The sequence below is a fragment of the Mangifera indica genome, chromosome 3, assembly GCF_011075055.1.
Source record: "Mangifera indica cultivar Alphonso chromosome 3, CATAS_Mindica_2.1, whole genome shotgun sequence".
In the NCBI taxonomy this organism is placed as follows: Eukaryota; Viridiplantae; Streptophyta; class Magnoliopsida; order Sapindales; family Anacardiaceae; genus Mangifera; species Mangifera indica.
In genome coordinates this window covers 22,368,493-22,487,892 of record NC_058139.1, presented here as the reverse complement: position 1 = coordinate 22,487,892, position 119,400 = coordinate 22,368,493, and the positions used below count along the sequence as shown (strand labels likewise).

Sequence of the window (119,400 nt, the reverse complement as noted above, 5' to 3'; positions counted from 1 at the left end):
TGTCAAGCATTGCATTTAACCCCCATATTATGACATAAAAACTAGAGTTAACAAATAAAATTAAGTTTTAAGCTAAGATTAGCATAAATACCTTTTTTTGATGAATAGTATTTTTTCGAGTCGAATTCAAAAATACGAACTTCTTCCGTCCGAACGAATCCCTACTAATTGATCTTGAATAAAAATGAAAGTGAGAGTGAGTGTTTAAGTGATATGAGAAGTGTGTGTAAATAAAGTGAGTGAGGAGGGTTTATATAGATGAGAGGAAGGGTAATTTTGACATTTTAGAAAAAGTAATGAAATAAATAAATAAATAAATATCAAAATGTCTTTACAATGTAAAATATCCAAAAACCCTTCATATTTATCCTAAATTTGTTTAACCCCTCATACTTATCAAACATTGCATTTAATCCCCCATACTTGTCAAACATTGCATTTAACCCCCCATACTTGTCAAACATTGCATTTAACCCTTATATTATGACATAAAAACTAGACTTAACAAATAAAATTAAGTTTTAGGCTAAGATTGACATAAATACCTTTTTTCGATGAATAGTATTTTTTCGAATCGAATTCAAAAATACGAACTTCTTCCATCCGAATGAATCCCTACTAATTGATCTTGAATAAAAATGAAAGTGAGAGTGAGTGTTTGAGTGATATGAGAAGTGTGTGTAATAAAAGTGAGTGAGGAGGGTTTATATAGATGAGGGGAAGGGTAATTTTGACATTTTAGAAAAATTTTGAAATAAATAAATAAATATCAAAATGCCTTTACAATGTAAAATATTCAAAAACCCCTCATATTTATCTAAAATTATTTTAACCCCATAGTGAGTGAGGAGAGTTATATAAATGAGGGGAAATGTAATTTTGATATTTTAGAAAAAGTTTGAAATAAATAAATAAATATCAAAATGTCTTTACAATGTAAAATATCTAAAAACCCCCATATTTATCTAAAATTATATTTAACCTATCATAGTGAGTGAGGAGAGTTATATAAATGAAGGGAAGGGTAATTTTGGTATTTTAAAAAAAGTCATAGGCATTTTTGCTTAAGAATAATGAATTTGGGCATTTTGGCTTGGAAATAGTGATTTTGGACATTTTTGCTTAATAGGAGGGTATTTTGGGGATTTTTTAAAATTTCCCAAATTGTATACATCTATTCAAGTTGAGTCCTAATCCCATACTTAAGGTTATAAGAATTTGTGATGATTGGAATTGGAGGGAATTTTATTCCTAAATCAAGTACAAGAAATTAGGGAATTTGGTTGGGTAAATCATTAGAAAACAATGGGGATTAACCCCTTTATCAAATGCAAGACGTTAAGGAGATCAATCAAAGTTAGTGCTTGTAATATTTGGGTGGCGCTGTGGTTTTAAGGTCATATATAAAAACTCTCGACTCCTCTTTAAAATCAAGTGCATGTTCCTCATCAAACATAATGCCAAACAGAAAATATATATGTTAAATGAAAGAGTTACAAAATAGATGTGATTATACACAAGTCAAAAGGATACAACAATTCAGTGTTACAGGTTTGGCCTGCCCAAAATAACTTGAATCAGACATGGAGGAATCAGACATGGAGGACAAAGTGGTGATAACAAAATTCTAACCTGAAAAGAATTTCAAGAAAACACAAGAGTACTTGGCAACTCAAGGAATTGCCTTGTTTATTGTTCTGACCATACAAGTACAGGGTCAACCTTTCTAGTTAGAGCTACAAATTACAACTTTGAGAGCTTTGTGATGTTGCAGACTTCAGTCCCTGCAGGCCACATGATTTCTTGTTGAAAGAAGATCAATCCGCAGCAGCGAGGCACCACCATCATCAGTTTAGTGTAGATGAAAAACACAAACTTGGTGTCAATACCAGTTGCTTCCACAACCGCCTTGAGCAGCAGCAACTTTCCGTGCCATGTACTGAGGTTTTGGCTGCAGTCCATTGGAACTTTCAACGGATGCATCATCTGCAGAGTCATTTTTACAGATAGGGTTTCTTCGTTGATATGAACTAGCAGGATATTGAGAAGAGACTGCTGGATTTTTCACCACCCTCCGCTGATCAAGAGCCTCTGCTGCCACTGCAGCTCCACAATTGTTGTAACGCAATACTGAACCGACAACTTTCCCAGGTCTTGCAGCACCCGCTGGAATGAAAACATTAATAAATTAGCCATTAGTAAATCATACACGACACAAGCTGAGCAACATGTATCAAGAGTGAATGGCAAATTCCCTATGCTATATAAAACGCGAATAACATTAAGGATTTTCATAACGCAAGTTCAGGTATTCCAGTATTGGGGAAACAAAAAAGAGTACTACAGAGCTTAACAACAAGGTTCACATCAAGTTGCATAGACAGCAATGTTTACACACAATAATCCACGGTCCAATAATAGTGAGGGATGAACACGAAGAAACCACAACCAATGTCATAAAGATGGTTGGTTCAGTGAGTACTGTCAACTAGTTGCAATTAGATAAAACTAAATTACCTTGGGTACTTTGAGGAACTTGAAGAGGGAGCCTTGTCATAGGCACCCCAGAAGTCCTATCCAAAGGTGGTTTTTCAACTTCTTTGATGGAACATTTGGAAAGATTATCTGTGACATCTACTGAATTCTGTATTGGTTTATCACAGTACAATACACATGGCCTGAATGCATAAAATTTCATAAGGATGCTGGAAAATGCTATAAAATAAAGTTTGATTTCAGCATTAAAGAAGCATATTCATGTATAAATAAAGATGCCTGAGAAATGGATAGCAGCTTGCCCAATTTATAACAGGGGATACCTGGGTAATGATGCATGTTGCCTCTCGGGTGGAGCAACAGTGGCGCCATTTCCATAGTGCTCCTCAAGGTAAGCAAATTGCTTCTTAAAATGATCAACAGCACTGCATAAGAAATTAATACATCAGACAACAATTTTCACATAAGGAACTCTTAACATCCTTCAGAATAAAGACTCAAGGCTTTCACAAAACTGCAAGAGTTCAAATACAATTGTTAAGTTCTTTCAATCGATTTAAGCTTTTCAGAAGTAACAAAGTTTGGTGGAAAAGGAAGTCTTTTCTCAAATCCCTCCATTCTATTAATTTACAACACAAAGGAAGTAAGATCTCTGCTTGGATATGCATTTACATTCATGCGACAAGTTTGTTAATTAAATTAGGCCAGTGGTCTCATAAGGAACTTGGTATTTCAACTTAAGTTTTGGAATTAATGGTTCCTCAACAAAAGTAATATTTAAACAACAGAACTACTAAAATTATCAACAATCAAGAGGAATACTGCAAAGAAAAGTTCACATCAATTATACAAGATTGGTGAAAAATTGAATGGTCAGATACAAGTTCACAACCGTCAAAGTGGAACAAAATCAATGAAAAAAAATGCAGCTTCATTTAGCAGCACGGTTATATGTTTTCATAACAAAATATAAATAGACAACAATACCTTGGATACATGAAGCCTGTTGGTTCCGAGCCTTCTAAATACTCTTTCAACATTTTAGGATGGTATTCAAGAATTTCTCGGTATATAAGCTCCCTTACATCTTCCTTTGTTATCCTTCGTCTCTCAAATTCAAATTCCATCTTGGTAACTGGTTGCGCAGAAGGCTCTCTCTCAACCTTGGCTAAACCCTTAAAATATGGATCAGCAAGGGCCTGACAACATACAGCAACACATCTCCTTTGGAACAAAAATTAATATTTTTTTGAAAAATAAGATAGGACATAAAAATCACCTCTTCTGCCGTAGGTCGATCCTTGGGTTCAAATGCCAACATTTTTTCTAATAAACGAAGTGCAAGGGGATTGGCATTAGGGAACTTCTGCGAGAAAAGAATGGGTCTTTTCCTCCGCATGCTACTCAAGTATCTCCGAGCTTTCTCATTCCTCACCTGTCCATATAATATCAATAATTCAGCAAGAAAATGCATAAAGACCAAGATGAAACAGTGTACTAATAAACTTAAAATAATTATATCCACACCAAGACGACAAGATTAACATTGAACAGACCCTGGCAATGGCTTCAGCTGATGGTGTTCCAAGAAGATCAGTCATGAGGTCTAATTGATGAACAACGTTTTTCCCAGGGAAAAGAGGCTTCCCAGTTAAAAGCTCAGCAAAAATACAACCAATGCTCCATATATCAATTGCTGGTGTATACTGATAGAAAAGCAAAGAGTATAATTAATAGCAAAACATGCTATGTTAGAGAAATGTATCAAGCATCAACAGTACAAACAGAATACTGAAAAAAAAGTTGCATCTCATGAAAGAAAATAAGAAAAATATCATTATAAATAGATCTAATTTGAGCTGAGCAGAGCTCATCCACTAGAAGAGAACATTAAACCTAAGCTTAGCATTTTAAAACATATAAAAACTCCTCCTGACGATGTACACCGTACATTGACAAACAAAATTGAACAGAGGCACTTGAGAACAATCACTTTACACAGAACATGAATCACAATACCAGATGCAAAGATCAAGCTACTTCCAAGAAAATGGTAAGTGGTAATAGTTCTAGCACCTTTGAGAAAAAGGATCCACACAGTTCTGGAGCCCTGTACCACCTTGTTGCAACATAATCCTGTTAGAATTTAAAAAAAAAAAAAGGAATTGTCATTTCTGACAAAATTGACCAAGAAAGAAAATTTGTAATCCATGCAAATTGTTTCACAAGTAGCAGTCAGCTAACATAAAACTTACAGTCCAAAAAATAGCCGTCGGAGTATCACTGAAAGCTACTCTTGCAAGACCAAAGTCACAGATCTTGAGTTTACAGTCAGCATTTGCTAAGATATTCTTGGGCTTCAGGTCTCGATGAAAGACATTTGCTACAAAACCAGAAAAGATTAAGATAAAAAATTCAGACTACTATGTTCACTGACAACAACTTAAAGTAACTTTCTTGCTGAAGGTACATCTATAAGTTATAACTATACAAACAGGAAGACAGAGAAACATTCTACTATCAAAGAATAAGATTTCAACCTGTATGAATGTACTTCAGACCTCGCAGAAGCTGATAAAGAAAAAATTGGTAGTGTTCTGGAGTCAAGTCATCATTTGCTTTAATAACCTGGTGTAAATCAGATTCCATGAGTTCGAAAACAACATATATGTCTTTGAATTCCCGTCTAGATGGAGGTAACAAGATGTGTTTGATCTCAACAATATCTGGATGACGCAAGAGTCTGAGAAGTTTAATCTCACGAAGGATGCGGGTCGCATCAGAGACATGCTCGAATATGTCATTGATTTTCTTAATTGCAACCCTTTCTCCAGTATGTGTATCATATGCAGAGCAAACAACACCGTAGCTTCCTTTACCAATCACTTCCTCAATTCTGTATCTACTCCCCTCACCATATTCTGTGAAGAAGTCTACATCTACAGATGACTGCATTACCACAATAATATCAACAAAACACTCAGAGAGTAACTTATAGAAATCAATCAACCTCTCACATATTCTGTGAAGAAGTCTACATCTACAGGTGACTGCATTACCACAATTTAGACATTCCAAAAACTAAAATTTGATAGAAACCCTTTCAGCCATCTCTCATCATCAAGGTTTTGCCTAATTGCTAACCTCCATCTAAGTATAAGCACAACGGAAGAACTTGGTCTACATTCTGCACTTATCATAATGAATTCAAATAAAATGCCAATGATTACATAAAAGACGAGGTGAAAAGGATTTTCTAGAGTTCCATAGCCTAGACAAAGAAACACAGACAGAAGCACCCTGAAACTGAATGCAAAATGAAAATCAATGATTTTTTTGTAAGGTGGCCTTGAGAAAGCAAAAGAAGAGGAGAAATGGGAAAGAATTAGAATGTTAAATTTGTGGCAGAGAACCTCCATAATCCTAAGCCAAAAAATGTGATATTCCTTGTATCAATTAGGTCACATTTACAGTTCCCTAATCAACTTTAAACCCCAAAACTTATGCTAAAGCAACTAAACCACTCAGTTCTTAAGTGTCAAGAACATTGCAGTTGGAACTCCCACCAAATTGTCAAAAGAGACATAACCATGTGTCACTGAAGATGGACATGACCATGACATGCTGTTCTTTCCTATCCGGGTACAAAAATTATAACCAGTATACAACAAGCATTTCCAGTATAATGGGGCCACAAAAAGAAATTACAAGGACTATATAGAACAATTGATAACATATTTTTGATCTAAAGTAACAAAAAACATAAGCAACCAGTAATCACCAACACATACGCATCCCTAGTCCTAATATTCATTTAGATCTTGCACCATGAATACCAGCTTCCACAAGCTTCCACAAGTTCATATACATACACAAAAAAATGCACACATATCCGAAACGATAAAATTAACCTTTTTTCTTTGATCAGGCTGCATCTCAGCGACAAAGCATGAAAACACTTCAACGCAAATAAATCACCAAGTTGAACTTTAACTGCAACTCCAACCACAAGATCACAAAAATCCAGATAACCGAAACCCAATAATCCCACCAAACCAAAAATACCCAGAAGCTAAAACTAAACAAAAAAAGCACCCAAATGCTAGGATCAACAACCCTTAACTTCTAGCAAACGACAAGTGCAAAGAAAAAGGGAACAAAAACGATTAGTTTGCAAATAAGACACAGTCACTCAATTCTTGTTTTACTAAAAACAAATCAGCAAAATAACTTTTGTGGCGGAGGAGTCTGAAAAATGCAGCTGTAATTTAGCGGAAATAACTAAAATTTGATGAATCAAAGAAAACGACCAAAAAAAAAAAAACTAGTACACTTTGTGTTGTGAGAAAACAAATAATAAATGAAAAAGCTTTGAGCTTTGAGAGACTATTTGTTTTTTCAACAAGAAAACGAAAACTGTAGGGGCTTTGTGAAAAGGGTGTTGAGCGATTAGATCTTGAGAGGAACGGAGAACGGATAAATCTACGTGGGCTTTGTGCTGTGCTTTCAAGCTGAAAGCTTTTTTTTATCTGAAAGCAGAAAGAGAGAGAACAAAAACGGGCGGAGTAGGATTTTTATTTTTTATTTTTTCGAATTTGATGAAAAAGTAAGACAATAATTTTATTATGAAAAGACCATTTTACCCTAAAACTTCATTAAATTTGCCAATAAAAGTGTGTAAATAAATTATGAACTTCTCGTATCAAATTTTAAGCTGTAGCCGTTGGATTAAAATTTGGATTGAACTGATATCGATTAATAATTAATGTCAATTTTATATAAATTAACATTAAAAATCTATTTTACTTATTAAACTAGATTTATTTGAAATTAAATTAAATAAATAATATTTAATTATGATTAATTTATGAATTTTTATATTAATATCATATATAACTCAACCTCATTTTAAATTTTTTATTATATTATAATAATATTATTGATCAGATCAATCGATTGATAAACCAATTTCCTAACTAGATTAGCTCCTAATCAGAGTCAAATACACTAATTAATTTTGAAAAATTATTAAATAAATAAGGTGGAATTTGATATTTCCATGAAGGGGGAAATAGATATTTTGTATCCTATTATCCTTTTATAGATGAAAAATTAATTTGAGAAATTAAAAAAGTAATCTTGAAATTTACTCTTTTTTTTATGGCTGGATTTGACAAAGCTATTGATGTTTGAGTTGTTATTTGGATCAACTGAATCAAATTTGATTTAAGAATTAGATTTGGTTTCTAAAAAAGTTGACTTCAAACAGATTTGAATATTCGAATTCAAATTTGAGTTAATTCAAATATAGTTATCAGTATTTTATGATATATAATATGTATTATATGATACGATACGATATATATTTTTGATACGAATCGATAAACTTTTAAAATAAAATAATGATATATTAGAGATACATATGACAAATCTTAAATTTTCAAAAGTATTTGTAATATTTTTTATAATAATGATGTATCAATTAGATTTTTTCATTATTTTATTATTTGATATTTTATTTTTCAAAAGTTGTATTATACGATATGATATAATATTCGATATATGATACAAAAAATTACGTTTTTGATACATTATTTAACTATTATGAGTTCAAGTCAAATTCAAAATTAAATTATTTTTTGGTCGAGTGTGAGTTTTAATTGTGGTTTTAAAAATTGATTCGAATCGACTAGTTAAACTCACCCACAAAGAAAAACAAAAATTGTTTATTGAAAAAATTTTTTGGGAGTTGGATTAGAATGGACCATAGTTCAACCATTCAAACAAATTGCTCAAGTTTGTAGTTGGACAAGAAAAAACTTGGGTTAAACCTAGTTGTTTTGTTGTTTGAACTCTAACCCAAAACCTTATCCAATTCAAATTACAAGTTTAGTGATTAATTATATAAAATTATTTTTAATATTTATTTAAATAATTAATTGGTCAAATAGTCTAATCATTAAATAAATCTAATCCCTGTCCTAATCAAATCAATTTTTAATATAACTCTGAAATATAATAGTTTTAACTCATTAATCTCAAGTTAAACTTTTTAAATTTATGTAAATCTCAAATTAGACCTTGCTTGGATTAGGATAAGATCAAATCTAATCCTATTTGTTGTATTTCATGGCAATGAAGTTGAGATGACTTGACTTGAGTGAAGTGGAATAGTTAATTTATATATGAAAGGAAAAAAGGAAGCTTACAAAATAATGGAAGAGAGAAAGAGAGAAGAAATGGCAGTGCCCCTTCAAGGGTAGACTGGTAAAAAGTGTAGAATATTTTAATACGAGAGTATGAATTTAAAATCTATTAATAAGTGATCAAGAGAGCAGCTATTAAATCTATACAGAGATTGTTTGGATCGATAGACAGTGACAAAATGTGCACCACTTCCTTTGTGAGACATATGAGGCAATTAGACTGTCTCGCTTTTAAGTATAGATTTGAGTTTAGAGTAGTACGAGATTGTATTGGCTTGTAGGGCTGGATCCGAGCCGAGGTTTGAACCCGAAATGAGCTCGGCTAAGCCAAGTTCGAGCTGATTGGAGTTGGCATGGTAGATTTTTTTTTTAATTTTTTATATAAAATGACATCGTTTTGATAAGAAAAAATGAATCGAATCGAACACGAGCCCGAAACGAGCTGAGTTGAGCTCGAGCCGAACTCAAATCGCTCATATATAAACCGAGCCGAGCCGAGCCGAGCTCGAGCTAGCTGCAAGCCGAGCTCGGCTCGAATCCAGCCCTATTGGCTTGAAAGACTTAGACTGAATTTGACAAACTCTCCTTAAATCAACTCAAACTTAGTTCGATTTGAGATGAGTTGAGTTTAAATTTAATTCAAGTTTAACTACAATATCAAATCAAACCAAAATCAATTTGAATTCATATTCAATTTAAATGTGTCAAACTCAAGTTAAACCTCCAGTTCGACAACTCAACTCAAATTCAAGAATTTGCTCCATTGCCACATCAGAGTTTGTCTTTTTCTTCAACGACTCTTTTTTTTTTCCAATGTCACTGTTTATCGTTTAAACCAACTCGATTCGATTTGAATCCATCTGTACCTCAACTTATAAAGAATTATCTTCTGAATTTACCCTTGGTTATACCCAAACCACATCCTAATTTGGCCAAACAAGCATCAACAAAAACCATCATTGTTCAGGGCTCCCACAACGCTGGAAATAAATAAATATATATATACGTATATAAAAGTAATTTATTTCTATTTTCCTGTTTGTGGTGGTTGGTTGAAGAAAATGGGGCTTGTGACCTATCTCAATCTCAAGTATGTGTGGATATGGGACACTATGCAATACTGACCACACACAACACGGAAGCCCTGGACTACAAATTCTCCTTTTCCGTCAATTTTAGACTTTGAATTCCTGTGAATATGCCCACCAAGATGCTCAAGAAGTCTATGTTAAAGAAATAATAAAACTGTCTGCATCCACTTTTGAGTAATTGTTCAATCATACAATAAATAATTATCTAATTATCCAATTAAATACTTAAAATCGGATGCAAATACCGCACTTAGTTAGCCCTCTTAAGCCCAAGTATATGCAACTGATAGGTAAAAACAACAAGAGTACACCAACACAAAGTTTATGGGAATTCTTCCTAACCTTCTATTAATCTCAAATAAAAGGAATACAAGTCTGATATAGGGGTACATTTGCTCAACGCTCTCACTGTCCCTCTGTCTTTCATAACTTGATGACACTAATGCAAGCCTGCTACAGGGGTACCATCACTCGACACTCTCACCGTCCCTCTGTCTTTCAGGACTTAGCAACACGGACTGACCTTTTTTTAACTCAACACAACTGAGCAATTTTTAGCCTACAAAAGGCACTAAGGATGTGGCCGACAACTGCATTTCTCTGATATAATCAAGGGTTCATGAGACACTTTTGTTATGTGGATCTTTTATAGCTAATGTCACCATGAACTCCATTCCTGCCTTGTGGTCATAGCTAAGTTGACAGATTTTACCTCTTCTTGGAGAAATTCCATGGCAGTACAACTGACCCGATAATGGAGCACGTGTTATACACAGACACTAACATGACACATCATCATTAGATGGTTGTACATGCATCAAATGCACCGAAGAATTCTTCTTTGTACATAGATAGCAGTTCATCCTATAGAAACATAAATGACAGACTAAAAAAATGGCCCAAAATCACAGACTAAAGAAGCACAGTTGAGAAACAAAACTCATTGATTTCACAATCTTCTACACAGATGGGTACATAAAGTGCTCACAGAGACATATTTTACTGAATATAAGATGCATATCAGACACGTTATTATTTGATATTCAGACATCACAGATAATAAAAGTCTGGGTAATCTTCAACTATTGATAAAAGGAGACCAAGAAATTATACATTGCCTATTACTATTATCTGGCAAGCTTCTCACTTGACATACTTGACAAACCACTCCAGAAGGTTCTGATGAGCTTCATCCGCACACCTCACAGCTTCTGTATCTTCTATATTGTATCGCACTGTCCATCCGTGTGAAACTTTCGGGAATATTTTCACAAAAGCATCAACCTAACAAAAATCATTGACCATCAAATCAAACATTCAATATCCATCGTGTGCCTAATGTCTCTTTTATTTTTAATGACTTTGCATCTCCAAATTATGTACCACATTATGAAATTAGAAACATAACAGGGAAAGACAGATAATACAACGTCACCAAAATCCTTGTCCTTAGATTAATTCTGTTACCTAAACAAAAACAAATGTGCTTTCAAGTAATTAAGTAGACAAATCTTAAGGGAAGGCATCTTCCTACCTCAGGTTTAGCAGATAAGATCTCTTCAAACTGTTTCACAAGTGCAGGCGGAGACGAATGATCAATCTCAGCTCCCAGTACAGCAATGGGAACCTCAACCACTGAGTAATTACAAAAAATTAAAACATAAATGAATAACAGAGCAATCCTAGTGAAAGCCACCCCAAGATGCCGAGAATGAAATAAGCATCTAGCACAAGACCCCAGAATATATAAGAATCCATACCCTTGATATCATCAGGAGTGACAAATGAAGGATGACACAGCACAGCGGCATTGATAAATTCTACCTTTGCAAGTTGAACTACAACTTTAGCTGAGAAGAAAAGTAGATTTTAATCAGCTCAGTCAATATTTAATATGAAAGACTATCATATGAATTTATCAAAAGGTTCCCAAAATATATTCCAAATTATTTGGCATTGCCATGTAATTCACCAATGACTAATTCATTTACATCTAAACATCACATAGATTACACATCATTTAAGATGGGAATTTTGAGATAACTTTTGAGATGTGTAATATTATTGAATATAAAAACAAAATAGTAAGGCAAAAGACCTAATCTTACCGCCCCAGCAGAAGCCTACAGCCCCAATTGCTGTTATACCTTTACTCTTCAGATCTTGAATTACCGGCTTTGCGTCATCAAACCCCTTATCCTATTAAAAACATAAAGCTCAGCCACTTAAAAGCTGACATTGATGCATTATTACAACTCCCTAAAGACATCAGAACAATGAATTTAGGCATGATTGTGACCAGGGGAGTACAGTCAGGTAGTTCGAAGGCTTAGTATAGAAACAAAAATTAATACAAATAAGGCAGCTGAATCCAATCTAGAGAGCTACATGTTAAATTCTGAGTGGACCTAAAATATTAATCCCTGTGGATATCAATGAAGTTAAAAAAAAAGAAAAAAAAAACTTTGTAACAAATATTGATTATATAAACAAGCGCATGCATCAAAATTTCAGAACTAACCGCTCCATGATCTTTTAACCAAGCTTGAAAAGGTTTTTCAGGATTAGGTTCATATGGATCTCCATAAAAGAAATCAGGAACCGCAACATAGAATCCAACTGCTGCAATCTTGTCTGCAAGCTTTCTTTATTGTAGACAACATCAGGGGATTCAGCTCCCAGAAGTAGAAATAAATGACAAAGCAGATAGTCTAACACACACATACACACACACAAAAAAAGGTCATACCGAGCCACAATAATGTTATCCTGCAGTTATTCTTCTATACGGAGCTAATTAGTCAAGAATTAGCAGGTTGTAATACACTTCATCATATTAAAGTTTTCATAATCCACAGTTCCACACTCTGACTTAAAAGTTTCATTTTTGAAACACTAATTCATCAAATTACAAAAGTAGGACACTCTACATTTTAGGGATTTATCACAACTCTTCTTCCGCAAATCTCAATTTTTGAAGTGTTGTAAACAACAGCAGCAGTTAATCAGAACGAATCAAGTAGGTGGCAAAGGAAGGGCTTGGGTAAACCATGGTTTATTTCAAAAGACAATATTTGGCGGTTAAAAACTTTCTTCCCATTCGAACAATCATTAATCTCTCAGATAATACAGTGTTTAAATGCTTCACATACCACCTTGTACCGAATGACAAACACTACACAATCTTAATATCATGTTCAAGTTTCAGCGCAAGTGGCAGTACATTAACTGATTCCTCCTTTGCACACCAGAGAATTAACATATTAGGCACCATTGGATGTCAGGCAAGGCTTTATAGTGTTGATAGCTTGAGCCTTAAATATTTTATTGAGATGATCAGACAACAATATCATCTCAGTGAGTCTCTGAAGTCTACAGTTTCACAAACACTAAGGCAATGAATACAAAAACAAAATGAGGATTCGACAAAATTACACTACGGAGGTAGCAACATGATTCTTGGCCAATATATGCAGGAGATATAAACAATTTAACCACTTGACAGCCTATCCTACAATTGTTATATGTCAGCTGATTTAGAGGCTGATAAATGGAAAAGGAAATTAGATTGTCTAAAGTATAAAGGAAGTCTGATAAGGAGGTTGGCTTAGCGCCTTAGCCCAACTTTGCAAAGTCATAGCCAGGTTCCATCTCTCTGCTATTATTTTTTTTCCTATGGTTGCCCTAAAGTAGTTTCCTTATTGTAAACACCATAATCATCCTAATTTCTTCTGGCCACTCTCAAATTATCAAGTAAAATTAACCTGTCAAAATCTACAAATAGGAAGTAACAAGAAACATAATGAAGAAAAAGGCAAAGCCAGCTAGAACAATTTATCATGTTTAAAAGAACTCATCAATTAGCTGCAGCAGTTAGAAATGAGAATAAGCTGCACCTCAAGTTTGGAGCTTCATATCCTGCAGGATCAAATCGAGACAGGTAATATTTAGAAGATCGTAGCAAACAGGAAAAAGAAAAAAGTAAACAAATAATATATAATGGATAAGAAAGTAAAATATAATCAATAAGAAAAGCGAGACCCTAGCTCTAAATAGATAACCCAACAAATAATTCCAACCAGAGAAAAAATAAACAACCACCTGAATCCACTTTTTATAATCAAACACAAGCAACCTAATAATATATTGAAGTGAAAAAAAAAAAAAAAGAAACATTAAACAAATAGAACTATTAACCATGTCGAAATTTACCAAAGAAAACCCACAAAAAGCAATCGCATAAATACTAGACACAAACACACCAGATGATATAATAGTTGATTGCAAACAACCCACTTCATAAATTGAAGTAAAATTTGAATTACAAAACAACGAACCGAGAAACAGCAAGCTCAAGCTTGAGTCAACAATAATTGAGCCTAACCCGGCTTGACACTAGCTGAGCTGCTTGCCGGTGACTCGGCTCCTTACAAAAGCAATCACATAAATACTAGACACAAACACACCAGAAAATATATTGGTTGGCTACAGACAACCCACTTCATAAAATTCAAGAACGAATTGAATTACAAAACAACTGAACCAAGAAACAGCGAGCTTGAGCTTGAGTTGACAATAATCAAGCCTAACCCAGCTCGACACGAGCCCAGCTCCGTGTAGCTTGCGAGTGGCTCGGCACGTTTACAAAAGCAATCACATAAATACCAGAGACAAATACACTAGATAATATATTGGTTGATTGCAAACAGCCCACTTCATAAAAGTGAATAACAAAACAGCCCACTTGATAGACCGAAGCAATAATTGAACAGGAAATAAAAATTTTGACTCAAACGAGTTAAAGAAAGAGGTTGGGTACCAAAAATGTCAGAAACAAGAAGAACACCAAGCTTGGATTGGGAAGAGCCATTGACGTAAGTTTTGAGTCCACCGAGCTCCTCAACATGGCCGACTCCACTGCCGGGGTTCAAGTTTGGCGGATTCGCACAACACTGAGGACCTGCCATAATTTCTTCACCTGGAACTATAATGCAAACACTCTGAGCCACAACTAGCCCGGAGACTCTAATCAACTACATATATACACAACAGTCTTGCATCATCACTGACGTTACCATCTTTTCAACTCCCCGAATAAATATTACCCTTAAAAATAAATTAATAAAATTAGTTAGAAATCCCTTTTATGACGCTGTCTGATCCAATCTTATCACTTGCATATACTTTTATTTATGGAAGTTCATTTTCAAATTTGGACCACAACTGATCTTTGCTGAAATTAAACTTCATCTCTGGGAAAAACAAACCAAACTAAGATTCATAAAGCAAGATCCTAACTGCCCATTATAGTTAATGTTTTAATGTAAGAAATTTATAATCTGGGACCAAAGAATTTGCGTTTAAACTTACTTTGTATTTACCAACTGCTGGTATGAAGGAAAATTAATCAAAGTTGCGTAGCAAATTGCCCTAGTACCTTGGAAAGTAGAGAACTTCAGAAGAGGACAATTGGGCCGGCAGTCAGACTCAAGGTTAAAGATATTTCCTTTTTTTTTAAACTGAATTTCTAATTTGAAAGCTACCATTTAACGGCTATTCTTTTTTGCTTATTTATTTATAATAATATTTTTTTGGCCATTTTTATTTTTAATTTTGATAATTCTCAATTTACTTCGATATCACTGTTTACTATGTAACACAGAAACAAAAACATGAAATCGTAAAAACGTTGGAATGTATTTTCTAAAAATATAAAAAACAAAAATATAAAAAAATATATAAATATAAAAAATATAATGTTCTCTTTTATAAATACTAAAGTTTATAAAAAATACAATAACTTATATTTCTTTAAAAAAATATAGTGACTTTTTAATAACAATAAGATATACACTTAACTAATTTAGTCAATCATCTAACAACCAATTAAATAGTATTTATCAAATATAATTAAGTTGATATTTCAACTGCTTGTTGACAAATGTAAAAACTAGAGATAAAAATAAGATGAGTTTTAACATATCGGAGAAAAGAGAAGCTTCAGATGTCAGAAAAGAAGGGAGATGAAATCAATCTAAGGGTTTAAAATTGTAAAAAAGAGTGACACATGAATCAATTTCAATTTTTTTATATTTTTGAAACGGCCCCAAAACGTTTTTAACAAGTTTCGGGGGTGTGTATAAAATGAAAACGTTCCCGAAACAAAAAAACGCATCATGGGGTAAGTTTTCGTGCTTCCTAGTTGTTTACTTTTCGAAGCTAAAGCTCAAATCCACCCTGCAACCCATAAGTCACACTTATCTTCTAACTTTAATGTCCTATGGCTTCTGTATCTTAGTTTTTCAATACCGAAAGATCCTGCCACTGCTAATTTGATTAATTCCACAGATATGCTAGTGAGAAATTAACAATTAAATCTTATACTTTAGCTTATATAATTTGAAAAGGAGATTCCTGAACCCTTTGGAAGAGAACACCTAGGATATTGGATTATGGGGTTACAAACTCAAATTAGAATCATGCAAAACTAGGTAAGAGTTATGAATTGGGATGAACAACAATCGAACTAGCTTAAACCCCCTAGTTCATAGGTCATCCGCGGTTTACCCTACATTGGCATTAATATAAAAATAATCAAATTTTTTACGATTGGCAAAAACTCGAACTTGAGTCACAAATTTATAAGGAAAATAAAAATTTTCACAGTTGTTGGATCTTAAATTCCAACACCTAATCAACGAATATAATGTGTATAACCACTAGTCAATTGATCCAATAGTTAATTGACTTGGACCGACCCTTTCACTAAATTAATGCTCGATCCGAGTCTAAAAACATTGTTATCGATGGTAACTGAATTTAGCAAGTTTTTTTTTTTAAAGGAAAGGTTGATATTCTGAGTAGCCCAATATCCAGCAATGATTATGCTAACGCAGGAAAATCACAAGGATAATTAAAACACTGAACCAAGCCAATCACTTGGCTCCTGGTACTGATTTTGTCACTTGACATGCTTAGTAAACCAGTTTAACATGTCTTCATGAGCCTCTTCAGCGTTCTTGACAGCAGATTCATCTTCAACTTTGTACTTCACTGTCCATCCATGCGAGACACCAGGGAATGTTTTAACAAAGGAATCAATCTGCACTTAACAATCATACATATGAAATGTAAGGTTACATATTGATAGGATCCCAGCATATATTCAACCAAAACAATGAAAAACTCAATCAAATGAAGCGATAGGAACAAGAGGCATCAGCTCCTCCTAAGGCCGTAGCCTCCCAATCAACAAACAGTTGTCCAAAACCTTATACAATTCTTTTCCCTTCTCTCTCCCTCCATCAGCTCCCTCTTTTTAATCTTCTAACATCCTAATCATATCTTAATCTTCAAATATTAATTCTTTTAAAATCCTAATCCTGATCCTATCATAATCTTCAAATATTAATTATTATCATATTCTTCAAATTTAAATATGAGCAATATTATATGTATAAATATGAGTAATATTATATGTATATACTTTGAGTATACAAATAATATGTCATCACATGATTGATTATTACTTTATCTATAATTTAAAATAATTCAATAACATGATGACACACCATTAGTATACTCAATTATGTTCACAAAAGTATACACATAGTTTTATTATTTAAATATTAATCATGCTATAAAATATTATCTCAATCAAATATTATCCTGAACAATATTATTCTAATTCTAACGTATATACAGTGCAAATGTTGGAAAACAGACTACTAGAGAAGAATCCTTTTGTCTTGTCAACTTTTTGGGAAAATTGGTTTGAAAAATGATTCTTTCCCCATTGATGGCAAGCTCAACTTTTTATCAAATGCCCACAGATGCATGAGGAAACCAATTGAATTTTGCAATAGCTTGGATTTGAAGCAACATATTTTCACACCCTAAATCTTTGGATTTTGATACAACAAATAATTATCAACAAACTTTCTCATTGAGGATCTCTTACCACAGATTTGATTGACAGTATCTCTGCAAATTGTTTCACTTGCTCTACTGGGCAATAAAGATCAATTTCAGCTCCCAAAATGGCAACCGGAATCTTAACCTCTGAAATAAGTTATAGTTCATCAGTAACGAATACATAGAGTGAGCTAAGTGCAGAACTTACCTTTGATATCATCAACCGTGACCCAGGTAGGATGCAACAGAACGGCTGCCTGAATATCATTAGTACTTGCCAATTTCACAGCCACCTTCCCTATTTTAGAGGAAAGGGATGAAATTTCAGTGTCTACATCTGGTAGTCTAGATCCCAGATACCGGAAAGGTCCAATATTGTAAAGCTACAGAGCCATATGGCTCCTAAAATTGAAAAAAGAGAATGAAAAAGCTCACCTCCCCAGCAAAAACCTGCAGCCCCTATGGCAGACACACCTTTACTTTTGAGAGCACCAATCACTGGTTTGGCATCTTCATATCCTTTGTCCTACAAAGGAATCTTTTTAAGCTAAGCTGAGTGCAGATCAACAAAAGGCTATTAGATCAATTGTTGATTTGCAAAGGCTAGCTAAAGAACTTCACGGTTGTACAAGTTCAAGATGATGACAACTCTATCCAAAGAAAGTTAGCACAGTGGTTGATGGATTGTTTCTGTTAGGATTGAGGGTGTACAATAAGCAATACAAGGGTTCAAGTAAAAGAACTTTAAATTGGGGTGAGCTGGCTGGATCGGTCATTGTAACAAAAGGTGATTACAGGTAGCAAAACTATGTAGAATGGGTGGAGTGGGAGACCAGGCTGCAGCATTATAAAGGAGGCTTGAAGAAACTGAAAGGGGAAGAGAAGAAAATTGTTGCTGTGGTTTTTGTAGGAGAGAACCTGGTCTCTTGAATACCAGGCCGAGGAGGGAATCCTGACACTTGAATTTGTCATACCATAGATCTTGATTTCTATTCTCTTGATTTTCTGGTTATTATTTTAGTGTAAAGACTGGTGGTGAGTAAGTAGAGCATTGCTTGAATATAGCCTAATGGTTTGTTGCTCAGAGAAGATATGGGAGTTCGTTAACTAGTTGTTTGAAGGAACCTGACAGTTTCAAATAACCCAAGGTTAAAAAAATGAATTTGAAGTGGATCCATTTCACATTTTTACATGGCCTTTCAGATGAGTTCAACTCTCATGCTTAAAATGAAAACTACAGCATGTTATTTCTTTTTCCCTTTTTCTTTCACTGTTAGGTATGTTGTATAAATTCGTTTCTGTAAATTACTTGTTACAATGAGTTCAATAAGAAGATATGACCATATCCTATCACCATCCTGTTGACCTCCCGGCTAGGATGGTGGCTAAATTACTAATACAATGCATATAACTGTAACATTATTCAAAAGAAATTTTGAAATCAGTAAATAGGAAAGCATCATACATTTATCATTTGTCAATTTCAACACTCCATCCTCAATTCACTTCAGTGAAGCAAGAAACTAACCGTGTCATGAGCTTTTACCCAAGCATCTCCATCAAAGTGAGGGATCCTCACATCAACAGGCTCACCATAAAAGAAATCAGGAGCCACAACTAAAAATCCAGATGCTGCAACTTTGTCTGCAAGTTTCCTGAATAATAACACAATTCATATATTAGATCAGCTGAAATTCAAATCAAATAAAAGAGATCAAATCAAATGCATAGTTTGAATATCTCAATTTCCAGGAAACTGATTTATGCAGTGGACAGTCCATCTCAAATAGCATTGATAGATAAAGGAATACCATTTTAAATGTACATAACAGTGCTTTTTTCAGTTCCAGGATTTGGCTCTTTACTTTCTTAGTTGAACTTGAAAAGCAAGTTCAAAGCATGAGAGAAACATTCTTCCTTCTTCAAACATTCAAACCAAATGCACCATTTTGCCAAAATGCTTAACAGTGACCATTAAATATCATAATCATTCTCTTCAACTTACATCACCAATTAGAAGAGAAAAGAGAAAGTTCACATGAAATTCTCGAAAAAGTATAACTTAGGTAGAATAGAATTATCAAGGTTGAACTTATCATGTCCCTATGTAACATTAGAGGAAAATGCTCAGCATGATACAATCAACAATTCAGCATCACCATATTTCTTTCTTTTCCCTATCTCACATGCATGATAAAAACTTGTTATGCTAAATAAGAAATAGTAATGGCATGAAAAACAACTAGTCTACCATTCAACAAAGGTATGGGGTTTCATGGATAGGATACATTTTTCTATCTCTTGGCAAAGTTGTAATACCTTCAGATACGTTTCAGGGGCATTTATGTCTTTTGACCCTACTTTAAGACATTATGTCCAAATGTATGTGGATATATATAGAGATATATAAAACAAAAACAAAAAAAATAGAAAAGAAGAAAACTACAAAAAAAAAAAAAGATATAAATATAAAATAAGCCAAAAAGGCTAAAAGACAAACCAAAAGGCATTTTCATCTTCTTCTCCTTTCCTTTCTAGAAGTTCAGCCTTCTTCATGCTCTTTTTCTTTGTTTTTTGAAGAAAAATGGAGGATTTGAAGGGGTTTTGGAAGATAAAATAAATAAATAAAGAAGAGGAAACACTTTGGAAGCCTTAGTAACTAAAAGATCTCCTTCTTTTCCCTTTACCTATGTTTATATATATTTTATGTATGTTATATGAATATGTTAGTATGTTTTAGTGTTGATTTAAAGTAGTTTTGGTGATAAAAGAAGCAAGACAAAGAGGAGGAAGTCAACCTGACAAAAATTGACTTGAAACAAGATAAGTGGAATCATTTTTGGTATATTTCATGTTTTATACTTTTGGTTCCTTTACTCTATGTTATAAATGATGATTTTGAAGTTGAAAAATGTTGTTTTGCCCTTTGGGGTATCTATGTGTGTGATTTTATTCATGGCAGAGAGTTGAAAAATATTTACAATTTTGCCACTGATTTTGTCTCACGTTTTGACTATTTTATCTAATCAATAATGAGTGTTATTATAGCTTGTTGAAAAGCTCTTTGAATCCTATTTTAAATGATATATAACTTGTATGAATTAAAGACCGTTTGAACTATTAAATTGCATGAACAAAAAGACTGTCTTACCAAAAGAACAGTAAAAACGGTTTTTTGTCATTGATTTCATCCCACGTTTTGACTACTTTATCTGATGGATCATTAGTGTTATTATAGCTTGTTGGAAAGCTCTTTGAATCCTCTTTTCAATGATATATAACTTGTATGAATTAGAGACCGTTTGGACTATTAAATTGCATGAACAAAAAAAACGGCCCTATCAAATAAACAGTAAATACAACTTTTGGAAACAAAGAAAAGGAAGAAAAGAAAGAAAGGAGAGAAAAAGAAAAGAAAAAGAAAAGAAAGAAAAGGAATTTGGGGCTCATAATTCAAGGGTCGTCCCAAGAGTATGGTTTGGTAAGTTATAAATAATTTTAAATGGAAGCAAGATTAGTAAGAAATAATGCACGCAAACATGTTACAAACTATGAGGGGGCACTTTACGCTACACCACCTGCAGTAAAGCACATCCGCAGTAAGAAATATCCGTAGTATGACATAGACTTGCAGTAGGGTCCGCTCGCAATAGAGCACAATTCAAATTTAAAAATGTGTAGTGAGAGAAAGGAAGAGAACCCGAGCTTAGAAAAGTCTCAAATCCCTATAGTCAGCTTCCAGAAAGTACCAGATAGGACAAAGTGTGACCCAAATCGTAAAGGATGAGCTAGATTATCCCCTCAATTCCTTGAAGAGGTTATGATGTGAGATTGAGGCCCGAGAGTGATTTAGAACAAGAAAGGAGACAGTTTACTTAATTCTTTCCCCTTACTAAGTGTTCTTATCTCTCACTTTTTTTTCTTTCATGATTGTAGGTACAGTTGATCAGGGTAGCTGCGAGGTAGGGTCGGGTTAGCGAGGATAGATCCGGGCTCGGGCTAAGGCTAGGGCTGGTTATCTATGGTTTTTGTTACATGCACATGATATTGTTGCCTTTTGACCCTATTCAGATAGTTGTATAGTTGTATTTAGGGGCATGTACATGATTACTCTATAATTTTAAATGTTTTCATATGAGTTTTCATATGAGATATATACATTTTTTGTTCGTTTCCAGATTTTCAGTTTTCTCAGAATAATTTCGGAATACTTTTAGTGACAAATCTATTTTAATTTTTTTTTTTTTTAAATAGACGTTCTAGATATTAATTCGTAATATTTTTTCTCTAGAAGACAGTACTTTTAGGGAGAAATGTTACAAAAGTGATACAAATTAGCTACTTTGACTAAGCTGTTCAATTGTGCCAATTGCAGCTATGACATAGATACTTTCAATAACTCATCTTATAAATTTCAACATTTGTAGCAAAAGAAACATTAAAAGGATATTTCCAATAAGGTGTATTACTAATTAACTAAATTTAGGCAATATGACATAATAAATGTTCATTTAAGAAGCCAAAAATTTCAATGGTGAAATCATAAATAAAACTTAGCAGTAAAATATAGGAGGTCAATGAAAAATGAAATCTAAAATAATTGATGTAATTTATTAATATTTTACTTATACTTCTGTAAAAAAATTTTCAAAGTCAGAGGGGCCAGCTAACCCCCCCATGACCACTCTTCCCTCTTAAGGTTAATTCAATTCAAGTTAAACTGAGTTTGACTTTGAGTTAATTCAAGTTTGGTTCGGTTTGAGTCTAAGTTTGAACCCAACAAGTTACCTTCAAATCAACTCAAATTCGACTCGATTTGAAGGGAATTGAGCTCGAGTTCGGCTATAGTGTCAAGCTCAAGCTGAGCCCAATTCAAATCAAACTTTTCTAAGCTTGCAAGTTTAGCAAACCAAAAACCTACAAGCTTAAGCTCAAACTAGACAATAACAAAATCCTTAAACTCGAGCCTGCTCAAGCCGGGTTGGCAATCAAGCTTGAGCCAACCTAGCTTGAATCCCTCCCTATTCCGTCCCAATTTTACATGCTATGCCATATACAAGAGAAATCTGTGTTTCACCCTCACAAGATAAATGATATATTCAAATTAACACCGGTAATTATAACCAACACTTACTGCATTCTGAACTTGTTGACATCGTTAAAGCTTAAGAATGAATTGACACAAAAGGAAAGTCAATAATCAATAACCGTACCTAAACAGGGGTGCTTCATAGCCTGCAGAATTTTCAAGAAGAAAAGCATATATCACATAACATTAACTCAAAGAAAGGGTACCATTCACCTAAAAAATGGGAACCCCACTTCAAGATAGACCATATAAAGCAAGAATGAAGGGATGGTTTGAGTTGTTACCAAAACCATCAGAAAGGAAGAGAATAGCGAGCTTAGAATCAGAAGGGCCAGTGACATAAGTTTTGAGACCCGCAAGTTCTTGGACAGTCCCTGCTCCACAAGTGGGGCTGAGGATTGGTGGGTTCACAAGGCACTGAGAGCTTGCCATTGCCATGTTTCTTCTTCAGAAAAAAAAAAAAAAAAAAAACGTAACAATGGCTTGTTTTATAGGGAGACAAACACGATGATCAAAACGACGTCACTGCTTTCATCAAGTAATCTTACCTGGTCGGTCGTCTTGTCAGTTCTTCCCTTGTTGTTAATCATTTTGCTGAATTTGGCGGCCAGTCCGCCACTTTTCACAATATAATGGAATATGCATGGCTTCGTAGTTGCCGTCGATTTTGGTTGGATTTACAATAATGTTGTCATATTTTTTTATAAACTGGCCCTACAGAGTGACAATGGCTAGATTCAATTATGGCAGAATGTAAGTAATACACAGTACGAGATTGACTCGAATCCGGAAGAGTCAAATCATAGTAGCGTAAAATTGGATATGAGTCAAGTTAGCTTGAATAATGGTTCCGCTTGGTTGAGTCAAGTTGAATTTATATGGGGTCAAGTTAGAGTTCTTGGCTTAACTGATAACTAGATTAAACTCAAAATAAAAACTGTTTGATTTGGTCAAACTCAAAAGTCGATTATTTGACTTTGTTTGTAGCTTAAATCGAACCAAATGATGTTTACGTGTCAAAATTTGAGTAACCACCGTGAGCTAAAATAATAAGTTATGAATATAAACCAAGCTTGAGCTTCGAACTTCCCCATCAAATCGAGCTCGAGCTTCCCTTTAATACCATTCAACGAATTCAAATTGTCCTATTATACATTTAAGTTGAACTTAAGTCAATCTATATTTAAATTTGATTCAACTCGTATATATATCTATTCAATCTAGGGGTATATACGAACTAAACTAAACCTAAATATCATCTGACTCGAGTTTAATTTAAATAAAAAATGAAGTTGATTGGGTTTAACTCAAGTTTATCAAGGTAAAATTAAAAGTATCTCAAATTTAGTTACATCTATAGTTCAAAGCTTGAATTGTGGCTCAAGTTCGCAACTCATTAACAAAAATAATGTGATTTTACCTGAAAATAGAAAAAATGATATTATTTTGATAATTATTTAACATTACTTGAATCAAACAATGAGTCAAACTTAAATCAAATCGAGTTATTGGTCAACTCATGAGTCGAACCAAGTCTAACTTTCTTTAGTTTTTATTTAACTTGATTGTAGAAATGAGTTGATCCTCTTGAGTTGAATTCTAACTAAATGAATTTGAATTGAGTCAATCTGATTCGAATTTAATTTTAATTCAATTTGAATTGATATAAATTTAATATTTTTTATGAAAATAAGTTTAATCTTCAATTCAAACTCTATTAATTTTATTTGAACCCAAATGACTTGGATCAAACCTAAACCAGAATAAATTTAGTTTGAGTGAAGGTGGGATCAAGAAAGACTCTTCTTTGTACGGTGATTATGGGACAAAAGCCCACTTCACATGAGAAGCCCAACTCACGAGAACTCGTTCATGTAAACCGGGAAACAAACGAACTCGTAAACAAACCTGTCACTTACCAGTCGCAATCCACAATTTGTCGGTTTTCTCTCCTGGTGTACGGGTTTTTGGGGGGGTTTTCACTACAGATAACAAAACTAAAACCTCGAAGAGACTCAGAGAGATAGAAGAGAGATGGGGTCTTTAAGGGATGAAACAAAGCATGTAAGAGGGCAACATAATGAAGAAGAAGAAGAGCCAATATTAAAGGAGCAAAACCAGAGGTTTTGTATGTTCCCCATTAGGTACAAGCAACTTTGGGAGATGTACAAGAAGGCTGAAGCCAGTTTTTGGACTGGTAACTTTTCTTTTTCTATTTCGAACTTTCTTCTTTTAGTTTTTTTTTTTAATTTCCGATTTTTGCAAAGGTTTTTTTTTTTTGAATGTTTTGACCTTAAAGTAATTGCTCTTTGTTCAATTGTTGGTTTTTGGCCACCATTTTTGTTCTTTTTAATTTCTTATTATTATTTATTTATTCCGATGGAATTGTTAAATTGTTGGGTGTGTATGTTTACATTCTGTAAAGGACTTGTTGTGTTAGCCTTTTTCAATTATTGCAATTAGAATGCCTAGGCTATGAAACATTTCTGAATTTTGGGATAAATTTTTTATCTTCTCTGATTATATTTGGCTAAGAGATATTCGCCCTTCAATGATTTTCATTCTTTTAAATGCTTGGTATTGGTATTGGTTGAATATCCTGAGACATGACTATGCTAGTTTGAGTTTGAAGTAGAGTATACTTCCAAAGTTTTATACAATGTAATGATCAATGTCATAGGGACGTAATGCTATATTGTCATCTATCCCATCCTAACTAGTTTGCAATTTGCAATCCTATTTTAATGGGCGCACATTTAAGGGATTCAGCTTTATCATCATACATCATAGTTTGAAACCTTATAATTGGTGCATATGGTATTTATGACATGAAGTGCAATCAATTTGCTTTTTCAGGTCATTGTGAGAGATAAAATTCATTTTCTGTCAATTTAAGCAAATTTTCTACAACTCATGCAGGGTAAAATGACAATTTCTCTTAGAGATAAGGTAAAAATAATTTTGGCCTCCAGGTCATTGTGGGAGATATTATCAACATCAATGGTTTTTTTTTTTTTTTGGGTAGTATTTGAAGTTATATAGTTGCCTCTGGACGTTTCCATGTTCTTATACCCAAGCATCAAACTAGAACGTAATGCCATTTGTAACACATCTCTGTGTTGGCATGACCTTTGTTCTTCTGCTTACCCTTCTTGAGGATTGAGAGAATTTGTACATGGACAATTTAATGCCATATATTTTGTCTTACAGACCATGTATAGCGTTTTCTTAAATGCCTAACCTGTAATTATGCAATGTAACCACATGGCAATATATTGAATTCATCGGTGTGGTCTTGATGGGTAACGGTGAGAGGTTGGTGGAAGTTGCACTGGTGTCATTTGTTTAATGGTGTGTAGATTTTGGCTTGGGAAGTTAGTGGTATCAATACTGATGACTAATAGTAGATTGGCGATTATGTTGATGATGGTATGAAAAATTACTTTCTTTCATCATCATCTTCTTATTTTTTTAGTCTCCATTAAATAAATAAATATAAGAAAGAGAGAAGATATCATTCTTTTTTCAGTTTACAGTTTATCTTCATCCTCCCAAATAGCTGATTTTCTTAGTTTTGCTGAAGTTTACTTTTCACTCTTTGGTTTTTTCCCCGTTGTATATTCTATTAACTTGTTAATGGGATAACAGCTGAGGAGGTTGATCTCTCCCAGGATATGCAGCATTGGGACAACCTATCTGATTCTGAGAAACACTTTATAAGCCACGTATTGGCATTTTTTGCTGCTTCTGATGGGATTGTTTTGGAGAACTTAGCTGCAAGATTTCTAAATGATGTTCAAATACCAGAGGTAAAATTATAGTCTAAGGTCCTCTAACTCTTTTTTGTATTCACATATTTCAGATACAATAAGTGATTTTTTTTTTTTTTTTTTTTGCAGTATTCTTTCTGTTTAATCTTGTTCATTATTAGCTGAATTCTATAGTATGCATCGCTGCTTCTTTTTAATTCTTTTCTAGCTCTTTATAATTCATTCCCATAATTGCTTCAACTTACTCCTGCTGTTATGTATGATAGAGGTGTGGGATAAGAAATGAACCTTATTATTATGACTAATTTTAGCTTACGAATGTCGGGGTCCAATTATTTTCTTTCTTCAAGTGATTTTCTAACTTCAAGGCTTATCATCTCTCAGGCCCGGGCATTTTATGGGTTTCAAATTGCAATGGAGAATATTCATTCTGGTAGAGTTTCATTAGTGATGTTATTTAACTTTCCTCTGCAGCTAATAGTTGCTACATGACTGATGCTGTTTCTTCTGCTTGTTATCAGAGATGTACAGCTTGCTTTTAGAGACATATATTAAGGACCCAAAGGAGAAGCATAGTTTGTTTAATGCAGTTGAAAGCATTCCTTGTGTGGCTACTAAGGCTAAATGGGCTTTGCAGTGGATTCATAGGTACTACTGCATATTTCATTTTTATTTTTTGAGATTATTGTGTATAACAACTTCTTAAGCAAAAAGTTCCAAAAATAGTTTTGTGGCAATTCATCCTAATCTCAAGCATGATGGCAAATGATTTTAGGTTCCTGGTGTAGACTTATATAGACATTATACATTCCTCTGTTTGTTCTTGATTTACTAAGCATCCATGTTACACCATTGAGTGTGATTTTGTCATTTCTAACTGGATGGGTGTGCAGTCGTTTAGTTATTTCAGTAGACTTCCACAATTTGGTCACTTGGAAATATCCCTAGATTTTTTGGAGGCTATGTCTTTGATGGGAAGAAATTAGGGGTGGATTCGAGTCAAACCGAGCCCAAAATAAGGGCCAATTCAAACTCTACTCAAATCTAGAACTTCTAGCTCAAGCTTGAGTTCAAGCTTTTGAATAGTAATGCTGAAGAGGTGAACAGTAATGTTGGAGAAATGATTCGTTGGCAAACTCTCGAACTCAAGCTAAGCTACCGAACTAAAATGCTAGCTCGAGTTTGGCTTGTTTGAGCCAAATATGCATTCGAGCTTGAATCCACCCCTAGAAGAAATAACATAGTGTAAATAAGTAGAACTTCATGGATAAGCTTTTATTCCTGAGTGTTAATTCCTTCTTCTAAATTCTTTCTTGTTTTGTATGATTATCAAATTCCATGTGCAGTTTTGTAGCTTCCTACCAATTTCACAGTGTCATTTGTGTTTTTGCATTAAACTCTGCGTAAGTTAAAGCAAGGGAGCCCTTGCTTCCCACATTATCTCATTCTGGCCCTTATGCAGCGGAAATACTTTTGGAGAGAGACTTGTAGCTTTTGCATGTGTCGAAGGAATTTTTTTCTCTGGAAGGTATTTTGCTTTAAACATCTTGGCTATTAGGCTCTTCAATATTATGAACTTGTATTTTATGATTTTTTTTATGAGGTATAAAACGAATATCATTGAATTTCCTGTCATTGGCATTTATTTCTGTCCAGCTTCTGCGCTATATTTTGGCTGAAAAAGAGGGGATTGATGCCAGGTTTGACATTCTCAAATGAGCTTATATCTAGAGACGAGGGATTACACTGTGACTTTGCTTGCCTTCTGTACAGGTGGATGTTCTGTTTTATAATTATTATGGTTACTATTATTTGTTAAGTATTGATGGTCTGCCGTGTTTAAGAATCATTTTTTGACTGTGTGCCATGCTATGCTTCCTGTGGCTAAATTCATGGACCAAACTTCAATTTTCCAAAGAAGAAAAAGAGGATACAGAAAAGTCCTGAAAAGTGTAATTGTTCTTATTTCTTACAGTTTGCTACGAAAGCAGCTAGATTGGAAAAAAGTTCATCACATTATTCATGAAGCTGTAGAAATTGAAACTCAGTTTGTCTGTGACGCCCTTCCTTGTGCACTGATCGGCATGAACTCAACTTTGATGAGCGAGTACATTAAGTTTGTTGCTGATCGCCTTTTGGTACATCTCATTTCATATTACATCTTTTAACAATTGCTTGTGAAAAAGAACTGCACAAATTTTCTAATTTTTCACTCTCTTTAAGGTTGCCTTAGGGTACCAGAGGAAGTACAACGTGGAAAATCCCTTTGATTGGATGGAATTTATATCTTTGCAGTAAGTATGATGAACACTTGTTTGCCAAAAAAAAAATGATTTTATGCATCTTTTTTGAAAGTGCTTAGGACTGATTTTTCTTCCGCAAACTAATTACTTGAGCGTTGTCATAATTTGAATGTATAATATAAACCTTGAGGTAAATATAAACCTTGTAACCCTTATAAGGTGCTTCCAAGGAAGCATCTCTTGCAATAAATTAGATGTGAATCTTTCGATTCCTACACTTCTTTTCCATCCTATGCGAATAGACTTAAGATCCTTTCGATTGTATCACCATGTTTAAATTAGACGTGAATTTTTCACTTGTCCTGAAGCTGTCTCGGCTCTGAAACTAAGATAGGTTTCTGTGAATATATGTTATTGATTACAATGTCTTCTACTTAGTATTTTTGTTTTGATTGACTTTGCAGGGGAAAAGCTAACTTTTTTGAGAGACGGGTAGGCGATTATCAGAAGGCTTCAATCATGTCAAGCCTTGAAAATGGAGGCAGAAACTATGACTTCAAGTTGGATGAAGACTTTTAGTCAAAATTTTGTTGCCTTCCCTCTGGTATTATTCTTGTGCTGTTGTAAGCATATAAATTTTTGAACTATTTGCAGGCAATGCCCAAGGCATCATTAGTTCATAGCCCCAACTGGTTGTTCTTAAAGCCCTTATGCAGCTGGCTTGAAACTTGGATTCATGTTTATAATATATTCATGAAGTATGATGTTTACTGCTATCTTTTTTCTATTAATTTTACAGATTTTCATGGCACTGTTATCACATTTTGTAACTTACTGCATGGTGGAATGTCTATATCGTCTTTACTTGCAAGTTACTCTCTGTTTATATAAACTTCTAAATAAAGGAAATATAATATCAGCAGAAACAGCATCAGGGATTGCTTTAGTCTTTAATTTAATACATTTTAGTGGAAAATGTTCAGATCATGCATGGGGTTTGGACTTGGGTGGATTTGAGTTAAATCGAGTTTCAAAGCTAGTATGAGACTGGTGCAAATCTATAATATCTAGTTTGAGTTTATTCTATTTATTGTACAATATTGTCGAACGATTGTCAGTGAGATGAATAATATTATTAATAAAATAATCATTATTATTGAGAGGTGAGCCAGTGTTTCTAGAAAGATGAACAAGTTGAGCTCCTGAGTTTAGGCCAACACTTTTATTGGCAAATTGGAGGTTACAAAGTCTATGCCCAAGTACTTATTACTTCTTGGGTTATCATTGTTATCTTATTAAGTTTAGCCCTTGTAGTTGTTCGGAATCCTCAAACCATTCTGGCTATTGGTCAAAATTTCTTCGAATATGTCCTTGAATTCATTCGCAACACGAGCAAAACTCAGATTGGAGAAGAATTCGGTCCATGGGTTCCCTTTATTAGAACTATGTTTCTATTTATTTTTATTTCTAATTCATTAGGTGCTCTCTTACCTTGGAAAATCATCCGGTTACCTTATGGGGAGTTAGCCGCACCTACAAATGATATAAATACTACCGTTACTTTAGTTGAGTTGGTGTGTAATGTCGTTAAAAGATTGTCAATTAAATAAATAGTATTGTTAGAAAAATAAACAATATTGCTAGAGGGGTAAATAGTATTATCGAAAAGACAAATGAATCAAGTTGTTGAGTTTAGGTCATTCGAGCCTAATGATGGATTTGACCCCTAGTTGGAAGGTGAATTCTCACTTTCAACAAGTTGCTGCACCAACAATTGGGACCTAGGAAAGTTGGCCCAGGCAACTGCATGCCATTTTTTTATCAGATAAATCTATGCTGTGCGTAGATTGCTGAGAAAACAAGTCAAAGAGCAAGTATGATTGTCAATGATCAAATTTCTACTGTTTAAAACTTTAAGAGTCAGCAGTGGGGTTAATTGAAAATTGTTTGTCTTTGTGAGCACACCCAGAAACTGGTAAAAGATTTTTTCCTTTTTCCCCCCTGAAATTGATCAATCATGCTCTCTACTCCAAACTTTACTCGTCTTTTCATCCATATGCTCGACCATTAATTCGAGATAATATTACCTTGATTCAATGGTGGAGCCAAGATTTTGCCAAGAGGCATCTTCATTGCTCCACCACTATTTATCAGTCAACACATATGTTGTTTTAGAGAAACACTCGATCAAATATTAAATTCTCAAATCCGATATTGATCAGGTTAGACAAGTGCCCAACTAATCAATACACTAAAAATGTAAAACAAAAAGGTGATAAAAAGCTGGCTTGGATAGCACCAATGAATGCATGCAAGCAAAGCAGCTTAAGAATGAGTTCAGTCCAGAGGTGATAATCTTATCGTTTAAAAATAAAAAAAGGGAAAGAAAACACCATATTTGCTTCCAGATAAGTAGAGCATATGATTCCACTGTAACCCACCAACCTCATTTTGGATTTGTAGCCAACTTCTTCTGTCAAGAATCTTTCTCTTTATCTTCTTCTCAGTTTGGTGGTTCAGGTGTCTGCCTAATATTATAGTCATCTTCAACTTAATCTTAAAATATTATAATCATCTCTAACTTAAATCCTAAAACTAATTCTTAAGTAACATATCTACATTCAACATCCAACCCGATTAAAAGGTCGGTCAGTGGATCAATTTGTTTGATTAATTAATTAGATTGACGATATTAATATAATATAACTAAAATTTTATATATATTTAATGGATAATATTTAATAATAATTGTGTTCAATTCAATAATATATATTCCCAATTAGCGCAAGAAAACCAAATAGAGTCACTTCTTCCAGTAGCAGGCCCAAGTGGGGTTCAAAGACCTTTTGACTTTGAAAATTTTTTAATTTTGTATATATAAATAATCAATGTAACTATTAAATTTTTATATTCATCTCCCCGAAAATTTTATTATTTTCTCATTGATTTTTTTACATTTTACTTTTTATTCAATTTTAATACTTAAATTTTAATTATGGGTTTGTCTTTACCTTCGTTTTTAATAATTGGGTTTAATCATACATAATGAATTGATCGTTATAGGATTTAAAACAATCAATCTCAATAATTGGTTTTAACCATGTATGACTAATTAACCAACAGTTGACTACAGGGTCTTGTCAAATCGATTCAACTTATTGATTTTGATCTGGGTTTTAAAACAATGCATTCTCGCATCTCGTAATGTCAATAAAAACAAATAAAAGCAAAAACATGGGTTCATCATAGTTTACTATTTAGACTTTGATCTTTATCCAACTTAATCACCTTATAAATTATGATTATTACCATTTCAAATGCAGCAGTTAATTATTTGACACAACCATCTAACCTAACTCACCCTTGTGGAAATCATATGACCCAATACCTTCAATTCCATTGGCTGTTCTATTATAATTATCAAAATGTTATCATTCCAAACATAGTAGTTACTAAAGCATAAAATTCAAATATCCATACATGTGGAATGCTAGGATTTGAAAACCTAACTTTAAAAATAAGACTTAGAACCGAAATCAAAATCACGCAACATTAGGTTGTAAAATTTAGGAAACATAATAGAAATTTGTCCTTATAGGTTCTTATTCAAAACCTACAAGATTAGGTAGGTTTTGGTTCTTAAGTACCTAACACTATTATATAACGTGTCGTTTTTTATGATTTTTAAGGTTAACTAACTTTTGTTACAAAAGTTTTGGACAAAAAGGTTATCCAACCTAAATTTGATTATGGTTTCAATTTTCAAAAAGATTTCGGTTTCTTAAAATAGTGATATTGAAACTTGCCCATATATTCAAAATTGAAAATTACCTTGTGAATGTGGGTTTTGCGTAGAAATTGAAACTACGACATTGGGTATCTAATGATTTCGATCTGATTCTATCTAGTTCTTTTGCTCATCCCTAATGGATATTCTATATTAGCTAAAATGAATCAATCAATTAATGATTGTTATATCTTGGAGGTATGAACAATACTTGATAATTCAATGTTTTTAGGGAAGAGAAGGATTAGCTTGTCGAGCTCAAACACAATTCGAGATTGATACTTCGTCGACTTTTTTTCTTTTTCTCTTACTCTGACATTACCATTCATCACTCAAGTAAGTTGAGTTTCTGCTCAAACTAACCATTTTATATTCGAATCAAATTCAATTTGATAATTTTATATTTGAATCAAGTTCAAACTAACATTTATTTGAACTCGAATCAATTCAAATCTAAGTCTAACAAAAACGAATCAATTAATCATTGATTGTTATATATTTGTAGGGGTTTTAACAATAGTTGATCACTCAATGTTTTGTTGGGAGAAAGGATAATAAAAGAAAAAAAGGAAATTGGGTTAAGAATTCACTTTCAAGAATGAGAAGGGCTCCACATAATTGTTATACCTGCCTGCCCACCAAGTGTGAGAGGTGCTTGCAAGTTCTGCCAAAATTTGTTCACTCTCAATTGGAAATGGCTTGGCCAAAAGCAAAACCTAAAGCTTTTATTTTTAGAATAAAATATGCCAATCCCATCACTACTTGTTGATGGCAACTATCCATCATCCCCTGTCATCATCTTCACCTACCCTTAACCACCAACATCTTTCTCTCCAACACTTAACCCATTTTTGGTGACAACCTAAAGTAAGAATGGGAATATTTAGGGCTCAAATCAATCCATGTTGAGTCCGAACAAGACCCTGTTTGAAATTTGTTTAAATATAAAAGAGTTAATTTAAAATCAATAAATTGAAATCTGAACTCAATTTAAAAATAAATTTACTTTAAATTTACTCTAAATTTATTCAAATTTGAATATTTAGATTGATTCAAACTTGACTCATTTGAATCGAGTTTGAATAGTTCAAATTGAATCAAACTCTAAGAATATTGAATCAAAAGTTATAAGAGATTTTGGACGTAAAACCTGAAGTATGTATAAAATAATAGGAATATATTAGGGCAAAATTCGATATACACTATATTCGAACAAAACCCAATTAGAAATAAGTTCGAAATCGAGAAAATAAGACTTGATTTCAATTTCAAAATAAGTTTATATTTAATTTAATTTGAGTTAATTTAAATTTAACTATTTCAATTGATTTAAACTCGGTTCGTTTACTCGATCTTTTAACTCCATCTCTCCCCAAACACCCTTTTAGTCTTTTCTCTCAAACAGAAAAGTTAGGCCGTTGGTTGCCCTCCGATCTTGATGGATTTGTGATTCCTTTGTGGGCCTTCTTCCTTTTTTTCTTCATCCTAATCACCCAATCCACCAACCCACATTCCTTCTAATTATTCTCAATCTCTTAATTCAAATACACAAAAAATAATTAATAAAACAAATTTATTTACTTAAAAATAAAAAAAATTTACTATATCGTCGTAAAAAATTATTTTAATAATATATTTTTTATTAATAAAATTATTTTATTCGGTTTGTGAATAGTCTTATAAGTTGTATGATTTGTATTTTCTTTTTATTAAATTTTAGAAAACTATTAAAATATTTTAATTTTCTTATAATTTTAACTTTAATAAATTTAGTTTAACATATTAAGTATATTAAATAAAATAATATTTTTATTATTATTTTAGTTTAATCAATTAAATATAATAATTATTTAAATATACTAATTTATCGAAATATTATATTAATTTATACTTAATTTGAGAGAGAAATCTATCTTTATGAAAAAAGTCTGATTTTGGTAATAAAAGATTACTCGAATCATATGCATCATTAGCATTAATCCAATTGTTTCTGATTAAAGTTGAATTTGATCCGAATTAAGATTGAACAAGATCCAACTTAAAATCACTGTAAATTCAAAAGAGTTAGTTCAAAATTAATTAACTAATGTTTGAACTCGACTTAAAAATCATTTAACACTGGATTCAATTTGAGTTGATATTCTAATCGATTTGAATTTAACTCTTTCAATTTGAGCTCTAATTTAAATTCGAACAACTCAGATAAAATCATACCCTAATTTGTAGTCAAACAATAATATTTCGATATTTATTAAAATAAGGTAAAAAATGGTAGGAGATTTATTATAATATAGTTTAATGATAGAGTTGTATTCACCGAGTCAAGTTCAAACAAAATCCAATACAAAATTGGTTCGAATTAGAAAGAGTTGACTCAAGATCAATTTTAAATCAACAAATTGAAGTTTAAATTCAGCTAAAAAATAATTTAACTTTAATTCAGTTTAAATTTTCGTAAAAATGAATACAATCTTTAAAAAGTTAAAGATTTTTTTTAAAAAAATTTCAATCGGAAGGACAAATTTTTTTGGTAAGTAAAAGGACAATTTTTATGTTGGTACAATATGGGATCTAAGCCAAACTTCATTAAACTAATTTTAATTAATTAATAATAATAAGACAATAATATTTTATAATACCAATTTTACCCCTCGCTCTGTTGGCATTACATAGCATGACTGAAAACAGATGAAACAACGGAAAGTTCAGTTTGTCTGAAGCTGAAACTGAGTAAGTACAGGGCCCAAGATGGCAGTCACAGTAGCCGGAGGAGGCGGCGGCGGCGGCGGCGCTGGTGGAGTGTGGGACAGCGTAGTGGAAATAACAAAGGTGGCGCAATTTAAAGAAAGTGATCCGTTATTGTGGGCTATGCAGTTGTCATCGAGTTTGAACTCGGCGGGAGTGAGTTTGCCTTCAACTGAGTTAGCCCACGTGTTGGTTTCGTACATTTGTTGGGATAACAATGTTCCCATTCTTTGGAAGTTTCTAGAAAAATCTCTCATGCTCAAGATCGTCCCTCCTTTTCTCCTCCTCTCTCTACTCTCTGACAGGTTCTTGTTTTGTCTTTGTGTTTTTGAATGAATTTATGTTGTCAATGTAAATGTTGAAGGAAAAGGAGAAAACTTTTTTCTCAAAATCGATAAAAAAAAGTCGACTAGCTAATTGAAAGAGCTGGTCAAGTCAAGCCTTAACTTTAGAACCAGCTGATTTCTTTTCTTTGGATTTTCTTTAAGTGCCATTTTTAATGAAAGATAAGTCATGTATGTTGTTTTTCTCTTTGAGTAAACTAAAAAAAAAAGTTTCTTTTCCAAATCTCATGTGAAAAATGTGATTGGGGGATCCCCAATATTTATTTGCAATGTTTATTCTTGGAGAAACTGAAAGATTTCTACTGTTCAGTGATACAAAGGCCATCTTGTAAGTTAATGCATGAAGTAATTTGACTTATGGTGATTGCTGTTTAGTTAGGATTTGGGAGTTTTCTGTTGTATATTTATGGCACATTTATGGTATTTGTTCTTGATACAGAGTCATTCCAAGTCGACGCTTGCAGCCAGCAGCGTATAGGCTCTACATGGAGCTTCTCAAGAGATATGCGTTTACACTAAAATGTCAAATCCATGACCCAGATAATCAAAAGTAAGTTGCAATTGTTGCTTTTATTTTTGTATGAGAAGTGAAGAACTGTTGTTTATTGCCTGCATTATATTGCAAATTCGATACAGGAGATACGGCTGTCATCTCTATTTGATGTCTTTTGTTTGATTCTTAGACTTAAATATTTGAGGACGTTTGCAGATTGATGTGTTTCTAGGGCAATAAACATGTCACTGCTTTTTCTGTATAGGCTTCTCAAGCCTGCATTTTCTAAAAATGAAACAGAAAATCCCATCTTTCTCTAATTTCATATGTGACTCTAAGATATCATTCTTTCATTCGTAATATCTACTGTTACTGTAGCTATTATCTAAAATGGATCTTAGGCTATAAGTTCCACGTTCAACACCAATGAATACTCTCATTGTTGCCAATTCATGCATGCCTAGGTCATGAGTGGTTGGTTTTCATTTTTGCTTTTCCATTTATGTTCCTAGTGCTTGTAAAAAAATAAAGAGGGTTATTATCAAAATGACTATTGTCCTGATTATTATCACCTTTTCTTTATTTGAATATCTTCTTTATCCAGGGTTATGAAATCAATAGATGCTGTTCTTCATCTTTCTGAGAATTTTGGTCTTCCAGCAACTGAGCCTTTTATTCTTGTTGTTGAGTTTATCTTCACAATAGTGTGGCAATTGCTAGATGCATCACTAGATGATGAAGGATTGCTGGAACTTACCCCAGAAAGGGAGTCCAGATGGCCAACTAAACCTCTGGAAATGGAAATAGATGGATGCAATGATTTTGATAAGGAGAGGACTGAGTATCAAGAGAGATTGCAGAATATGAATACTGTGATGGCGGTTGAGATAATTGGGCAATTTCTGCTAAATAAAGTGACTTCAAGAATTATTTACTTGGCACGACGAAATTTGTATGTATTGGTTCCCTTGAACAGTTACTTCTCAAATCTTATGCATTCTAATCATTAAAAAAATTTATATTCTTTTCTTTATTGGTTCTGCAAAGGATGGACAGATTTGCCGTTGAAAAGTGTTTTTTTATATTGGATGAAAAATTTTAAAACTCAGCTTTAGTATTGTACATATGTTTGGGAAAGTTAGATGAACACTTCTTTGCCATTGAGGTCTATTTAGGTTTACCCTGATTTAAACGACTGTAGCCATGATGTCTTTTTAAGCAGTACTGTAATTAGTTTTCAACTTATCCTTTGGATTGAAATTATATTGCTTAAGGCTTCCCGTCATTTTGTCAGGCCCACACATTGGGTTGGTTTCACCCAGAGAATACAGCTGCTAGGAGCAAATTCAGTTGCATTGAGAAATTCAAAAATTTTAACTCCTGAGGCTCTTCTACAGTTGGTATCTGACACTCGTATTGTCTTCTCTCAAGAATGCAATATAAAGTCACCAAAAAATTTGCATGCAGTTATAACCTTTGGATCTCCAGCTTGTTCTGCTGGTCTGTGCCATGGTGTTAGTTGTTCTGCACTTTGGCTACCACTTGACATTTTCTTAGAGAATGTTATGGATGGATATCAAGTTAATACAACAAGTTCTGTTGAAATAATAACTGGTAAATGTAGCTTTTGTGCTTGCCTCCAGATGTATTATTTTGATTGAAATGGTATAAAATTCTTTTGTTAAAGAAATTGTAAGAATGAAAACTTGAGATTTCATATTTATGCAGGTTTGATTAAAACTCTTCAAGCAATTAATGGCACCACCTGGCATGACACCTTTTTAGGCCTTTTGATTGCTGTTCTTCGTCTCGTTCAAAGGGTTCGTATTGACATGGGTGACTGGAAAAAATATTTCTTTTGCAAAACTTTCTTATTTAAATTTGGTGCACAAATTATAATGTTTCCTTAAAGCCTTACCTTGAACCACATATCTTCAGCCCAAAAATAAACTGAACTTTTTATTGGTCCCAAGGTTTCCATCTTCTTTTAAGTGCCTTGTCATCTCAGTTAACAAGTTTTTTAGATAAAATAGCCAATATTTTATGCCTAACGCTTCAAAGAAGAATTTTAGATCTATGAAGTTAAATGCCTTGCCTGTTATCATGATTTTACATCCATACAAGTTCCTTGTCTTTGGCTTATTTTAAATTTAGAGGCATCTGGACACACATAGACAAAAAAAGAGGATTATTTTCTATATTTCATTTGGTATTCTACATAATCATTACAAGGTCATACTCTTATTGATTTGTCTTATATATAATTCTCTGTTGCTAGTAGGAGAGGGATCTGATTGAGGGCCCCATGCCCCGCCTAGATCCTCGTTTGTGCATATTGTTGTCAATCACACCTCTTGTTATTGTGGATCTTATTGATGAAGAAGAGGCCGCACCAATTGATGAAACAGAATGTGGGTCCACCAATCACTGGAGAGAAAATAAAGGTCCAGGAGAGCATCGCAGTGATTTGGTCTCCAGCTTACAAGTACTAGGAGACTATCAGGGTTTGCTGACTCCACCACAATCCGTTGTTTCTGCAGCCAATCAGGCCGCTGCCAAAGCTATGTTGTTTCTCTCAGGCATCAATATTGGGAGTGCATACTTTGAGTGCATCAATATGAAAGACATGCCAGTCAGTTGTTGTAAGTAATATCTTGTTTTCATTACTAATGATAAACTGTTAGGATTCCAGCACATTATTCATCTAAAACAGTAAATAAAACAAAACCCGTAAAAAAAAAAAAACGATTTTATTTATATAAGGGGTTACAAATGATAAACCAGACAATTTGAGGAGTTAGAGGCCTCCCATTTTTCAGCCATTTGAGACGCTAGAGACCTCCCACAAGCCGCCTTGCCCAAATTCCATAGTTTTTTTAATCCCACCCATTTGATAACCTAACTATCCTTTTTATAATAAAATCTTATCTTTGGGATAAAGACAAGTGTCCCATAACCTAACATAAACTCAAAAGACATTTTCTTTGCTTTGTGTTGCTCTTGACAGTGTGATTTAGTGCATCAGGTTCATGAAAGCCCCTCTTGGTATTTGTACTTTACACAACTCTGCATCTAGTGCCTATGTACTACCCAACAGGAAAAAAGATAGTAAATCAGAATGTTAAATCTTGAAGTTTTACAATATATAAAAATTCTATTCATAGATGAAAAGTACAAAAGTGTTGATTCATCATGCTTTTTGGCAGTATGACTGTTTACCATGATCGAAGTTTTGCATGCTTTGATAATCCATGATGATATATATAAATAGGTTCAGCCTTAAAAACAATAAGAAAATACATTTGACCTTCTCTAAAGATAAATCTCTGCATTTTTGGAAGAATTTGTTTGAAAAATATCTGTAGATGCAGCAATGAGAAAGATAAATGCAAGAAGCAAGAGTCACCTGTTAACATCAATTTCACTCCTCATTTTGCTAGAGATTGCAAGTTTTTTAGTCAGTTGCAGTAAATGAGCAAACTCAATCTAAGGCTAAATAGAACAGAATAATATCATTAAATTCCCATACTAAGATATAACTGTTGAGTTTAGTGGAGATAAGTTTGACAAAGTTGATGTGCGTATTAATCCGAATTTTCAATCTTTATCTGGTACTTAAAAGTTAGTGATGTATCTCAGTCCACTGGTGCCAGCATTACTTCTTAGCATATAAGGCTTTCTAATCTTAATTTTTGTCCTTTCTCAGCTGGAAATTTACGCCACCTGATTGTAGAGGCTTGCATTGCTAGAAATCTTCTGGACACATCAGCATATTTCTGGCATGGCTATGTGAATGGACGCATTGACCAAATACCTCTTAGTGTGCCAACACAAGTGCCTGGTTGGTCATCGTTCATGAAGGGAGCTGCATTCACACCTACAATGATTAATGCTCTAGTTTCCAATCCTGCTTCAAGGTATACTTAAAATCTATTTTTTCTGAGTTGATTTGAATGATCAAGTGTTATGATTTAAGGTTGCTGGAAAGTTATCCCACAAAACTATGGTCCTACCAACTATTACTCTTATCAAATATTACTTTGTTAGGCAATTTTGAAAATTTTGGATTCTTCAATTTGACTGATTAATAATACCTGAAGGCTGAGAGGATGGACATGTTTGACTAGATCACCCTGCATTAAAGGTCATCTAACTTCTAAGTGCAGGGAAAACATTCTCAGTGCAATAAAATAAGTGATACAGACCTGGAAATGAGTCTCCTGTGCTATACCTCAGCAGTTCCAAAATGCTTGTCTTCCTTGATCACCCTGCTCAAATCAGGCTACAACCACAACAAACACACTGCTCTATTCAACATCAACCCACACACATACAAGGCAACTGATAGAAATGTGGATATTGTATTAGTTTTCTTTCCACCAATACAAAAGTAAAGTTTTGTATCGCATTACATCAAAAGCAATACATTAATTCTCAAACGCTACAAAACACCCTCATCCAGCATTCAAGAGGCTGGTTCTCCCTTTTTCTTCCTCTAATTTTCACAATATTCTTTCCGCCTTCTTCTCTCCCTCCTGGGTCTTTTTCTTCTTTTCTTCTCCATAACTCTATCCCCAATTCTTGTTTGCCACCTCACCACTAAATATCCTTGTGGTCCCTTCTTCCGGTCGCTTGCCTACTGCTTCTGGCTGCTTGCCACTGCTCTTTGCTCTTTGTCTGCTGCTTGCTCCCTTGCTGTGTAATTGACATCTGTCGCCTTCTATGTCTTGTCACTTGTGCCCATGATCCCTTTCCTTCCTCTCTTCTTCACATACACGTGTCTTAACAATAAGTAGTTGAGAGGTTGATGTAACAGTTTGCAAAATCATTTAAACAACAATAATGTTATGATAATAAATTGGATCATTAATGGTTACTCCAATGTGCAAATGCTCAGGGTTGCTCTCTATGTGAATCAATTTTAAATTATCTTCTAGTTGTTTTGATTCTGGCCTGGTCTTCAGTGACTCCTTTTTCTTTCCTGAAGCCAGGTATATCAGATGCTCTTTTTTGTAAATTTACCAAGGATAAAGCAACTGAATTTAAGCTCATGGATTTGATGGAAGCCTGGCAGAGCTCGAGAAAGTTTTTGAGATTGCTGTCAAAGGATCTGAAGATGAGAAGATATCTGCTGCTACCATTCTTTGTGGAGCCTCTCTGATTCGAGGTTGGAATGTACAGGTAATGTGATGGTTCTAACATAATTTGACTTCGGTCTCTGTTCTGTTTAATATTTTTACCCATTCTTCGTCATTAACATAATGGAGGGGAGTGAGGGAAGCGATTTCTTTTCCTTTTCTTCAAATTTGTTTGCTGATTAAGAAAAGGTTCTGATTATGTTCATGTCTGTTTTTTAATACAGGAACACACAATTCAGTTCATTACTAGATTATTGTCTCCTCCGGCTCCTGCTGATTGCGATGGGAGCTACAGCCATTTGATAGATCATGCTGCAATGCTGAATGTTCTAATTGTTGGGATTGCCACTGTTGATTGTGTACAGATCTTCTCTCTACATGGCCTAGTAAGTTTCACCTTTTCACTGGCCTATCTCCCATGACATGTATAAAACAGAAGATTTTGCGTCATGAGGTATCTTTATTCTTTTAGCATTGCTATGTGCACCAAGTTTTGAGTACCAAATTAGGTACCCAACTCATATGTCATTATGTGACTGGATGTTACTTTATCCTTAATTCAAAATTACTCAATCATATTATGACCCATCATCTGGATAGGCAATTGGATATTCAAAATTGGGTACACATAGTTTTATTGTTATTCTTTTGTCTCATTATAGGTTGCCTATCCAACGCTTAGTTATCTTCTACTGTTAGACCCAATAGACACCAGCAATGGTGGTAATACAGTTCAAGTTCAAAGTGCTTTACGAGTAAGGGGAAAGACAATGAAAGTACAAAACTGGTTTGCAAGAGCTAAGGTTCTTAATAAAGCTGGATGCAAACAGTATTTCTTTTAATCCACACAACTGGTGAAGATAAGACTTCATTTTGTTGATTTGAGAATCTTCCTAGGTCGGACAAAGGAGCCTAATTGCAAGATGTAAGAAATGAAAAGGGATCAAAGTCCTCAAGGAATAAGATGACAGTGACCAAAATGGTTACAAACAGGTTGTTATGTGGCAACAACTGTAAACAAACAGACAAGAATCCAAATCATTGTCTAACTTGCACTATGTTATTTAGTGGCTGAAACTTTCATCTGAATTAATTTTTTTTTTATTTGCTCTCTTCTTTTTTCAGGTTCCTCAACTTGCATGCTCGTTGATGCCTATTTGTGAGGTTTTTGGATCATGTGTACCTAATGTCTCTTGGACACTCCCCACAGGCGAAGAAATCTCTGCTCATGCTGTTTTCTCAAATGCTTTTGCTCTTCTTTTAAAGCTTTGGAGGTTTAATCATCCACCAATTGAACATGGGGTGGGAGATGTGCCTACTGTTGGATCCCAGCTAACTCCCGAATACCTCCTCTCAGTAAGAAATTCCCATCTCATGTCTGCTGAAAGCATCCACAAAGATCGAAACAAAAAGAGACTCTTGGCAGCTGCAAGTTCATCATATCCAAAACCTATATTTGTGGACTCATTTCCAAAATTAAAAGTCTGGTATCGACAGCATCTAAGGTGTATAGCTGCAACTCTCTCTGGCCTTATTCATGGAACTCAAGTTCATCAGACAGTAGAAGAACTTCTTAATATGATGTTCAGAAAGATCAACAGAGGAAGTCAGTCTTTAACTTCTGCTGTCTCCGGAAGCAGTGGTTCATCTGGAGTTGTAAATGAAGATAACTCTCTAAGACCTAAATTGCCTGCCTGGGATATTCTTGAAGCTGTTCCTTTTGTCGTCGATGCTGCTTTAACAGCATGCGCTCATGGAAGACTTTCTCCGCGTGAACTTGCTACAGGTTTGTTTTGTATTACTTGGTGTTAGCTTTGAAGACAGACACATATTAGCAGGATGAAAAATATAAAGACTTCTATTTAAAAATCCTATTGACATATGGTAAAGAGAAGAGGAAATACAAAAGATGATGAAACTTTCTTTACATATATCGAACAGATTGTCACATATTTTCCCAAATGGCAGCTATTTGTCTGACCTGAGTACTCAAAACAATATAAACTTCTTGTGTTAGTTGGTGCAGCTACCAGTTGTTATAGAAATATTATGATTCTGAGTTTGTATGTGTGACTATAACCTGTGTTATTTAATAACTCAGGGCTTAAAGACTTGGCTGATTTTCTTCCTGCATCTTTGGCAACAATTGTAAGCTACTTCTCCGCCGAAGTAAGTCGAGGTGTTTGGAAACCAGCTTTTATGAATGGTATGGATTGGCCTAGCCCAGCTGCAAATTTGTTAAATGTTGAGGAACATATCAGGAGAATTCTCGCTACCACCGGTGTTGATATCCCAAGCCTTTCTGCAGGTATTTTTTGTGGATATTTAAATTAGAATGCATGTACAATTCATATCTTCTCTGAGAAGTATAAATGCCCCTGCAAGAACAAGAAAAGAAGAGATGTTGAAAACCATCATGCCTTATTGTAGTGGCTATTTTCGGCTTATCTTTCTTAACTCTGGCTGTGTCTCTCTTTCTCTCTCTCTCTCTCTGCATATAGTTGGTCTGACTTATCTTGCATTGTTGATTATCGATAATTTTCTGTATCAAAAACCACGGACATTGTGATGTGGACTGTCTGGCTCGAGCTGTGTCTGGTCATTTAATTGATACAACTGAATAGAACAACCATCAACAATTGCACTTGTGCAGGAATATGGTTTCTCATTGCCAATCTAGGAGCCATTTTTCCAATACTATGACTAATACTCGTTATTCCAGCAGGGGGGAGCTCTCCAGCTACACTTCCACTACCTTTGGCTGCCTTTGTAAGCCTCACTATTACCTATAAAATTGATAAGGCCTCAGAAAGATTTCTCAATTTGGCTGGCCCAGCCTTGGAGAGCCTTGCTGCAGGCTGTCCATGGCCTTGCATGCCTATTGTTGCTTCCCTATGGACCCAAAAGGCAAAAAGATGGTTTGACTTCCTGGTCTTTTCTGCATCTAGAACTGTCTTTCTTCACAACAGTGATGCACTGGTTCAACTTCTTAAAAGCTGCTTCACTGCCACGCTTGGCCTAAGCACCAATTCTATCTCAAGCAATGGTGGTGTTGGAGCTCTTCTGGGTCATGGATTTGGATCCCATATATGCGGTGGGATTTCCCCTGTTGCTCCGGGAATTCTCTATCTCCGTGTTTATCGATCCATCAGAGATATTGTGTTCGTAACTGAGGAGATTCTATCTCTCTTGATGCATTCTGTGAGAGAAATAGCATCTAGTGGTCTTCCTAGCGAGAAATTGAAGAACTTGAAGACAGCCACCAAAAATGGAATGAGATATTGGCAGGTTTCACTTGCTGCTGCAATGACTAAAGTGAAACTTGCAGCTTCACTTGGGGCTTCCTTAGTGTGGTTATCTGGGGGTTTAGGTTTAGTGCAGTCAGTGATAAAAGAAACTTTGCCTTCTTGGTTTATATCAGTTCACAGGTCTGAACAAGAAGGATCTGATGGGTTCGATGGGCTAGTAGCAATGCTTGGCGGATATGCACTTGCATACTTTGCTGTGCTTTGTGGCGCTTTTGCATGGGGAGTTGACTCATCATCTTCAGCATCAAAGCGACGTCCGAAAGTCCTTGCAACCCATCTGGAATTCCTTGCAAGTGCACTTGATGGCAAGATATCACTCGGTTGCGACAGGGCAACTTGGCGTGCCTATGTATCGGGATTCGTGAACCTGATGGTAGGTTGCACACCAACTTGGGTGCTGGAGATGGATGTAGAAATACTGAAGAGTCTAGGGAAGGGGCTAACACAGTGGAATGAACAGGAGCTTGCCATGGCATTGCTGGGGATTGGTGGAATTGGTGCTATGGGTGCAGCCGCTGAACTTATAATTGAGCATGATTTGTGACCTTTTTTTTCCCCAATTTTCTCATATCTTGCAGTTTCTCATAGGACAGTTTGTTGTTGTAAAGTTTTGTATAAAGAATCTTTCGTTTAATCGAGTTTCTATGTACAGGAAGACCCAAAATTTTCAAGCCAGGGTAAATAGCTATATAATAATTGTTGTCAGCCAAAGTTTGCCTGTTCATGCTTTGTAATATCTTAAAGATTAGTAAGGGGCAGGGGAAATTTGTAATAAACTTAGGGTGCGTTTGGTTGACGGTTTTTAATATTACTTTGGTAATCTATCTTTTATTTTCTTGTTTGGTTTGTCAGTAATAAAATATTACAGTAATCTTCTATTACCAATGCTGACGTGACAGATAATATAGGTGGTAATCTGATTACCACCTTCACCTTAGGTATTTAAATATTACTGGGGTAATCTTGAGTTTATTATAGAAAAATTATTATTTATTAATTTTTTAAGATAAAAATAAATTTATTTTTAATTAATATGACAAATAATATAAAAAATATTTAAAAATAATTATATTTAAGAGCATTTAAGTAAAATAATTTATTAGTAATCTTTTATTACTTTTAACCAAACACAATAATTATTTATACCTATCAAATTTTATCAAACATAGTAATCATTTATACCCAGTAATCTTCTAAGTAATCTATCTTTAAGGTAATCTTTCTATTTTAGTAATTAAACATTATCCAAACCAAACGCCCCTTATGGTGTATAAATATTGCAGCCAAGCATAGCAAGATGTATATAATTTGATTCAAATCATAAAATCGGATTAAACTACTTAAAAATTATTGCTTGATTTGGTTTAATTTAATAAATTTTTAAAAACAGTACTTAGTTTATGTTGTAGTTTGGAGGATTATTAAATTGAACCAAATCATAAACTATGCTTTTTAAAATATATATATATAACTATATTTGACATAATTTTTTAATAAATAATTAGGTATACAATTTGGTTTTTTATATTTATTTTTATTATTTTCTTTATATGCATATTGTATATTAACTTCATATTTACTTTACGTGTTTATATTATATTTTTTAAAACTATAATTTTAATAAGTTTAAACTATAATTTAAACCAGAGCAAACTAAAATTTTTCTGGTTTAGTTTGGTTTGGTTTAAAAAAATTTCAAACCGTTTTTTCAATTTAGTTTGAAAAAACACAAATCGTACCAAACTGGAACAAATATACCTCTAGGTAGAGAAGTAGAATAAAAAAAATTCACTACAAAAGTCGAATAATAAGAAAAATAACATAGAAGAAGAGTTTGGGTGATGTTAAGCTCAAGTTTGTTTGAACTGACTAAAGATATTATCAAAGGTCATTAGCGAGATCAATAATATCATTAACAGAATAACTATTGTCGACGAGATGAAAAATATCGTTAGAGGAGGATTCAAACTGAACTCAAAACGAGTTACTAAATTGAATCTCTAGCTCGAATTTAACTTAAATCAAATTGAATATCAAGCAAAGTTGAGCTGACTCGGTTCAAATTTAACTGTATGCAAAATGGCTAAAAAGTCATTCTAGTAATCAATTGGTACAAGCTTAAAATAATAACACTATATGAACAAAAATTTCTTACTAATTACTCAAACTAACAAGATAATATATGATTGAGTGAACTGATTATTCAATATTTTTTTCACTTTAAAATTACATAAATGATATATTATAACATCAATTTGTAAAGATAAGTTAGTAACAAAATATTTATATACATAGTATTACTCAGGAAAGTTCAACTGCATGGCAAGGCTCATATACAACATTATTGAAGTGAACAAAGAATCTATATTGCATTTCATATATTTATTCTCATTAAATTTGGTGTATATTTCCAAAAATGAGACAAAATCATCCAGACAATGAATTGAATTAGATAATTGTTCTGATTCAAAGTCCAGTCCTTTAAAAATGAGAAAATATTTTGACATCTGAAAGATGAATAAATAGTAAAAGACTTGAAATATGAAATTGGATGGCTGCTGAGAAATATACCACATGTTGTCAGCGACCATCTCCTCTATTTGAAGCCAGACTAGCCACAGCCCTGCATTGCCAACAACAGATATAAAAACAACCCAACAAGCCAATGGATGGATTTTGGATTTGGTCTTAGATATTATAGACAGCATAATCATACCAACAAACAAAAACACAATACTTAGGTTTTTGGGTACAATTCAGTCTTTGCTATCGTAGTCAGCATATAACCATATCAACTGTGTTTGATTAGGGTTACACCCAAACCTAGCTCGCTCAATTCAAAAGCCGACTTGGCTTCCAAGAGGTCAATTCATTTCTAACACTAAATCAAACTCAAAATGAATGAATTCAGCTTAGTCTGACTCAAACCGGTTCAAGCTTGGCTCACAATTTAATTCAAGTTATGTTAAGTAATTGTCAAAACAATGTTGTTTTGCCCACTATTGGATAGAATGATATCGTTTTATCGATGAGCCGCAAATGCGAGTTATGAATCCAAGTTTTAAACTTTAAACTTAAAAGCCGAGCCAAACTTGTGTTACCTTTAACTTAGGCTCGACAAAGTTGAACCGACTTCGACCTATCCCATTTTTCATTCAAATCAAACTCAAGCTTGGGAGTGTTTGAACTCAACTCCCTATGTTTGATTGCCTTGGTGAAAACTTAATGATATGTTTTAAGGTTTAACCAAAATAACCTAAGTGAAATTTAAAGTTTCAAGCGGTAAGGTAACCTTGACTTTCAAATGACTTGAACCAAACACTAATGATCAATTAATGTCCTTCAATTTATATAATAATGCAGAGAAGAAGAACAAAAACTTCATGATTTTCGCTTGCATTACAAGTTGGAACAAATAGGTATGGGCAAGAAGGTGAACCAGCCAGCTGAGAGATTTTTCTCAGTTGAACACCACATAATCTTTATCTAGGATGATGACTTTGCCAAGATTTGCAACAGAAATTGAACATTCTTGGATACCCAGACAAAATTAAGGTGTGCATCCTCCTAGATTGATCACTACTGTGAAACCAGCATGTAACTGACCCGATAATGACACTCAAAATGCTAAAATATTTCTCGGACATAGCCTAATAATTATAACTCCACTTTAGAAGGATGGACAACCTTATACATCTCTGCATTATGCTTTAAAAGGATGCAAGAAACTATACTATATTATTATGATTTTAACCAATTTAAACATTGAGAAGAGAATCCACCTAAGTATTTATCACTTATTGTGAACTTTTGTGAAGTTTAAAAGTGCCCAAACTAATTCAAACTATTAGTATGCTTGGAGATTTTGGCTCTTACTGATGCTAAAGACTGAGAAAAGTCAGTACAAGACCATGAGTATTTTAGAATATTTAAACTTACCCATGCACAAACAGACATTCTCTGTAAAAATTCCCCCTACTATATCATACCAAATACCCTTTCATTCACACAAACAAAGACATTATCAAGGTGCACATGCTTTTTCTGCTGAGCTTTATCCATAAATTTACTTTGTTCTTATGCAATCAGATATCAATGTGAAATTAAACTCCCAAATTTAATGCAGAAATCATACATTTTAGCAAATATAGGCTATCTCCTGTGACTTGCACTTGGCAACCACTTACCGTTTGTTTTGCGTATTTAGGGTCAGGAGGAGACATATAATTGGTCAGCAGACTGAACCAGAGTTAGTGAGATTTTACATCATAAATTCCCACGAAAACCCAAACAACTGAAAAAGCTTGGCTCATCACAAACAAAATTATAAGGGAATGTTTAGAATAAGCCAGTTAAAGAAACTTCTAAAGGATTTCATTCAGGAGGAATGTTTAGAATAAGCCAGTTAAGGAAACTTCTAAAAAAATTTCAGTTCCCTCTGTATGATTGTAAAAGGGATGTAATGTTCAACAAATTATCTAAAGAGCAAGCCTTGCTCAGGTCTACCACTGCTACACTTGCATTGAATCAAAACAGAACTGTCCTAACCTTTCTGGTATCTAATCTCTAAAATGAATAGCATGTAAAACTTCAAATAAAAGATGCAGAAGAATTAAATGAACCACTTCTTAGCCTAATCAATTCGAACAGAAAAAACTAAAAAGTTTGATATTTGAAAATTAAAAAAAAAAAAAAAAAAACCTCACTTCTTATGCTTTCTGCCACGCCTGGGTCCCCAGCCTTCAAGTTTTGCGACGGCGCAGCCACACCGGGCCCGAAACAACAGAACAGCTCGACCACTAGCCGGAGCCATCCTCCGTAACTCGGCCCGAAGACACTCGTAATCAGGATTAGACTCGGAGCCACCTCTCCAAGGCAAGCGATCAATATCATCGGCAACACCCGATCGCACACAATCATCGGTCTGAAGTCGCAAGTCAAATTGCATAGCCTTCTTGAGTCCCTTACAATTAGGGTTACTACACTTCCTGGAACGGGACCCGCAGCAGAAATCGAGAAGCAAAACGACGGAAACGAAGAGGAGAAGGAAGCCGAGGATGTACGGAAGGTAAGAGGGTGAGGGGGAGGTGTGGTGGTGGGAGAGGAGGATAAGGAGGAGGGAGAGGGAGTGGAAGATGTAGGAGAAGTAGGAGGAGATTAAGAAACTGCCAGAGAATAAGACGAGGATGAGGATGAGGAGGTCGAGAGCCGCGGAGGGGGAGTGTTTGCAGAGGAGGGGATTGGAGGTGGCTGCGGTGGTAGCGGCGGAGGTAGTGGAGGTGGCAGTAGTAGTGGTGGTGGTCGAGGGCATGGCGAGGGAGAGAAGGGAGAGAAAGAGAGTGATTGGGAAGGAGAGTAGGTGCGTGTCTCTCACGGGCTCTTCAGTGAGAGTGAGGGTATCAAATTTAATTCTTTTCTTTTTTTTAAAGATTTTTTTTTTTTAGGAATGACCTTGAAACCTACTTTGCTGGAATAATTCTATGGATGGTAGGAAAATTAATTGAAATAGATACACAAATTTTTATTTAATTTTTTTTTTGTAAACTTTGAGTGATGTTATTTTTTCTTTAAATTTTTTTTTATTTCAATAATATCTTTTATCTTATTACTTCATATTTGAAATAATTTTTTTTAGACAATTTTTTCTTATGTCTCATCATATTAAGTATATAGATTAATTTATGTATAATTATTAATATTTACAAATAAAAATATATTAATTTCTGATATAAAGGTTGATATTTACAAATCATAAAAAAATGATAAACATAACTACACAGAGTACATATAGGTGCCAAAGGGTGCATGTGTTTATGAAAGGGTACGTGTGGTGTAAAAGGATGCACGTGGGTACAAAAAAGTACACGTCGATGGAGTGAGCGTGAAAGAGTACACACAGATATAAAAAAGTGCGAGTAAATACACACATATGCAAGTATACATAAAAAGGGTACGAAAAATATAATATAATATAATATATATTTATACATCCGAACACATCTATTCATATCTTTTTACACTCGTTTGCACTTTTTTATATCCATACATATCCTTTTGCATCTGCATGTAAATGAAATGATGAACATAACTATATAAAATGCATGTGGGTGTGAAAGGGTGTGTGCGAGTGCAAAAGTATGCATGCATGTATAAAAGGATACAAACAGGTGCAAAAGAATGTATACAAATTTGAAAAGATACAAGCAAGTATAAAAAGGGTGCATAGAATATATATATATATATATATATATATATATATATATATATATATATATACACACACATTCACACATCTTTTCGTAGCACGTGCACCCTTTTATACCTGTTCATACTAATTTGCACCCGCTCATATCCTTTCACACCTACACGTACCATTTCACACTCGTTTGCACCCACACACACTCTGTGTAGTTATGTTCATCATTTCATTACGATTTGAAAATATCAACATTTACATCGAAAATTAATCTGTTTTCAATCTGTAAATATCAACAATTACACTAAAATTAATTTGTATACTCGATATGATGATAGAGAAGAAAAAGAAGATTGTCCAAGAAAAATTATTCCAAATATGAAGTAATACAGTAAAGGGTTTATTGAAATAAAAATTAAATTTGTTTAAAAAAGTAAAATCACTCAGAGTTTGTCAAAAAAGTTTAGGTGAAAAATTTCATGCTTATTTTAATTAATTTCATGCACAGATATTTTAAGTACACAATTTAAATATATTATTAATATGTCATCATATGATTGAATGTTACTTTATTTTTAATTCAAAATCATCTAATCACATAATAGTACAAATATATAAATTATATACTAAAAATATATGCGCATAGTTTTATTAATTTTGTTTTATTCTCTATAAAATATAATTAGTAAATTATTAAGTTCAATCCATTGTTAGAGTTCAAATTTTGAGCTCATGTCCATCAAGTCAAATTTGAACAAAGAATTAAATCGGTTTATATAAAAAAAAAATCAAATATGAGCTTATTAGAGTATTTGAATTTAGCCTTGCTCAAATTGAATTCAGAATAAATTTATTTTAGAATTGAATTCCAATTTTAATTCTTCGATTTTAAACTAATTCCTTTGCATTTGTACTAATCTCAAACTAAGGAGTGTTTAAACTCAATTTGAATTGAATTTAATCCTATATATAGAATCAAATTTTAAAAAGTCAATTTGCCATTGACAAATTGTAATTTAAACTTGACTTTAAAATAATATAACTTTTGATTCAATCCCAAACTCACATGTAAATTATTTTTAAAAAATTTATAAAATCAAATAGTGATAGAAAAAACTGAGTTTAACATAAAAATTAAACTCGTTTTCATAAACGAGCTAAATTCAAACCAATTCAAACACTTGTGTTCGATACATATTACACTCTGAATTACATCAAAACTACTATTTTGCTCCTAACCATAACGGATTCTTGAGTTTAGTTGAGAAGGGAAAGAGAATCAACTAAAATGAACGTCAAAATTTCACTCAAATTATATTGCCTTATTGTTCATTTTTTATGTATGGATAAAAAAATCCCCTCCCATTCAGATGACCAAGCACGACACTCACTATCAAGACGAGGGCGCACCTTTCATTGAATTCGAATCGTTCTCAGCAGACTTCTTTGGAGTCGTTGGGGCTTGCTTACTTTGGCCGCCCTAAACATAATAAAAGAAGCACTTGAGCTTCAGCCTCAATAAGGAAAATGGACATAAATATCGTAAAAAATACTATATTCAAACTGCTAAGTCACAGAAGTTACAGCAGTAAAGCAACTTCGTTTAAAACTAGAATACTATCTGAAACTGCGGCTCCTATAAATTGAATCATGTCCATGATAATCAGATATAATCTTGCACACGCGCAAAAAGAATAAATTATGACCTTTATTTGTTCTCAAGAGATAATAACATCAAGAAGAGCCAAAATGTCTTTTTTTCTTTTTTTTTATGAAGAGACTAAACTTTGGTTTTTAAAGAACTAAACTTTCACTATTTCCCATTAAAGGTTGTTTAAATTCAATAGAAAATAGTAAAAATTTAGTCCCTTTAATAAAAAAACAAAAAAGTTTAATCCCTTCAATAAAAAGATTGGAAAGTTCAGTATTTTTAATAGAAAAAAAAATAAAGTTTAATTCTTTTATTAGAAAAAAAAAAAATGATAGTTCGGTACTTTGACCAGTCCAATACATCAAGCACTGAAACCTAATTTCCCAACAAATTTTGCTTAGATTTTCATTTTCTGTATCAGCCGACTGTCAAAGTTGGTATATTTTTAATGCCATATGTGTACAAGGTAAAGTAGACAACTAATAAGTAAATTCTACTCACAGCTGCTTTGTGGCCAATTAGCCTGCGACTTGATGGAGCTCGTGCTACAGATGAAGCAGCAGCAGCTGCAGCCACACGGATTCTGAAAAAGGAAATTAAACAGCTTCCAGTTTAATGTTTTTGTTTTAACAAAAAGCATACATTACTCAGTACGTCCTGCAAGGTACTCTGTACTACCTTTTATGTACATCAACGTATTCATCTGTCTCATCGACAATCTCCTCCTGCATTGGTCAAAAAATCATCAAAATATTGTCTGGTGGCAAAGAAAGTGACACATAATAAACTAAAAGGAAGTGAGTTATCAAGGAGCGCTGATTTGCCTGCAAAAGTTCTTCGAATACATCTTCCAGGGTGATGATACCAATCACTTCACCATCTTCAATATCCTCAGATGCATATGCTAATCCATTTGTCACGGCCGACTCACTACGTTGTGAAGAAGTTTGTCGACTCAAATTGTTAGGCCTTGAAGGCCTGTCAATATCAACAACAACGTTTTCTGGCTTTTCATCCTGCTTGGACAGCAAAGGAGCAGTCAGATCAGAATCTCCACAATTGGCTTTATTTTCCCCATCAGTCATTGGTGGAAGAGCCTTGCTTTTTCCTTTAGCCTTCACAACTGCTGCCATATGACTGCTGCCCTTTTGAAATTCATTCAATATATCATAAAGTGGCATATCTGATGGTACCCTGTAACAAATCACACACAAGGATGAGTCTCATATTTTTTAATCCACACTGAGAAATTATAGCGAATATTTGAAGACCTTGGAATTCTTCGGATCGAAACAGCACTAACTGGAGTCTCCGTCTCAGGTCTCACAGTAAGAAGACTTTTCACCTAATTGCAACCAGCAGAAGAGAAAAAGAAGAAATTAAATGAAGAATTAACAAAAGCAGGAAACATTTCAAACCAAGAATGCATGTCCAAAACAAAAGTTTGTCAAATGCCAGACTCTAATACCCACCAGCAGAAGTCCAATAATATTTTTTGGGTTCCCGGAATAGACAGGTACCCTGCTATGACCTCGAGCAAGAATTTTACCCATTGCCTCCCTGATTTATTAATTTAAAAAAGGAAAATATAAGCAATAAATGCACACAATGTGTTCCATGACTTTTGCAATCATAACGGAGCTCATAAAAGGTGATCACAGAAATTTCAAGCTTTCATGACAAACAAAAATAATAGCTAGTCTTTTATAACTTAAATAAAATAAAGAAAAGACAAGAAAAAATAATACAAATTCATGAATCAAGATGCATGTCACATATGAAACGTAACACAACAATCATTTCCTCAAGTAGTACAATATCATAAAAGTCACTGTGACAGAAGGTGACTACATAAGAAGGAATCTGTCTTTAGTAATTGATATGCCAAAATTTATGTACACTTCATACTTTCTAGGAAAATAGGAAAATTTTAAGTAGGAAAAAGAAGAGTAATAAGCAAGCCGACATTATTCAGGATGAACACTTACCAGTCCAACTTTGAATTGACATCCAAGGAAAAAGTTGATTCAATAGGTGTCATAGCTTCCTCAGCAGTCCGTTTACATGAAAATTATAGCAAAAAGAGTGAGTTGAAATGATGGCTGCAAATAATAACAAATGTCTCCAACGCATGTTTAGGAAGCAAGCATGCTGATAAGAAAGAAGACAGGCCCTTTGGAAATCATAACAACAAGGTAAATACTGTCAAACATTTAAGCCCTTACTACCCCAAACCAGCTACAAATTTTAGGTATGAACAACAGTTGACATTCTTCACCACAATCCATTTACAGGCAGCAAGATACAAGATAATGCAGGAAAATGAACAATTCCAGTTGCATTCCTGAATTTCCACTTTGGCAAAACACAAGGCTGTAGTATTTAAGGCTTTAAAGTGGCTGAAAATAATTAATAAACTGCCCCAACATTCTAGTTTTGTCACAGAGCATACCTTCTCAGTCAAATCTAGTGCTCCACTGATAATTGTTGTCTCATCATGTGTTAGTTCACCTCCCTTACCAGCCTAATTACCATGGAAAAATACTTCATAATGTTGAAATGGGCAAAGGCAATTCCTTAACATTATTATACATCAAATTGCTCAATTTACATTTAATAATTTATAAAATAATTGCAATGTTATTTTTATCTGAATTGCTATACTTTACCTCCTGGCCGTGGATTGAGACGAGAGCTTTTAACTGAGCTCGCCTAAATAGGGCCTCATTATGCCCCAGTACCCAGTCCAAAATCTGGAGAAAATATCTCTCTTTAGGAACAACAAGAAAATCTCAATTAAGTTGAAAGACAATTTCTCTAACAGATCAAAGCAAAGTGAACAACAAATACATATTATCAGGGCTATGATATTAAAATTTTCCAACAATCAGTCAAAGAGGTTACCTTTCCAATGGGATAAGCTATTGGATAACAAATAACCATTAGAATTCGTACAAGCCATACAAAATTTGCCCCTACAGCAAGACCATATCGTGTACATATTGCTTGAGGAATAACCTGTAAGTGAAAGGAATCATGAAAACCAAATTCCTTTTAAGTTGAAGTAAAAGTTGAACCTTAATTGTCAAAGCATATATTTTTTCAAAAGGGTATACCTCTCCAAAAGCCAGAACAAAAGTCACAGAGAGTATTATAGCAACATACTGATTGAAAAGCTTATCCAGATATATAGGAAGGGCCTGCAGGTCACAAGTATCAAAGCCATTAGCTATAGTTAAACATTACGCATTTTTCCAACAACCTTATCTATAATTATATGGTAATTGAAGGATAATGGTACCTAACTGATATTTGGATTAAGATAACGAATTAAATTCTTAAATTTCAAAGTTCATTTGACATAAAGCCACATAAGTGGCATTTTTTTTGGTTAAATATAATACCAACATCTCAAGTCACAGAGATGTTTTCTTTATACATGTAAGCACTAAGGATTAGTTTGTTTCATATTTCTGTGATCACACTAGCCTTGGATGACAGACACCATTGAACAGTCATGATAATAACTGCTCCTAATGACCGGGCGGTCACAAGTATCAACCACAGAGGTTATTAATTAGGTGATGGGACTAGGTTTCCATATGTTCACTATGTAACTTTCAAAAAAAAAAACCTACTGGCAATGACTTATTTACAATTTTCGAAACTGCAAGTGATTAACAAATTCAACTTCAATTCCTGTCGACTCTGAAAACGACTTCTTTTTTTTTTTTTTCTAATACTGCACCAAACACCAAAAGGAATAGCAGAAAATTGTTCCTACAAGTTAAAAGTAAAACTATGTACACTAACAATGAATATTAATTTGTGTACTAACAATAACGTGTTACCATGTGACTAGGTGTTACTATATTATTAATTAAAAATCAATCAATCACATAGTAATACATCATTGTTAATACACAAATTAGTAATCATTATTAGAGCATATAGTATTGATTGAGTTAATCCTGTTAGACAAAATTAAAAATGGAAGCCTAAATAGTAAATGCCTATTGATTCACAAAATGTTGTCCTTGAAATCATACCAATATCTTACTTGATCCTTAAGATTTATCTCCATATCTATTAGCACATATAAATTGAATGTGATTATGCCATATGTATGACTTAACTAAGTCTTTATTTTCATTTTCATTAATATTATTTTCTAATGAAATTTGCATTTCTAGTTTCAATGTAATGACTACAATTCTAGTGCCATATTCAACTGGTACAACTTCCTAAATTAATAGCCAACAGAATACAGAGAAAACTAAACTCTAACACCTTACCTCCATAGAAGCTGCATTACAGAGTAGCAAAGTCACAAGAAGCTGGTGTTGTTTCTGAACCACCGGAAGAATAGTCGCTGAAAACAAACTTACAGCCAAAATTAGATACATAGTTGAGTAGATCGCACTCGAGAATATCAATAGCTAGATCCAACTGAATCATCTGATCACGAATTAAAGCGAAAAATGTAAAAGAAAGAGAGAGAGACCTGCTTGTTTTTTCTCCGTGGAAGTGCCGCTACGTTGGAGAATTTCAAGGTCGACCAGTCCAATAGACATGAGACCTAAGGTTAGACCAGACATAATACCGGCGAAAAGCACCAAACAGCAAGAAACTCCGGCGTAGATAAACCACCAGACGGAGCCGAACGGAATTCCCTCTCCGACGACGCCGTTTGACTGGCCAATTGTCGTCAACATCCTCGCCGCCAGCACCGCATTAATCAAATGCATCTTGGATTGAATCTCTCGTCCCAGTCAAGATCCTCCTCCTGATTTTGTTGAATTTTGAATCTGCTGTAAATTCTTAAAGGATTATAAACGGACCAAAAAAGATTGTTTACGGTTACTCCCAAGGTTTGGCCTTTGAACTTTTCCACCCACAATATATATAAACACACCTTCTCACCCACATTATAGTTAAATGGCGTGCCGTATCATATATTAAAAATTTAATTTTCATTTCATGTATGGTTTCTTGTGACAAAAAATATGAATAAAATGGTATTTCTCTTCTTTACAATTATTTCAACGGTATATAATTTATATATGTTCTAAATCTTAAATAAAGTAATAAAAATTAAAATAATTAATATACAATATTACATAATAGTAAAAACACATATTTAAAATATATGTTAACCTTAGAAAATAAATCACCTAAAGAAAAGGAAACAAAATAAATGAGATCACATCAAATCTAAATGAGATCACACCAAATCTAAACTTTAAGTAATAGAATCCTATAACTATCTCACACTCTTCTCATGTTGTGTTATAGACGTTTATTAAACCCAACTTAGAGCTAGATCTAATAGTTTATATCATCAAATTGTATTCGTATCATATTAGTTTAAGTTTCGTGTCAAAAATCTTCAACTCTAATATGACCTGAATTGAAATTTTATCCAAATTTTTAACCTTAACTTAACCCTTAAATGCTTGAATTAACTTAACCCGACACAAATTTACCTGAAATTATTTATTATTTTCACTTTCTAAAATATTTTTACCGTTTTAGTTTCTTCACTAAACTATCTCGATCTACTATTAATAAAACAAACAATATAACATTTTGTTTTACTTACAAATAGTCTTAAAATTACATATTAAGAATTTTAAAATATATCAATAATTTGACTAACCAAATCTTTTTTTTTTTTTACTAATCTAATCATATTCTTACTACTTAATAATAAAATAAAATATTTAAATAAAAAAATTATGAGTAATTACAATTATATAAGGATACAACTATATACAATTTATAAAAAATTTAATTGTTATTAATATTGTTTTTTAACATTTTTATAATTTATTTTTAATAAATTCTATTAAAATAACATTTCTACAAAATATTTGAGTCAATCAGGTCATATTGAGTTATTTTCGTATGAACCCTTATACTACTCGATTTTTTTCGTATCATGTCATGTCGTGTTGGATTAACAAGTTATATTAAGTTGATATGAGACAATGGTTTTGCTATGATGTCAACAATCTGATGGTGCGTCGATGTATAGGATAGAGTAATCAAATTAGACTCAATCTTTTCTTTGATGAATTGATGATCTATCTCGATATATTTGGTACAATTATGATGTACAAGATTCCTAACAATGTTTATTGTTGTTTGTTTATTGCAAAAAACGTCGATGGTGGTAGTTTCAATTTTGAGAGTAACTGATTTAACCACATAACCTTAAAAATGCTTAGGGTCATAACTTTAAATTCAACTTCTACACTACTCCTCACAACTACTAATTGTTTTTTACTTTGTCAAGTCACTAAGTACCCCAAACATAGGAGTAGTATCCACTTGTTAACCTTCGATCAGTGGGAGATACAACCCAATCAGCGTTGATGTATATACTGATTTCTCTACTCTCTGACCTCTTAACTAAAAGTCCCTTTGCCAGTGTGATATTGAGATATCTGAGTATGCGATGCACTGCTTCAAGGTGATCTTCTCTCAAATTGTTCATAAATTGACTCACAATACTCACAAAGAAAACTATATCAGGTCTATCACAAATATACTATAAAATTTTAAAATTTCTCATATACATTTTTACCATGTTATCATTAAAAAAAATTTATTAATCTGTATCAGTAATTTGTATCATATTGTACAAATTTTTTATGCAACTTAAGATATGTATGTCTTCCATTTATATTATATTGTATTAGTAATAATCATGTTCATCTAAAATCTAACTTCATTAATTAAAAGAATCTTAACATAATGTCAAAGTTTTAAATTATCCTATTAAGTAATTTATTTTTCAAAATTATCATATCACCTAAAATGAAACAAAATTTTAAAATAGTCCTTTGCATATCAAATTTATCATAAACACTATCTTTTTCCTTTTTCACTTTGACCCTTTTCTTCCTTGTAAATATGGTTGTGGTTGGTTTAGGTTTGGATGGACAACGGTTCTGATAAATTTAGATTTGGATACGTAATAGTTGTGAATGTTATAATTTTTAAACTTGAATTGAAATATTTAGATTGTAAGTTTCCAAACTTGTAAAAAGGTTAAATTGTCATATTTGGTACTTGGCTTGTTTGGGTTTAGATGGATAAACAGTTCTAGTAGATTCAAGTTTGGATTGATAATGATTCTAATCGGTTTGAGTTTGAACGGATAATAGTTATAAGAGCTAAAAATTTTCAAACTGGAATTAAATGAATTAAATTTAGATTTTTAACTTGTAAAATGGTTAAATTATTTTTTTATTTTTTCAATTTTATGATATTAAATTTATTGTTTTACTCTTATAAAATTAAATTTTTTTAACATAGTAAAATTTTGGTAAAAAAATGTGATCAATATAATTAATGGGTGAGAAATGATTAAAGGACAAACTTTGGGTGGAAAAATGAAGTCCCTAATCTTAAAAAATTATTCTTATTTCACGAGTGGTCCGATCCGATCTGGTAGATTTTTATACTCTTCTATAGAAGGCCGAAGACATGATGGGACATATCACCGGGTTTGGCTCCACCATGGCATCACCTATAGGAGGCACAATCTGCATTTTTTAAGGTGGAATCAGGCCTTCAAGCTATACTGATGGCGTGGGGAGCCTTAGGATTCGCCGGCAAACCGGTTCGGAGCTGACCGCAAAAAATATTAAAAATTTAAAATTATAAAAAATATATATTATGACAGATCAACCTATTAAAGGATTATGAAAGTATGATCTAGTGGATCTTAAGCTATGTCTTGAGCATGTCATGTCGGGCATGACCCATGGGCATGACATGCTGCACCAAATTTGGTTCGATAGAGTCTGCCATTATACCTATTCACATTAAACAGATGAACCATTTTTTTTTTTTTTGCTTTATTGGGGGATTGGTTCAGAGAATGCGTTAATTTATCATTTATTGAATCTACCTAAATACTTCTGATCAAGATGAGACAACAAGAGATCGAGACTAGATGGGTAGAGATTATCCGACCTCCTATCAGAGCAATGCTCCTGCAATATTGATCTAGTCTGTCTATGCATTAGACTTTTCATTCAAACCCAACAATTTAATTTACCAAAGTTTTCCTTATCATTTCTCCTTCAACCCTCATCTTTCATTTTATTTTTTTTAGTTTTCTTTATATCTTTACATTTTAGCAATCTTTTAATAGCTAAGTAGAGTTGGTAATAAAATCATCAGTAATAATTTTTTAATACCAACAATCCAAATAAAATAATATTAGTAATAAAATATAAATTATTAATATAATCTTTGTTTACTATAAATCAAATAGCTCTTTAGGGGCAATTTGGTTAGAGTATTTTAAAGATTATTTTGGTAATCTATATTTTATTACTTACATTATTTTATTTGATTTGTCAGTAATAAAAAATTACAGTAATCTTCTATTACCAATGCTGATGTAACATATAATATAAGTGGTAATTTGATTACCACATTTACCTTAGGTATTAAAATATTACTAAGGTAATCTTGATATTATTATAATTATATTATAATTTATTAATTTTTTAAGACAAAAATAAATTTATTTTTAATTAATATAATAAATAATATAAAAATGTTTAAAAATAATTATATTTAAGGGTATTTAAGTAAAATAATTTATTAGTACTTTTTTATTACCGTTAACTAAACACATTAATTATTTATATCATCAATTTTTATCAAATGTAGTAATAATTTATACCCAGTAATCTTTTCAGTAATTTATCTTCAAGGTAATCTTCCTATTTTGGTAATAAAATATTACCCAAAACAAACGCTCCCTTATAGTTTAAAATCTTACCTTTACACCATTTTCTTGACTTTGAGTTAGTAATTAATAAATGTATGTAAGTTATAAGGAGTTTTATTTTGATTCTTAAGCTAGAGTCAACTATTTATAGATGTATATATAACTCGAGCTTACTTAAATTTAATTGTTAACTCGATTTAATCAAACTCAAAATGAGTTATTATAACTTGAGTCATGAGAGCAAAGCTCGAGCTAAAAAAAGCTTCTATGTTATGAAAAATATTTTTAATTGTTTTATAAATTTATGTTTTTAAATAAAAAATATAAAAATAATTTGAAATGTGACCAAAAATTATAAGATTTGAGTATTTATAATGAGCAAGCTAAGTAATTGATTCTCTAATCTAATATGAGACACAAAGAATTAGGTTGTCCGGTTAGTTACCGAAAACATAAAATTATTGTGTAATTTTAAATTTGAAATAAAATAATATTCGATTATATAATAATATATTATGAGTAATACTATACATATTCATTGCATGTATATAAATAAGTATACACTTGATGTGTATTATTATATGATTGAGTTATTTGAAATTAAAGATAAAATAATACCAAATCAAATGATGATATATAAAAATATATACCTATTTATATATTCAAACTAGGTACGTATAGTGTTATATATATATATATATATATATATTCATTTATGTATTTGAAAGTATATACAGTTAACTAGAGGTGGCAATGGCACTAACAGGATTGTTTGGCTCATGGAAAGTATGAGGCCTACAACCAGCCTTATTATATATATAAGGTCATATTGGACCTTACATAGTAACATATTGTCTATTAATTTTAATAAAAAATTATTTTATATTATAATTATTAATTAATTATTTTATTTTTTATTAATTAAAAAAAAAGGAACGAGTCACATGCATTAACCCACAAACCTTGTGTCTAGGCCGACCTAACCCCTATTGTAATAGACCCAATTGTTTTTCCTTGCTTTGTGACTTAGCTAGACCCATTTGACATCTATACACATAACATTGCTTTATTGAAAATATATGCGTAATATTATGTATATCTATTTTGAGTATATAAATAGATATATACTTATATATGTCATTATATAATTATGTGTTCGTTTATTTTTAATTCAAAATTATATAATTATATGATAATAGATATAAATATATATTTATTTATATATTTAAAATAAACATATATAATTTTATTAAAAATGTACATACCTACGTAAGTATTTTAACATAGTTTTTTTAACCGAAAAAATGTTACAAAATCTTAATATTTAGAAAATATATGTGACGCGCCCTCAAGAGAGCGTGGACTAAACATCTCGTTACGGTTACACAAATCAAGTTTCCAAGAACCCATCAAAGATTCAAAGATCCTTCCTTTCTCATCCTGAATTTTCGGAACGATTACAAAAATTTTTATATAAAAAAATGTTTTCAATTCAGAGAAATTAACATGAATCATTCACTCTCTTCTTCTTCTTTATCCTCAACATCGAATTCGTCTTCTTCTTCCTCTTCATCAACAACAACATCATCAACTTCATGGTTCTCGGGGATTGTCCGAGGCCGCTCTTTTAGGTCTTCAAGTGCCAAAGTTTCTAACAATGCCTTGCCCTCCGGCCTGGATTTCTTAGGTCCGGTCAAGGGAAGGAACCAGTTTCGTGGAGTTCTCTTTAAGTACGGTCCCAAGCCTACCCAGGTCCGTCATTTTAAATCTTTTTTATTAACATTATTTGATTTTAATTTGTGGAATGTGAATTTTAGGAATGTTCATCATATGGGTTCAACTTGTTCTTTAAATCTAGAGTGGAAAGTTTGGCCTGGGAATACCTTGATTTGATTAATTTGTGGTTGTTTATTGTTTGTAATAATTTGCTGGGTTTGAAAGGTAAGTTCTTTAGGTTATATAGATTTTGAAACTTGTGATTTGAAGTCGATGATAGCGCATAAGCTGAATCTGTTTTGATGCATATTATCGAGATTCCTTTTTGGGATATCTGGAAATCTTGAAAACAGTTTTTCAGCTTATTCAAGTATAGGGAGCTTCAGGATTGAGAGCTTCGGAAAAGTTTATTGTTTTTCTTGTGCAGCAAAGTAATTGATGAATTCTCATTGGTGTAGTTCAACTCTAGAAATGCTACTGATTGTTGCTATATTTTTGTAGACTTCTGTTGTAGGAAACAATATGACTCGGGTTGCATTATGGCATTTTTATGGAAATCTAAATGATAACATTATGCTGACGAGTGTGTGTGTGTGTGTGTGTGTGTATAAAAGTAAGAATTCAATTGCAGCATGTGCTTGCTGATACTGGTTTACACTTTTCTGGTCTAAGGAGGGAAAGGGAAATGCTTTTCAGTTGTCACGTCTGTAAAAGGTTTTGTGAACTGAAAAACTTATTCATCTATATCTCCGGCGACTTTTGAAAGTTGTGATGCTTTAGAACGCCAATTATATACTCAAACATGAGCATCAGCTTTATGATTCATTCAGAATGAAGGGTGAAATTTTGAATTTTGAAGCCATTCATATGTGAGAACCTCACAAATGTTAATCGGACTGTGTAATTGGATTCTGAAATGTTTTTGTAAAAAAAAAAAAAATTTGTCCATTCACAGGCTATAGTGTTGCTAAGCATCTCCTTGTAGTTATTGGACCGTATAAACGTAATATGCAGTAACAGTAGCATGTTATCATGAAAAAATTGGTTATTTCTGAGAAACGGGTTCCATTTATAGCAAGTTTTTGGTTAACAACTTGGGGCTTCTTTGGTGTCCTATGTTTTTAACTGATTTTAATTACTTTGCTCTCAGGGGCTTCATAATAAGTTTTTGTTTATTTTTTGTATTTATATCTCATTTGTCATGACTGTGCTGTCATGTACTTTCTAACATCTTGTTTTTGCATTTACTTTTTGGACATCTCTCTTATGTTTTTCTTCACCTTGCAGGTTGCCTTTAAAACTGGTGAATATAAACAACAAGTTATTTTTATTGGTGGATTAACTGATGGTTTTTTTGCAACTGAGTATGTTTTGTATCATTTGCTTTGTAACATTAAAATTAATTTGTCCAAGCAATACGTTGCTTCATTGCCTTTGATGTTTCTTTTCAACATAAATGACATTTAAATATAGGTTTGATCCTTTAACATAATTTAGTTTGACATTTCAAAGTGGCAGTAATTTAACATTTGAAAGAGAAGGTAGATCATGATTCAAAATTGCTAATTTAATATATCTTTATATATATTTATTTGATTTCAAATTGACAAGCATTTTTCCTTTATCTGGAACAAAGACATCTTTATATATAAATAGGATTCATTTTCTTCTAATACCTGGCTGAATGTTGAAGTCATACTCGTAATCTTTTTTCCTTATTAATTTCTAACGTAGTTTTTTTTTTTCCCCCTGATTTTCAGATACTTGGAACCTCTTGCAATCGCTTTGGACAAAGAGAGATGGTCACTTGTGCAGCTACTTATGTCATCTTCATATACTGGATATGGCATTTCCAGTTTGAAACAAGTAATCATATGCCTTCCTAGAAATTGCCATCTGACCTGATGACCAGAATTCTTCATTATTGGGTTTTTGTTTGAAGATGTTTCATTGGTTATGACATACATTATTCTTCCTGTTGGTCTAACAAATATTCAATTTAATTGTTCAATATGTGCTTCATAGTTCATTAATGGGCTGACTTGGAAATTAAGTGCAAGCTTTGGTAGTTTAAACTTTTCATATTTTTACCATTCAATGTCAGTTTTGGTTAAGTTGGAAAGTAGTATATGTAACATGCCATTTTTTGCTGCTGTTGTTATGATATGATAGTTTGCTGCCTGGATTTATAATATTTTTGCATCACATCATGAAGGATGCCATGGATCTTGATCAGCTTATCGGTTATCTGATTAACAAAGAAGACTCTGAGGGTGTGGTACTACTTGGTCATAGTACGGGTTGTCAGGTGATTGCTTATTGCAATTTAAACTTGGGTTGAATTTAAAGTTCTTTGAGTCCTTATCCTTGGCATTTTCTGAGGAAATAATTCAGTTCTTGTGTTTGCATATGTCTAGGATATCATCCATTATATGCGTACAAATGCAGCATGTTCAAGAGCAGTGCGTGCTGCAATTTTGCAGGTACCAACTATGCATTTGGAGTTACTTATTTGCATTGCTGAATGTAAGTAATAAGTTGTTGCTCTTTCTACTTGTATATTTTTTTCTTCTGTGCACAAGCTTTTGGAATAACTGGTACATCTTGCAACCTATTTGACTTTCGGATTGAAATTCTGGTTTGCAGTAATTAAGCCAATCATTAATAGTGGTATTACTACAGTATGATATCTTTGTTGTAGGTTGGGCAAGATATTTGCCTATAAAAAGTATAATTTTGTTATTGTTAACTGTGATTCTGTTGATAGTTTCGGTCCTAATCGCATTTTTCACCCATGGAGACTTAAGATGGAGACATTACATGAAATTGATGGGAAAGACCATGACCAGCCTTTATATTGGGACTAAGGACGAGATATGATGAGAGCCAGGCTCGTAAATGTTCAAATCTTGTTTGTTATTTTACTATGGTTTTTTTTTTTTGTTATAACAGTAGACTACAAAATTTATAGACCAAAAGCAAAATTGATGCACTCCTTTTGATGGCTCATAGTTTTCTCTTTAATATACAATCAAAATTTCAAGATAGTTTGAAAATAAACTTTTCCTTCTTTTTTTTTGGGTTTCCCCTGTGAAGAAATATCATAATGCTTTTTGTGTCCAATATACATGATCTATTAGCTAATCTCCAATGTTGATCTAGTATGCCTAAAGAATCTCTGTCCTACACCGTGGCCACTGATTATGTCAACTTCAGTATGGTCTGCCTGCCAAATGATGAGATTTTGAATTGCACTACAATGTGGTACTACAAGACTTGTACAAACTTTTCACTTCTGATGTGAAATGATTGCCTTGTGGAGTTTCTTCTTGCAAAATGTAATGTTTCATGTATTGCCATTACTACACCTGGTTACACTGTTGATTAAAATTTTCAGGCTCCAGTCAGTGATAGGGAATATAGGGCAACTTTTCCTGAAACGGCTGCCATGATTGACTTGGCTTCAAGCATGATAAAAGAAGGCCGAGAGTCAGAATTAATGCCCAGGGAAGCAGAATCATCTGCTCCTATTACAGCTTATAGGTAGGTGTATATCTCTATATTCTTGATATCCTTGAGTTGTGGGATTTGCTTAGTTTCATTTCTTGCTCTTATTGATTTTTTTCCCCTGTAGTTATAATTTAGTATCTCTCTATCATTTCATGCTTTTTTACTCTTTATTAAAGATCAACCTAGAATATCTTAAATATTATTCCATATTTTGCATCATGGTTACCGAAAATCTGAGTCAAAAGAAGCGTCATCATGCTTTTCAATGGAAGGATTTTATGACATTTCTAGTATCTTTATGAGGAATATACAACTTTTTAGTCCCAATTTGTGATTTATTTTCCTCGGATTTTCAGACTCAGCCTACACTAGTTCTCTGGCCCTTCCCCCCCTTTGGTTATGGAGAGAAGCAAGTCAGTTTTTGACATGGGGGGAATCAAACTGGGACTAAAAATCGGACGAAAACAAATCACAAATTGAGAAATTTTGAACAGATTTCCACTTTATGGAAGTTTGAATGCACACCCAGCATTTCAGTTCTAATTTTTTCTTTTCTGAAATAAAAAAACCGTGATTGTAACTGGTATGGCATTCTGATGTATCAGAAATTTCCTTGACTCAAAAACTATGGAACAATAGATAGCTATACGTGTAAGATTGTCAATTTTGTACTGTTTCTTTGTTGCTAAAAGCAAAAGTATTATTCAGGTATCACTCTCTTTGTGCCTACATGGGCAATGATGACATGTTCAGTTCTGACCTTACCGACGATCAGCTGAGACAGAGACTTGGTCATATGGCTAATACACACTGCCAGGTGTGTACTTTCTCTGACGTCTTACTTGCCGATAAGTCAACATTTGTTACTAAGTGATATTTATGTAAAAAATTAGAGCTTTATACCTAGGTTCAATGTTTTCAAAGCCGGAATGGACACGCTAAGTTCAACCAGTGGCGGATCAGTGAACTTTTTAAATAAACATTAAAATAATATTTAAAACAATTTTGTATAATTAATTATTAAATATAAAACTGAATTGCAATAGCATAAATATGAACTTGGCATCATAACATATACACACTACATCAACATTTGAGGTACTGCTGATTTAAATCCCAACAGTTGCAAAATTTTAAATTTTCCTGATAAAATACAAAAAGATAGCTTTTCAAAAAAAAACTGAACATGGTGTGGCCTGGTGGTTCTTTCCAACTAAAGCAAAAGTTGAGATTCAGGTTCAAGCCATGAATGTGAGGGTTCCAGAGGTTGGACAGCGGTTCATCCCTGTCCAAATGCTAACCCTGGTTTTGGGGTAAGCCTAGGGCCGATCCGTACTTGTTTTTAAATCCTTGCCTGGGATATCAGCAAGGGCAGAGCACAAATTTTTCGTAATTTATACTTTGCCTCCTTACAAAATGCAAATTCCTGGCCAAACCCATTGGTGTAAGAATAATTTGTTTTATGGTATAGGGTTAGATTTTGTAGTATATCAAGTGACAAGCAATTTTCTTTTGATTTACAATTTTAATTTGATGCTTCATTATTGCCTACAACTTGGTTACTTCTTAATGCATTTCTGCACAGGTTATATTTTCTATGGCTGATGAATATGTTCCAGAGTATGTTGATAAAAAAGCATTGGTTGAAAGGTGAGTATGTGTATGTTTAAATATTATTTTGCTTCTCCTGGTTGAAATCCTAAAGAGAATAGCTTGGTTGGTTGACTCTCATGCTTACATAACAAGACATCTAGGAGATAAATTCTCATACTAACTTTGAAGGGAATATGTTTAATTTGATTTGTCTTTGGAAATAGTGGGTATTTGATATGAACTTTGGGAAAATTATATCTCATAAGTTAACTGTTGAGATTGGAGAGTTTAAAGTCATATAAACCCCTTGCCAGAAGCTTATACTTTTCAATTTGATCCAAGTCTCATATTTGGAATCCTAACATATCATCCTGCTTTACAACCTTAGTGCCTATGTGGGTTGGTTGTGCACTAGTTTCTTGCTAGCCCCGAGCAAACATTGCAATGTCAATGTCATCACTTATGTTTCACGATTATAATTGGGAGACAAGATGGTGAATTTGATATCAAATGATATGAAACTTGGAGAATCCATACCTCAAGAGCTTGCCGTTGAGATTGAAGAGCTCAAAGTCATATAAATCATACAACGGAAGCTCACACTTTTTAATATGTGATCCAAGTCTCATACTTTACATTTTGGATCCTAATAATGTTGCATTCCAAAAAAATATTGATAATGAAGAAACTGCAGCGGTTTTACAAATCGTTTGAATTGGTATTGGAGAATGTAGATGAGTGGCTTGGTTGGTTCTTGGATTAGATAATGCAATATGGTTGTTTATGTAATGACAAGTTGATGTTTAAAATGAAGCAGATTATGCAAAGCTTTGGGCGGAGCAGAGAAAGTTGAGGTTGAACATGGGAATCACTCCCTTTCTAACAGATCCCAGGAAGCTGTTCAGGCAATAATGGCCTTTGTCAAAAGAGAAGGACCAAAAGGCTGGGATGATCCATGGAGCTAGAACTGCCCCACTTCTCATTCTAACAATCTTCTAATTCTTATATTCTTTTTTGTTGTTGGCATATAGTTCCTCATAAAATTATAATATGCTTGTTCATTTGATATGGGCTTGAAATTTGTATGCATCTTTAATGAAAGTATATTGTTTCATTATCATTGGTTTCTCGGTAGGTTGGAACTATAATTTGTAACATGAATAATGATGGGAGGGATTAGTGGTAGTAATTGGCCACTTTTTTTTTTTTCTTTTATTAACAAAAAATCCGTACTTGCGTCAAATAATCCTTTTAAACTGAATTGATCATACTAAACATATAAAACTTGGGTGTAGTGATTAATTTTATAATCATTATACCAAGGAAGTCAATAGTTTAATCTTGAAATGTTATTAGTGGGTTTTGGAACTCATTACCTTTTTCACTTGTCACTCAAATTACTAGAGGTAAAATATTAATAAATAAAATTATATGTATTTATTTTGAGTATATAAATAGGTATAGTTAGTTTATGATTAGTTTGAATCATATCGATTTAAGATTGATGAATTAATGTTGAAGCTTAATTAAAAAACAAATTAACTTCAGATTTAATCGAAGTTCTTTTAAATTTGAATATTCAAATTGGTTTAAGCTCTATTTCGATCAGAAAAAAAGGGTCTAATTCTTATGTTGAGCCAAGGGCATAGGATCTAAATCATATATTTAATTGGATGGATGAATAAGATCCTGTCATTTATGGACAGGAACTTTTCCTGGAGGAGACCTTAACCATTCGTAATGATGTTCTCTCCGCTCTCTTTGTGAAATAAAACTAAATGAGTCCAAATAAATGCTGCCTAATTGTAGAAAGAGGTGGATTTGATTTGGCAAAAACTCCAACGAGGTTCAGTTTGAAGTTGATTTGAATTTAGAAATAAATTTTAGATTTACTTGAGAAAGATGAATTGAATTTCTAATTTATTTTAAAAATAATTTTACTTTGAATTTGATCTGAACTGATTCAAATATAAGTATTAAGATTGGTTTGAACTCAACTCATTTAAAAAAAAAAAAAACTCAATTTTTAATTCAAATTTGGATCGTTCACTCCATTACTTTAAGACTTATGTTCCAATGGCTAAACAAATATTCACTTAAAATATGTCTAGAATAAATTCGAGTTAGTTTGGATCGAATCTATGGCCCAATTGAATGATTCGTTCTTGAAATGGAGCTCCAATTTGATAACTTGAGTTGAGATCGTCATATTTGTCTATTTGATAAAACTATTTATCCTACCGAATATATTTTTTAATTCATCGATAACCTTCTAATACTATTATATAAAAGTCGAATAAGTCCTAGTTTAAGTTATACATTATAAAATCAATCTGAATTCAATCTGACTCCGTACTTGGGTTGACTTGAATATGATGGAATCCACCCCTAATCAAGTGGCTGCCCAGCCCAACAGTAAAACGTGATCCACCGGCTAAATCTTGACCAGCATTGGGCTGGTAAAACGGACTCTGTAAATTGGAATGCAAATAGACCCACAAAACAGAACCATAGTGGGTGACAAAATTAGATTCTGGATGTGTTGTCTTTCAGAGTACGGTTAAGACACGGTTAAAAATACAGGAGGAGCAGGATGGCAAACGTAAATTGAACTAAAAGAAGAAGATCAGTCCCTAAGAAGATGGAAAATAAATTTAGTAAAAAAGCAAAATAAAGAGCGACTAAATACGCAACAAGTCTACGACCTGACAAAGCTTTTAAGTTTTAACCAACCCAACCCCCCCTTGAAGCAAGAACACAGTGTTTGATGGGATAAAAATCTCAAACAAAACATTAAAAGCAAAACCCATCATCACTACAAATTTTTGTTTTGGTTCTTGTGGTGTTGGTAGGGGACTATGTATTTATGGATATGAATTGCTGTGTTTAAATTTGAAGGGCCTTCAAAATCTGGCAAATTTCGGGGAATTGAGACCTCGCTTGTCCTTTAAGCAAGCAACATCTGACTTTTGTAACAAAGACGAAGTCTGCAGGCCTTGGCGTCGTAGATTATCTATGGCTTTCACCTGGGGTTCTGCTCTTCGGATCACTCTTTTGATTCTTCTTTTTGCCGCTATTGTTTTCGCTTGTTTTACTCTCCCTGTTGAAAAGGTATCTTTTTCTTAGATTTTGTTTGTTTTTCTGAGGTGGGGTTATCGTCTTTCTGTTTAATTTTTATGATTTCCTTTTCTGGGTTTTGGATCTTTGTAAATTGGCGCTGTTTTGATTGCTTTTTGCTTCTATTTGATTGATGGGGTTGTGATTATTTGAGCGTGAGATATCAATGTTGAGAATTAAGGACTTTGTTTATGGTTTTTGGGGATTGATGCTATCCAAGTTTTTGCTTTTGTTGCAAATATATTTATTCAGCAGGATCATATTGTTCATATGATGAAGTTGGAAATTAGAATAGTAGAAAAGGAACAATTGCTCTAATTAGGCCGCAGTCAAATTCTGTTGCTGCTACTTAGTAGTATTTCCTTACATTTCTTTTAACCCAAATGGATATTGCATACATTTACTGCTATTCAGTCTCCTTTACCATTAGTGCCTTGCCGTTTCACTTATTCCTCTTAGTTTATTATGCAACATTTCAAAAATTGAAGTATTATCACTGAAGTTGATTGAATAGCCTGAGAACTTGATATTGATGGACTTATTGCTTCTTGCAGATATTGAAGGACTTTCTAATATGGGTTGAACAGGATCTTGGGCCTTGGGGTCCGCTTGTGTTGTAAGTTGATAGCAATTCTTTCTATGTTTTGTCTTTTATATACCTCTTTTTATAAATTTATGTAATTGTGGCTTTAATTCATACTCCTGAAGTAAATCAATTTTATAAGTGGAGAGTTTTAGTCAAATTGAGTGTGTGCTCGAACCTAGCCAACTCGACTAATCATCTTGAGAATGTGAAAATTTGTATTTAATTTATTACAATATATTTCACAATTTTAGTTTCTTTAAAATGAATTTTGGCTGATGTATTTTCAGAGGTGCTATAAACAAACAAAGCTGTATTAGCTTTACTTGAACATGACTTGTTTACCAGGTTATCAAACTTTATTGATTAGTTTGAAAGTCTAGCTAATGCCTACTTGGAAGCTCATTTTCTCCACTAGTTAATGTCAAAGCACATTTTTGGAATTTGGTCCAATAAGTTTGAGAATCATGGGATTCTATGGAGGCTGTATGATTAATTTTTCACTTACTATTATAAGCTTGTAATATTAATCCCTTTTTTAGATCTGTTTTGATGATTGAAAGAGATCCAAGGTTTGTTTTCTGTGGTTAGGATATTAAGAAAATTAAGTATGATGTTAGATGCAACTGTTCATGGATATGCTCTTTTACGGGGCTTAAGGAAAAATCAGACATCTTGAATGAAGAAGTGTTCTGTGTCGGAAGATTTGGGAACAAAATCCACCATCAAATTTTCAGAACCACATCAGTTCTGTCAATGAAACCCTGGTCTTATGCATGATTACTAACAGTCTGCGCAATATTTTGTATGTGCAAATAGTCTTTCATAACCATATTTCATGTATGATTAAGCACATAGCCTTGTTTGGAGAGAACCATGAGAACAATTTCAATTTAATTTACCCCATCAGCATGTAGTTTATCCTGATATGGTGGGGAACTTCCATTTCTAGAAAGTTTCTTTAGTTCCTGGCCTCTTAATTAAGTGCACATTTTGATATCTCAGCAGCTCATATAGGTTCTGGATTTGCTAACTGGAAATAACAAATTCTGGATTTTTTTTTTTTTTTTGAACTGATTTTCAGTGGTTGATATGTAGGGCTGCTGCATATATTCCTCTGACAGTTTTGGCAGTCCCAGCATCCGTGCTTACTGTAAGTATTGAACTCTAATCTGATAATATAGCTAGCCTTGCCACCTATTCTGAGTTTATTTCAGTAGATTTGAGTGTTAATCCCTGGAAATTGGGATAGTATTTGAATTTTTGTCTTATTTCAGCTTGGTGGTGGTTATCTTTTTGGCCTGCCAGTGGGTTTTGTTGCAGATTCTATTGGTGCAACTGTTGGTGCTGGAGCTGCATTTCTTCTTGGCCGAACGGTAAGTTTATGAACTTTTATGATGTATATGCATCTTGATTGTTACACTCTCCTTTTGATAGGCAAGGTGCATACTAGGATAGAGATTGATTGTTAATGCTATTAGTATTAAGCAACTTTTAATATTAGTTTTTTCTCCACATATCATTTATTGGTGATGCTATTAGGGCAATCCTAATTGCTATATAGCACATCTTATTTCTCTAGTGTTCATATTTTGGCCGATCGTTTCCAACCTTTTCAAGTCAGTTTGAGTTACATGTTTGTTATTATTATAAATTTTCATTTAATGTTTTTATTTGGGTGTTCTTCCACAGATTGGTAAATCGTTTGTTGTTTCTAAGTTGAAAGATTATCCACAATTTCGGTCAGTTGCCATCGCCATTCAGAGATCTGGTTTTAAGGTAGGCGTGCTTCATATTGAATCTTCAAGAACTGAATTGCTTTTGTTCTTAGCTTGTTCCTTTGTGTTCTGTATCTTCTTAAATATTATTTCAGTTATCTTTTCACAATTATTCATTTTGAGTGCTCACACTGAGCCAAATAGGCAGCAGAACTAAATTTTATAAGTGGGCTATCATTCTAGTAATTAATCTAGCCTTATAATGAAATTTGATACAGCTGCATCTTAGAGGTAAGAGTTGATTATTGAGTCTTGTAAAAACTTTTATTTACTGCTAAATTTTGAATTTCATGTCTCTCTCGCTCCCTCATTAATTATTAGTACTACACCTAAAGTTTTTTTTCCAGAATTGAAATTTTCAGGTCTCAAGCTTCTAAAGCAGAAAATCCAGATGTTTAAATTTCTCATTTTTTCATATTTTTTAGTCAAATTCTCTCTCTTTCATATAGAGGCTTATTGACCATAAGCTCTCTTTCCTTGGACTTAAACCTGCCTTAGGAAAAATGAATTTCATAGAGCATGGTTATCAATTGTCTGTATGCACTATACTTTTTTCATGGAAGGTTCTTTGTAAAGCATTTCTGTTGGAATACATTTTTGCACATTCTTGAGAATTAACATTTTATTTATTACTTATGAAGTATTATTGGTGTTCTGAGAAAATGCAGCTTGTAATTTGTTGCTTTCAGATTCTCTGTCCTTTGCATGATTCTTTGCTTTGAATTGCCTATCTGAGATTTCTGAACATCTTTACCTTGTTCAACAGATTGTTTTGCTGCTTCGGCTTGTTCCATTGATCCCATTCAATATGTTGAATTACCTCCTATCTGTGACTCCTGTTCCGCTAGGAGAATACATGCTAGCTTCCTGGATAGGAATGATGGTATCTTCTTCTTCTTTTCCTCGTAATGTTTATTTAATTATTATTCCCATTATTTGGATATGTTAAACCCCTTTTATTTGTCTTACAAATTTTGAATATATTAGCCATTTAATTGGTCATCTCTTCATGAGACGCACTGTGCAAAACATTTATCCTTAACTGCAAGTGTTCTAGATATTATATGCTTTCCCACATTTGAAACAATGGTGCTTTGCATTTTGGTTGTTCTTCATACCATTTTTAGCCTAAGAATGATTGTTGTGGGTGTGCTTTAGGTGCTCAAATTTTTTGTTTTGGAACTATAGAAAGCCATGACTAGTTAGTGAGATTAGGGCATGTGATGCATGGTGTGTGAGAACAGTTAAATGGAAGGTAGGGTTGTCTTCCTGCATACGATGCTCCACAAGAGCATACCTCATGTCATTTAGCCATTCAATATTTTGACAATATTCTTGCAGTAGCGTGCATGGATATGTTATGTTGGGAAGTTAATTCATGCATATATATTGTCAGCTTAGGGATTCAAATCTTATAGTTTGTTGTGGTAGATATGTTGTTTCAGTCCTACAACTTTTTCTAGGCCTTCTAGTCTTATTAGCAGTAACATTAAAGGCATTTGGGAAGGCATAAGTCCTGTCCTGTTTGTTTGCCTTGATGTGGTTTGAACAATTTGTTATTTTATTTTTTTGTTTATTTTTGAGGAATTGTGCAAATTACAAACGTGTAGATACTACGTAGTTTAATTGGTAAGAACTCATATAAAGTAGATCTTGGGATCTTATTCTAACCACCAGGGTTGGAGGGATTTGTTTGAATTTAGGATGGGGTCGTAAGGGTTAAAAAATAAACGTGCACTTATTGTTTGAATGAAGTGCTCATCTAGAAGGAGCCCTTCAGATCTGTCTAGATGCATGCATGTGTGTATGCTTGCTGGAGTTCTTTGTTATCCTGAGTAATGATGTATAAGGTCCAATTTTACTGGTGTGGAAACATTTCTAATGTGATTTACTTTGCAGCCGATAACTCTTGCGTTAGTTTATGTCGGAACGACTCTCAAGGATCTTTCTGATGTGACACATGGATGGAACAAGTTCTCTAAAACTCGTTGGGTAAGAACTGTGTACACTTATTTTTTGGGGGGCGGGCTAGCAATATTTTTATTAAATGGATTTGGTCTTGTGCATGGTTTTCCAAAATTAAAAAACCTAGATCCTCCAAGGCCTATTATGCTTCTGTTCTGAAGACCTAATTTACATATTTACTTTAATTTCTGTAGTTAGAAGGTGCTTGAAGGATACATTTTATAAATCATGAGTCAATCTAAGCTAAGGCTGGATTTGAGCCAAGTTTGTTCAAGCTCAAAAACAAGTTTGGCTCAAATAAGCTTGAGAGTTATATATTTTCAATCTTGGGTTTGAGGGGTGTTCAATTCACCAAGCTCATAAATTTAGAAAAATTTGATATGAATAGACTAAAATGATGTCGTTTTGATCAATAAACATCAAAACGACGTTGTTTTAGTTATATTTTGCTCAACTATAATATCGAGCTGAGCTCAAAGTTCGGCTTGTCTTGAACTCAAGTTTGGCTCTCCTCAAGTGAGCTGAGTTTGAACGACTTTGAAAAGAGCTCAGCTTGGCTGGAATGCAGCCCTTCAAGCATATGTGGGTGTTCTCTTTATACCGTATTCTCATATATGTTCACACCTTTGTTTTGGATGCAGGCATTTCTCATTTCAGGTCTTCTGGTATCTGGTATGTTGGAAACTGAATCTATTCTTTAATTTGGTCTTTTGATAAATTCTATTGGAATTCTGATTGATAAAGTAAATATAAAACTAGAAACAGTAGAGAAGATAATTATATAACCGGAAGGAAATAATTTACAAAAAATAATATTCTTTTCCAAGTTTAAGTGAGTTCAACTGACTTTTGGACAAGTAAGAGTATGCAGATTTACCTATCTGAATTGCCTTATGATACCCATGCCGTTGTATCTTATTATATCTTGAAAAAGGAAAAAGAAAATGTAAATAACCCAAATCTGGTGGTGAGCTTCATATTGTTAGATACTTTAGACAATAAACTGTCAATTTGAAAAGTTAGAGCCCCCTAATTCTGGCCATTCGGGACGTCATAAACCTCCCTAATCAGCTGGAAGGCTGTCCACAATTAATGGCTGCCCAAAACCCAAAAGCAATATTCACCTCTCCTTTTACAATCCTAACTATCATTTATATATTAAACCTTACCCTCTAAAATTGGGACACTTGTCCCCAGAAGTCTTAGCTCCTAGCACATATATTTGGCACAGTACGTTAAGATAGGAGAAGCTCACTATTAACAAAATTTCAATGTTGTGTAATCATGTGAGCATGAAAAATCTGAAATTTTGACCTTTCTGGGTCTGTTTGCAGTAATTTTACTGGTTTGTGTTACGAAAGTTGCTAAGTCTGCTTTGGAGAAAGCTTTGGCCGAAGACAAGGATATAGATGGTGTTTTAGGCTCACCGCAGCTGCCAATCGTGGGTGAAACACCTGTGGATCTCAATCAACCTCTCTTAATCAAGGTAGAGAATGTAGATGACAATCATGAAAAATGAAAAATCTAATATTTATTTGTAAATTATACTTTTGACCTTTTGAAAGCTACATGCTAAGTTAAGGCATATGGTGATTGCCATTTATGATCTGTATAGTAGTAGTTGGTTTGTTCATGATTGTATAGTTTTGGAAGAGTTAGCTGATTTCAAAATTATGTATCATTTCAGAGTAGCTTGCATCTTCAATTTAAAACCATGGAGTAATAAAAACATTTGATTGATTGTTTTCAAAGTGTTTCATGCTTTAGATTTATAACTTGCTATCCAGAAAGGACTAAACTTTTATATTTTTTCCATAAAAAAGACCAAAGTTTTAGTTTTTCTTGTCAAAAAATACCAAACAAAATTAAGGTGATTAGTTTGATACTTCAATAGGAAATAATAAAAGTTTAATTTTGTTAATAAGAAACTCTGAAAGTTTGGTCCCATAAATAGGAAAAATTGAAAGTTTAGTCCTTAAATAAAAGAAAATTAAAGTTTAGTCTCTTAAATAGAGAAAATATGATACTCTGACAATTTTAAATGTTCTTGTCAATTAGTTTGATTGTCAATTAACTCAATTGATTCAACTGAATTGATCTTGTCACTGGGTATGAAAACATTGATTTAGACTGTAAAAATATATACAAAATTAATAAAACCAAACAAAATGTATGATACTTTCAGACTGTAATTAATTAAAAAATTTTTCCTTTTGATCTAATTTAAGCCTTGAAAATTACCTTTTCATCACCATTTTTACCCCTAGCTCGGTTAATTAAGCTCCAAGGGAGTTGAGTTAGTAATTTCTAATATTCAAATGGATTTAGATGATGACATTGTAAACATGAGGGGAGGCTATTGACAATAGCCAAAATAAACGGAGCACGTTCAGAAAAACATCTCACAAACAAGGGCCAGTTTGGGGTTAGTTAGTTGTAGGACTGGATTCGAGCTGAGTGGAGTTCGGTTCAGTTTACATATAGCTGAACTCGAATTCGAGCTTGAGTTTGTTGAGTTCGTAAAAGTCAAGCTCGAACTCGGTTTGAATTCGATTCGATTCATTTTTCGTTATTAAAACAACGTCGTTTTAATACATATTGATCAAAATGACGTCGTTTTGTATCAAAATTTTTACTTGAAAAATTTGCTTCAGCTCTTATAGGGTTGGCTCATTTCAAGCTTGTTCAAACCAAACTCAAACTCGAGTTTAAATTAATTCGATTTGAATCTAACCCTAGTTAATTGATTAAAACTAATAACGAGGAAAGGTAACAGTAACATCAAAGAAGGAAAAAAATTGTTTAAAAAATAAATAAAAATGGTCAAAAAAGAGAAAAAAAACTCCTCGATGAGATGAGCTCTGACACCAACGTTGATTGTGAGTTGAATTCACACTTAATAAGCAAATATTCAACTCACTAAAATTGCTTCAATTAGAGTTTAATTTATTTAATTCGAATATTACAATTTAAATATAAGGATTGATTCGAATGAAACTAAACTTAAACAACAACTATCTTGAACTCAATTTACTCGAATTTGTAAATTATAATATCAGGCGAGAATCGCCCAAAAAAAAAAGAAAAATTTTAAAAATGTACAAGGCAAGTTATAACATTGACATTAACTGCATCTCCATTTAAATTTGATAAGCTAAAATTATTCCAATTTGAATCTAGTTTATTGTAATTAAATACGAATCTGTTCAACTCAAATCTCATAATTTGATGGCAAATGTGAATGTGCTAGAACTAAAATTATTTAAACCCGAATTTAGTTTGATCTAATTGAAGTTGAGTAAATTTGATTAGAAGTCAACCTGAGTCAACCGTTCTTGGGTGAAAAGTTCTTAATTTCCCTTGGCCATTGAAACAAATGTCAACGATAAGAGAGGAATAGTCTTTTTCTAAAGTCTTCACCTGTCTCATCACCACCAAAATCCTTATTTACCACCGCCGCCACTACCACCACCTTACTATGAACCCACTTTGTATTCCACTTTAAACCCACCTCTGCCTTATGCTCCATCACACAGTCCTTATCCTGCTCCCCCACCCGGGCCAGCACCACCTTCGCCACCGGTTAATTCTTATTATTGCCATTCTCAAAGTGGCTACACTTCTTGTAATAATGCAAATCACGTGATGGGCAGCTTCAGAATCAACCACCAGTTTCATTACCAGCCTCCTTACTACGCTAACCAGGCCCATCGATGGCCCACTAACAAGCCTCAAGTGGGCCCCGCAACACCGCCGCCTTATGTTGATCATCAGAGTGCAAAGAAGGTGAGGAATGATGTGAATGTTCACAAGGATACGTTGAAGATTGAAGTGGATGAGCAGAATCCGGACCATGTCTTGGTTTCATTTGTCTTTGATGCCATGTTTGATGGGGGGTTAGTGATTTCTATATCAATTAGTCTAACTTTTTTTTCTTCTAAATATTGCTTTTTGGTGTGATTTGGTTTAGTGGGTATGTTGAATTATTGAATGTGTTGGATAACTTGGATTGTTTGAGTTGTGAAGCTGTGATCTCTAGTCTTAAAAGTTACTGTGTTTGACTTGATTATAGAAAAGCTTTAATTTGTGAATATTAATAGAACTGTGTGTGGATTATTGAATTGGGGCGTCTTGATTTCTAGGAATCATAAATTATATAAAAAAAAAAAGAGAGCACCAGTGAAGGGGTAATCTAATAATGACATAAAACTGGATAGCAGGTGCTGTGGTAAGATATAATAACCAAGAAATTATCATATTGTTGTTTTCACTGTTCACATAAAAGGAAATTGCTTTATGCACCATGCAGCAGGTGCAGCATTTATAGTATATTTACTTTCTATATTTATTATGGGAGTAGAAGTGACACTTTAGACTCAGTCTCTCAGATGATGTATGTATTATTAAGGAACCGCAGAACAAATTAAATCCTTTCGCTGTATATTGTCAATTATCGTGGTGATTTGGTGATACAATTCTTGGATCCTGATAAGATTGTCTATGCTATGATATGATGCTGCATGAAATGTGCAAAACATTGAGGTATAGATGTCTTCACTAGACACAGAAATGAGCATAGCATAGACAGTCTAATCAAGATCCAAGAATTGTGTGCAGCATCATACCATAGCGTATCATTTTATAATGGATTGTCTATCCTATCAGATAGCTCATGGTACTAGCACTTTCATCGTAGTTTTTCCCTTTACTCTCAATGTTTTCAAAGTGATTGAAATGAGCTTTTGACACCATTGTAGTGCTTCTGCATTGATAAGAAATGCAGTGGTCTCAATCAAACCTGTCACATATGGGCCATGTGCCACTGTGATAGTGAATGGATTTTGTAAAATGATGAGATAATGGCCTGTTTCCTTATTTGGAAGTATAAATATCTTCTCTAGACACAACACCATTCTTCTTTATTTTTCTGCACTATTTCCAAGTGGTTAGTTCCTCTTAAAACAAACTATATCTTTCATCTCTGGCAGATTTTTATTCTTTCAAAGACCATAAGAAAGTCATGCTGCTTCATAACATCCACAAACAGAAAAAGCGATGAGATTTAAACTTCAAGAATTTAGCTGATATCAATTCATAGCTTTCTAACTATTGCCTCGCGTATCGTATCTGTCATTTCTGCTGTTTGTTGCATATTCCCTTTGTTCATATGGTGTTCCACTTGGTTGGAGTGTTATGTACCACATAAGGTGTATACCTGGATAAATAAACATGAGGAATTCAATTTTTGAAGGTGATATCGTGGTGATTGAAGTCCAAATTGTCAATCTACCTTTATGGAGAAGCTATATATGAGGGGGATTCAATGTGTTTGCCTTTTCTCCCGGGGTGATTGGAGGGACATTGTCGGTGTCATGTTGCATGAACTGTGTTTGTTCTCCTTCTGGACTATCTCTGTGCTTATGATTATTTGCATTAGTTTTCTCAAATTCGTTTGTGCATACTTATCATTAGTATCTAATAAAATTGGAAGTTTGTGAACATGCTGTTACATGATCACCTTGGCATTTAGAATATCGAATACTGATTACCGCTGGTAGCTTATGTTGTAAAGGACAGTTGTCTTTTATTTATACTTTCCAGTTCCTTTAGATATTTGGACTGGTTTTAGTTGGATATAGAAAAGTCAGATAACTGACAAGTGTACAATATCAATTGAGGAAGAAGAAAAGAGTTTACAATAGTAAACCTGAAATTTCCTTAGCTATTACTGTATTGTGACTCGGATGTATCACCATATTCTAGCTTTGAGGGAAACTTACTTACTTTCTATAATCCAACAGTTGCAATGATAGATATGTTTTTCAGAAGTAGACTAATGCATTGATTCTCTTAACATTGTGTGATACTGGTTACTTATTGTTTGACCGGTGTCAGCACCACCTGTCTAGGTCTTCAATGATCTAAATTTCAAGGCCATGATATGTTCAGAGTGTAGAAAAGTCATATTCTAGCTTTGAGGGAAACTTACTTTCTATAATCCAACAGTTGCAATGATAAATATGTTTTTCAGAAGAAGTAGACTAATGCATTGATTCTCTTAACATCGTGTGATATTGGTTACTTATTGTTTGAACGGTGTCAGCACCACCTGTCTAGGTCTTCAACAATCTAAATTTCAAGGCCATGATATGTTCAGAGTGTAGAAAAGTTTGATTGTACAGTAGGCTTGTAGTTGGTCACAGGATCTTGGCATGTGGAACTCAAAACAAAAATTTTATGATCCCATTGATTACTTGATGGAAACAAGTTTTGGAGGAAAAGGGTTGACAAGACTGATAAAGTATTAGAATTTTTAGGAAAAGACCTGAGTTCGAGCCTCTGTCTGCACTTGTGAAACATTGATTCAAATCACTTACTCAAAAAAAAAAAAAAAGTTTGGGATGAAAAGCAGCATGTTGGTTTGATCTATATGTTTGAATTGTTGTTATGTAGTTTATGAGAGAAAGGCTTTTTTTTTTAGTTCTTAAGAACATTACTTACATCACGTAATTTTTTATATAATGTTGTTTCTTTTGTTTTCTTTCCTATTGACAGCATCACTATTTTGTACTTTGTCAAGGAAGAGGCAAATTGTAGATTTGTTCCACTGTTTCCCGAAGCCTATGTGCCAGTGAGAGTTCCCTTTAAAAAAAAGGATTGGGCCAGAAATTTTGTCAGCCTTCAGGCACAGGCATTGACCTTGGCTTCTTTGAATTGGATGATCTCTCTAAACCATCGCCAGGAGAAGATGTATTTCCTCTTGTAACATCTGTTGAAACAAATGTGACATCACCTTCCAGCAATGAACATTTTGGTGATCCTGAGCCAAATACAGCTGCTCATATGCAGATGACTCAAGCTGTTCTAGAAAAGAGCAATGACACTTCATTCCTAGCAAAAGTAATAAGGCAGATATTATGGGTTGATGGAGTTTGCTATGAGTTACATGAGATATATGGAGTAGGAAGCTCAGCAGCTGAGGGTTTTGATGACAGTGACCCAGGGAAGAAATATGTGATTTGCATGACTGAACCTAAGGATACTGCTGTGCTACCTTGCAGACATATGGTGAGAACTCACTTTTGACTATTCTATATCAAGTATCATTTCATGCTAATACTTTTACAGAGACAGTATTTATCAGAGTGATTAAGCCATCATAATTAATGAACTGAGATGTTCTAGATGTGAGAACTAATTTGAGGATTGGAATGTTGGTTTATTTAAGTGTGCCCTCAGATTAGTTCTGAGCTGGGTAATGTTTTTCTGTTCTCTTACAATTGCTAATCAGCTGCAGATCTAGCTTTTAAAATACAAGGTCAGAAAATTTAGTGTCTACATGCATGCACGTCTGGTAACCATATAATTAACCGTTGATAGAGAGTTATATGTCTATTTCAATAATGAGGAGCTATTAAGCATAGCGATTAGTTGCTATATTAGCATAAAAGCTTTGAAAATTTTCACCTCCTGCTAACCGAGGCCCTGTGGAAATGCATGCCTCTTCATATAAGAATTTCAAGCTAAAGTAGTATTGTCTCCTATCTTTAACTTGTATTTGGGTTTTTAAAGCAAGAGTTTTTAACTAAAATTGTTTATGTTGTACCTTCCAGTGTATGTGCAGTGAGTGTGCAAAGGCATTGCGGCTTCAGTCAAATAAGTGCCCCATATGCCGCCAGCCCATTCAGGAACTTATAGAGATCAAGATAAATAGTGGTGATGATCAATGACAGAATTTTATATCAAGTTTCATTGCACGGTATGAGTACTTAATTCTTTATATTTGTAATCTGTCTTTCCCAGCTCTTTATGCATGTAAGTATTCTGTATATTCCAATCGTTTAACAACATCTTTTTCAATCATATACAACATCTTTTTAACTTCTGTGTGACATCCATGCCAAAATCTAATCTTGCAAGTATGAAATGTAACCTTTAGCGTGTTTGTGCATGAGAATCTATAACAAACTATAGCCTTCAAATCTTCTAATATTCACTCAATCAGTGTGAATCTATATCCAACGTCTGTGTCATGGAAGTATGCATTTATTCATTTCTTTTAGAGAAAGTAATGTTTTGAGCTATCAGTTGGAGTAACCCTTCTTTTGTTAAAAAAAAAAAAAACAGTACAAGTGAGGTGGAGGAATAATATTTTCCCTTCTTTCACCGAATTTTGAAGTTTGCAAAGATTAAACATAATACAAATTATCTTGATATCTTTTCTTTTTCTTTATACTCCTAGCCTTTTGGATAAGTTCTTAAACCTGACTTTCCTTGTTTGAATTTTCAAATTATGTATCATAAATTCATGTGATTAGTTGAAAAACAAAAAATGAGAGAGGTTGCAGCTTGTAAGGACATTATGGGTCTGAAGTACTTTTCCCCTTGGGCTAGCAGCCAAAAAGAGTCTTAGAGGGAACATTTGTCATTGAAGTTTTAAAAATGGGAGTAGGGGGACAAACTAAGAATCTTCGAAGCCTTTGGATGTGCCTTTGAGAAGATGTTACCTTTTAAACATATGAGGTGCAATAAGACTATTCATATTTTGGTTCTTACTGAATATTTTTCCATATATGGCAAAAGAATAATGTTACATGCAACAACAAATTATACAAAATTATTTATACAAATTGATATAGTAGCATCTAATTGGATGATTTTGAAGGGAGGGAAAAAGTAAATAATCACATCACCCAATCATAAAGTGTCACCTTAGTTTGTATATTTGTTTGTATGGATAGTTTTATTGATTAAAAAAAAGGTTGTAGAAGTGGTTCTGCTCAAATTGCTTCTGTTTAATTTGTACCAAAGCTCTCTAGTTCAGCTTTTTAATATGAAGTTTCAGGATACCAGATAATTCATATGCCTTTATTCTACAGTCATATTGAGATTTCTGCAGATGTTTCTTTGCATTTCATTACATTAGCCCTTTCGTTGGGCATGGTCAAACTTCATAAAACTTGCAAAAAGATAGACATGAAGTGGTGAAAGCTGTCATGGACCACATGTTTGTTGACTTCTTTTAGGCTTGTATAAATCAGTAGATTGATAGTGAAATCCACAAAGATTGTTTGGCCAGTTTTCTGAAATTCTGGTAATTGTGCCCAACCATGCCCTCTGTCATTAAGAGTTTGGCATGCACATGCAATGGAAAACACCTGCGTTTATTCTTTGATTATGTGGTAACTTTCTTCTGCTTAAATTCTTGCAATTATAAAGCAAAACATAGGATTGCAAGCCAATTTTAAGAGGATGAAAAGTTCATTGTGTGCTCTGTAGACAAACAAGTAACAATGAATCAACCTATTCTTGAAATTTGACATGAAAAATGTTGCCCTACTTGGGCTGTCTCTCTAGTTGGCATCTATCTGGCTATGACTGAGAGGCTGGAGAGGAAATTCGGAGATTTATGAGATGGTTTATTTGTTGAAATTGATGACCACTTCTTCTACAAGGCGTAATTTTGAGTTGTTGATGCATACGAGGTTTTCGTTGTCCAAACAGTGAGTGGGTGAGGGTGGAGTTGGGTAGTGTCCCAAGCCCATAAGGAGCATTTAACTATTCGTTCCTTATCATGTCGTGAATATGACATTACTTACGGTTTGAGTTTATCTCATGAAAAGCGATTTTAAATTTTCCTTAGGAATAAAAACTAGAGTAGGGGTTTGGTTTAGTTACTTGCTTGGAGTTCCTTATCATCTATTGGATGTAGTCTGCTTTTATGTGAATCAAGATAAATCGTGCGTGTTCTTTTTCTTTAAATATAATGCAGAAAAGCGATTCCTCTTTATGTTCACACTCTTGAAACATCAAACTGCACCAAGTATTTTACATCTTTTTTGTTCTGATTTAGTGCAGAAAGTAAAAACCCTAGGGTTTTTTTTAATCCTCTGAAGTCAACTTATGAAGATCTATAGGTGTATTATTATTTCCCATTGACACTAAATCTCGAGCTATAACTGGCAAAGAGCATGTGAAGATGATATGAGGTAGTTCATAATAGAAGGCCATGGCCCTTTCATGCTGTATTTCCTCTGCACATCTATCACTGACCAGGGACCACTTGGTGTTCATGTGATTGTGATGCCATAGTCATAAATGGCCATGCCTCTTCCCATTCTCTTAAACAACTATACAGACAAAAAAGGACGTCATCTCAAAATCCAAAACTGGCTATTCCCTTGTCATTTTCTCCACACAAATCTACGCAATTCATCTAGCTTGAGCACAGCCCATACCCAATTATTTAACTAGAGTTAGATTCGAATTGAGTTAATTTAGAGGGTTCGATGTTTCACTTGATTTTAGCCGATTTTGAGTTAGAGCTTCAGTTTGATAGTTTTGTTTGAATTAAGTTCAAATTTCCCTTTAACCACATTGTTTATTTGTTGTTAATACTATTTATGTCACCGACAATTCTCTAATCACATTTTTGATCAATTTAAACAAACTTGAGCTTGAGTTAACCTATGCTCAAATTTAATTTGGTTCGAATTCAACATTAAACCTATCTATTTGTATTAAACCAATGTAGTATAAATCAACTAAATTTAAAATTGCGTCTGAAAAATAGACATAATAATAGTTGAATAATATTACATGTACAAAAGATATATATTAACTGATACAAACAAACTAGCGTGTCATTTACTTTATCTCTGATTAAAAGAGTAAAACTATACATACAAAATTTATCCATACAAATTGATGCGACATTGTGTGATTACGTGATTAGGAATTAAAAGAAAAAAATAAACAATCACATTATCTAATCGTATGCTATCACATCAGTTTGTACGGGTAAATTAGTTAAATTTATTTGTATATGTAGCATTACTCAATTTAAATTTATTTAATCATACAATAATATGTTAATTTATTTATACATGTTAATATCTAATTTTTTGTACATAAAGTATTAGTGAAAACTTAGATATAAAGATTGGTTAAATTTTACAAATAATTTATGTATATACGATGATATGTTATTATATATTAAATAATTATTAAATATAAATTAATGTTCAATTATGCGATGATATCATTAGTATACCAATTAATATTAATCGTTAGTGGATAGCTTTTAAACTATTGAAATGGCTTTATTGCTTTGAAAGCAAGGGAGAGATGTCCAAAGGGGAGAAAAGAAAGAAAACAGAAACACAAAGAAAGGCACAAGGGATTATGAGGGGTTAGGCTTTTAAGAAGAAAAAGAAATATTATTTAGAATAGTATTATGTGTATCATTTTTATTTATAATTTTGTTTCTAAATAATAATATGTTATCATATGATTAGATTCAAATTAAATTGAATTCGAGCTTAGCTCGATTTACATAAAACTGAGCTTGAATTTGAGCTTAAGCTCGTAAAAGCTAAATTTGAATATAGTTTAAATTCGATTCGATTTATTTTTTGTTATTAGAACGATATTGTTTTAATATATATTAGTTAAAACGACATTGTTTTGTATCAAAACTTTTAATTGAAAATTTTGACAAGTAGCTCAAGCTCGTATAGGGTTGGCTCATTTCGGGCTCATTCGAGTCCAGCCCTAGATTAGATAATTAAAAATTTAAAATAAAATGATATATCATTATTTATGTATAAAATTATACATATAATATTATTATATTATTTAACGCTTGTTTTTTGGTAGGATTTGTTCCTTATTCTTGCTTTGATAATCCATGATTAATCCCAAAAAAAGTTTCTTTTTTCTAAAGTTCCATTAATCTCTTATTTTCACATTCACATGCCACCCTTCTACATCAATCCATTTCCCTTCAAATTTTATGTGAATTTCTGTTACTCCTTCTTGAGGTTGGATAGGATCTAGGTTGAACTCGAACAATACACAGCTTAAGATCAATTTGAATTCGAAAGAGTTAGTTTGAAATTAATACAATTCTAAATGAGTCAGTTTAAAATCGATTTGAAATTGATGAGTTGACATTCAAACTTAATTAAAAAAATTATTTAAGTTTAGATTTGATTATAGTTGGTTCAAACTTAACTTGTTCAATCTGGGATCAAGTAGCTTGAATTAAATTCAACCCAACTTTTTCTTATCTAACTAACGTGTTATAACAATATGTCATTTTACAACCAGTATTTAACAATTTGATAAAATTGTATGCATTAACAATAAATACTAATTTATGAACTAAGATGTCGTAGGGTTGGTTCGAGTTTGACTCTAATCTTAAATAGTTAGTTCAAGTTTGAGTTTGAGTTTAATCAAACTTATCATAAATATTGTTAGAGTAATCCGTAAAATAAATAATATCATTAATGAGATAAATAATGTTATCATATAAGATAAATAGTATCATCAGATGAGAATTCAAATTGAATTCAAGTTGAGTTACCGAACTTAAACTCTAACTTAGATTCAATTTGAAACAAATCGAATATCAATTTGAGTCAAATCGGTTCTCTTCAAATTCAATTCTAAGACGTGTTATTATATAATTGAAGCTCAAATTTGACAAAATAAATCTCTTAAGTTCAACCCCATTTAAACTAAATTTATTTCGAACTTATTCCAAACTAAATCGATAATTGAATCGAAGGCAATTTCATAAGGATGTGACCCTTGGAAGGGAACATTCGTCATATGATACATCATAGTTACTGTTTTGCTCTTTCAAAAAAATTAATAAATATTTATAAATTACGTGAAATAGTTCAAATGGATAATTCAAACAATAATAGTTTTGTACAATTAATCTCTGTTTTTTTTTTTTCCCCTTTTCAGTTTTCACTTGAAGACATTATACGGGAATCTTGGAAGCTCACTACTGAGTGCATTCAATCATGTGCTCTGAATTATTAGTTATAAAGAAAACAAAATAAAATTGTAACATCGATCGAACATTGTAACTTAATATTAATATATTATTAATTTTAAAATATAATCTGTTAAAGTTTTATTTTTGAGTTTTACTATTTAAAACGTATTTTAATAACTTAAGAGTTTGTACGTTAAATAATTCTTTTTTATCATTTTAAGACAACGTAAGAAGTTAATATATACCCATCATTTTTCTTTTTTTTTTTAATCAAAGTAAAATTTATTTAAAAGTGTTACATTTTTTTATACTAATTATCATAGGTTTGGAGGGTTGACATATCAAAACCACTTGCGTGACACCTTAAACAAACCTATCTTTGAGGTTCAACCTTCTATCTTTTAGAGATTCAAAGTCATTGTTTTTGTTTTGTCTTGGATGCAAATTTAACTCTTAACTAGTTTATGCAAAACTAGCGTACTCTTTTCTTTAGTGTCACACGAGTCCACTTTGACACTCCCCACTTTTGGAGCAACTCTTGGCTCTTGATCCTCACCACAAAACCAACAACATCATACATGTTTCTCACACAATTACTCATGTCATGATGGTTGGCACTTTGAGTTGTAAACACAATATAAGATCCCAAGACAAGTTTCACATCGATAAAGTATAATGAGAAATGTTGAATATATATGAATATTTCACGTTGCTTGAGAATGATAAAAAAAAATTGATTAAATAACTTATAAACTTTTAAGTCATCAAATAGTATTTTGGAAAATCCAAAAACCAAAATCGTGACTAATTGTATATCTAAAGTGAACAATAATTTTATAATTAATAGAACTATTGAATTATGTGTATAAGATGAACAATGTTATACATACCTATTTTTTAGTACATAAATGCATACACACATAATGTTTCATTATGTGATTGAGTATTATTTTATCTTTAATTTAAAATTACCCAATCACTGGATGACACACATTAAATATATATTTATTTATATATTCAAAATAAATACACAAAATTTTATTGATATAAAATATCTGATTAAGTCTCTGTCAACAAACATTTAAATCTTAATATTAGGTTATATCGTATTTGGATACAAAAGTAATCTTTTGAATTTGGATATAAATACACATTACTATTAAGATTACTTTGGAGAAAAGCAAGTGTTCAATGATATTTATTTTAAGAATGAATTAACCATTTATGATTTGGACATAAAGCAACACAATAAAACTATATGAATTAGTAGTGAGTATTGAGTTACGTAATTAGAGAATTTTAAATTAAAGCTAAAGTTTTACTCAATCATATAGTAACTCATTATCAATATAGATTTAATTTGAATTGATTTGATTCGAATTCATAGTTCAAGTTAGGGTCCTAACTTAGTAGAGCGAATCAAGAGCGATTTGTTTGTTTATTATTTTCACCCCTCTAATAATATTATTCATCTTACTAGTAGTTTTCTGATGATATTATATGTCAACTTAAATAAGCTTAAACTGTAAATTATGAATTCGATTTGAGTTAAACCAATCCCAGATTATATTTTTAGCATGTCAAATTTATCTCTGAACTCAATATTGATACATAAATTAGTATTTATTGTTAATATTGATAGCAATACGCCAAACCGTTGCCAAATGTAGACTAAAATGGTTATTTGGCAGGTTTGGTGGAGATAAGGGTAAAATAGATATATAAAAAATATTACAATGTCCAAAAAAGGATGGCGTAGGAAAACAGTACTAGAAATTAATAATTTTAGAAGGCAAAACTAAATAGTGGAGCCTAATTCTGGAGGTAGAAATTTGACAAAAATGTCCTGATAATAATTATAAGATTTGGGTCATTATTTATGATCCCCATTACTCTCTTTCCATGGTGTAGATGCAAATCTAAGTCACCCTTTTAACAAGGGCCATCTGGATATATTCAAACCGAATTAAATTCGAATATAGTTAGTTTGAGCTTCACCAAAATATAAAATAGTCATTTTAAGATTGAGTTAGATTTGTTTAAATCATTAAAAAAAAAATTATTCAAATAAAAAAATCAAAGAAAAATAAATATTATCGAAAAAATATTGTTAAGAAAAAGAAAAACTACCAATGAAAAAGAATCTTTGATGGTTTGATTCAAACTTGAGGAGCTCACATTGATTTCAACCTTATCCATATACTTAATAACTTTTATCTTTTATCTACGAGTGGATTCAAACTGAAATTAATTTGAATTCAATTCGATTTGATGAGTTCGAGTTTGAGTTTGATGAGTTATCCCTTAAATCAGTTCGAGCTCAATTTGATATAAAAAAGTTAAGATCAAGTTTGAATATGATGCTAAACTAAGCTCAATTCAATATTGTAATCAAGTTCAAATCGACAAAAAAACTATAGTTATTTTAATTAATTTGAATCGAATTTTTTTAGATTTATGAATTTGACTACTTAAATATCTCAAACTCAAACTCAAATTTGATAATACAAAATTTTATTAGTTATAATTCATTTAACCTAAACTGGTTTTTCAGCCATTATGGCAACCATCATTTATAAATAATTTGGGTGGAGATATATTTGGTAACTTGTTAAAATATTCCAAATAATTCCTTGGTTATTACTAAATGAAGTCACATTGACATTTGAATATAATACCATACAACTCATCTTATAGTCACTAATAAATAAGCCCCAAGAAGGCCTTCTTTGCCTACACTTCTCTCTTCCTCTGCCATTTCTCTCTTTACCTTCTCTCTCAATCTCCCTCCATTGCCTTGGAACAGACGAACCAGAATCACAAGTTTCAATGGCTACCCACCTCTTCTAAAATCCTTCTCTTTCTCTTGAAGCCTTAAAGTTTTCATCTTTCTTTCCTATTTTTTCTCCATACCCAGTTGATGCTCTCTGCTTCTGTGACCTGATCAAGCCTGGAATACACAAACCATTGCTAAATTTGCATTGTCAATTAATCTTCTGTGGTCATTTTGCTACTGTTTCGCAGATCTACCAGCATTACCAACTTTTGTTTTTATCTTTTCCAGTTATTATACATACCTTTCTGGAAGAAGAAGAAATGAGTAAAGAAGAGTTTATGAAGATTCAGGTACACATCTCTGATTTTTTTTTTTGTTTCCTGTTACTTTTCTTGATTCTGGATTTATTCTTTGGTGGGTTGCTTGTGCATGCAGACTTGTGTTCTGAAAGTGAACATCCACTGTGATGGTTGTAAGAGCAAAGTGAAGAAAATCTTGCAGAAAATTGATGGTACAGCATCTAATCTTTTATAAAAAAAATTGATTTTTATTTGAGGATTTACGGATTTGCAGGTGTTGAATTTCGGGTTTGTTTGATTATGTTCAGGGGTGTTCAAAACTACCATCGATGCAGAGCTTGGGAAGGTGACAGTTTCGGGGAATGTAGACCATAACCTTCTAATAAAGAAGCTTCAGAAAGCAGGTAAACATGCGGAGCTATGGGGAGCTCAGAAGCCAAACAGCAATAATAACCAGTTGAAGAACATGCAACTTGACAGTGGCAAAAATGGCACGAAAGGCCAAAAGGGTGGTAATATTAACCCGCCCAAAGGCGGCGGCGGCATTGGCGGTGGAGGTGGAGGTGGTGGATGCGGTCAGCGGAACCAGCAGCAGCAGCAAGTTCAGCAAATGAAAGGGTTTCAAGATCTGAAGGGCCCGGCTTTTAAAGAGATGAAGATGCCTTTGAAGGACCAGAACCAGAAGAGTGTCAAGTTTAATCTTCCTGGAGATGATGATTTGAGTGATTTTGATGATGATGATGCTGAGTTTGAGGATTATGAACTTGAAGATGAGCTTGATGATGAATTTGATGAGCCTCTTCCTCCGATGAACAAGCCGATTATGGGTAACGGCCGACAGGGTATTCCTGATAACATTATGATGATGATGATGAACGGGAATAATGGCGGTGGTGGTAGCCAAAATGGTAAAAAAGGAGGCGGTGGCGGTGGAGGTGGGGGTGGGGGAAGTGTTCCTGTTCAGGTAAATATGGGTAACAGTGAGGGTAAAAATGGAAATGGCGGTAAGAAAGGTGGTGCTGCCGGCGGTGGCGGTGGCGGTGGCGGGAATAATCAGAACCAACGTGGCAAGAATGGTAAAAACGGTGGTGGGTTCCCTCAAAATGGAAATAATGGTGGAGGTGGGGCTAATAATAATAAGAATGGTAATAATGGAGCTGGTGGTGGTGGAAACGGTAACATCATGAATGGAAATGCGAGCAAAAAGGGACATAACGGCGGCGGCGGCGGCGGTGGTGGAATGAATGATGGGTTTCAGAACACGGGTGGGCCTGTCCCTCAAGGTGTGATGCCTAACATTAAGGTGGGTCAAATGGGCAACATGCCAATGGGCCCAATAGGCAACATCCCAGCTGTTCAAGGCCTTCCCGCAGCTGCCATAGCTGGTGGTGCTGGTGCAGGTGGTGGAGGTGGTGGTGGTGGTTACTTTCAGGGAGCCGGGCCGGATCTTATGCCCGGTAACCCTTATCACCAACAGCAATACATGGCTGCTGTAATGAATCAACAACGTGCAATGGGCAATGAAAGGTCCCAGCCCATGATGTATGCAAGGCCACCTCCGGCAGTCAATTACGTGCCCCCACACCCTTACAACCCGTACCCGTACCCGTACCCATATCCATCTTTTGTCCCGCATCCGAACCAACCTCAGGACCCATCTTATACCCACTTCTTCAGTGATGAAAACGCCTTAAGTTGCAATATCATGTGAAGGAATTTGCGGTTCTTTCAGATTTTGGTTTCGGTCTTGCTCATGTCATATTATACATGAAAATGGGTTTTTCCATTTTAGTTATAATTTTCTATTTTTGATCTTTTTTTCTTTTTACCCTAAGTTGAATTAGGGATTCTAAGTTATGATAGTTTTGAAAAAACTAAAAATAATGTAACAGTGTTGTGAGTTAATCATGTACATTTTTCAAACTTTGGCCCGCATTATTGGTTGGATCCACTTGATGGGTGGATTTGATTTGAGCAAAAAGTTCCATATTGACATTTCTAATTTAAGTTGGAATTTAAATTTATTTAAATTAATATAAGGTCGGAGTATTATTCCCCGTTGAAGTTTTAACCAATCCGGAAAACATATCGCTGATATTTTAAAAACAGAAACATTTATTTATAAGTTAATTTTTGTTAGATGTAAGAATAAAATTGTTATTTTATTAATAAACTTTAAAAAGTTATATATTTTTTCTCTCTTAATTTAAAAAACTCATAATTTCTCTTTATGATTAAATTTTGAAAATTTTACTTCTCCCTTTCCCATTTTTAAGGTTTTGTCTCTAGTGGTCGTCCGTCGATCTTTTTCGACGAAAGACAAAGCATGTCTATGGATTTCCCCCTAAGATCATCCGTTGATTTTTTTTTACGTTCAACGAAGTGTCTTCCAGATCTAGATGTTTCATCCAATGTCATTATTTTTCATCGAAGAATATCGACGAACGTCCTTTCTTGGATAGGATCAATCAACGCCCAGTGGAGATGAAACCCTATAAAGGGGGAGAAGTGAATTTTCCAAAGTTTAATCATCGGAGAAATTATGAGTTTTTTAAACTGAGAAAATGATATAAATTTTTATGATTTTAATAGTAAAATAATTATTTTATCTTTATCTCTAACAGAAACTGACGTATAGGCAATTGTTTATGTTTTTGAAATATTGTTAATGTATTTTTAAAAATTAGCTAAAACTTGGGTTGAAAATAGTCAATTTGAATTTATTTGAGTTAATAAATATTATTAATTAAATGATTATAAATAAAATAAATAGTGTTTATTAAAACGGTAAATAGTATCATTAATAATAATTGACTCATTTTCGATTGTAAATGTTTAAGGTAGAGTTTTAATACAACGTTGATTTATTCAAATCCAACCATAGATTTAAGTATAAGATATACAGTGTAATTAAAAAGATAAATGAGATGAATTTGATCTGAGCTATTAAGACAAATAATAATAAATTGATACATATCATATGATATATGAATACAAATGAAAATGATACGAACTTTAAAGTGTATAAAAAACTGATATAATATAATGAATGTATTGTATAATACGATACATATTATCAATATAATGCAATATTTTTTTTTGAGGTGATAACATAACAAATGTGTATTCGAGAAGTTTAAAATTTTAAAGGATGTTGATGATATTTTTTAAAATGATGATGTGTTAATTAAAAGTTGTTATTATTCTATTATTATTATATTAAAAAAGTATCACATAATATGATACACGATATACAATATTGATTTAACTATCATATCACTATTAGTGGTAAATACGAACTGAATTACGTTCGAATACCCTAGACTCGAGTTTTGTTTAAACAAAAAATAGTTTAACTCAAGCTCATTAAGCCGAAATTAAGTTTAATTTGAATAAAAATAATTAAGTTTAAGTTCGATTCAAGTTTAATTCGAGCTTATGGGTTGAATCCATGCTAGAAGTTATGATTCGAATTAATCTTATTTATAAAGTAATATCATTTTATTTAATATTAGATAAAACAATGTTTTTTTGAACAATTAATTAATATAATTTAAATCAATATATAAACTAAATTCAAATCGAATTAACCATTTATTTCATTTGTAACTCATATCGAATTAAAATATTTTAAATTCGAATTTAATTTGGCTTAAATAATAAGTGAAAATTCTTAATTTAAATTCAATTTAAATTTAAAATAAACGAATTTTAATTGAATTGAACGTAATTGAGTTGGCTTTAAAACTTCAATTAATTTGATTGGAATTTAATTCTAATATCACTATGCCCGCCATCCCCACAGGACTATTGCTCGTACCGTTTCTAGTGGATTTTTCACTGATTCACTCACCGTGCTCCCTCTGCATCAGTAACCGTAGAAAATGTTGACAACGACAACCTAACAACTTTTGACTTTGAAAATCTAACGGCGTTGACACCTTTGACATAAATTAAGCAAAATCGTCCGTCTAGTCTTATCAACAGAAGAGTCCATTTACCATTTTAACCAAAACCCAACTTTGATTGCCCACGTGAGTCGTGACGGCGATCAAGATCGTGACCATCATCGTGATTGCCCAGCAAGCTCATCATCTATCTGTCTAATCAAAATTTTGATCAGGCGTGGGGTCCAGTCAAGTAACAGTACCAGGAGAAGTACTTTTACCCACAAGTACTTCTCTGTTTTAATAGACAAATGTACTAGTTCTTTACTACCGAATTAAGTTTAAGTTCGGATTAACTTAAAGGTTAAAGTACTATTTTCCACCTAAACTATATTGAAAACTCAAAGTTTCCTCATTAATTTTAAAAATATCATTTATTCACTCATAGTCAATTAAATTTAATGAAATCTTACCTCTAAAAATTTAATCTCATTTTTTCTCCTAAAAATTTAAAAACTAATATTTTATTCCCTAAGATAAGTTTGAAAAGATCGTATTTCCCCCATAGGATTTAGTTTTAAAACTTGTTCACTTTCTCCGATGCCATTATCGGCCTTCTCTCTCTCTCAACGGTTTCTCTTCCACCAACGGCCCGCCTCAACTCTATCACAACCCATCCGACTTCAAGAGACGTCGTCTAAGAAGAGAAATTGTCTTTTCATACATGGATAAATAGGGTTTTAGAAATGACTCACATCAATGTCTCACAACGTATTTGAATCATCTAAAAACTAAAATACAAAATCGGGTACATATTTTCAATTTACAAAATTTGATTTAACACGTTTAAATGTTTTCCAACATCAAGAATTGATACGAAAAGATAGATATATCATACAATATAATATAATATAAATAAAAAATTATACATATTTTAAAGTTTTATAAACTGTTGGTACCAAATGAACTAATATATCTATTTAGAGAAGTAATGATGTAATATAAGTGTATTTCATAATTTTTAAAATTTTTAAAATATTTATGAATTTTTTAAAATGATATCATATTTATTAGAAATTTTATGTCATTTTATAATTATTATTATTAAAAATATATCATATAATTCAATACAACTCCTCATAAATTATATGAAAATATAGATTTTCATATTTATTAGAAGTGTGATAATAAATTACGAAAGGGTTTTTTTCTATAAGATTTAGTAGATTCATAATTCATATGTGTAATAATTGAATTACATATTATATCATATATTTTTATATTATATCATGTATTATAGGATATATATATATATATTTTTTAAAATTATAAATATTATATCACCTTCTTAAAAAAATCATAAGCCTCCTCTAAAATTTTAAAATTTCTCGGGTATATCTTTATTAGTTATTATGTCTTTTTTTTTTCAAACATGTATCAATTCTTATTGATAATATATCTCATCGTAGGATGTCTACCAAATTATGTTAATTTAATATATTTTATAATACGTATTATTTTTTATCAATATCATTAATTTTTTTGATAAAATATCATAGATTTAGGGAGCGTTTGGTTTGGATAATATTTTATTACTAAAATTGAGAGATTATCGTGAAGATAAATTTCTTTAAAGATTATTAGATATAAATTACTACTATGTTTAATAAAATTGGATAGGTATAAATAATTATCGTATTTAGTTAAAGATAATATAAGAATACTAATATATTATTTTACTTAAATACCCTTTGGTATAATTATTCTAAAATATTTTTTATATTATTTGTTATATTAATTAAAAATAAAATTATTTTTGTTTTAAAAAATTAATAAATAAATATATAGTTATAATAAAATTAAGATTAGTTTGATAATTTTTTAATATTTAAGGTAAAGATTACTTTTTATATACCTTATTATATCACTATGAATAATAGAAGATATCGAAAATTTTTATTATTTATAAATAAAATAAAATAATATAAATAATAAATAATATATTATTAAAATAATATTTTAATCCTTATTATGTTGTTTTGTCACTAATTTAACACTATTCCTATCCTTTGGTAGCCTCTTAAGCTAATTCCATGTTAGAGAATACGTGGAAGATGAGAAGGGGGTGAGGAATCACTTTCGAGGAAAGTGCAGGGTTTGTCGGGGATTATAAAGTCGTTCACATTAGCCCAAATAATAAGAGATTCAAATTCTACCATGTGTTTGTGATCTAACAGATTGCACCCTCGTTTTCCCCATTTTATCTATTCATTTGTCTCTAATCATGCCGAGATAATAACTTAGAAGTAGATTCGTATCAAATCAAGATTAAAATAAACCTCGATTAAATTTTTGATTTGAAGGAAAAATACAATGATTTAATTTTAACTCAAACTCATTGAACCAAAGTTCAGATAATTTAAGTTTGATTTAATCTCTAATTTTGAAATTTGATTAGAATTTATAGTTCAGATTCATGAATTGAGTTTGTAACTCATTAGTAAAACGATATCTTTTTAACTTAGCATGATTCGAATAAAGTTACAAGTTAAGTTCAAACCAAATCGACCGTCATCTAACTTGCATGTTGAGCACAACTAAACTTTCTCTAACTTCAATTAGCTCGGTTTAAAATGAAAGTCAATTCTCTCAACTCAAGTTCAAGTAAATGAACTTGAGTTGAGTCAAACCAAACTGAGTTGACTTTCAAGACCAATCTAATTCAATTCAAGTCCAACATTAACTTCAAATAGAGTTAGATTCAATTTAAACTGCTTATATTAGTATTCAAGTTTAAATCGAATGGATCAAATTTGAGTCAAAGATTAACTTATTTCATAAAACAAATTAAGTTCGAACCGATTCAAATGCTCAATTTTAAATCAATTCGAATCTAATTCAAAGTTAAGGGTGCGTTCAAGCTGAGAAGGCTAAACATAAATTTATTGTTTAAATCAAACGAGCCAAACTCAAGCAAAAGCTCCAACTTAGCTTGAATTTAACTCGTTTATCCTTCTGGTAATACTGTGTACCCCATCAACAATAGTATTTATTTTGTCATCAACCATTTGACAACACATGCCCCAGCTCAAACTTGGTATCATAGATTTGAATCGAATTTGAGTTAGCTTTCGACTCAACTTTGGTCAAATCCATTTCTACTCAAAATAAAATTATTTTTAAGTCTAAGTTCAAGTCTCATTTCTCCAATTTTAAACTAGATCTTGTTCAAACTCACTCCGCATTAAATTTAACCCTAACTTCAATTTAGTTGAGAAAATGGGTAATTGTAGTAAACTTTAAGCATATTTTAGGGGGGAAAACCAAGGAGTTTCAAACATTAATTTTGGAGAAAAAAATAAAAAAGAATTATCAATGATAAACCCCCGAACAAAAGTCTAAATAACAAAATAGGAGACTTCATATATAAAAAAATATAAGTTTAATTATTCTCTGATAATATCTTAAGATAAAACTTTTAATTTATCTAATTTAATGATTATATAATTAATTATTAAATTTAAAATTTATTTTATTTAATATAGTTAATTTAATCCCGAAAAATAATAATATAACTTTTTTTTTAAATCAATGATAATAAAGCGGACACTTTTTTTTTTTCCCACTTTGTTTCATTTTAGGGCCCTTAATTTTGACGTTCTTGTAAAGGACTAAATGCTTTGCAAACTTTCACATGGACCCTCTTCCCACTCTGTTTCACTTGCCTTCGCTTCTTCAGATTTCTGAAAATGGTCTTCAATCTTACATCATCTGTTCGCATTATTGCTGGTCAATTATATGTCTAAATGGAATAACATTTTAATAATAAATTAAATTATTGGATAAAATGTTATCTACATAATTTAAGAAATAATTTTTTGTGGGTTTAAAAATAATTTTTATATCGTGTATTATATATTATATAATATCATAAGATACAATTTTTTAAAAATAATTATAATATAATAAAAAAATTTTAATTATTACATTATTATGTTAAAAAATATCATATATATCTTTTAAAATTTTAAAATAATTTATATATAATTGTACCATGTCATTATTTCTATAAAAAAAGATATCATATTGTAATATATATTTTATATATTATACCAAATTTTTATATATCTTAAAATACATATTATTATTTATATATATATCATATTGTATATTGTAAGATATTAATAACTATACTTTCAATTAACAGAATAATTAAAATCATCATCGTTTTTATCATATCTTGTACTAAATTTCATATCACAATTTAGCATATTATTGATAGTGTGATTTTTCGCAAGAGCTCCGTAGTCTTTCTTTGGCCGTCAAAGGCTCTTTGTCTCATCTTTAAATGGTCATTGTTATTAGAGATGACACTAGAGAGGAGAGAAAAAAAACTTAGGGATTTGGGGGTAAAATAATTATTTTTTAAAACTTGAAAATTTTGAATAAGAAAAAATTATAAGATTTTTAAATATAAAACAAATGTGATAAAATTTTAATTTTTTAATAAATAATAATTTTATCTTCAATCATAATTAAATTTTTTAACAAAAACTAAATTATAAATAAAATTTTAAAACTTTATAAATATATATATTTACCTTTATATTAAAATTTTGATAAAAAATATTAGTTCCGCCAATTAAATATATTGATCTTAGCCAAAAGGCCGAGATTGGTATACCAATCAAATATCCCTTCTTTTTGCTTGGGAAGTTAATTTGCAATATTGTATGTAGGGTTAGATTCGAACGAAGTTGAGCTCAAGTTGAGCTTAGTTCATATATACTTGACTCGAGTTCTAGTTTAAACTCGTTGAACTCATGAAAGCTGAGCGTAAATTCGGTTTGAATTCAATTTGATTTATTTTTTATTATCAAAATGATATCGTTTTAATATATATTGGTTAAAATGATATCGTTTTATATTAAAAATTTTAATTAAAAAATCAGATAAACAGTTTGAACTCGATTAGGCCAGCTCATTTCGGATTCGATCGAGTCAAGTTTGAATCCAGCCATAATTGTATGATAGATCCAAATAATTCTCACTGGCCGAGATGATGTGTAGGGTCCACCAGTATCCCTCTGGCCTCACTGACAGAAAAAATAAAATACATCCAACTGGGGCCGCCGAGTATCCCGCCCGGGAAAAGAACAGTGTCAGTCGCATGACATCTCACCTCACACTGTTTAAAACTACGAAAATGCCCCTAACGGAAGACCAAACGCCGTTAAGTGTAATTATTACGATAATATAAAGCAAGGCAAACGCTACTAGTAGTAGTAATAATTACTGTCAGTTAGACCCACCATCGAACTGCGGAAAGGACTTCCTAATTGATTCTCCTCTATGCGCACGCACACTCTTTGTACCGTACACTAATCATGACTCCTCCTAATTTAGCATATTTCTCCTTACCACTTTTTCTTTCACACCCAAAAGAAAGTTATATATAAAGTGATAAATATATATATTTATCATAGAAAAAAAAAACTTAAATATTTATTCAAATTTTAGTTTATTAAGATATATTTATAAATTTTTTATTAAAGTTAAAAGATAAAATTATTATTTTATTAATAATATTAAAATAATTAAAATTATACCTCATTTTCCTTCTTAGTTTAAAAAACTAATCATTTCTCTTATAAATTAAGTTTAAAAAAATTTATTTTTTTTCCCAATCCTGAAATTCAACCACTTTTTCTAACGAACGATGACCCAATAGTAGATAAACAAGACTAAGTCGTCCAATAACATGTCGCATCGATCACCAGTGGTCGGAGGGAGGGATGAAAAAAAAACTTAGGGATTTGAGGGTAGGGGAAAGTCACTTTTCAAAGTTCATGTATAAGGGTGAAATGCTAATTTTTTAAAGTTGAGAGAAAAAATGAGATACAATTATATATATTTTTAATCTTATTATTAAATAACGGTTTTACCCTTATACTTAATGACAGTTTAAATAATAATATATTATCTGTATACATATTTCGTATATTTAAACCATATATACATCGTTTTATTAAGTATTCAACTGAGTATATAATCTTAATGATATAATAACTTGTTATCGATATACAAAATTAGATTTATAAAACTGAATGCTTATAATTTTATTGTTGGCTCCAAACCTTTTCTCGTGTTACAAATAGTTTTTTTTTTTAAATCTATACAACAATTAAATTTGTAATTGAACGGTAGGATGTCTATACAACAATTAAATTATCTGTATAAAATCCAACTCGAGCTTGAATTGACAATGAAATCATTGGAGAAGCCTCTAAAATGTGTCAAAGAAAAAAAGGTCATCAAAGATAATATAAAAGAAGAATCGCCGGAGTAAAAGCCAAGAAGAAGAAAAGTCATCGAATAAGAAGAAAATTTGAGGAGAAGCTGAAAAATTATCAGAGAAAATGAAAATATTGTTGACTTTTTGTCGATTAATTAGATTTGATCCACTTTGACTCGAACTCAATCTAGGATCACCTCAGCTTGAATATGACTATTTTGAGTGAAACACTAAACTGAGATTGGACCAATTCGATTGAAATTCAATTTTACTGAAATATATCGATACATATTATATCGTATAACACACTTATCATATCATATTGATTTTCAATATACCTTAAAGTACGTGTTGTTTCTCGCTTGGATTGTTTCTATTTGATAGAAAAATCAACAAAAAGATATTAGAATATTTCTTTTGTTGATCTTGGAATCAAAAAATGAAACCTAACCCTAATGCAACTTCAGCTGCATACTTGCATTGTGATTGTGATTGTCATTGTGCCTTGTCTTGGTGAATTTTATGGAACATATAATAAACATGAATTATGCGTACCTTTCAAGGCATACAAATAATACAAAACAAACACAAAATCTTAAAAATTTAGACATGACTTTTTTGCAATTTACATGATATAAATCATCAAACTACCAAAGAAAAGAATAATTTGAGTTTGCTGGGTGTCTTACTCGTCAAGCTTACAAGCCTGAAAAAATTTGTTTCAAAGCAATTAAAACAATATATTTGATCAATATATATCAAAACGACATCATTTTGAATAATTTTAACTCAATTACAGTTATGAGCCTAGTTAAAACTCGAGTTTAGTTTAACACTATAGTCAAATTCGAGTATAACTTATCTCAAATTAAACTGAGTTCAAATTAGTTTATAAAGTGCTTGTCAAGCTTGAGCCTAGGCTCAAGCTCGAGTTTTTCAAACCCTTAGACTTGGATTCACCCATGTCGAGCTCATTTCAAACTTTATATAGTCGAACTAGCAATTGAGTTTGAGCTAATTCGGTGTGGATCTATCTCTACGTTAAGGGTTGAATTCGAATTGAACCAAATAGGAGCTTGAGCTTGCCTTAAAATTGTTTGATCTTAACTCGTTTCGAACTCATCTCAAGACAAACTTTGAGTTTGGCTTAATACTGCAACCAAACAAAAAATGATTAAAATAATATCGTTTTAATCGATTCATATCAAAAATTTCTAAACTGATGAGCTAGGAGAACCAAACTTGGTTAAAGAGCTCAAGCTAAAAAATATTCAATTCCTAGGCTTGAGCTAGGCTCATTCAAAATCAAATTCATTTTTAAACATAAATAAACTTGGTTCAAATTCAATATAAATTATATCGATAATAGTGAAACGCACAATTATTTCAACAAATCCATGTGCGATCACATCTGGGTTATATGTTTTCTATGATTTGATATTAAAAAAAAAAAAATGATCCAAGTGCCTTATATCACGGAACCCATTTGTTCAATTTTTCTTGTGATAGTTATGTTACATCACTTAGTGGAAACATGTTTAGGTCATAGATTTTGATTATTAATGTGTCTATAATTTATCATACTTTTTAGCACATTTCACGGGTTAGTAATAATTTGCAAATATTCTTTCATCTATTTCTTTACCCCTCTAAATAATTCAAGGGAAAAAAATATATATCGTTGTGTTACAATTTCATCAGAAAACACGGGCTTATGATGTGGGATTTACAAGGTTTAGACTCTCCAATTCAATAATTGATTTTTGTGATGTGATGTGATTCTTTTAAATTTCGTATTATTCAGTATCATCAAAACCACCAACATGTATCCTAATTAATCGTGCGACATGACTTATAGTGTTGTTATTACATTGACTACAAGAGTGATGACATCGCCCAACCCTAGTTGGAAGTTAGCACATAGCTAGTCTCGCTAAGTGTCAAGGCTATGGATCATGGTGATATATATATTACACGTTGAGATTGCATAATGTAATAGTATGTTACAGTCTTAAATTTATACTAAAAAATATGGGGGGACATGCGATACAAATACTGATTTTAGACTTTAACAAAGAGTTAGTACATAACTAGTTTACATAAGTGTAAAGACTACAAAAAATAGTGATATATTATACAAGAAGACTATAGAATACGATAATAAGTTGTGATCCCAAGATCATATTAGAAGATATAGGGAACATGTACACTCGATCTTAGTAGTCTCAAGGTTAGATAAAAGAAATATGAGAGGTGTTTGATTGCAATGTAGGGTATCAAGAGCGGCAAATGAAATGGGTGTTGTTTTGAGGAAAGTTGGCAGAGGAATAAATGAATTAGATTGGCAATGTTAATGTTAAGTCACAATCAAAGAGATGGTGATGGAGAAATAAGGCCAAATTTTACACAGTGATGGAGAATTGTCCTCATCAAAGTGGAGTAGAAGAGAAGCATAAGATACACTTAAAATTGCATAACATTTTGACTCCTGAGAAGAAGAAAGTGCATCCATGATTTTGCTTTTTCAATTGTCTCTCATTTAGTGCACATTTTCCGCAGACCGAGCTCTCGTATTTTTCTAAATTAAATCAAATCGAATCAATTTTTGAAACTAACCAAATTCGAATAATATTCAAACCTAAATGGGTTAGAGTTGAGTTGAAGATATAAAAAAGCTGGTGCTGTTCATCTTATTTGATGTGAACTTTCACCTCACTCACTTGGAATTTTGAGGTATGCTTTTCTCTTCATTTTCAACACTCATCTCTTTCTCTTTTTATAGACATATTCACTAGAACAAGACATGTAAAAGCAAATACATAACTAAAGTCCATGCGCATATGCTTCACATTTCACATAAATTAAAGCTACTTATTTTTGTCTCTTTTTCTTTTGTCAACTCAAACTTTAGTTCTACTCCATTCCATGAATGTAAAATCTGGTCGATTTATATAGTTCATTATTAAGATTATTTGTTTTAGAAACACAATTTGTCACATTTTTATGGTTTTAAATTGGATAATAATTGTTGAACAAAAAGAAAAATCATAAAAAAAAATAAAAAGTCGAAGGAAAAATGAATTTACTCACGATTTTTCAGTGACTCACTCAATTTAAACTAGGGTTCAGATCCACTCATAGTATCTATTAGTATTTTAATATTTATATATATAGTATTACTTTTACATCTAAGTATTAAATTGATACATATTCTCAACTATGTTTTTGTTTTCTTTGAAAGGCCAAAAGACTTGTTCCCACCTAAGGTATAATAAAATCTCAAAATCTTACTTTTTAACTTTTAAAAACTTAATCACACCCCATAAATTAATTTTTGTTAAAAATCTCAGTTAGGATTAGCAGTAAAATAGTTATTTATTAAAAAATAAAAATTTTATCATATTTTATTCTTCAGGTTTAAAAATCTTATAATTTCTCTTATCCAAAATTTAAAAAGTGATAATTTTCATCTAGAGTTTCTTTCTTTTCTCTCCGATTAAGATTTGTCGTTTTTTATCGCCTTTAATTTTAGTTTAATAAATTTAAATCAAATTAAAATTAAATTATTTTTTATTTAAATGAAATTTGAATGATAGACGTTAGGGATCGGTTTGATTTGTATCTAACCACGGTAAAAGTGAAGGAAATAGTAGAGACGGTAGGAGCAAAAACGAAAAATCTGAAAATGGAAGTGAAGCCGAGCTAGATTTCTGGAGCCGAAGAAGAAAAACGGCGCCGGACAGAGAGTGGTAGTAAAACATTTAAAAAATAGAAATAAAAAAGGGAAGAATCTTGTAGGTTGAAGGTGAGAAAGAGAGGGGCCCGCAGAAAGCATCACGCGCCTCACAATGACAGTGTTCTCTGGGTGTGGGTCCGGGGCTCCGGGTTTGGGGCGCGGCGTACATTTGGATAGTGCTAAGTCAGTGAGGTCAAAATAGGAACAGTGTCAGTTTTGGTCAAACCTTTTCGGCACAAAATTTATGGTGTTTATTTTTGTTGAGAGGTGTGCCATGAACGCATTCTTATGTAGTTCTTAACCTATTTACGATTCAATTGTCTCCTTTGTATTTGCATCCGAATCGAATTTAATTTAAATTTGAGTTAACTCAAGTTTCACTAAATTTGAGATAGTTGAGCTTCCCCAAACAAAGTTCTATTCAAACTCATTTAAGAGAATCAAATTTGAGATCAACAAAATTCGATTATAAAATTAAGTTTGAATTCAAACTTAACAAACTTGATATTGTAGACTAATATTTTTAAAATCGGACTGATAATCAAATTGATTGTCTCATTGGTTCATGATTATATCGATTTAACTGGTTTAATCGGAGAATAATAAAAAATAATCAAATTATTCAAAAATAATTAAAACTTAAAAAAATTCAAAAGTTAAATCCAATCAAATTTGATTTTGATCAGTTCATCTAGTCAAATCTGTTTTTGATCGAGTTAATAGTAAAACCAATTTTTTTACATTAACTATATTGAACTTGAAATGGATTCTTGATTCAACAGATTGAATTGATCAATTCGATCCAATTTTCAAATCATTGTTGTAAATACCTAAAAAATAATATCGACAATATAATTGCCCATAGGCTTTTGTTTGTCTAAAAGGAGTTTGTTTCGGGCTCTCAAACCTAATCCTACTACCTTAGGCCATATTATTTTTAAAAAATTCTTATAATATTTTTGCAACATAATATGCAAAAAATATAAAATAATTCAATAATATTTTTAAATATTAAAAAAATATATATATAAACTCATAGTATTTGTACATTATAGTTAGGGTCAAATTCGATTAAAGTTGTTCAAGCTTAAATTTAAGGTCGGATTAAATGAGTTGCGTCTGAGCTAAGAATTTGATTTGTTTTTATAAACAAGCTGAGCTCAATATAACACTTAAAGATGACAATTTTAACTTAAATTTAAGATCTTTAGTTTGTTTCTATTTTAACAAGAAAATGATTCTACAATAGAAATAGGAAATGAGGATGAAAAATATTCTCACAATTGAGAACGAGGATACATATATCCCCTTCTCGACTCGTCTCACTCTTTTATATTAACATATTTGTTTAAAATATAACATATTTTAATAATTATATATTATTTATGTTTTTTAAATTTACAATAGAAATAGGGTGGTTAGTATATGCAATTTGTAGTATTTAAAATAATAGATTGGTTTTAGTTTTAGTTAATTTTGTTATTTAATATGTTTATGTTATGTTTAAAATGTACGAGAAAGGAATTTTTTTTTTTTCAAGGACGAGAAATAGGTTATTCAGCCCCACCATTCCTTGTTACCATCTCTAATAGTAGTATAACACCTCCTAGGGTTGAGCTCGTTTAAGGGGAGCTTGTTTCAAGCTCTCAAATACAACCTTACTAACCTTATGTCATTTTATTTTTTAAATTCTTGTAAAATGTTTGCAAAATAATAAATATAAAATATTTAGATAATTCAATAATTTTGTAAATATCTAGATAAATAATATAATAGTAAAATTCGATAAATAAATATTTTAAAAACTCACTATATTTATATGTTATAGCTAGTGCTGGATTTGATTCGAGTTATCAAAGCTTGAATTTAATGTTTGCTCAAGTGCGTTGATAGTTAAAGATTTGGTTTATTTTTATAACTGATCTGAGTTTAAATTTATCCAAATATTTAAATTCGAGTTAACTGGGATTGAATATAAAATTAGATTATTTTTTAATTGAATTTAACTTTAACTTATTAATCTCGAACCACATCTAATATGGCTTTTTTAGATTTAAGCCAATATCAAATTAAACTTTATTTTAGCTTAACCCAAATCAACCCTAGTCCTAGCAACCCCTAAGATAATCAGTCATGAGAATTATGAAAATGGGTATGTAAATACTCCCATTAATGCTTCTGAAGCTGTCAGCAACATATGTTGGGTGCAAATTTGTCAAATGGAATGCATGTCCAAAGGGCAATAGTTAAACCCTAATAAATGATTGTTCGATAGCCTCATTTCAAGTTGAATTCATAATATTCGAGTTTATGTTTGAGATTGAATCTGTTTGAATTGATGTACAGTATTACAGATAGATTGGTAGTATGGTGAACAATACTATAAGTTAAATGAATAATATCATCGAAAAGATGATTAGTATTTTGACAAAGTAAACAGTGTCACTGATAAGGCAAAAGAGACAAATTAAAACTCTAACTCAAAATCAACTCATTTAAGTTGAATGTAGATTTGAGTCCATATTGACTCGGTTCAATTCCACCCCTATCCCGTGTACTTTGAAGGGCTCAGGATTTCCTTTATTTATACAAAGAGAACAAGTAAAAGGGTCAACCGGGATGAAAATGAATAACACCCAATTTGAGCATAAAATTCCTTTCAGTGGGCTTAAAATCTGTTACAATTATTGACATAATGGGAGCATTAATTGGAATTTAAGTGAAATGATTAAGTTTTGCTATTAATCGAACATGTAGGTGGGTTGGTAACCCCAATTATATAGGCTGTTAGGCACAAATAAAGACTCATTTGTACAGATTATTTGATCAAGATTCTGCAATTTTTTCATGTATATAGATCTCAGAACTATTGGTCAGTCAGGGCCAGACATGTAGTGGACTGAACCCAACTTGGCCCGTTGTGTCCACAAGCCGTACCAGCCCACAACATGAGAAGACCCAAAACCTCCTAGGCTGTGTCTCCATAGACCCTTAACGGACTAATCCTCTATATCATATATCCTTTCATTTTTATTTTTAATTATTTAAAATTTTATTTTTTTCATGGGCCACGACAAAATCAAGCGGACTGGGTCGCATCATTGGTCGGTTTGACCTCTTTGACAGGTCTAAACAGGGTTGGGTGTCTTTTATGTTTTCTATAGCTTGGGCTCAAAATTGGGCCAAATTTTTTAGAATTTTTAGGCCCAATTTTGAGCCTCTTTCAAAAAATTATCATACTCATTGGCAACAATCCAACCGTGTAAAAAATATCTAGAGCACAAAATATGGAGGGAAAATGAAATATTGACAAAAGCCTCTTTCAAACCAACGGCCATAATTGATCGAATTAGACCGTGTGTAAAATTAATAAAACAAACGATTACATTTAATAATAAAGTGAAAGAACATGTGCTGTTATTCTAGTTTACCCAAAACAAGACTACGTTATGTAGGGTTAATATTATTTTAATATCTTCTAACTTCTCTCATTACAATAAATATATTTACTAATAAACTATTACATTACTCACATAAGATAATATCCCTTAAAAAAAACCTAGTTAAAATTCTTATTCATAAGACAAATCCTAAACCGGCCCAAACTGCTTATGGGCTTGGGAAAGTGTGGGGCTCCATCCACCGATCGAACAATAAAACTAAATATATGTTAGTGTCACACTTTATAGACAAAATAGTCATCAATTTCAATAATAATCACATCACATTACTCTGAACAGAGATGTGATTTGTTGGGCTGAGAAAGCACACAATTTTAGGTGTCATATCCAGGATCAGGCAGAATATGTTGGGATGTAGGCATGAAGCTTCATGCCAACTTGAGAATTCATCAAAGACATTCAATGAAAAATATTGTTAATTTGATGCAAATCCTAGAAAATTATAAACAAATCTCTCTCCCTAATCTGGTAACAATAAATAAACCTGAAGATATTAGCAAAGAAGCTCAATACCGCATGGTCCCAAAACTTTCCTTGGTATCATGAATTAAATTCTAAAATGAAACTGATAGTTTTGGCCTTCCTAACAGAAAACATCCACCCAAGTTAAACCATTCTTCAAATATCTGAGAACAGTGATGAACAATGACTTAGATTTAAAATTGTCGAGTTCGACATCTGATTATACAACACCGATGTTTGACAATTGGAAAAGAATTCACTTCATTTGAAAAAAAATGTCAAGAGATAGATACAGATTCACAGAAGACAGATATGTTCATTACTAAAAACTCACAGATAAACATATGTACAACTTGAGAAGATTTCAGACTAAGACAGTTGCCATCTCCACCTTCTGGTATTTGCTTCAGAAGTTTGAGAATATGAATCTTTTCTTCATTAGTACAAATGTATCAATTTTCTTTGGAAGTAGAAATATTTCACAAATATAAATTTTTGGTGATATCATAGAAGCACCATTTGACACTCCCTAGTCCTATGCAATCATACAAGTACATTCTACAATGACTGCTGAAGTTTTATAATGGAAGTTTTCTATTCTAAATTATTTATACCAACTACTTTATTTTTTTGGAGTTGGAGATTTCAGGACCATAAAACATCGATAAAGTTGGCCTCTCAGATGCTTCATGTAGTATTAATTCAAGTTGACTTTTCCTTGAAGACATTTCTCAAACTCCTGCAGTTGCGAAATAAAACCAGGGTTTGGAGAGGCCTGATGTCGCTTGCTTTTAACATGTTTCAAAGCTTCGGATAGACTCATGCCATGCTTTTTCATCAAATAAGCAACAACTATAGTTACACTGCAATAGAGAATCAATTTATTAAACTTCAACCCAGTTCAGAATATAATTAGTCCACATTCTGGTGACAATGGATCTACAAGGAAAGAATATCACCTTCTGGATTTTCCCACAAAGCAATGAACCAACACACCGCCACCTCCCCTTTTAGCTTCGTCAACAAAATCGATACACTCATCAAAGTACTGGGATAAATTTGTATCTTCTTTGTCACTAACTGTCTCACAAAGAACACGGCAAAGTTATTATGGATTCTAATTTTGGCCCGAAACAATGTTAAGCATTAATAATTTATACATGATAAGATAGCAACATTTACAAAATGAGAGATAGAGAGACAGACAATCATAATACAGCAATGGAAGGAATAAACTATGGAGAATCAAAAGCAGAATCTTTGGTTTTTTGTTTTTCCTTTTTTTTCTCAAGAAGTGCAATGGGACAGTTGTTTGTGGTTAAATGATGAGAAATTCTTGAACTTCAAGGAAATGTTTATTCAGAAGGGAAATGTTTATACAGCAAATTAGAAAGAAGAAAAATACCATACCTCCAACAATTTTATACACAAAATCATGTGGATGTGCAGGAGACAATGAATTAGCTACAGTTAAGATGTGTGTGATATTCCTGCCTTTCAGTGCATCTTTGTTACTAGCTGCTCCAATGGAACCCAAGAAGAGACCCTATGAAGTTATAAAGAATCCTATCAAACCAAACTCAGTTAAAAAAATTAAGGCTCAATTAAATCAATTCCAGCAAGTTGTCAGTCTTAAAGAAACCAGAAACATACAAGGCTCAAAGATAAATCATCAGTTAATTACCGGTTCAATTTCACAAGGAATCTTGTCGTCTCTCAAGCATGTTGTCAAACTCAAAACTCGCAAGAGCTTTGCTATTTGGTTACGAAAGGGATCATCATTCTGATCCATTACCAGTAAGAAAAGAAGAAATCTTTGACTCCTATTTTCTTTTACAGTTTAAGATGAGTAGAACCTGCAACAAATTGAGTTTATCTACATTATAAACAACCCTCAACCTGGAGGAACTGCAGATAGCACAGGGATTTGGATTTCAATTTTGAGTATAATGCATGAGAATCAACACATGGGATGAATATGTTGGAAAGAGAAAATTCCATTTTCTTCTATAGATTCTCTTAACTTCATAAAGTCACACAAATCACCATTTTTCATCAACAACAAAATGAATTATTTGAAAGAACATTATAGTTTCAATCTGATAAAACTATGAACGAAACTACCATTCCCAACTAAATTAAACATCAAGAATCCAAGATTTCAGCCATCTAAGAAAAAATAACCCAGGCTAGTCTACATTAAATTCTTGGGAAATTTGTAAACAAACTCTTGATGTAAACAATCCTACATTGAACAACAGTCAAACCCATTGTCTCCCTCTCCCTTGCTAGATACATTCTAAGGGTAAAATCGTGCTGCCAACAAAGGCCAAAGCTCATAATAACTCGTGTTTTCAAGTGGCCTGTTATATACAGATTGAGACAACATCAACACAAACAAGCAAAGAAAATCAAACTATAACCTTCACCTTCAATCATCATTTGCACATAAACCCAGATCAAAGGGACCTCGTTTTAACGTTTTTTCCACAAATGTTCAACAACCAAAAATCCACCACTCGACTTTCATTCACATACAAACAATAACAGACAACTCAAAAACGTTTCACCATCAAAACAACAATAAAAAAAACTCATTCTCGCGTAAATGAAAACATGGGTTATTTCGATAAAGCAGTTTTGTTGTATGCAATCTAACAAAAATTACAAGCAACCCAGTTGGATTTCAAAGAATTCCCAGAAACAAAAGATTAAACATCACTCTACGATTTCACACAGATGAGAAAAACAATTATAAAATTAAACAAAACAGAATGAAATTGATACTAACCCCGGAAGCTCTGAATTCCGAAAACAAGTGGAAAAATTTTGATGAACGATAAATGATTGGATGTTATAACAGTTAATGTTTATGCTGTGTTAAATGGTGATTGGTCCTTTCCCAGGGATCTTATTATGCGGTCTACAAGTCTCCGAAGAAGGCCTTAACACTCGGAGAATTGTGATTTACTATTTTTGAGAACAATTTCAGCCCACGTTTAACAATAGGAGCAATCATGGGCTTCAGGGTGGTGTTATTTGTCTGTGGGGGTTGATTCGAGTCTACCGAAATCGGAATAAGCATAAGCTCGAGATCCGCTTAAACCTAAAATAGCTAGCTTGAGATTAAATTTTCTTGTAAAGATAGGTGCAAACTGAAATGGTCTTAAAAGAGCCCAGATTTGAGTTTGATTTAAAAAAAAAAAAAAGTTGGATTCATTTATTGAGTCAAAGCAACAGATAGTTTGAGTTCAGTTCAAATAAAAAATTATTAAGTTATAATTAATTGCTTAAATTTGTAATTTGGATTTATAGTTCAAATTTGTGAATTGCTACTTATTGACAAAATAAAGACGTTTTACCTAACATTTGACAGAATAAAGTCGTTTTAATAAATGTTTAACATAACTTGAATAGGGTTGTAAGCTAAGTTCAAATTGAGACAAAGTCATTCTTCTAATTTGCAAGCTAGACTGAACCGAATTTTCTTTAACTCGAGTTTGATTTAATTTAAAAAAAGAGTTGATCTTTCCAAGTAGAATTAGAATTTAGATCTAATGAAATGAACTTGAGTTGAGATAGTTTAATTTTTGAAATCGAATCGAACTTAAGTTAGAGAGAGTTTTATGTGGTCTAGTGCATACGCTAGGGAGATTACTCAATTTAATTCAAATTAGGCTCATGACTTGATTTAAGTTATGTTAAACAATTATTAAAAAAATATATCCTTTTAGTGATTTTAAAACCAACCCCAACTGCCTCGTTCGATCGATTGAACTGTGAATCACTCTATAATTTTGTCTATCTCACACTCCGATCCAGTTTATATAAAATTCGGTCAAACTTGATAAATGCGTTGAACTGGAAAAACTATTTAAAATCAATAATTTGTAATTGGTTTTTCTTTTATCCATGTAATGAAATATTAATTATTTAATTAACAATTATAAATTATATTTTATATATTTCATATGTTTATGTTTAAAAAATGTGATAAATATTTGATTCTATTTGAAAAATACATAATAATTTGACAATAAATTAAACCAGTTGATTGTCTTATTAAGCTGATCAAACTATGAACCGGTAGTATGACTAATTCGATAACTAATCTGATTTTAAAAACAATAATTTTATTTATTATTAAATAAAATGATATTATTTTATCAATAAATTATGAATTAAAGTTTTATATTCAAATTATGAATTTAAATTATAAACTCGAACCAAGTTTCCAACTTTAATATAAAGAATGAGTTAAATTCAAATTATTTTAACTTTGATATAATAAATTCAAATTAAACTGTTTTTATTCACTACGAATTATTTTTAACTTTGATGTACGTATATCAAAGTTTTAAATTATAATAATGCAAATTGCAAAGTTAAATAAATTAAAAAAGTATTTAAGAATATTAATAATATTAAAAAAGGTACAATTATTAAAACAAAAAGTTGGAGAAAAAGATTCCTGCACATGGTTTTTTATTCAACACATGATCAACCCACAACCCAATAAAATTATTTATATAACATTGTATACAAATTATAATATATTATTATGTAAATAGATATTTTTTATTTTTTATTTAAAATTATTTAATTATATAGTACTATATCACTATCTATGCATATATCTTAATTTTCAAACCCTACAGAAAAATAGTAACTTTTCGTTGAGACGAATTGACAAATTGATTGCGAATTGATTGCATTCAGATAGAAGGCGCTTAGTCAAGAAGGACAATGATTCAAAGCGGTTGGTAAGGATGATGCTTCCTTCGTTGACCAATTTAGAGTGATTGATGATGATTCGACTGAATCAATTTAGATGAACGAATTGTTGATGATTCATTGAATGGGTTGGAATCAATTCCAGAATTGCACCGGAGAAGGTTGAAAAATTGCTTCGACGAGATGAGAAGATTGAAAGCATTGTCATCAGTGGCCAAAGACTGGAAAATAAACCTTAGATTTGGGGGAGAGAGAATATTACTTTTCAAAATTAGAAAACTTTAGACGGCAGTAAATTTGTTAGTTTTTAAAATCTATGGGAAAAAATATAATGAATAAAATGATAATTTTACGTTTCTCTATAACAGAAAATTTTAACAGTAATTAACTCATGAATATATGATTGAGTTTTTAAACTACCGTTGATATGCTTTTGTGATTGAGTTAAAACTTGGGTGAGAAATAGTCTTTTAGTCTAAAAAATTTATCATAATTTGACCGAGGAAGTGCAACTTTAAAATAATATATTTGTTATACAACACTTGTCTATATTGCATATCTAGTCTACCGTAACATTAAAGAAACCTTTAAAAGATAGTTTGACTAATAAAAGTATTAATATAGGTTGAGATTTGTAGACGATAGAGCAATATTAAATGGCATGATAAAGAACGATAGGCTAACCTCTTTTATTATGTTTTATTTATTTTGGTGTTGAGCTTTATGTCATTAGACGAAGATTTAGTTGGTTTTTAAATTAGAGTTTTTGAATTTGTATAATTGATTATATAGGTTGATTTTTGAGTATTTTAAATAAATTTTTTGAGGGGTTTTGTATTAGAATATGTGTAGATTTGATTATTGTTGCTTTAGATATATTATTTTTGAGTAATTAATTTAAGGGATATTAATTAAAATAGGCAGCCGCATTCCCGTCTAAACCTTTTTCTGCAACAATTTTTACATTTTACCTTTTTAAGCAAACCGTTGTTTTCATTCCAAAAATACCCTTCGTCTAATTTCTCACTTTACCGTAGCATTTCCCCGATTATCTGCTTACCTTTCACGAAAAGCATTAAGATCAAACTACCGTAATATTTATAAATTAAAAAACAGATTAATATTTTATAAAATAATTTATTCTTATATATAAAAAATATTACGTTTTTCTCTAAATTATCTGTAATGAATAAAATTTATAAATTAAAAAATAGATTAATATTTTATAAAATAATTGATTGTTATATATCGAAAATGTTAAGTTTTTTTCTAAATTATCTGTAATGAATAAAATTTATAAATTGAAAAACATATTAATTTTTATAAAATAATTGATTCTTTTATATAGAAAATAATGCATATATCGAAAACGGTATGTTTTCTTTGAAACGGTGCGTTTTCTTGTGGAAAGGGGTGTGGGTGCGGGAATTTCGGAAAGGGTGTGTGGACGGTGCAGTAGCTTCTGAAAGGATGTGGCAATTGCGGAAAGGGTGCGGGAATTGCTGAAAGGGTGCGGGAATCGTTGAAAGGGTGCACCAACCATGAAGGGTGTGTGAAAATTACGGAAAGGGTGCAGTAGCTTCTGAAAGAGTACGGAAATGGTGCGACAGTTTCTGAAAGGGTGTGACAATTGCAGAAAAGGTGTGACAGTTTTTGAAAAAGTGTGACAATTGCAAAAAGGGTGTGACAGCTTTTGAAAGGGTGCGGTAATTTCTGAAAGGGTGCGGCATTTGCTGAAAGGGTGCGTGGAACTGTGCGGCAACTCACTGCGTGGAATATATATTAATATATTATATATTAATACATATTATATTAATATATAATATTATATATTTGTATAATATAATATAATATATTAATATATAATATTAATATTAATATTAAAAGGGTGCGGTATTTTCTGAAAGGGTGCAGGATTTTGGTAAGGGGTGCGTGCGCGTGCTGGCGCTACATGCGGGTGCGGGAATGGGGGTGCGGTCGCACGCGCGCTGGCGCCCCTACACCCCTTACTAAAATCTCGCACCCCATTCCCACACCTGCACACAGTGCTAGCGCGCACGCATGTACGCAGCGCCAGCGCGCGCGCGCGCCTGCACTCGCACGCACTAACGCGCGCACACCCGCTCGCACGCACCCACACCCCTTACCAAATTCCTATACCCTTTCAGAAAATGCCACACCCTTTTAGAAAATTTTGCACCCTTTTAGAAATTTTTGCACACTTTCAGAAATTGTCGCACCTTTTTAGAAAATGCCGCACCCTTTCAGAAATTATCGCACCCGTCATGCTTGCCGCACCCTTTCAGAAGCTTTTGCACCCTTTCAGAAGCTGTCGCACCCTTTCAGAAGCTGTCGCACCCTTTTCGCAATTATCGCACTCTTTCAGAAACTGTCGCACCCTTTTCGCACCCTTTCAGAAACTGCCGCACCCTTTCCGTACCCTTTCAGAAGCTGTTGCACCCTTTTCGCAATTTCCACACACCCTTCACGGTTGGTGCACCCTTTCAGCAATTCCCGCACCCTTTCAGAAACTGTCGTACCCTTTCCACAATTGTCGCACCCTTTCAAAAACTGTTGCACCCTTTCCACAATTGCCGCACCCTTTCAGAAGCTACCGCACCGTCCACGCACCCTTTTCGAAATTCCCGCACCCACACCCCTTTCCACAAGAAAACACACCTTTTCAAGAAAAACATACCGTTTTCAATATATACATTATTTTCTATATAAAAGAATCAATTATTTTATAAAAATTAATATGTTTTTCAATTTATAAATTTTATTCATTATAGATAATTTAGAAAAAAACTTAACATTTTCGATATATAACAATCAATTATTTTATAAAATATTAATTTATTTTTTAATTTATAAATTTTATTCATTACAGATAATTTAGAGAAAAATGTAATATTTTTTATATATAAGAATAAATTATTTTATAAAATATTAATATGTTTTTTAATTTATAAATATTACAGTAATTTAATCTTAATGCTTTTCGTGAAAGGTAAGCAGATAATCAGGAAAATGCTACGGTAAAGTGAGAAATTAGACGAAGGGTATTTTTGGAATGAAAATAACGGTTTGCTTGAAAAGGTAAAATGTAAAAATTGTTGCCGAAAAAGGTTTAAGCGGGAATGCGACTGTCTATTTTAATTAATATCCCTTAATTTAATTTTCCAAAAAGAAACTCGGGTAAACAGTGCCCCCTAAGTGGGTATTTTGGCCCTGTATAAATAATGTTGGATATTTTTATTTTGCGCATATGAATTTAGGTTATTTAATTTAATTTCTCTTACTTTAATTAGAATAAGTATAAATAATTAGAATCATATTTATACGAAAAATATTAACATATTTTTATTTGAATGTAACATTGATGTAGGTTTTCTCTCACCATCGAATTAAACTATGTTAAACATTCATTTCTCGCTTTTATTTGTTAACAATTAAGTATAACAATGTTTTGAAAATTTGATCGGATTAATTGATTGATTGTGTCTAATTAAGTTATAAACTCATTTAGACTAAACTGAGATGAATCGAGATCAAATTGATCCAAACCCACCACTTCAAAATTTGATTTAACAGTTTACTCAGATTAAATTCCCTTGACAAGATGTTGATGCCCAAAAAAAAAAAAATAGTAAGATTTTGGTGGGATAGGGCTCGACACTTTTAGATGAAAATAACCATGCATTAGCACCTTTTAAATCAAACTTTGATAAATTGAAATTCATATTAAAATTTAAAATTTCATAACTAAATTGATAGAACTTTTTAATATTTATTTAAGTAGCACACCAATCAGATTACTGGTCAACCAATTTGATTACCAATCCAGACTCTTTATCTGGTCAATCTCTAATCCGGGTAAGAGAACATGGCCTTGGATTGAGAACAACTAGTCTTGTGTAGAAGGAGCGAAGAGCTAAAACCTAGTGTAGAGGATTCAACATCAAACTCCAACAAATTATCTTCCAACTGAAGCCCTCCTATAACAATGGAGGTTCTGGGTTCTAACCCTCCATCTATGAACCCCAAACATAGTACATCTTTCTTCGCTTTCACCATTGAATTGGCCCCGAAAATCCTCCAAAACGTGCCGTTTCCTTGTAGCTCCAGCTCTATTATTGGCACGGCTGGTCCTGTCTTTGTACCAGCAATCTTCTTGGAGCTGAAACACGCTCCAAATGGAGCCACTGCCTTCACCCTGTTAATCTTCTTGGCAGCGGCCTTCTTGATGAAGTCATTCACCAGAGCCTTGTAAATAGAAGAATGTAAGACTGTGTAAGGAGAAACTGTACTGATCTTTGTTCCTCCCACTCCGTCTTTGTCAATGGAGAGCAAGGAAGTGTTCAAGGACACAACTTTTCCTTCTATTCTGATGGATTTTACGTCGATGAAATACTCATCCGAACGATCTCCTTCTGAGTAAATCGGCGCCGTGCTCACTGGGTTGATTGTCAACGGGGTTCTAATAAGCAACCTGGAGACATCTTCCGGGTAACGGCCACCGCCGATCAACATATACCCACGGCCGTTCCCACTAGGAAGACAAAGAGCGAACTTATTCTGAATCTTGTAAGCCGCAGAGAGCTGCGATTGCAGTGCCATTTGAGTTTTTGCCAGGCCAATCATTCCTTGGCTGCCATTGACAAGGCCCTGCAACTGGTCGTTGTATCCACAAGCGAAAGCTAAGCTGGGAACAGATATATTCATGTATCTTCTTCCATCTGTTGAAAAAATCGCCATGGTGTCTTCGCCTAGGCCGCCGGAGTAAAGTGAATTGTTAACCGGATTATATGGATAGACCCCACAAGTGTTGTTCGTACATCCTGGCCTGGGCGTTCCGTCGCAGCCGACGCAGCCCACTCCCTTTGCAGCGCCACATTTTGCGGAGCCGCAGGGCACTGGACGGTATGTGGATGAAGTGAAGCCATTTTCACAGACGAACCATACCATCTGACCGCCGAGATCAATCACCAGGTCCACCGGGGTTTGAGGGGTGCCCAGCTCAACCATGGTAGAGAATTGAAGCGTGACATTGTCTTTACTAACAGGGAGTATGAATGCGCGAGGTTTAGCTTTTGCTGAATCAATGGAGCCTGGAAAGAATGCAAAGGAGACACATAAGAGGAAGAGAAAGAAAGAAGAATCCATGGATAACGAGAACAAGTGAGAGGGAGTGAGCGCCATTGTTGACCAAGAGCTCTATTTATAAGCCATGAGATGATATTGCTCATTGATCTACCTCATCGATACAAACATTTATCATGTGCCCAATTAGATTTAAATAAGGTTAATGTCGGCTCCCGTCCGCGACAACAAGAAAATGAGTAATACTATATATAAAAAGAAATGATTGTTTATCATTAACTAATGTATAGAATTTAACATCTAATTATATGATAACACATATAAATATATACATATAAATATATACATATTTATATATAAAAAACG

The 119,400-nt window shown here is 32.5% G+C and overlaps 13 protein-coding genes and 1 long non-coding RNA gene across 19 annotated transcripts; 6 read left to right on the top strand and 8 right to left on the bottom strand.

The window, feature by feature from the left end:
• Nucleotides 1-1,493: 1,493 nt before the first annotated feature.
• LOC123210097 (mitogen-activated protein kinase 16) lies at nucleotides 1,494-7,056 on the bottom strand. 2 transcript variants are annotated; one of them, XM_044628295.1, is made up of 10 exons: nucleotides 6,408-7,054; nucleotides 5,037-5,445; nucleotides 4,752-4,879; nucleotides 4,573-4,632; nucleotides 4,053-4,202; nucleotides 3,776-3,931; nucleotides 3,484-3,695; nucleotides 2,820-2,921; nucleotides 2,518-2,678; nucleotides 1,494-2,166 (listed from the first exon to the last, which is right to left on the bottom strand). In XM_044628295.1, the coding sequence occupies exons 1-10, from the start codon at nucleotides 6,429-6,431 to the stop codon at nucleotides 1,883-1,885; spliced, it is 1,686 nt and encodes a 561-aa protein (XP_044484230.1). In that variant the 5' UTR covers nucleotides 6,432-7,054; the 3' UTR covers nucleotides 1,494-1,882. The 2 variants fall into 2 exon arrangements, with proteins under 2 accessions (XP_044484230.1, XP_044484231.1); XM_044628296.1 differs by lacking the exon at nucleotides 2,518-2,678 and having other exon boundaries at nucleotides 2,003-2,166; nucleotides 6,408-7,056.
• A 3,663-nt stretch (nucleotides 7,057-10,719) lies between these two features.
• Nucleotides 10,720-15,318, bottom strand: LOC123211960 (endo-1,3;1,4-beta-D-glucanase-like). Of its 2 annotated transcripts, none has more exons than XM_044630948.1 (8): nucleotides 15,231-15,318; nucleotides 14,613-14,777; nucleotides 13,690-13,711; nucleotides 12,315-12,438; nucleotides 11,902-11,992; nucleotides 11,554-11,643; nucleotides 11,328-11,428; nucleotides 10,720-11,077 (listed from the first exon to the last, which is right to left on the bottom strand). In XM_044630948.1, exons 2-8 carry the CDS (start codon nucleotides 14,758-14,760, stop codon nucleotides 10,937-10,939), a joined length of 717 nt encoding a protein of 238 aa, XP_044486883.1. In that variant the 5' UTR covers nucleotides 14,761-14,777; nucleotides 15,231-15,318; the 3' UTR covers nucleotides 10,720-10,936. The 2 variants fall into 2 exon arrangements, with proteins under 2 accessions (XP_044486883.1, XP_044486882.1); XM_044630947.1 differs by having other exon boundaries at nucleotides 15,164-15,301.
• A 1,100-nt stretch (nucleotides 15,319-16,418) lies between these two features.
• Nucleotides 16,419-23,458, bottom strand: LOC123211191 (endo-1,3;1,4-beta-D-glucanase-like). 2 transcript variants are annotated; one of them, XM_044629747.1, is made up of 8 exons: nucleotides 23,345-23,458; nucleotides 23,081-23,241; nucleotides 22,921-22,942; nucleotides 19,236-19,362; nucleotides 18,143-18,233; nucleotides 17,916-18,005; nucleotides 17,754-17,854; nucleotides 16,419-16,900 (listed from the first exon to the last, which is right to left on the bottom strand). In XM_044629747.1, the coding sequence occupies exons 2-8, from the start codon at nucleotides 23,232-23,234 to the stop codon at nucleotides 16,844-16,846; spliced, it is 642 nt and encodes a 213-aa protein (XP_044485682.1). In that variant the 5' UTR covers nucleotides 23,235-23,241; nucleotides 23,345-23,458; the 3' UTR covers nucleotides 16,419-16,843. The 2 variants fall into 2 exon arrangements, with proteins under 2 accessions (XP_044485682.1, XP_044485681.1); XM_044629746.1 differs by having other exon boundaries at nucleotides 16,419-16,895.
• A 1,219-nt stretch (nucleotides 23,459-24,677) lies between these two features.
• LOC123210301 (ribonucleoside-diphosphate reductase small chain A) lies at nucleotides 24,678-29,631 on the top strand. Its single transcript, XM_044628574.1, has 9 exons — nucleotides 24,678-24,993; nucleotides 26,445-26,605; nucleotides 26,951-26,999; nucleotides 27,088-27,214; nucleotides 28,029-28,094; nucleotides 28,223-28,339; nucleotides 28,542-28,704; nucleotides 28,790-28,860; nucleotides 29,274-29,631. The coding sequence occupies exons 1-9, from the start codon at nucleotides 24,831-24,833 to the stop codon at nucleotides 29,386-29,388; spliced, it is 1,032 nt and encodes a 343-aa protein (XP_044484509.1). The 5' UTR covers nucleotides 24,678-24,830; the 3' UTR covers nucleotides 29,389-29,631.
• Nucleotides 29,632-35,299: 5,668 nt separating this feature from the next.
• Nucleotides 35,300-45,435, top strand: LOC123210126 (mediator of RNA polymerase II transcription subunit 33A-like). Of its 2 annotated transcripts, none has more exons than XM_044628348.1 (12): nucleotides 35,300-35,646; nucleotides 36,125-36,235; nucleotides 36,783-37,130; nucleotides 37,473-37,792; nucleotides 37,907-37,998; nucleotides 38,460-38,820; nucleotides 39,885-40,095; nucleotides 41,245-41,359; nucleotides 41,541-41,702; nucleotides 42,442-43,102; nucleotides 43,418-43,624; nucleotides 44,042-45,435. In XM_044628348.1, exons 1-12 carry the CDS (start codon nucleotides 35,345-35,347, stop codon nucleotides 45,166-45,168), a joined length of 4,017 nt encoding a protein of 1,338 aa, XP_044484283.1. In that variant the 5' UTR covers nucleotides 35,300-35,344; the 3' UTR covers nucleotides 45,169-45,435. The 2 variants fall into 2 exon arrangements, with proteins under 2 accessions (XP_044484283.1, XP_044484282.1); XM_044628347.1 differs by having other exon boundaries at nucleotides 44,039-45,435.
• On the bottom strand, nucleotides 43,225-43,510 carry LOC123210127. Its single transcript, XR_006501211.1, has 2 exons — nucleotides 43,397-43,510; nucleotides 43,225-43,297 (listed from the first exon to the last, which is right to left on the bottom strand). It is a non-coding gene; the product is annotated as an uncharacterized LOC123210127 (long non-coding RNA).
• A 1,534-nt stretch (nucleotides 45,436-46,969) lies between the features above and the next one.
• Nucleotides 46,970-50,079, bottom strand: LOC123210472 (uncharacterized protein At5g19025-like). The gene is made up of 2 exons (XM_044628846.1): nucleotides 49,331-50,079; nucleotides 46,970-47,247 (listed from the first exon to the last, which is right to left on the bottom strand). The coding sequence occupies exons 1-2, from the start codon at nucleotides 49,933-49,935 to the stop codon at nucleotides 47,205-47,207; spliced, it is 648 nt and encodes a 215-aa protein (XP_044484781.1). The 5' UTR covers nucleotides 49,936-50,079; the 3' UTR covers nucleotides 46,970-47,204.
• A 1,845-nt stretch (nucleotides 50,080-51,924) lies between these two features.
• On the bottom strand, nucleotides 51,925-57,332 carry LOC123212378 (DUF21 domain-containing protein At4g14240-like). The gene is made up of 13 exons (XM_044631493.1): nucleotides 56,976-57,332; nucleotides 56,767-56,843; nucleotides 55,588-55,671; nucleotides 55,376-55,489; nucleotides 55,141-55,224; nucleotides 54,924-54,995; nucleotides 54,460-54,527; nucleotides 53,944-54,031; nucleotides 53,743-53,816; nucleotides 53,296-53,665; nucleotides 53,150-53,196; nucleotides 52,973-53,054; nucleotides 51,925-52,300 (listed from the first exon to the last, which is right to left on the bottom strand). The coding sequence occupies exons 1-13, from the start codon at nucleotides 57,217-57,219 to the stop codon at nucleotides 52,214-52,216; spliced, it is 1,491 nt and encodes a 496-aa protein (XP_044487428.1). The 5' UTR covers nucleotides 57,220-57,332; the 3' UTR covers nucleotides 51,925-52,213.
• Nucleotides 57,333-62,569: 5,237 nt separating this feature from the next.
• Nucleotides 62,570-69,165, top strand: LOC123210237 (UPF0613 protein PB24D3.06c-like). Its single transcript, XM_044628482.1, has 9 exons — nucleotides 62,570-62,978; nucleotides 64,230-64,306; nucleotides 64,703-64,808; nucleotides 65,158-65,250; nucleotides 65,360-65,425; nucleotides 66,340-66,485; nucleotides 67,161-67,269; nucleotides 68,038-68,102; nucleotides 68,863-69,165. The coding sequence occupies exons 1-9, from the start codon at nucleotides 62,733-62,735 to the stop codon at nucleotides 69,008-69,010; spliced, it is 1,056 nt and encodes a 351-aa protein (XP_044484417.1). The 5' UTR covers nucleotides 62,570-62,732; the 3' UTR covers nucleotides 69,011-69,165.
• A 1,453-nt stretch (nucleotides 69,166-70,618) lies between these two features.
• On the top strand, nucleotides 70,619-77,239 carry LOC123211766 (TVP38/TMEM64 family membrane protein slr0305-like). The gene is made up of 9 exons (XM_044630631.1): nucleotides 70,619-71,156; nucleotides 71,717-71,778; nucleotides 72,844-72,898; nucleotides 73,023-73,121; nucleotides 73,438-73,524; nucleotides 74,290-74,406; nucleotides 75,423-75,515; nucleotides 76,130-76,160; nucleotides 76,823-77,239. The coding sequence occupies exons 1-9, from the start codon at nucleotides 71,061-71,063 to the stop codon at nucleotides 77,005-77,007; spliced, it is 825 nt and encodes a 274-aa protein (XP_044486566.1). The 5' UTR covers nucleotides 70,619-71,060; the 3' UTR covers nucleotides 77,008-77,239.
• Nucleotides 77,240-78,819: 1,580 nt separating this feature from the next.
• On the top strand, nucleotides 78,820-83,369 carry LOC123211765 (probable E3 ubiquitin-protein ligase LUL4). The gene is given in 4 exon segments (XM_044630630.1): nucleotides 78,820-79,384; nucleotides 82,044-82,134; nucleotides 82,137-82,556; nucleotides 83,102-83,369. Coding segments are annotated over 4 exon segments (879 nt in total). The 5' UTR covers nucleotides 78,820-79,133; the 3' UTR covers nucleotides 83,219-83,369.
• A 7,623-nt stretch (nucleotides 83,370-90,992) lies between these two features.
• LOC123210828 (heavy metal-associated isoprenylated plant protein 33-like) lies at nucleotides 90,993-93,279 on the top strand. Its single transcript, XM_044629316.1, has 3 exons — nucleotides 90,993-91,407; nucleotides 91,493-91,568; nucleotides 91,665-93,279. Exons 1-3 carry the CDS (start codon nucleotides 91,378-91,380, stop codon nucleotides 93,065-93,067), a joined length of 1,509 nt encoding a protein of 502 aa, XP_044485251.1. The 5' UTR covers nucleotides 90,993-91,377; the 3' UTR covers nucleotides 93,068-93,279.
• A 16,154-nt stretch (nucleotides 93,280-109,433) lies between these two features.
• Nucleotides 109,434-112,145, bottom strand: LOC123210388 (dual specificity protein phosphatase 1-like). 2 transcript variants are annotated; one of them, XM_044628715.1, is made up of 5 exons: nucleotides 111,989-112,145; nucleotides 110,882-111,053; nucleotides 110,608-110,743; nucleotides 110,157-110,277; nucleotides 109,434-110,060 (listed from the first exon to the last, which is right to left on the bottom strand). In XM_044628715.1, the coding sequence occupies exons 2-5, from the start codon at nucleotides 110,987-110,989 to the stop codon at nucleotides 109,895-109,897; spliced, it is 531 nt and encodes a 176-aa protein (XP_044484650.1). In that variant the 5' UTR covers nucleotides 110,990-111,053; nucleotides 111,989-112,145; the 3' UTR covers nucleotides 109,434-109,894. The 2 variants fall into 2 exon arrangements, with proteins under 2 accessions (XP_044484650.1, XP_044484651.1); XM_044628716.1 differs by having other exon boundaries at nucleotides 110,882-111,105; nucleotides 111,989-112,131.
• A 5,470-nt stretch (nucleotides 112,146-117,615) lies between these two features.
• On the bottom strand, nucleotides 117,616-119,106 carry LOC123211155 (probable aspartic proteinase GIP2). Its single transcript, XM_044629699.1, has one exon. The coding sequence runs from the start codon at nucleotides 119,095-119,097 to the stop codon at nucleotides 117,799-117,801; it is 1,299 nt and encodes a 432-aa protein (XP_044485634.1). The 5' UTR covers nucleotides 119,098-119,106; the 3' UTR covers nucleotides 117,616-117,798.
• Nucleotides 119,107-119,400: the final 294 nt, after the last annotated feature.

Coding starts and splice junctions, on each gene's coding strand:
- LOC123211155 (XM_044629699.1), bottom strand. CDS start 119,097: ATGGATTCTTCTTTCTTTCTCTTCCTCTTATGTGTCTCCTTTGCATTC.
- LOC123211766 (XM_044630631.1), top strand. CDS start 71,061: ATGGCTTTCACCTGGGGTTCTGCTCTTCGGATCACTCTTTTGATTCTT. Junction 71,157..71,716: donor TTACTCTCCCTGTTGAAAAG/GTATCTTTTTCT, acceptor TGCTTCTTGCAG/ATATTGAAGGACTTTCTAAT. Junction 72,899..73,022: donor TCCCAGCATCCGTGCTTACT/GTAAGTATTGAA, acceptor GTCTTATTTCAG/CTTGGTGGTGGTTATCTTTT.
- LOC123212378 (XM_044631493.1), bottom strand. CDS start 57,219: ATGCATTTGATTAATGCGGTGCTGGCGGCGAGGATGTTGACGACAATT. Junction 55,490..55,587: donor TTGTTCTGGCTTTTGGAGAG/GTATACCCTTTT, acceptor TTTCACTTACAG/GTTATTCCTCAAGCAATATG. Junction 54,032..54,459: donor GTCAATTCAAAGTTGGACTG/GTAAGTGTTCAT, acceptor TTAATAAATCAG/GGAGGCAATGGGTAAAATTC.
- LOC123210237 (XM_044628482.1), top strand. CDS start 62,733: ATGAATCATTCACTCTCTTCTTCTTCTTTATCCTCAACATCGAATTCG. Junction 65,251..65,359: donor GTCATAGTACGGGTTGTCAG/GTGATTGCTTAT, acceptor GCATATGTCTAG/GATATCATCCATTATATGCG. Junction 68,103..68,862: donor AAAAAAGCATTGGTTGAAAG/GTGAGTATGTGT, acceptor AAAATGAAGCAG/ATTATGCAAAGCTTTGGGCG.
- LOC123210828 (XM_044629316.1), top strand. CDS start 91,378: ATGAGTAAAGAAGAGTTTATGAAGATTCAG. Junction 91,408..91,492: donor AAGAGTTTATGAAGATTCAG/GTACACATCTCT, acceptor TTGTGCATGCAG/ACTTGTGTTCTGAAAGTGAA. Junction 91,569..91,664: donor AATCTTGCAGAAAATTGATG/GTACAGCATCTA, acceptor GATTATGTTCAG/GGGTGTTCAAAACTACCATC.
- LOC123210472 (XM_044628846.1), bottom strand. CDS start 49,935: ATGCCCTCGACCACCACCACTACTACTGCCACCTCCACTACCTCCGCC. Junction 47,248..49,330: donor CGTGGCAGAAAGCATAAGAA/GTGAGGTTTTTT, acceptor TTGGCAATGCAG/GGCTGTGGCTAGTCTGGCTT.
- LOC123211191 (XM_044629746.1), bottom strand. CDS start 23,234: ATGGCAATGGCAAGCTCTCAGTGCCTTGTGAACCCACCAATCCTCAGC. Junction 19,363..22,920: donor TATGAAGCACCCCTGTTTAG/GTACGGTTATTG, acceptor GTTATTATTCAG/GAAACTTGCAGACAAAGTTG. Junction 18,234..19,235: donor GGGTAAAAGCTCATGACACG/GTTAGTTTCTTG, acceptor ATTCCTTTGTAG/GACAAAGGATATGAAGATGC.
- LOC123211960 (XM_044630948.1), bottom strand. CDS start 14,760: ATGGCAGGTCCTCAGTGTTGTGCGAATCCGCCAAACTTGAACCCCGGC. Junction 11,644..11,901: donor TGTAGGCTTCTGCTGGGGCG/GTAAGATTAGGT, acceptor TTTTCTTCTCAG/CTAAAGTTGTAGTTCAACTT. Junction 11,078..11,327: donor TCTTATCTGCTAAACCTGAG/GTAGGAAGATGC, acceptor GATTTTTGTTAG/GTTGATGCTTTTGTGAAAAT.
- LOC123210388 (XM_044628715.1), bottom strand. CDS start 110,989: ATGGATCAGAATGATGATCCCTTTCGTAACCAAATAGCAAAGCTCTTG. Junction 110,744..110,881: donor TTCCTTGTGAAATTGAACCG/GTAATTAACTGA, acceptor ATAACTTCATAG/GGTCTCTTCTTGGGTTCCAT. Junction 110,278..110,607: donor TGTGTATAAAATTGTTGGAG/GTATGGTATTTT, acceptor TTTGTGAGACAG/TTAGTGACAAAGAAGATACA.
- LOC123210301 (XM_044628574.1), top strand. CDS start 24,831: ATGGGGTCTTTAAGGGATGAAACAAAGCATGTAAGAGGGCAACATAAT. Junction 28,340..28,541: donor TTTGCTTGCCTTCTGTACAG/GTGGATGTTCTG, acceptor TATTTCTTACAG/TTTGCTACGAAAGCAGCTAG. Junction 28,705..28,789: donor TTGTTGCTGATCGCCTTTTG/GTACATCTCATT, acceptor ACTCTCTTTAAG/GTTGCCTTAGGGTACCAGAG.
- LOC123210097 (XM_044628295.1), bottom strand. CDS start 6,431: ATGCAGCCTGATCAAAGAAAAAAG. Junction 2,679..2,819: donor CAACATGCATCATTACCCAG/GTATCCCCTGTT, acceptor TTATGCATTCAG/GCCATGTGTATTGTACTGTG. Junction 2,167..2,517: donor AGTTCCTCAAAGTACCCAAG/GTAATTTAGTTT, acceptor TTTTCATTCCAG/CGGGTGCTGCAAGACCTGGG.
- LOC123210126 (XM_044628347.1), top strand. CDS start 35,345: ATGGCAGTCACAGTAGCCGGAGGAGGCGGCGGCGGCGGCGGCGCTGGT. Junction 37,793..37,906: donor TTCTGTTGAAATAATAACTG/GTAAATGTAGCT, acceptor ATATTTATGCAG/GTTTGATTAAAACTCTTCAA. Junction 43,103..43,417: donor TCCGCGTGAACTTGCTACAG/GTTTGTTTTGTA, acceptor TTAATAACTCAG/GGCTTAAAGACTTGGCTGAT.